Here is a 144,179-nt window from a genome sequence, read left to right as displayed (position 1 = left end):
CCGGAAAAAAATTATTAAAATGGAAAATCTGCCAAAAAAGTGAAATTTTGAAATTGTATCTCTATTTTCCATTAATTCTTGTGGAACACCTAAAGGGTTAACGACGTTTGTAAAATCAGTTTCGAATACTTTGAGGGGTGTAGTTTATAGAATGCGGTCATTTTTGGGTGGTTTCTATTATGTAAGCCTCGCAAAGTGACTTCAGACCTGAACTGGTCCCTAAAAATTGGGTTTTTGAAAATTTCTGAAAAATTTCAAGATTTGCTTTTAAACTTCTAAGCCTTGTAACATCCCCAAAAAATTTAATATCATTCCCAAAATGATCCTAACATGAAGTAGACATATGGGGAATGTAAAGTAATAACTATTTTTGGAGGCATTACTATGTATTAAAGAAGTAGAGAAATTGAAACTTGGAAATTTGTAATTTTTTACAAATTTTTGGTAAATTTGGTATTTTTTTATAAATAAAAATGATTTTTTTTTACTTCATTTTACCAGTGTCATGAAGTACAATATGTGACGAAAAAACTATTTCAGAATGGCCTGGATAAGTCAGTGACACTGGTCAGATTTGCAAAAAATGGCCAAGTCCTTAAGGTGAAATAGGGCTGAGTCCTTAAGGGGTTAAAGGGGCAGGGTGCTGTGGATGACACTGTTAAGGGAGCAGAGTGCTGTGGAGGTCGCAGTTAAGTGGGCAGGTAGGGTGGCCCCCAGGTCCCGCTAAGCTACTCCTCTGACCCAGTTAGGCCACTCCCCCTCCCACTCCGCAGCCTGCGGGAATTGCAAAAATGAAGGTAAAAAATCAACTTCTGTCAGCTGCAGGGGTGGGAGGGAGGGTGACTTTCTCCTGTCTGAGAGTAAGCTGTTCAAAAGGACATCCCTGTGTCTGTCCAGGCCCTGCGCCAGACGGAGGACAGGGAGTCTGAAAGCCGGACTGTCCGGCCTAAAACCGGACCTCTGGCCACCCTAGGGGCAGGCTGCTGTGGAGGTCACAGTTAAGGGGGCGGTCCACTATGGAGGTCAGTGTTAAGGGGCAGATTGGTGTAGAGGCCACTGTTAATGGGATGGGGTGTTGTGGAAATCACCGTTAAGGAGATGGGGTACTGTGGAGGTTACTAATAAAGGGGCGGCCGCTGTGGAGGTCACTGTTAAAGGGGTGGGCTGCTGTGGAGGTCACTGTTAAAGGGGTGGGCTGCTGTGGAGGTCACTGTTAAGGGGGCGGGATGCTGTGGCGGTCACTATTAAGGGGGCGGGATGCTGTGGAGGTCACTGTTAAGGGGGTGGGCGCTGTGAAGGTCTCTGTTAAGGGGCCAGGGAACTGTGGAGGTCACAGTTAGGGTCCATTCACAAATCCTTAGTGTATTGCGGATCCGCAATACTCCCGGTCGGCACCCCCATAGAACTGCCTATTCTTGTCTGCAATTGTGGACAAGAATAGGACATGTTCTATTTTTTTCCGGAGCTGCGGACCGGAAGTTCAGGGGCGCGCTCCGGAAATGCGGATGCGGACAGCACACTGTGTGCTATCCGCATCTATTCCTGCACCATAGAGAATGAATGGGTCCGCACCCGTTCCACAATTTGCTGAACAGATGCGGACCCATTCAACTTAAGGGGACGGTCTGCTATGGAGCTCATTGTTAAGGGACGAGGTCCTGTAGAAGTCACTGTTAAGGGGGCGGGGTGTTGTTGAGGTCACATTTTAAGGGAACGGAGCTCTGTGGAGGTCACTGTTAAGGGGGCTGGTTATTGTGGAAATCACTGTTAACGAGACGGTGTACTGTGGAGGTCACTAATAAAGGGGGCGGCCGCTATGGAGGTCACTGTTAAAGGGGAGGGCGCTGTGGATGTTACTGTTAAGGGGGCAGGCCGCTGTGAAGGTCACTGTTAAAGGGGTGGGGTACTGTAGATGTCACTGTTATAGTGGATACTGCTGATCTCTTAACGACACACAAACATTAAATGAAATAGATGAAAAATACCCGAGCGAAGCCGGGTCCTTCGTCTAGTATTTACATAAACTCCACTTACCTGTACACTGCATATATGATCCCTTGGATGTAGTCATGCAGTGACACATCTAAGGGCTCATGCACACGAACGTATTTTATTTCTGTGGCCGTTCCTTTTTTTTTGCGGACCGTATGCGGAACCATTCACTTGAATGGGTCCGCAAAAAAACTGAAGTTACTCCATGTGCATTCCGTTTCCGTATGTCCGTATTTCCGTTATGCAAAAAAATAGAACGTTCTATTATTGTCCGCATTACGGACAAGGATAGTACTGTTCTATGAAGGGCCAGCTGTTCCGTTCCGCAAAATACGGAATGCACACGGATGTCATCCGTATTTTTTGCGGACAGCAAAATACATACGGTTGTGTGCATGAGCCCTAAGTGTGGCACGTTATATAAGCACCGTTTGACCTGAACTTTTGGCTCCAGTGCAGCTTTCAACACGCTTGTCTTCTTGAGGCAAATAGGGTCACGTCAAACATAATTGTGTTGTATTAGTTACCAGGAAGCTGTGGCAGACATACTGTAGATGTGGAATGTTAAAGTGAGGAACCCAGACCTGACTGATGAGATATTACGCTAATCTGGAGTAGATAAGAGAGCAGCTGTCTCTGTGTGTTAATTACATATCTCTGGAAAATAGATGTTGACTTTGGCTTGAATGATGAAGAAACACTCTGTTATATAACTAGATATGACTATCTTTAAATAAAGCAGCAGGAGGGGTTGATGATGTATCAGTTCTTACCTAACTTGGATAGGAGACTCCAAATCTAGGTACATGACGTAACTGTATGACCTAATGTATTCATCATATTAAAACCATTCTTTTCAATGTGCAAATTCAAAGTGGTAATTCAGTTTTAGCAAAGTTTTTTCTTTGTGTAATGGAAAGTTCCATGTGCCACAGGCCTGTGGCTGGTAGGCAGAAAACAGTGCCCACCTCCACTGCTCAGATCCCAAAGCTCCATCCTGGATCTCCTGCTTAGTGGTGTCAAGCTAGCAGGGCAATCAGCGCCAGAAAATGACGTCAAAAGACAGGCTGTTTAAAGTTCTTTTTTTGTCACTGGATGCCACATGATGATATTGGTATTTACCGTAGCTCTAGAACTCGGAACCAGCATGTAGGGGGGATTAGGTGTACTTCTTTCGATGCCCCTTCCAGGTCATTCCACAGGTACCATAACTCAAATTCTTATCTCTTGAGGTCCACACCCTCAGGTCCCTATACATTTCAACTGGATGGGCGTGCCCAAATAACAATACAAAATATAAGCTAAGTAGCAGTACTCTAAAATGTTCATAAGTACAGGGTGGGCCATTTATATGGATACACCTTAATAAAATGGGAATGGTTGGTGATATTAACTTCCTGTTTGTGGCACATTAGTATATGTGAGGGGGGAAACTTTTCAAGATGGGTGGTGACAATGGCGGCCATTTTGAAGTTGGCCATTTTGAATCCAACTTTTGTTTTTTCAATAGGAAGAGGGTCATGTGACACATCAAACTTATTGGGAATTTCACAAGAAAAACAATGGTGTGCTTGGTTTTAACGTAACTTTATTCTTTCATGAGTTATTTACAAGTTTCTGAACACTTATAAAATGTGTTCAATGTGCTGCCCATTGTGTTGGATTGTCAATGCAACCCTCTTCTCCCACTCTTCACACACTGATAGCAACACCGCAGGAGAAATGCTAGCACAGGCTTCCAGTATCCGTAGTTTCAGGTGCTGCACATCTCGTATCTTCACAGCATAGACGATTGCCTTCAGATGATACGAGATGTGCAGCACCTGAAACTACGGATACTGGAAGCCTGTGCTAGCATTTCTCCTGCGGTGTTGCTATCAGTGTGTGAAGAGTGGGAGAAGAGGGTTGCCTTGACAATCCAACACAATGGGTAGCACATTGAACACATTTTATAAGTGGTCAGAAACTTGTAAATAACTCATGAAAGAATAAAGTTACGTTAAAACCAAGCACACCATTGTTTTTTTTGTGAAATTCCCAATAAGTTTGATTGTATTGAAAAAACAAAAGTTGGATTCAAAATGGCCAACTTTAAAATGGCCGCCATGGTCACCACCCATCTTGAAAAGTTTCCCCCCTCACATATACTAATGTGCCACAAACAGGAAGTTAATATCACCAACCATTCCCATTTTATTAAGGTGTATCCATATAAATGGCCCACCCTGTAGTACTGTGATGGAACCTATCCGACTATCAAATGCATAAGCAGACTATCCAGTTTATCCATCTATCTGTGTAGCATATAACCAGCCATACCCATTGCAAAAAGGTGCATAAAATCAAGCACACAGCTATGCAGTCTTCATAGGGCCGCATCTGACATGAGGTGAGATGAGCATCTCGCCTCAGGCAGTGGCCAACTTACCTCTATCGAGGGTAGCAGTTTTTGTCGGGGCAAAGGAACCTATGGCTCCCCTCTGTGCCGTTTAGCCTTAGGCTATAGGCCACTAGGCAGTAGAATGGCACAGGAGGTTACGATAACATCATTGCAACCTCCTAAGCCGGGTGTTAGGCGGTGTGATAACATGGTCACAAACACCTGCGGCCTGTATTCTGGAGGAGTGGAAACATTGACTGGACTGAGGTATCAGGTATCTATGTCTGACAAATGGGAGCAATCTGGATTTGGCTGATTCCAGGAGAGTGCTACCTAATGGCACACATAGTGCATACTATAAAATGTGGTTGAGAATAGTCTATGGGGACGTTTAATGGTTTGGGCTTGCCCCTTTATGTCCAGTAAAGGGTAAGATTAATACTACAGTATACATAGATATTTTAAGAAAATTGTCGCTCCCTAATTTGTAGAAACAGTTTGAGGAATGAGCTTTTCTATTCCACCATGACTGTGTCACCGTCCATGAAACCATGGAAATTGAATTGGATGTCCAGCAAGTTGCTACAGGTGTTATGGTCAGATGTCCACCCACTTATGGCTATATATTGGTAAATTACATTTTCCTGCCACATCAGCTCACATATTTCACCCTTTTAAAATCCTATCTATACTCATTCCTTACAGTGCTAATACTTTCACTAATAGATTTCAATGGACATGTTTGGTCTACATCAGGGACCACAATTCACTGACGTGTGGAAGAAGCCCTTACTCTCTTCTGCCTAGCAAAAAGAATTGACCTGAGCTGCTGAATGTTACAGGGTATATGATATTGTTTGTATTCCATAAAGTTGGCACCACTTTGGCTTATGTCGTCTGTATCAGAAATAGTAACATGATTGACCCAACTGGATAAAATCCCACAAACCTACAGAGGAACAAAGCTATTTCCACAGTGGATTGTGGCATCAGGATAGTGCACTGTGAGAAATAATGATGATTACACTTACCGGTAATCGGATTTTCCAGACCCCACGACAGCACCACAGAGAGAGGGGGATCCGCCCCAGGAACAAGAAACCTGCAGAACAAAAAAGCGGAGCCTCTCTCCAACCTCAGTGGTTTACAGAGCATGAGAGGGACTCCAACCTGGGTTAGTTCATCTAATTATATATATATATATCCAGAAAATGGCAGGGCAGCACTCCTCACTTAGAGTGATACAAATGATTCAGGTGCCAGCGTTATTCCCCTGGGTCTGTGGACAACCACAGACGTGAAGACACGTTTGAACAATCACAGGTTTAGTATAAGACATGAGAGGAAAGACCTCCCAGTATCTAAACACTTTAGTGAACTTAGGTTTATGATACTTGACCATGTGTCTATGCCAAAGAGGGGGGAGACAGGGTGTCCCTTCTAAAAAAATGCGAATTGAGGTGGATCCATCGTTTAGATACACTTAAACCTAAAGGGTTAAACATAGAATTTAGCGTAACCTCAGGAATGATTAACTGAGGTATGGAGTGGATGGCGCACAAACTGCTGCTACCCAGGTGTCTGACGACACTTGAGTCATTGCATATGATACATTATGATATAAGGATTGTACAACTTATGTATGGTATTTTTTATATTCCGCAGTTACTTGAGAGCTGTGGACACCTGTGGGAGAGATCGCTTACCCAGGTTTTATCCACTTCAGTTACCTTAGAAATATTAATCATTACCATTATTACAGAGGGACTTTAATATGTGAGTATATGTATGCAAATGTTCATGTGTTGAATATACCAGGTAGTATTCCGGGTGGTCACATAGGCTGTGGTTAATACCATATCTAGTATAGTCCTCAATAAATATAGGTGACGATTGTAATGATTGTGTGATTTAGGCTGGGGTCAGTACAAGGTTTTTATTGCTGCCTCTAGTGAATACAGCGCTCTGATGTAGAGATAATGTCGGGCAACATGAGGGCGTTGCGCGGTGTGATGCCGATGGTTGGCCAGGTTTCCAGATATGGTGACTTTGGTGCTCCTTCGGTGCTCGCCCTGTTGTGTGCGTGGGGTGCAGGGCAGGGGGCTGAGTTGGGCATCCACATATTGCAGCGTCGGTCTGCCCTGAGTGTCGAGTGCGTGATGCGGTGCGATGGTGGCTCAGGCGTAGTAAGCAGGGAGACACGCTGAGCTGGGGGAATGTTCCATCTTGAATATAGCGCTGTGAGAGTATGCTGCGAAATTGGCCTGCCTTTAACACCGAGTGATGACGCACGGCGGTATGAGGACAGTGCAGGCGCAGTGTACAGAGACATATGCCGAGATGGGGGAACGCACCATCTGTGATATAATGCAGTGAAAGTATAAGGTAACTGAATGTTATGGATTCCTGTGTTGCGGTTTTTTTACAGGTGTGAATTGTTCTAGAGCAAGCAATGGATGTTTTAATCACTATTACTATTTGGGAAAGCATGAATACATATTATATGAAGCACTATGAAATTGAAGATAATCACGGAAATGTGATACACTATACCTGAGGGGATTCGATGGTTGCTGCACTATGAATTGTTACAAGAGAATGAATTGTTTTTTTTATGGAGTTTATATGCACCAGTATGTAATTAAACAGGAAATTAGCACACATTACTTCCTGAAATGTTTCTATATATGCACTGTCACTTTATTTTGTAGATCACTTGGCTTGAGAATGGCTCTGTGAGAGAGCTGAAACGTTGCCTGTATCAACATGTGTAGAATAAATTTTGTATTTTTTCACTTTTTATCCAAGGATGAATAAAAGGATCCCACTATTTTCACCTACTGGAAGTGCTGCGGTGTATTTATATATATATATATATATATATATAGAAAAAGAAAAAACACAGGCGGCACCACCTAACGTACAAGGTGGGTGCAAAGTCCAAGCACGGCAGCAGGTGCTTACCCAATCGTAGAATCGAAAAAAATTGGACTGCACTCCAAGCGTATCTTCAAACAGTGTGTGTTTATTCACCCATATGTGGCATAGCGACGTTTCGGCTCCAACTGAGCCTTTCTCAAGCATTGGTGAACAGTTAGTGACAAGTATATAAAGGTGTATCACAAATACAATCAATGAAATTACATAATTGGTACTTTACAGATAATACCTGTAAGCGATATACAAATGTGCAATAAAACAGGACTTTCATATTACATAAAGTGACTAGTGCTTACGCTGTTAACAAAATATTGTATAGTGTCATATTGTACATAAACAACCGAAAGATACATAATTAATTGCACCTGCAGCTTATCACCATCTCATTTATATATAGATTTGAGTGATAACCATGTGCAAAACATAAAAAGCTGATGAATAAAAACCTGATAGAAGGATGTAGCCCACGTGTACTGTAGCGCCGATCGGCGCGTTCTGTGTAATCCAGTGCGCATGTCCCAGTCTACCAACGTCATCCACAGGAGACACATGCGAACATCAATCCGGTGTCGCCCGTCGATGACTGCGGCGAGCATCGCCTACGCAATATTGTTGTCGCCAACTAGCGGCCATGTTGCTTAAGGGAATCCTCTATGGGCAATTTTTTATTATTTGTTTTTATTTACTACGATGCCGGGGAACGTTCTATGAAGAAGGTTGCTATGGTTGCTTACCAATCTAGTACAGGGGGGCTGTGTCACCATCCTTTTCGAGACGGTAGACGCAGCACCAATGTTCCCACAGACACCCTCGGCATGTCCGTGCCGTCGGCCCTATGGGATCTTACCCTGCGTCATTTTGCAGCCGTGAGGGAACTCCTCATTGTAATAGAACGATGTCCATTAGTGACAATACCGGACCACGTAGAAAAATATCTAGGTCGCTATCCCTTAAATTATAGCTTGATGGGACATACGTCTGGACTCCACAGATAAAAAATCTAAATAATTCGACAGAATAGTTTTCCTCGGGCTCATCATCCACTCACAGGTTCATCCATCTTCCAAAGTATCGTCGGCATGAATATGGCTAAAAGAACAATAGAAAAGTGTTAATTAAAGTGACTTACAAAAATGTGCATGGATACATTTCTTGTTTTTCATTTTTTCTTTTTTATATATAAAACCAATGAATCAGTCCTACACAGAAGATAGTGAAGAGCGCACATCAATGTCATTAGAGGGCAAACTAACAACCTCACATTATACCACCGTATCTATAATCAATATTTAAGCCCTTTGGATGAAGGCTTTTTAAGGTTTGGATCCATTGCATTTCTTTTTTCTTTAATAAAGCTATCCGATCCCCCCCTCTCCGTGGCATCGGAACATGATCTATGATCCAGCACCGAAGGTCTTTTTCTTTGTGTTTAAGTAGCGAAAAATGTCTTGGGACTGGTAAGTCCTTGCGCCCTTTTCTAATTGTATGGCGATGGTTGTTTAACCTAGTTTTCAAATCTGTAGAAGTTTCGCCTACATACAATATTTCACAGGGACAAGATAATACATAGATTACAAAAGAGGAGTCACAGGTGAGATGGAATTTTATGGGAAATACTTGACCAGTTTCAGGGTGTGTAAATATTTTAGATCTACGAATCAGGCCACAATTAACACAATGAAGACACGGGTAACAACCCGTGCCCGATGGTGCCAATGTGGTCTGTATCCTCCTTGATTTGGGCCCAACATCGGCCCTAACCAATTGATCCCGGATGTTCCGAGGTCTACGGTAGGCGCACAGGGGAAAAGTTGAAAATTCCGGTACCATTTTTAGGCAACTACCTAGTATTGGCCAATGTTTTTTTAAAATTTTATTAATGGGGTCACTGTATTCAGTATACGTAGAAACAAACGTGATTCTTTTCTGTATCTCTTTGTTAACATTATCGTGCAGCAAGGAATCACGATCCAAAGCTAACACCTTCTGCTTCTGTTCATAGAGCAATTTATTGGGATAACCCCGCTGTCTAAATTTAGTGACCATTTTGTCCACAGTATGCTCAAGTACATCAGTATCCGAAACAATCCGCCTCGCCCTCAAAAATTGCGAATATGGGAGGTGCCTGACCATACTGCGTGGATGGCAACTCTCGTACCTCAGTATCACGTTCCTATCAGTGGGTTTTGTGTATAGCAGTGTGGTAAGTTTACCGTTGGAAACCACCACGTTGGTATCTAGGAACTGAACTGAGGTATCAGAGTGTATCAAGGTGAATTGTAAATCACTGTCTACTCCATTCAGGAAGTGGTGTAAATCCAACAATTGTTCCTCTGTACCTGTCCATATGAGGAAGATGTCGTCTATGTATCGCCACCAGCCCAAAATATAGTGTGCATGGTGGGACCCATAGACGACATCTTCCTCAAAACGGCGCATAAATATGTTGGCATACGTAGGGGCCACATTGGACCCCATCGCCACGCCGCGTTTCTGGACATAAAACGTATCCTGAAAAAGAAAGTAATTATGTTCAAGTACGATCTTTAAGAGTGAAATAATAAAAGAGCTCGCCTCAGGCGTCATTGATGACTCATCCAACATGTTTTGGACCGCTGCAATACCCTTCTGATGGTTAATAGAAGTATACAGGGATACGACATCAAATGACGCCAAAATTATCCTGTCTGTCATATCCAAATTCACAGCATTGAGCTTTCTCAAGAAATCAGAAGTGTCCCTAATATAGGACTGGCCCCCTGTGGAGAAATTACGTAGCACTTTGTCAAGGAAGACAGATACATGGCAGAACACCGAATCAGTGCCCGAAACAATGGGGCGCCCGGGTGGGTCCACCATTGTCTTGTGCACTTTTGGCAAGACATAGATCACTGGTGTAATGGGGTGTGAAACTATAAGATATTCCCTAAGGCCCTCATCTATGATACCTGCCCGTGCTGCCTCTGTCAAACATTCATCAATTAAGTGCATAATAGAGAACTTGGGGTCATATGCTAACTCTCCATAAACATTCTCATCTCCAAGTTGCCTCAAGATTTCTTTGATGTATTTGGGGGTATCAAGTACTACAACGGCACCGCCTTTATCGGCTGGTTTTATCGTGAGCTCCGTATCACTCTTTAGCTCCATCAATGCATGTACCTCAGCCACGGTGAGATTGGGAAATCTAAAACTCTCTGTACAAGGGTTTTATATATAAAAAAGAAAAAATGAAAAACAAGAAATGTATCCATGCACATTTTTGTAAGTCACTTTAATTAACACTTTTCTATTGTTCTTTTAGCCATATTCATGCCGACGATACTTTGGAAGATGGATGAACCTGTGAGTGGATGATGAGCCCGAGGAAAACTATTCTGTCGAATTATTTAGATTTTTTATCTGTGGAGTCCAGACGTATGTCCCATCAAGCTATAATTTAAGGGATAGCGACCTAGATATTTTTCTACGTGGTCCGGTATTGTCACTAATGGACATCGTTCTATTACAATGAGGAGTTCCCTCACGGCTGCAAAATGACGCAGGGTAAGATCCCATAGGGCCGACGGCACGGACATGCCGAGGGTGTCTGTGGGAACATTGGTGCTGCGTCTACCGTCTCGAAAAGGATGGTGACACAGCCCCCCTGTACTAGATTGGTAAGCAACCATAGCAACCTTCTTCATAGAACGTTCCCCGGCATCGTAGTAAATAAAAACAAATAATAAAAAATTGCCCATAGAGGATTCCCTTAAGCAACATGGCCGCTAGTTGGCGACAACAATATTGCGTAGGCGATGCTCGCCGCAGTCATCGACGGGCGACACCGGATTGATGTTCGCATGTGTCTCCTGTGGATGACGTTGGTAGACTGGGACATGCGCACTGGATTACACAGAACGCGCCGATCGGCGCTACAGTACACGTGGGCTACATCCTTCTATCAGGTTTTTATTCATCAGCTTTTTATGTTTTGCACATGGTTATCACTCAAATCTATATATAAATGAGATGGTGATAAGCTGCAGGTGCAATTAATTATGTATCTTTCGGTTGTTTATGTACAATATGACACTATACAATATTTTGTTAACAGCGTAAGCACTAGTCACTTTATGTAATATGAAAGTCCTGTTTTATTGCACATTTGTATATCGCTTACAGGTATTATCTGTAAAGTACCAATTATGTAATTTCATTGATTGTATTTGTGATACACCTTTATATACTTGTCACTAACTGTTCACCAATGCTTGAGAAAGGCTCAGTTGGAGCCGAAACGTCGCTATGCCACATATGGGTGAATAAACACACACTGTTTGAAGATACGCTTGGAGTGCAGTCCAATTTTTTTCGATTCTACGATTGGGTAAGCACCTGCTGCCGTGCTTGGACTTTGCACCCACCTTGTACGTTAGGTGGTGCCGCCTGTGTTTTTTCTTTTTCTATCATCAAGTGTTACTGGCAGAGCACACCATTGTCTATTACAAGTTTTATTGCTACAAAGTTTTTTTGTTGGTTTTACCAACATGTCACAATTTGACGCACCCGGTGGCTATGTCTTTACACGGGAGGATGCAGAGCGTATCATCGGTGGTATTGAGGGAGATGCTGCTTTCCTCACCACCCCATCACTAAGGGAACTCAAGAGAAAGTATGAAAATTTGTCAAGACGGACATTATCGTTGAAACTACACATGACGACCCTTGGGCATTATTTCAAGGAACAGCGTATTCCGAGAGGAATGCGATCGCATCTCCGTCCTAATTTATTTTCACACAGTGATTCTTATTGCAAACGGTTTGAAATTCTGTCTAATAAATACTCCATGGATTTCATACTATTAAATATTGAGTTTTTACAAGAGGAGGTCACTGCATTGACCATTGATATGATACAGACTGAACAACAACTCAGTACGCACATGACTGAGGAACAAGTCACAGAGTTCAAGGATAATTTAAAGGGGCAATTACAACAGCTACAGACCGAACTAGAGGATGGAAAACGGATTAAATGGGCACGTGATATCGATGACTATAAGAAAGGAGACATCTACGGCTGGCAACCTGGCAATTCCACATTCAACAACATGAGGGATAAACAAAAAGTGAGAAAAAATAACCAGATGCACAAAGGGGAAGCAGAAGTTTTTTTAGGGAACAAAATCGATTCTCATACAGAAAAAGGAGACGAACCAGGAGAGGTGGCCGCAGGCGTAGACGAGACCAACAAAGGCCGCAATATGAAAACCAGGACTCAAATACAACAACAAAAAAAGAAGAAATAGCGGTAATTAACCTTTCTTCCAAATTGTTGACATCTGCACAGTTATCTGTTTTATCTAAGGGTTTATCTTTTTGTCCAAATGCTAAGACCAATTGGCAAGATGTTGAATCAGATCTTTGCAATTTTTTTCGCTCCATTAAACTCAAGGTGTGGTTTCAGGGTAAGGGTGTTGAACAGACAGCAAGATCCAGTGAGTTTACAAATAAAATGTTTGACTTGTATAAAAAAAGTTACTTCAACCCAATTGTAAATGAACCCGCCGTTGATGCATATATCTCTGCCGTTAAAAATGAGATCGGATCTCTTAGGGCTCTCCCTTGTACAGAGAGTTTTAGATTTCCCAATCTCACCGTGGCTGAGGTACATGCATTGATGGAGCTAAAGAGTGATACGGAGCTCACGATAAAACCAGCCGATAAAGGCGGTGCCGTTGTAGTACTTGATACCCCCAAATACATCAAAGAAATCTTGAGGCAACTTGGAGATGAGAATGTTTATGGAGAGTTAGCATATGACCCCAAGTTCTCTATTATGCACTTAATTGATGAATGTTTGACAGAGGCAGCACGGGCAGGTATCATAGATGAGGGCCTTAGGCCTCTTTCACACTTGCGTTGTTGGGATCCGGCATGCACTTCCGTTGCCGGAGGTGCCTGCCGGATCCGTAACAACGCAAGTGTACTGAAAGCATTTGAAGACGGAACCGTCTTCCAAATGCTTTCAGTGTTACTATGGCACCCAGGACGCTATTAAAGTCCTGGTTGCCATAGTAGGAGCGGGGAGCGGGGGAGCGGTATACTTACAGTCCGTGCGGCTCCCCGGGCGCTCCAGAATGACGTCAGAGCGCCCCATGCGCATGGATGACGTGATCCATGTGATCACGTGATCCATGCGCTTGGGGCGCCCTGACGTCACTCTGGAGCGCCCGGGGAGCCGCACGGACGGTAAGTACACTGCTCCCCTGCTCCCCGCTACACTTACCATGGCTGTCAGGACTTTAGCGTCCCGGCAGCCATGGTAACCATTCAGAAAAAGCTAAATGTCGGATACGGCAATGCGCCGAAACGACGTTTAGCTTAAGGCCGGATCCGGATCAATGCCTTTCAATGGGCATTGATCCCGGATCCGGCCTTGCGGCAAGTCTTCAGGATTTTTGGCCGGAGCAAAAAGCGCAGCATGCTGCGGTATTTTCTCCGGCCAAAAAACGTTCCGTACCGGAACTGAAGACATCCTGATGCATCCTGAACGGATTACTCTCCATTCAGAATGCATTAGGATAATCCTGATCAGTATTCTTCCGGCATAGAGTCCCGACGACGGAACTCTATGCCGGAAGACAATAACGCAAGTGTGAAAGAGCCCTTAGGGAATATCTTATAGTTTCACACCCCATTACACCAGTGATCTATGTCTTGCCAAAAGTGCACAAGACAATGGTGGACCCACCCGGGCGCCCCATTGTTTCGGGCACTGATTCAGTGTTCTGCCATGTATCTGTCTTCCTTGACAAAGTGCTACGTAATTTCTCCACAGGGGGCCAGTCCTATATTAGGGACACTTCTGATTTCTTGAGAAAGCTCAATGCTGTGAATTTGGATATGACAGACAGGATAATTTTGGCGTCATTTGATGTCGTATCCCTGTATACTTCTATTAACCATCAGAAGGGTATTGCAGCGGTCCAAAACATGTTGGATGAGTCATCAATGACGCCTGAGGCGAGCTCTTTTATTATTTCACTCTTAAAGATCGTACTTGAACATAATTACTTTCTTTTTCAGGATACGTTTTATGTCCAGAAACGCGGCGTGGCGATGGGGTCCAATGTGGCCCCTACGTATGCCAACATATTTATGCGCCGTTTTGAGGAAGATGTCGTCTATGGGTCCCACCATGCACACTATATTTTGGGCTGGTGGCGATACATAGACGACATCTTCCTCATATGGACAGGTACAGAGGAACAATTGTTGGATTTACACCACTTCCTGAATGGAGTAGACAGTGATTTACAATTCACCTTGATACACTCTGATACCTCAGTTCAGTTCCTAGATACCAACGTGGTGGTTTCCAACGGTAAACTTACCACACTGCTATACACAAAACCCACTGATAGGAACGTGATACTGAGGTACGAGAGTTGCCATCCACGCAGTATGGTCAGGCACCTCCCATATTCGCAATTTTTGAGGGCGAGGCGGATTGTTTCGGATACTGATGTACTTGAGCATACTGTGGACAAAATGGTCACTAAATTTAGACAGCGGGGTTATCCCAATAAATTGCTCTATGAACAGAAGCAGAAGGTGTTAGCTTTGGATCGTGATTCCTTGCTGCACGATAATGTTAACAAAGAGATACAGAAAAGAATCACGTTTGTTTCTACGTATACTGAATACAGTGACCCCATTAATAAAATTTTAAAAAAACATTGGCCAATACTAGGTAGTTGCCTAAAAATGGTACCGGAATTTTCAACTTTTCCCCTGTGCGCCTACCGTAGACCTCGGAACATCCGGGATCAATTGGTTAGGGCCGATGTTGGGCCCAAATCAAGGAGGATACAGACCACATTGGCACCATCGGGCACGGGTTGTTACCCGTGTCTTCATTGTGTTAATTGTGGCCTGATTCGTAGATCTAAAATATTTACACACCCTGAAACTGGTCAAGTATTTCCCATAAAATTCCATCTCACCTGTGACTCCTCTTTTGTAATCTATGTATTATCTTGTCCCTGTGAAATATTGTATGTAGGCGAAACTTCTACAGATTTGAAAACTAGGTTAAACAACCATCGCCATACAATTAGAAAAGGGCGCAAGGACTTACCAGTCCCAAGACATTTTTCGCTACTTAAACACAAAGAAAAAGACCTTCGGTGCTGGATCATAGATCATGTTCCGATGCCACGGAGAGGGGGGGATCGGATAGCTTTATTAAAGAAAAAAGAAATGCAATGGATCCAAACCTTAAAAAGCCTTCATCCAAAGGGCTTAAATATTGATTATAGATACGGTGGTATAATGTGAGGTTGTTAGTTTGCCCTCTAATGACATTGATGTGCGCTCTTCACTATCTTCTGTGTAGGACTGATTCATTGGTTTTATATATAAAAAAGAAAAAATGAAAAACAAGAAATGTATCCATGCACATTTTTGTAAGTCACTTTAATTAACACTTTTCTATTGTTCTTTTAGCCATATTCATGCCGACGATACTTTGGAAGATGGATGAACCTGTGAGTGGATGATGAGCCCGAGGAAAACTATTCTGTCGAATTATTTAGATTTTTTATCTGTGGAGTCCAGACGTATGTCCCATCAAGCTATAATTTAAGGGATAGCGACCTAGATATTTTTCTACGTGGTCCGGTATTGTCACTAATGGACATCGTTCTATTACAATGAGGAGTTCCCTCACGGCTGCAAAATGACGCAGGGTAAGATCCCATAGGGCCGACGGCACGGACATGCCGAGGGTGTCTGTGGGAACATTGGTGCTGCGTCTACCGTCTCGAAAAGGATGGTGACACAGCCCCCCTGTACTAGATTGGTAAGCAACCATAGCAACCTTCTTCATAGAACGTTCCCCGGCATCGTAGTAAATAAAAACAAATAATAAAAAATTGCCCATAGAGGATTCCCTTAAGCAACATGGCCGCTAGTTGGCGACAACAATATTGCGTAGGCGATGCTCGCCGCAGTCATCGACGGGCGACACCGGATTGATGTTCGCATGTGTCTCCTGTGGATGACGTTGGTAGACTGGGACATGCGCACTGGATTACACAGAACGCGCCGATCGGCGCTACAGTACACGTGGGCTACATCCTTCTATCAGGTTTTTATTCATCAGCTTTTTATGTTTTGCACATGGTTATCACTCAAATCTATATATAAATGAGATGGTGATAAGCTGCAGGTGCAATTAATTATGTATCTTTCGGTTGTTTATGTACAATATGACACTATACAATATTTTGTTAACAGCGTAAGCACTAGTCACTTTATGTAATATGAAAGTCCTGTTTTATTGCACATTTGTATATCGCTTACAGGTATTATCTGTAAAGTACCAATTATGTAATTTCATTGATTGTATTTGTGATACACCTTTATATACTTGTCACTAACTGTTCACCAATGCTTGAGAAAGGCTCAGTTGGAGCCGAAACGTCGCTATGCCACATATGGGTGAATAAACACACACTGTTTGAAGATACGCTTGGAGTGCAGTCCAATTTTTTTCGATTCTATATATATATATATATATATATATATATATATATATATAAATACACCGCAGCACTTCCAGTAGGTGAAAATAGTGGGATCCTTTTATTCACCCGTGCAACGTTTCGGTCCACTTGCTGGTCCCAGCAAGTGGACCGAAACGTTGCATGGGTGAATAAAAGGATCCCACTATTTTCACCTACTGGAAGTGCTGCGGTGTATTTATTTTTTATCGACTATCACCTTGGTAAGGCGCAATACCGCTGTCACCCCTTGCTACTGGTTTCATCAGGTGTGCTGCCCTGAATTTTTGTATCTTCCTATATATATATATATATATATATATATATATTATTTTTTATTTTTTTATTTTTTATTTACACCCTGTGGAACTTAAGTCAAGAACCCAGAAACACCAAGGAGGGAATAAGGAAAGGGTTCTGTCATGGGGTTTGGAAAATCCAATTACCGGTAAGTGTAATCATCATTTTTCCCTTCTCCCATGTGGCGAAACTAACCTCGCCACTGGGTTTTGGAGGGGCCTGTTTGCCAGCCTCTTGCCTCAGGATTATGGCCCATATACTAACTTTGAAGGAGAATACAGACCGGCCGCACAGCCAAAATCTGTGGAACTGTTTTGGGCAGGAAAGCCATGCTTGCGGTCGGCCAAATGTGACTTCCATGGAATTCGGGAACCTCTGCTCGGATCTGGGTGATTTTTTTCATATGTTGTTCACCCAGATCAGAGCTATCCATGGATGTATAAATTATGGGGATATGTGGGGTTTTGAGGTGTTTTGGGGAAAAATGTGTGTTTTCTGCCTGTGAGTGATTAAGTTAGCCCATTATGTTTGGTAATTGTATCACAGGAAGAGCCCATTGTGTTTTGGTAATTGTATTTTGTTGATTGCGTCAAAGACAATGCCTATTCTGCTATTGAATGCGTCACAGGCAATGCCATTGTGTTTGTTAATTGCATCACAGACAATGCCCTTGTGTTTGTTGAATGTATCGTTTTTGTGTTTAAACTGTAAGGATTGGCTGCTATGTTATGTCCTCAGTTCCCATCCAGGTCCATAGGGGTGGTACCCTTGTTGGAAAATGTGTATATAAGTCAATGCTTGTGTGTTCAATAAAGGGTTCCTGTATTACCCTTCATCATGTTGAGGCTGGTGTTTGGGTAACGGATAGACACTGGGGATTGCTATACGCTGAAGATTTGCTATACTCCCCTGGCTATAACTACTAGCTCTTGTAAGAGCTTGTTCATGGCTCCTGCTCTCTGGGATTCAGGAGAGGTTCACCCACTGGAAGCTGATGCCCGGTCTTGGGTCCAGCATGGGTGGAGGATGGTGAGACCCCAACCAAGCTGCGGTGGTTCGTGGGGTCTGTGGTGGTTACGGTGTCAAGTTGAGTGCTTGGAGCCCTTGGGAAGCACTAGGAGCATCTATCAATGGAGGTACCCAGTCGGGGTGCCAGGAGATCTGTTACACCCCACGACAGCACCACAAAGAGGATTTACAGAGAAGAATACCCCTCCCTTAAGTTGCAGAACTTCTTACCGACAGAAGAACAGAGGCAGAATTTAGCTGGAGCCGATAGAGATGGTAAAATAGAAGGAAAAGACCACGTGGCAGCCTTACAGTTTGCACAATAGAAACAATAGCCCCTCCTCCCAAGAGGAAGCCTGCACAAGTAGAAATGTTTCCAGAAGAGATGTAAGCCAGAGAAAAAAAATGACCATGACCTAAGCTATCTGGCTAGTGACCTTCTTCGAGGCCGCCTTACCCTTATTTATGCCAGAAAAAAGGAACAACAGGCTCAAAGGACTTTTTCCCAATCCTTAGTTACCCCTAAATCTAGCATAATCTTATAAAAGATGGGTTTCTCATCAAGTGATTTTAACAAAACATCTTAGAGAAGTACTTACCTTGACAAGGAATGACCAACTGAAGATGAATGCTGAACACCGATTCCTTTGGTGCAGAATATATTGCAAGACAGATGCTTTGATCCAAGATACACCGGAGGCCTTGTGTTTAATTTACATGAAGAACTTTAGATGTCAAATCTCCAATTTTCCTCGCAATCTGGCATCCATGATGGAAAAACTACCGTGGCATCCATCCCCTGTAGTAGCTCATGGGTCTGCCTCAAGAGGTCCAAATAGCCCACTGGACCTTTCAGCCTGGGAATTGTATATCGGCGGAAAGTATTTATAGAGTTTGCTGGTGCGCCATACCTCCTGTAGGCCATCCAGACTAAATATTCTAGTCCATCTTATTACTCCCAACCAGGAGTCATATAGGGCTTTGTAGATACGCCATCCATACTGTCGGCTATTCAAGCAATATGGTCCAGCCCATCTCACTCCTCATAAAGAGTATTATAGGGCTTTGTTGGAGTGCTATGCCTATTGTAGATTATTAAACTACAAATTGACAACCTTACATATCCACAGAACTAGTTCACCCTGCATGCATAGGCACCAAGATAGACCGCCACAAAGACATGGCGGCATCCCAGGCCCCACTGGTCACATAGACACCTACTCAGTCAAGTTCATTCATCCATACACTGCTGCATGAGCGGGTCAACAATTTAGACATGGCAACAGAAAACACCAGCCATGCAGACATAGCCATAGAAGCCATTGGCCATGTGGAGCTGTCCGCCGATCAACACAACCGCACTAGGTGAACCCAGCAGCAGAAGCAGACAGCAAGAGAAGTCATCCCAACAAACATAAACCCAGAAGCAGTCAACTCCCTAGGTACATGAGGCCACCCAGACAAATACTAAAATCTAGCCAGCCTGCCAGGGACAGATTCCTAGGCAGCCCGCCATCCAGGCACAGGCTCAAGGCAGCCACCCAGACAGGCACAGTCCCAAAGGTAGTCAGCCAAACAGTCACAGGGTCAAGGCAGCCCGCCAGACAGTCACAGGCTCAAGGCAGTCCGCCAGACAGTCACAGGCTCAACGCAGCTCGCCAGACAGTCACGGGCTCAAAGGCAGCCACCCAGACAGGCAAAGTCCCAAAGGCAGCCACCCAGACAGGCAAAGTCCCAAAGGCAGCCACCCAGACAGGCAAAGTCCCAAAGGCAGCCACCCAGACAGGCAAAGTCCCAAAGGCAGCCACCCAGACAGGCAAAGTCCCAAAGGCAGCCACCCAGACAGGCAAAGTCCCAAAGGCAGCCACCCAGACAGGCAAAGTCCCAAAGGCAGCCACCCAGACAGGCAAAGTCCCAAAGGCAGCCACCCAGACAGGCAAAGTCCCAAAGGCAGCCACCCAGACAGGCAAAGTCCCAAAGGCAGCCACCCAGACAGGCAAAGTCCCAAAGGCAGCCACCCAGACAGGCAAAGTCCCAAAGGCAGCCACCCAGACAGGCAAAGTCCCAAAGGCAGCCACCCAGACAGGCAAAGTCCCAAAGGTAGCCAGCCAACAGGCACAGTCCCAAAGGTAGCCAGCCAACAGGCACAGTCCCAAAGGTAGCCAGCCAACAGGCACAGTCCCAAAGGTAGCCAGCCAACAGGCACAGTCCCAAAGGTAGCCAGCCAACAGGCACAGTCCCAAAGGTAGCCAGCCAACAGGCACAGTCCCAAAGGTAGCCAGCCAACAGGCACAGTCCCAAAGGTAGCCAGCCAACAGGCACAGCTTCACATGCAACCAGACAGGTACAGACTCAAAAGGCATCCAGCCATACAGGCACAGGCCCAAAGGCAGCGCTCCAGACAGGCACAGGCTCAAAGGCAGCCATCCAGATAGGCACAGGCTCAAAGGCAGCCATCCAGATAGGCACAGGCTCAAAGGCAGCCATCCAGATAGGCACAGGCTCAAAGGCAGCCATCCAGATAGGCACAGGCTCAAAGGCAGCCAGACAGACAGGCACAGGCTCAAAGGCAGCCAGTCAGACAGGCACAGGCTTAAAGGCAGCCAGCCAGACAGGCTCACAGCCATTCAGTCGACTAGGCATAGACTACAGGCGTTCATAAATGCTACAGGTGTTCAGCCGACCAGTCAGATGCTGTAGGTGAAAGCCAACCACAAATAGACGCAATAGGCGTTCATACCACCAGGGAAGATGCAACAGATGTTCAGCCGACTAGTCCGATGCTGTAGGTGCAAGCCAACCAAGTAAAGACGCAACAGGCGTTCATCCCATCGGGCAAGATGCAACAGGCTTTCAGCCGACCAGGCAAAGATGCTACCGGCGTTCAGCTGACTAGACATAGATGCAACAGGCGTCCAGCCAATTAGTGTTTGACAAGCAGGTAGACATTCAACCAAGCAGGCATATATGCAAAGACGTTTAGCCATACAGCTATTCGTAAACAGAACAACAGAGACGGTCATCCAGTCCTCTAAATGTAGTCAACCAGGCCCTAAAGCCCAGAGGCAGACAATCTGTACCCCTAAAGCCAAGATGCAGACCACCTAGGCCCTAAAGCCAAGAGGCAGACCACCTAGGCCCTAAAGCCATGAGGCAGACAACCAGGCCCTGAAGCCATGAGGCAGACAACCAGGCCATAGCCATGAGGCAGTAAATCAGGCCCTGAAGGCATGAGGCAGTAAATCAGACCCTGAAGCCATGAGGCAGTAAATCAGGCCCTGAAGCCATGAGGCAGTAAATCAGGCCCGGAAGCCATTAGGCAGTAAATCAGGCCCTGAAGCCATGAGGCAGTCAAACAGGCCCTAAAGCCATGAGGCAGTCAACCAGGCCCTAAAGCCATGAGGCAGTCAACCAGGCCCTGAAGCCATGAGGCAGTCAACCAGGCCTTAAAGCCATGAGGTAGTCAACCAGGCCCTGAAGCCATGAGGCAGTCAACCAGGCCCTGAAGCCATGAGGCAGTCAACCAGGCCCTGAAGCCATGAGACAGTCAACCAGGCCCTGAAGCCATGAGACAGTCAACCAGGCCCTGAAGCTATGAGGCAGTCAACCAGGCCCTGAAGCCATGAGGCAGTCAACCAGGCCCTGAAGTCATGAGGCAGTCAACCAATGCCTGAAGCCATGAGGCAGTCAACCAATCCCTGAAGCCATGAGGCAGTCAACCAGGCCCTGAAGCCATGAGGCAGTAAATCAGGCCCTGAAGCCATGAGGCAGTCAAACAGGCCTTAAAGCCATGAGGCAGTCAACCAGGCCCTGAAGCCATGAGGCAGTCAAACAGGCCCTGAAGCCATGAGGCAGTCAACCAGGCCCTGAAGCCATGAGGCAGTCAACCAATGCCTGAAGCCATGAGGCAGTCAACCAATCCCTGAAGCCATGAGGCAGTCAACCAGGCCCTGAAGCCATGAGGCAGACAACCAGGCCCTGAAGCCATGAGGCAGACAACCAGCAACCAGGCCCCAAAGTGTTCAGCCAGATTTATACCAACCACATAACACAAATATTCACTATATAACCTAGGTACAATCATCATAAGGAGTACCTTCTTTCATAGCCGTGGGATCTGCCTGATCTAGGCTCCTTCTTCCTTGTTTGAGCCACACGCCAAAGGATGCACCGGAATACATAACCTTCCAATTATCATTCAAAAGAGCGTTTCTACAGGGAGAAACAAAAATACCAAACTTCAAAAAAGCTAAATTTAGCCAACTAAGAGAGGCCATAGGCCTAACTAACTGGGACAAAGTCCTCAAAAATAAAAATACAGCCAAAAAATGGGATATCTTTAAAAACATCCTAAAATCTCATTGTGAGAGGTACATACCGTATGGGAATAAAAGGTTAAGGAACAAAAAGAAACCAATGTGGATAAACAGAACTGAAAAGAAAGCAATAAATGACAAAAAGAAAGCATATAAAACCCTAAAACAGGAGGGTAGCACGGAAGCACTGAAAAACTATAAGGAAAAAAACAGAACATGTAAAAAACAAATAAAAGCGGCCAAATTAGAGACCGAGAGATTAATTGCCAAACAGAGTAAAACTAACCCTAAAATGTTCTTCAATTATATAAATGTTAAAAAGTATAAATCTGAAGGTGTCGGCCCTTTAAAGAGTAATGAGGGGGGAGTCGCAGAGAGCGACGAGGAGAAAGCAAAGCTGTTAAATATTTTTTTCTCCAATGTATTCACTGAGGAAAATAAACTGTCAGATGAAATGCTGAATGCTGAAATAAATTCGCCATTAAAAGTGTCCTGTCTGACCCAGGAAGAAGTACAACAGCGACTTAAAAAAATCAAAATAGACAAATCGCCAGGACCGGATGGCATACACCCCCGTATCCTAAGAGAATTAAATAATGTCATAGCCAGACCCTTATTTCTGATATTTGCGGACTCTGTACTGACAGGGAATGTCCCACAGGATTGGCGCATGGCAAATGTGGTGCCAATATTCAAAAAGGGTTCAAAAACAGAGCCTGGAAACTATAGGCCGGTAAGTTTAACATCTGTTGTGGGTAAACTGTTTGAAGGTTTTCTGAGAGATGCTATGTTAGAGCATCTTATGGGAAATAAGCAAATAACGCCATATCAGCATGGCTTCGTGAGGGATCGGTCATGTCAAACTAATTTAATCAGTTTCTATGAGGAGGTAAGTACTAGACTTGACAGCGGCGAATCAATGGATGTCGTGTATCTGGACTTCTCCAAAGCATTTGACACTGTACCTCATAAAAGGTTAGTATATAAAATGAGAATGCTCGGACTCGGAGAAAACGTCTGTAAGTGGGTAAGTAACTGGCTCAATGATAGAAAACAGAGGGTGGTTATTAACGGTACATACTCAGATTGGGTCACTGTCACTAGTGGAGTACCTCAGGGGTCAGTATTGGGCCCTATTCTCTTCAATATATTTATTAATGATCTTGTAGAAGGCTTGCATAGTAAAATATCAATTTTCGCAGATGACACTAAACTGTGTAAAGTAATTAACACTGAAGAGGACAGTATACTACTACAGAGGGATCTGGATAGATTGGAGGCTTGGGCAGATAAGTGGCAGATGAGGTTTAACACTGAGAAATGTAAAGTTATGCACATGGGAAGGAATAATGCAAGTCACCCGTACATACTAAATGGTAAAACACTCGGTAACACTGACATGGAAAAGGATCTAGGAATTTTAATAAACAGCAAACTAAGCTGCAAAAACCAGTGTCAGGCAGCGGCTGCCAAGGCCAATAAGATAATGGGTTGCATCAAAAGGGGCATAGATGCCCGTGATGAGAACATATTCCTACTACTTTACAAATCACTGGTCAGACCACACATGGAGTACTGTGTACAGTTCTGGGCTCCTGTAAACAAGGCAGACATAGCAGAGCTGGAGAGGGTCCAGAGGAGGGCAACTAAAGTAATAACTGGAATGGGGCAACTACAGTATCCTGAAAGATTATCAAAATTAGGGTTATTCACGTTAGAAAAAAGACGACTGAGGGGAGATCTAATTACTATGTATAAATATATCAGGGGGCAGTACAGAGATCTATCCCATCATCTATTTATCCCCAGGACTGTGACTGTGACGAGGGGACATCCTCTGCGTTTGGAGGAAAGAAGGTTTGTACACAAACATAGAAAAGGGTTCTTTACGGTAAGAGCAGTGAGACTATGGAACTCTCTGCCTGAGGAGGTGGTGATGGTGAGTACAATAAAGGAATTCAAGAGGGGCCTGGATGTATTTCTGGAGTGTAATAATATTACAGGCTATAGCTACTAGAGAGGGGTCGTTGATCCAGGGAGTTATTCTGATTGCCTGATTGGAGTCGGGAAGGAATTTTTTATTCCCCTAATGTGAGGAAAATTGGCTTCTACCTCACAGGGTTTTTTTTGCCTTCCTCTGGATCAACTTGTAGGATGACAGGCCGAACTGGATGGACAAATGTCTTTTTTCGGCCTTATGTACTATGTTCCATGGATCCGGGATGTATGCGGTGGAATGCAATACCCCCCTGGGGCTTCCACTTACCCATGGGTTTAGGCTCCAAACGTTGCGTGGCCTTACTCCCCTGAAGGGCCCTGGCTCCCCCCCAGCTCCTAGGGTCCTGTCAGCCCAAAACTATGGCGCAATAGACCCCGGCAGGTATTAGCACATAGCCCTCCAGAACATTTCTGGGACTTCCAGACTAGCGGTACCTGAAAAGAAAACTGCAGGTCTCCCACTCCAGGGACAGGACACCACTGAGGTTAGAGAGAGGCTCCGCCTTTTTGTTCTGCAGGTTTCCTGTCCCTGGGGCCGGATCCCCTCTCTCTGTGGTGCTGTTGTGGGGGAAGGGAAAAAAGGACATTATCACAATCAGGTTAGCTAGGAATCAGTGCCCTGGTGACTTTTACACGGCTTTAGCGCTGCCGCAGGGATTTTATTCCCACTACATTGCATGTTCACTTTACCCTTTTACCTTTCATCACGTTTTCTGATCCTATAATATAATAGCACGCTTTCTGATCTCAGGAAACGATGGCAGCTGTCTGCTCTAGTGTCACTTCATTGAACAATGGCTTTCAGATCCTATTAAAAAATGTGCGATTATTTAATTCATTCATTTAATGGGATTCTATTTATGTAATAGTTTTACATAATTCTCCAAGCTGTCTGGTGATGATAGCCCCGGTGAAGAGCAGGAAAATCATTGTTTCCTCATGCAGTGACATCAATAATTCAGGCAGGGTATAGCGTTGTGACATTATTTCTTGTATGGCCTGTGTTCTATACAATGTGACAGTAATTGTTTGACATGTAACATCATCGTACCACTTCAGAGGCCACAAACACGTGTCTAAGGCTGAAGCGCAGGACTGATTGCCTCGACCAACAGAAAAGGGCTCATTCAGAGCAGCTATTTCTAGTTACTTTTTATTATTTATCGGAAAAAGTTGGCCTTTTACTCAATACCACCCCAAGAATATTTCACACATAGTGTACATATGTCATTCTGTCAACCAGTGGTGGTGGTGGTTACATTATAAGGGCTCATGCACACGACCGTATGGATTTTGCTGTCTGCCAAAAACAGATCTGCAAAAAACACGGATGATGTCCGTGTGCATTCCGTATTTTGCGGAATGGAACAGCTGGCCCCTAATAGAACAGTACTATCCTTGTCCGTAATGCGGACAATAATAGGTCATGTTTTATTTTTTTGCAGAACAGACATACAGAAACGGAATGCACACGGAGTAACTTCCGTTTTTTTTTGCTGACCCATTGAAATGAATAGTTCCGCATACGGTCTGCAAAAAAAAAAAAATGGAACGGATACGGAAAGAAAATATGTTTATGTGCATGAGCCCTAAGGGTAAAGCTACTTTCACACTTGCGTTGTTTTCCGGCATTGAGATCCGGCAGAGGAGATCAGTTTAGTCCTCATGCATTCTGAATGGAAAGAGATCTGTTCAGGATGCATCAGGGTGTCTTCTGTTCTGTCAGCATTCCGTTTTGTGACCGGACACAAAAGCTCTGCAAGCTGCGGTTTTGTGTCTGGTCATAAAAACTGAAAAAAACGGATCTGGTACTGAAAACAATGTAAGTCAATGGTGACGGATCTGTTTTTTTAGGAGCCTAAAAAAACGAATCCGTCACCCATTGATTTTCAATGTATTTAGTGACGGATCCGTTTTTTTCCCGTTTGGATTTCACACAACGGAACAGATGCATTCAGATGTGCAAAATCAAAATAGATCTGTTTAATTCCGGTATTCAGATCCTCTGCCGGATCTCAATACCGGAATTAACGACGCAAGTGTGAAAGTAGTCTTATTTAGGGAGCAGTCAAAAAAGAGACTCACCCTCAAACATGTTCAAAGCTCCTTAAGAGACTTAAAGGGGTTAAGCCATGATTGATGTAAAAAAGAAAAATCAGCCATATACACACGTAAACAAAATTGTTGGTACCCTTTTGTTAAACAAATAAAAAAAAACACAATGGTCACTGAGATAACTTGAATCTGACAAAAGTAATAATGAATAAAAATGTACTGAAAATCAGCTAATGAAAATCAGACATTGCTTTTGAATTGTGATTCTATAGAATGATTTATAAAACAAACTAATTAAACTGGCCCGGACAAAAATGATGGTGCCCCTAGAAAAGATTGAAAATAATTTGATGGTATTTTTTGTACTGGCACACATTATAAGGGGGTACTTTTGTACTGGCACACATTATAAGGAAAATTATTACTACTGGGGGACTATGGGGCACATGATTGCTTGTATGGGCACAATGGGAGCATTATTACTATTGGGGCACTGGTAACACTAAGTGCACTCTGGCAGATACACTGCTCAAAAAAATAAAGGGAATACTTAAACAACACAATGTAACTCCAAGTCAATCACACTTCTGTGAAATCAAACTGTCCACTTAGGAAGCAACACTGAGTGACAATCAACTTCACATGCAGTTGTGCAAATGGAATAGAAAACAGGTGGAAATTATAGGCAATTAGCAAGACACCCCCTATAAAGGAGTGGTTCTTGCTGGTGGTAACCACAGACCACTTCTCAGTTCCTATGCTTCCTGGCTGATGTTTTGGTCACTTTTGAATGCTGGCGGTGCTTTCACTCAAGTGGTAGCATGAGACGGAGTCTACAACCCACACAAGTGGCTCAGGTAGTGCAGCTTATCCAGGATGGCACATCAATGCGAGCTGTGGCAAGAAGGTTTGCTGTGTCTGTCAGCGTAGTGTCCAGAGCATGGAGGCTCTACCAGGAGACAGGCCAGTACATCAGGAGACGTGGAGGAGGCCGTAGGAGGGCAACAACCCAGCAGCAGGACCGCTACCTCCGCCTTTGTGCAAGGAGGAACAGGAAGAGCACTGCCAAAGCCCTGCAAAATGACCTCTAGCAGGCCACAAATGTGCATGTGTCTGCTCAAACGGTCAGAAACAGACTCCATGAGGGTGATATGAGGGCCACAGGTGGGGGTTGTGCTTACAGCCCAACACCGTGCAGGACGTTTGGCATTTGCCAGAGAATACCAAGATTGGCAAATTCGCCACTGGCGCCCTGTGCTCTTCACAGATGAAAGCAGGTTCACACTGAGCACGTGACAGACGTGACAGAGTCTGGAGACGCCGTGGAGAACGTTCTGCTGCCTGCAACATCCTCCAGCATGACCGGTTTGGCATTGGGTCAGTAATGGTGTGGGGTGGCATTTCTTTGGAGGGCCGCACAGCCCTTCATGTGCTCGCCAGAGGTAGCCTGACTGCCATTAGGTACCGAGATGAGATCCTCAGACCCCTTGTGAGACCATATGCTGATGCGGTTGGCCCTGGGTTCCTCCTAATGCAAGACAATGCTAGACCTCATGTGGCTGGAGTGTGTCAGCAGTTCCTGCAAGACGAAGGCATTGATGCTATGGACTGGACCGCCCGTTCCCCAGACCTGAATCCAATTGAGCACATCTGGGACATCATGTCTCGCTCTATCCACCAACGTCACGCTGCACCACAGACTGTCCAGGAGTTGGCAGATGCTTTAGTCCAGGTCTGGGAGGAGATCCCTCAGGAGACCGTCTGCCACCTCATCAGGAGCATGCACAGGCGTTGTAGGGAGGTCATACAGGCACGTGGAGGCCACACACACTACTGAGCCTCATTTTGACTTGTTTTAAGGACATTACATCAAAGTTGGATCAGCCTGTAGTGTGTTTTTCCACTTTAGATTTGAGTGTGACTCCAAATCCAGACCTCCATGGGTTAAAAAATGTGATTTCCATTTTTTTATTTTTGTGTGATTTTGTTGTCAGCACATTCAACTATGTAAAGAACAAAGTATTTCAGAAGAATATTTAATTAATTCAGATCTAGGATGTGTTATTTTTGTGTTCCCTTTTTTTTTTTTGAGCAGTGTAATTATTTCTATTGGTGGGACTGTGGGGGGCACCCGACACAATATCAGCTTAGCACAATATTTTTGTGGTGCATTATTTTTGCAACACTATTAGTGTCAGGAACACTATTTTCCTAGACGCAGTTATTTTTAGGGCACTGTGTGCTAATAATTATTGAAGGGAACACTATCTGTTTGGTACTAGTATTTTCAAGAGGACTATCAGTTTCTGCAGTATAGTATTGGGTAACAAAGGGGGCACAGTATTGGGGGTGGCAGGATGGGGTGTTTAGAAGGTGGGAGGATAATGGGAAAGTAGGAAACTAACATGCTTCTTTGTCAAACTGCAGAGAAAACAGATAACTGAAAGAAATCATCATGGTGGTCTGGTCTGAATGGAGAAGATGAGGAAAGAGAACATCTACATCAGAGGAGAAATCACTGGATGTAAGTGATATGTGTTGCTGTATTACCCTGTACATTTTGTAGAGCTGTATGAAATGTTTTCCATGTACTGTATGTCTTTTAGGCTAGGGTTACACAGCAACACTGGTCACGACAAGGATCGCAGAGTAGCAGTGATCCCATAGAAATAAATCGGATTGCCACGCCAGTCCCAAGAAATTCTGCGGCGCTGGATTTCTTGTGACTCGTGCGGTGATCCTATTCACTTCTATGGGATTACCGCAACTCTGTGATCCTTGACGCGACCAGTGTTGCCGTGTAGCCATAACCTAACAGCAGGGCTGGAGGGAAGGGGTCAGGTTGAGACTTGCCGTACAGCACTGAGGGAAGGGGGCCCAAGCTGCACCAGTGCCCATGAGCCTTTAGCTACATCCCTGGGATGAAACTGTGTAGTTCTGGTGCTGGGGCTACTGCAGAACAGCTGCTCACCGGGGTGTCAGACCCTGCCAATCAGATATAGGCTATCAATAGAGAGGAGCGAATTTCTTGAAAGTTCAATTTGGCTGATTCACCGAATTTTACCCAAAAATTGGCTTTGTGACGAATTACTTTGTCATGAAGCGCATTTTTTGTAAGTAGCAGATGCAATGACAAGGAGCTGCGATAGCACCGCCCCCGTCATTGTACTCCTCAGATGCTGCGTTCATACATGATCGCAGCATCAGTGTAAAATTAACAATAATATTTTCTTTTTTTTAACTTACCACCTCCATTTGCTCGTGACGGGCCGGCCATCGCCATCTTGCTTGAAGATCTCGGCCGAAATCCTGTGCGGCGCAAGATTACATCATCACGCCGGCTGTCCAAAAATATATTTCTTGGAGACAGCATGTCTATAAGACAATTTTTCTACCACTGCAACTGTTGAGATACAGAGGCTCAGCTCTATGTATGGTAGAAGAGCTCTATGAAGGTGCTTTCACACACAGGTTTTTGCTAGTGGTTTTCTAAACATTTGCATTTTTAGTGGAGCTTCTTGCTGTAAGAACACCAGCTCTAGAAGTTAGCTGAAGGTCTATAGGTGTATTGCGAATATATATATTTATATATCTAAGGCTAAACCAGAGGTTGACTGTGGCATATAGAAATACATCTCTGTACAACAATCCTCACACCTGCATGCACCTCTGCACGCTATAGATGCTGCACTGCTGAAATTGTGTGTGTGTGTATGTATATATATATATATATATATATATATATATATATATACATATACACTCACCTAAAGAATTATTAGGGACACCTGTTCTTTTTCTCATTAATGCAATTATCTAGTCAACCAATCACATGGCAGTTGCTTCAATGCATTTAGGGGGGTGGTCCTGGTCAAGACAATCTCCTGAACTCCAAACTGAATGTCAGAATGGGAAAAGAATGGGAAAGAAAGGTGATTTAAGCAATTTTGAGCGTGGCATGGTTGTTGGTGCCAGACGGGCCGGTCTGAGTATTTCACAATCTGCTCAGTTACTGGGATTTTCACGCACAACCATTTCTAGGGTTTACAAAGAATGGTGTGAAAAGGGAAAAACATCCAGTATGCGGCAGTCCTGTGGGAAAAAATGCCGTGTGGATGCTAGAGGTCAGAGGAGAATGGGCCGACTGATTCAAGCTGATAGAAGAGCAACGTTGACTGAAATAACCACTCGTTACAACCGAGGTATGCAGCAAAGCATTTGTGAAGCCACAACACGCACAACCTTGAGGCGGTTGGGCTACAACAGCAGAAGACCCCACCAGGTACCACTCATCTCCACTACAAATAGGAAAAAGAAGCTACAATTTGCACGAGCTCACCAAAATTGGACTGTTGAAGACTGGAAAAATGTTGCCTGGTCTGATGAGTCTCGATTTCTGTTGAGACATTCAAATGGTAGAGTCCGAATTTGGCGTAAACAGAATGAGAACATGTATCCATCCTCTGATGGCTACTTCCAGCAGGATAATGCACCATGTCACAAAGCTCGAATCATTTCAAATTGGTTTCTTGAACATGACAATGAGTTCACTGTACTAAAATGGACCCCACAGTCACCAGATCTCAACCCAATAGAGCATCTTTGGGATGTGGTGGAACGGGAGCTTCGTGCCCTGGATGTGCATCCCTCAAATCTCCATAAACTGCAAGATGCTATCCTATCAATATAGGCCAACATTTCTAAAGAATGCTATCAGCACCTTGTTGAATCAATGCCACGTAGAAGTAAGGCAGTTCTGAAGGCAAAAGGGGGTCCAACACCGTATTAGTATGGTGTTCCTAATAATTCTTTAGGTGAGTGTATATATATATACACACACACACATATATATATATATATATTTATTCGGGTGAAATTTATGGAAAATGGAAAAAATTCACGCTACACTGATATTATATCATGAAAGTAAGGCATTTAAGTAGAAGCATGCAATGGCGATTTCCTCACCTTAAACAATTTATTGAAACAGAAACCAACAACAGTGGTGTGTATACCCCCACAAAAAAATGGCAATAAAAGGTTAATGATGTACTTTTCTACAACATGGGGTGTCCAGAAGCCTGCGCATCCCAAAAAAATACAAAATCTTCATGTTCTCTCTACTCCAGCATCTCTTGGCACAAAATGGTTTATGCTATGATATCATGTGATGAGGATATGCAACCCCATACAATTATGAAACTGATTGGGGCAGGTTTACAAATCTTGTAGACGGCCTAACCCTAGGCTGTCTACACATGCACCAGATTTGGCTCAGGCTGGATGATAAATATGGTGTTTTCTGGCTTACTTTCCAACAAAGAAGAAGAGGACACAACACAGTTAAGAACTTTGGCACAACATTTCAAGGAAAAGCATGAGTCTGATGGATCTCTTCTGCGATTTAGAGGAATTGACCGGGTTGTGGTCTCCCCAAGATGAGGGGATTGGAAAAAAGTCTTGGGTAAGAAAGAGACCAAGTGGATCTTTCTGTTGAATACAGCGATCCCAGCGGCTCTCGCGCCAGGATATAGCATTATTTCCCTGATTATCCTTTCCATCCGGGTTCCAATTATAATTGATATGAGACAGGCATATGGGGGTATATATAGGACACCAGTTATAAGGTTTGACCCCCCCCCCCCCCCCAAGAGGAAGCGAGGCGAAACGCACGTCAGGGTGGTTGCTCCCTCCAGGTCCTGGTTGGTATTTGATTCCTTTACTATATTAATATACACCTATGTATTGTCCATGTGTGTTTGGGGCTGGGTCAATTAGTGGATGTTTCCAGGTTTTGTCCTTTTTCCCCCCTCTTTATGATTCATTTATACTAGACGTGGGCACCCTATCATGGGAATATACCTTTGTAGGAGTAGTCTGTGGATGAAATATTATTGCCAAGGTTGGCTTGTGTAATCTGTTTGCATATTCACATCCATAGAAGAGTCATATCTAAACGAGTTTCCTGTATGGGAGTCGTCTCTTGTCATGGCACCTTATGTATTTGCTGCTACATTTTATACAGTACAGACCAAAAGTTTGGACACACCTTCTCATTCAAAGAGTTTTCTTTATTTTCATGACTATGAAGGCATCAAAACTATGAATTAACACATGTGGAATTATATACATAACAAACAAGTGTGAAACAACTGAAAATATGTCATATTCTAGGGTCTTCAAAGTAGCCACCTTTTGCTTTGATTACTGCTTTGCACACTCTTGGCATTCTCTTGATGAGCTTCAAGAGGTAGTCCCTGAAATGGTCTTCCAACAGTCTTGAAGGAGTTCCCAGAGATGCTTAGCACTTGTTGGCCCTTTGCCTTCACTCTGCGGTCCAGCTCACCCCAAACCATCTCGATTGGGTTCAGGTCCGGTGACTGTGGAGGCCAGGTCATCTGGCGCAGCACCCATCACTCTCCTTCATGGTCAAATAGCCCTTACTTTCAAAGTTTTCCCAATTTTTCGGCTGACTGACTGACCTTCATTTCTTAAAGTAATGATGGCCACTCGTTTTTCTTTACTTAGCTGCTTTTTTCTTGCCATAATACAAATTCTAACAGTCTATTCAGTAGGACTATCAGCTGTGTATCCACCTGACTTCTCCTCAACGCAACTGATGTTCCCAACCCCATTTATAAGGCAAGAAATCCCACTTATTAAACCTGACAGGGCACACCTGTGAAGTGAAAACCATTTTAGGGGACTACCTCTTGAAGCTCATCAAGAGAATGCCAAGAGTGTGCAAAGCAGTAATCAAAGCAAAAGATGGCTACTTTGAAGAACCTAGAATATGACATATTTTCAGTTGTTTCACACTTGTTTGTTATGTATATAATTCTACATGTGTTAATTCATAGTTTTGATGCCTTCAGTGTGAATCTACAATTTTCATAGTCATGAAAATAAAGAAAACTCTTTGAATGAGAAGGTGTGTCCAAACTTTTGGTCTGTACTGTATGTCTAAGGCTACTTTCACACTGGCGTTTCTGGGTCCGCTTGTGAGATCCGTTTAAGGGCTCTCACAAGCGGCCCAAAACAGATCAGTTTAGCCCCAATGCATTCTGAATGGATAAGGTATAAATATTAAGCAGGTGGCTCACTCAGGTTTAACACGATTGGTGCACAGGTTCGAAGAAACACCCCTAGTTCTAATTGATAAATAAGTATAGAATAGAACCGGCACTCACAACATTAGGAATTCACGTGGGACTGAGATATAGTTTTAAAATTTATTAAACAAATTTATCAAACAAATACCCCTGTGGACACTGGGTTAAAAATACTTATATAAAATTACTTATAAAAATGAATAAAATGGTCATATAACATATATTGGAACACCTTTCCGTGTAATTCACTATGCCGAATCAAGCTGCATCCGTATCTTCCCCAATGGGTCCGACTCGTTGGATCACAGCTGTCTATGGCAGAGTGAACCAGGACTGGCCTAATAGCTGTGTTCGAATGTAATGACTTGCATACAAATTTCATACAATCAATGCGTATAGGATGTACAGAGTATCACCATACAGGGCGAGAGATGTAAATTATTCCATACAATCAATGCGTATATGATGTACAAAGTATCACCATGCAGGGCAAGAGATGTAAATTATTCGGATGTAGTCCGTAATGTCACTTCATATAAAATAGAGATTGTCCATCCGCTATAGGGTATCTTAAATATCTGAGTGTACTGGATATCAGTTCAATTATCCGGCATATCTGTTACACATGCACTTGTATCATTTGTTAGCATTCAACGATGCGGTGCAACTCCACTTATATTGGAATTGTATTTACTCACTGTGGTCTCACTGTATCCAAGTGGGGAAGAGATAAGATATCTCGAAACGCGTCTGGGCGTAATACCTGTGAGACCACCATTTCGGCGGTACATGGTTATGTACTAAAAAGACGAAAATTCTATCTACAACAAAGACGTGGAAACTTTATATTTGTTTCACACAAGATCGTAATTGCTGTAGGACTCACGGAAACATAGTATCCGAGAAAGGTCTGTCGCGAGACTAGAGACGAGACCTTGGTAAAACCGGAACCGACACAGCTACAGCGGAGAAAGGTTGAAGCGTGGGACGCCAGGGCAGTAACCCTCCAGCGGAATGGATACAGTGAGACCACAGTGAGTAAATACAATTCCAATATAAGTGGAGTTGCACCGCATCGTTGAATGCTAACAAATGATACAAGTGCATGTGTAACAGATATGCCGGATAATTGAACTGATATCCAGTACACTCAGATATTTAAGATACCCTATAGCGGATGGACAATCTCTATTTTATATGAAGTGACATTACGGACTACATCCGAATAATTTACATCTCTTGCCCTGCATGGTGATACTTTGTACATCATATACGCATTGATTGTATGGAATAATTTACATCTCTCGCCCTGTATGGTGATACTCTGTACATCCTATACGCATTGATTGTATGAAATTTGTATGCAAGTCATTACATTCGAACACAGCTATTAGGCCAGTCCTGGTTCACTCTGCCATAGACAGCTGTGATCCAACGAGTCGGACCCATTGGGGAAGATACGGATGCAGCTTGATTCGGCATAGTGAATTACACGGAAAGGTGTTCCAATATATGTTATATGACCATTTTATTCATTTTTATAAGTAATTTTATATAAGTATTTTTAACCCAGTGTCCACAGGGGTATTTGTTTGATAAATTTGTTTAATAAATTTTAAAACTATATCTCAGTCCCACGTGAATTCCTAATGTTGTGAGTGCCGGTTCTATTCTATACTGAATGGATAAGGATCCGTTCAGAATGCATCAGTTTGCCTCCGTTCAGCCTCCATTCCGCTCTGGAGGCGGACACCAAAACGCTGCTTGCAGTATCCCATTAAAGTGAATTGGAATCCAGCAAGGCACGATGTTATCTGGATACAATTGGATCACATGTTCATGACATCACTTAATTATGCAAGCAGGAAGTGATGTAATCAGTCAATATGTCAATGGAAAAAAAAACAAAAAAAACAATGTATTAGTCCATCTTACATCATTATACCCGAAGGTTTGCGGTAATCCACTGTATTAACGTTGTATTGCAGTCTGCAAAAGAATTACCAATCAATCAAAAAGTCATCACCTCATAATCCCTGTTTAGACCCCTCGGTTGCAGGGTATCTAATGGATGGATCCAGAATGCTTCTCTCTTGAGTAGCATTATTATAATTTTTTTTACTATTCCCCCTCTTCTTGGCTGTTGGATCTGTTCTATGACTGACTGATACCTTAACTGTGAAATCCAATGTTTGCATTCATGAAAATGAAATGGTATAGGTAATAGGAGATTCTTCTTTCGCACAGTGGATTTATGCTTACAGATTCGATCTTTAACCGCCTGCATGGTTTTACCTCTATATATACAGTACAGACCAAAAGTTTGGACACACCTTCTCATTCAAAGAGTTTTCTTTATTTTCATGACTATGAAGGCATCAAAACTATGAATTAACACATGTGGAATTATATACATAACAAACAAGTGTGAAACAACTGAAAATATGTCATATTCTAGGTTCTTCAAAGTAGCCACCTTTTGCTTTGATTACTGCTTTGCACACTCTTGGCATTCTCTTGATGAGCTTCAAGAGGTAGTCCCCTGAAATGGTCTTCCAACAGTCTTGAAGTAGTTCCCAGAGATGCTTAGCACTTGTTAGCCCTTTTGCCTTCACTCTGCGGTCCAGCTCACCCCAAACCATCTCGATTGGGTTGAGGTCCGGTGACTGTGGAGGCCAGGTCATCTGGCGCAGCACCCCATCACACTCCTTCATGGTCAAATAGCCCTTACTTTCAAAGTTTTCCCAATTTTTCGGCTGACTGACTGACCTTCATTTCATAAAGTAATGATGGCCACTCGTTTTTCTTTACTTAGCTGTTTTTTTCTTGCCATAATACAAATTCTAACAGTCTATTCAGTAGGACTATCAGCTGTGTATCCACCTGACTTCTCCTCAACGCAACTGATGGTCCCAACCCCATTTATAAGGCAAGAAATCCCACTTATTAAACCTGACAGGGCACACCTGTGAAGTGAAAACCATTTCAGGGGACTACCTCTTGAAGCTCATCAAGAGAATGCCAAGAGTGTGCAAAGCAGTAATCAAAGCAAAAGGTGGCTACTTTGAAGAACCTAGAATATGACATATTTTCAGTTGTTTCACACTTGTTTGTTATGAATATAATTCCACATGTGTTAATTCATAGTTTTGATGCCTTCAGTGTGAATCTACAATTTTCATAGTCATGAAAATAAAGAAAACTCTTTGAATGAGAAGGTGTGTCCAAACTTTTGGTCTGTACTGTATATATATCAATCCATAAGGGCACTTTATTAAATATATTACATTTGTGGTGTCACATGTATAGTATCCCTTAATCTTGAAAGCCTTTCCTGTAGGTGGGTGATGAAAAAAAACTGGCCTTTCAGCACATTTGAGCATTGCATACAATGCAAACAAGGAAATTGTAACGGATCACCTGGCACCCCGACTGAGTACCTCCGTTTACGGATGCGCCTAGCGTTTTCCTGAGGTTTCCAAGCACTCTGGCAGACACCACAATCACCGAACCGAAGAAGCCTATAAATCCTCTTCAAGCATGTGAATGCTGTAGGCAGTTGAATAGGAACCATACGAATAGGTTTTCACTCCTAGCAGTCAAACTGGGACAGCATGCAATAAATCCTCCCCCAAGAATGAGACGACACTTCACCTTGAGGGTTAAAACAGGAACTCACTTTATTTAGACACAGCACACTACTTTAAACCCACCAGCCTCATTTACATACAATAGGGTACCTAGGACTATGGTACAAGGAAGGGTGGGGCCAGACAATAGCAAGGGCTGATGGGAGATTGAGGAGGGACAGAACAGCTGGTTTAAACTGGTGTCCCTGCGACAACACATTGCTGGGGAAACAATGGGACAGGAAAAAGGGGAGGAGAAGAGGCACAGAAAAGCAATGCCTTAACAGAGTATACAGTTTACAATACATAGCAATACAATTTAACCGAACCCATAATAACACACATAATATTAAAGACAGCCTGAATGCAATCTGCTACACAGTCTTAAAGGGGCATTGTTCCTAAAAGTCATAACATGTCCACGGATGGCCATTAAAGGGCCAGTAGCAGCAATATGAAATACCACATGCCCAAATATTGCATTCAAACGTACCAATTTACCAGGGGCCATAGTCAGCAGGTAGGAGGCGGGCAGCCAGGCCTCTCCAATGCCCAGTGGCGAGGCGGGTTCCGCCACAGAAATGTTCCTGTCTTTTGATGTGTGAGGGTTCTTTGTACTGAACCACTTCTCTTACCCCCAACACCTGCCCGCACTAACCGGTCTCTAAGTGTGGGGTTGCGCTTATTACAAATAAGCGGTGGATTGTTAAATTCCTCTACTGATGGATATGATTTCCACAAAATATGCCAGTGTTTGCGGACGATGTTGTGAAAACGGAGGTTGAAAGGGTGGAATTTATGTATAAGGGCTATACGATTCCCCCTATTCCTGGCAATAACCGATGGTTCAAGATCTCTCTGTGCCTCCATTAATACATCTTTGGGGGTAACCCCAAAGCCCTTTTTTAGGGCTGGTGGGTGTGCACTCTGAAAGTGTAAAACACTTCCTATCTGTATTCTTCCTGTAAAGGTCAGTATATAGTGACCCATCTTCCTTTTTCACCACTGTAGTATCTAGGAAATTTACCAAACTTTGGTCATATGTTAGTGTGAACTTCAATTCAGGGCAGATATTATTTAGATCTTCAAAGAAGGATATAGGAGGGATTTGAGTGGCCCTGCCCATACGCCAAAAATTTTATTGATAAATCTTTTCCATGTCAATGCATTCTCCTGAAATAATTGGTGTGTGTAGACATGTTGCTTTTCAAAAAAATTACATAAATGCATTTGTGTAGGGCGGGGCCACATTCGAACCCATCGCGGTCCCCCGTTGCTGCAATAAAAAAGGAATCTCCAAACAAAAAATTATTCTCATACAGTATCGAATACAGCAGATCCATAAAGAACTTGTGTTGTCTCTCTGAGCAATCGCAACAAAGCTAATGTAGCTTCTAAACCCTTCTTATGCTCTATAGAGGTGTACAAACTGACCACGTCAATGGTCACCAACCAGCAATATTTAGGGATCATTTTCAGTTCCTGTTTAATCAGCAAAGAATATGAAGTTTCAAGCAAGAAAGAATCTGTATCCTTCACCAGTGGCGTCAGTGCTCTCTCCACAACTATTGCTAGCGGGGATCAAATATAATCAACTGAGGCCACAATAGGTCGGCCCGGCGGATCTTCCAATGTTTTGTGCACTTTTGGGAGTATATAGAACACTGGCGTCACTGGTGAGTGGTTCATCAAAAAAGCATGGAGTTTCCCATCAATCATACCCCGATCTGTATGTTTCTTAATCATATCTAGTATTTTAGATTTTATTTGAAATACCAGGTTTCCATTTAGTCTCAAATAGGTACATGTGTATTGGTTTTGAACATAATGACTATCGAGCCACCTTTATCTGCTGGCTTGATTATTAAGGTGTCATCTTCTATTAGGTTATGTATGGCTAGTCTCTCTGACATAGTAATGTTCTGTGATATATATAGCCCTCTTGTTGTATATCCTTGGTCACTAGATGGATAAATGTCTCTGCTGGATGGCGATTCCTACGTGGAACAAAAGTACTTTTAAAGCCTCAGATTTAGATCTGATAGCTTAATCATATCTGCTTGGTCTTGATTAGTATCCTCCACAGCTAATACATTGTATGGCATTTCCTTCATGGAAAAGGGTGCTTTCAACTGTATCTTCCGAAAGAATTGTTGCAAATCAACATCCATTTGGAAAGTATCAAATCGGCAGGTAGGGCTGAAGGATAAACCTTTTCCCAACATCCGTAACTGGACCTAGTCTATGTATTTCGAGGATAAATTAATAACTAAAGATGGTTGCCTACCTGCGACCGCGTCGTCATGTTCAGTGGTAGCTGTCGTGGCTCCGGACCTCCGATGCTTTCGGCCCGCCCCGCGTTTCTTCGTGGTGGAAGCCGTCCGTAGCACTGCCTGAAAAAAGGGCGTGTCTCCTGTGAGCCATTGGTATTGCTCCCTGAACTTAAGGTATGATAGCTTCCAATGCTGGATCCTCCCCTGTAGCCAGGTCGATATCTTTGTGATGTATCCTGCAATCTATATACTTTATTTAGTATATAATCCTCACTATCTCAGAGGAATTTTGATCTTTTCTTTTGTCTCTTTCCGATGTCACAATATAGTTTTCCACGGACTCCTTCAGTTTGGTGAAATCGTCAGAGGACAAGGAATCCTTTAGATGCTGTTCAGTACTGTCAATCTTTTCTTTTTTTAGTTCTGCAATTGATTTCTGCAACCTGTCCACAGTCAAAAGTATCAAATCCAGGGAACATTTATTAATTATTTTTTCAAAGTCCTTGCAATAGGTGGGGTCCTCTGGATAAAAGGTGGGACATAGGTGTACTCGCATACCCCTCGGGATACGATTAATCTGTGATACTCAGCTAGAGTTGTAGCGTGTAATTCATAGGAAGAGAGTCTCCTCCACTCTCGCTCCCAATGTCTCTTCTTGAATTCACTTGTCGGAATAGTTAGAAATTCATTCGAAGATGTCACTTTAGACAGGATCCTTGCAGCGTCATCCGCATTGAAGCTAAGAGTAGCCTGTGTATCCGTCATTTTTCCATTTATATATTTCACCTTTATTTATAAAATCCAAAATTTACAAAAAAATTGTAAAATTTGCAATTTTCAAAATTTCAATTTCTCAGCTTTTAAAACAGAAAGTGATACCTCAAAATATTTATTACTTAACATTCCCCATATGTCTACTTTATGTTGGCATCATTTTGTAAATGTCATTTTATTTTTTTAGGATGTTAGAAAGCTTAGAATTCTTAATTTTTATGAAAATTTCCAAAAACCACTTTTTAAGGACCAGTTCAGGTCTGAAGTCACTTTGTGGGGCTTACATAGTGGAAACTACTCCATTGTACAAACTACACCCCTTATGTTACTTAAAACGGATTTTACAAACTTTGTTAACCCTTTAGTTGTTCCACAAGAATTAAAGGACAATGGAGATGACATTTCTAAATTTCACTTTTTTGGCAGATTTTCCATTTTAATCCATTTTTTTCTTTAACACATCGAAGGTTAACAGCCAAAACAAAACTCAATATTTATTACCCTGATTCTGTGGTTTACAGAAACACCCCACATGTGGTCGTAAACTGATGTAAGGGCAAACGGCAGGGCGCAGAAAAGGAGTGCCGTATGGTTTTTGGAAGGCAGATTTTGCTGAACTGGTCTTTAGATGCCATGTCCCATTTGAAGCCTCCCTGATGCACCCTTAGGCCGAGTTCACACGGGCGTTGCGGGAAAATGTGCGGGTGCGTTGCGAGAACACGCGCGAGTGCAAAACATTGTAATGTGTTTTGCACTCGCGTGAGAAAAATCGCGCATGTTTGGTACCCGAACTTCTTCACAGAAGTTCGGGCTTGGGATCGGGGTTGTGTAGATTGCTATTATTTTCCCTTGTAACCATGTTATAAGGGAAAATACTACATTCTGAATACAGAATGCATAGTAAAATAGCACTGAAGGGGTTAAAAATAAATTATTTAACTCACCTTAGTCCACTTGTTCGCGCAGCCCGGCATCTCCTGTCTCCTTTGCTGAACAGGACCTGTGGTGACGTCACTCCGGTCATCACATGATCCATCACCATGTGATGACCGGAGTGACGTCACCACAGGTCCTGTTCAGCAAAGGAGACAGGAGATGCCGGGCTGCGCGAACAAGTGGACTAAGGTGAATAACTTTTTTTTTTTTAACCCCTCCAGTGCTATTTTACTATGCATTCAGAATGCTATTATTTTCCCTTATAACATGGTTATAAGGGAAAATAATAGCATTCTGAATACAGAATGCTCGGGTCTCCATCCCGATCGTCTCCTAGCAACCGTGCGTGAAAAATCACACCGCATCCGCACTTGCTTGCGGATGCTTGGGATTTTCACGCAACCCCATTTACTTCTATGGGGCCTGCGTTGCGTGAAAAACGCAGAATATAGAGCATGCTGCGATTTTCATGCAACGCACAAGTGATGCGTGAAAATCCCCGCTCATGTGAACAGCCCCATAGAAATGAATGGGTCGGTATTCAGTGCGGGTGCAATTCGTTCACCTCCTGCATTGCACCTGTGCGGAAAACTCGCCCGTGTGAACGCAGCCTTAGTCGAAACAATCAAAGTGACCCCATTTTGGAAACTAGTGGATAAGGTGCCAGTTTTATTGGTACTATTTTGGGGTACATATGATTTTTAATTGCTCTATATTATTTTATGTGGGCAAGGTAACAAAAAAAAAAAAAAAAGTCTGTTTTGGCAGTTTTTATTTTTTACAACATTCATCTGACAGGGTACATCGTGTAATTTTTTAGAGCAGGTTGTTAGACGCAATTATATCAAATGTCTGTTTCAGTTTTACATAAAGCATTTTTTTTTTTTTAATTGTGTCTCCATTTTCTAAACTCCATATTTTTCTGCCAATAGTCTTGTGCATGGGTTTGTTTTTTTGCGGGAAGTGTTGATGTTTTTATTGGTACCATTTTTGGGTACATATGATTTTTTGATCATTTATTAGTACACTTTATGGGCAAAGGGACCAATAAATTGGTTTTAGCACAGTTTATTTTTACAGCGTTCACCTGAGGGGTTAGGTCATGATTTGAGAATATCCCACATAATGAATGCCTGAGGTAAGTGCTGATTCATCAACACTAATTGTATCACCTGCTGGATACTAAGGAAATCCTGAAAGCATGACCGAAAGGTGGGCCCCGAGGGCTGGAGTTGGGGGAACACTGCTCTAGGAGAAATGGCCGAAAGCTTTTCTTCAACCACCGCTCCAATCCCCTGTTTAAATCATGGCCCTCAGGCTATCTACTAGGTTAGGAGTTTCTTCCGAGACTACCTTATTGGCACATCTTAGACACAAGGCTTTTTTGGAGCCTGGAGACCCTTTTTACATATTGCACATTTCTTCTTTTGGGACGGCTCTTTTAATAATTGCTCTCCCTTAGAAAATATAATGTTGAGGGAGACCCCTAAGCAGATATTACTTTTAAGCCAGAACCGTCACCGAAGTAGCCCCTTGTGCACAGATAAAATTAGTGACAAGTACAAATTTAACAGGTAAAAGGCTTACCGGGTTGGAGGGCCTAGAGGTATCAGTGGTCTTGCGGGTAGAATCGCTGTCCGCTTGTAGAGACATCCTGTTTGCAGGAGTCGAACTGTATTAGAACGCAGATACCATATGAGCCCCGACGTTCTTCATTTTAAGCCCGCCTCTTTACAGCACGCTGACATCAGTTAGGAAGTCGAAACCCACGTCATCATGCAACGCTTACATCACTCCGCTGACGCCGTGACCTGAAGTCACTTCCTCTGCCTTGGAAGAGCTCCCTGGCGCTCATGGAAACGCCCCCTACCACTGCCTCAAGCGGTTCCTTCACCGGAACACGGATAATGAGCACAGGGTTGCCAGCACGTGCCGGACTTACACCGAGAGGAGCGATCCACTTTGCTCTGCGACACCTCCTCCTGCTGCAGCCCTCCGGAAGAACCGGGACAACCTACCAACAAGGCCCTGCGTTACGTACGCGGCAATACACAATATGTATATTTTTAAAAATTTCGCTAACAATAGCATTTTTGAAACAAAAAAAAATTATGTTTTAATGTCTCCATGTTCTGAGCGCTATAGTTTTTTTTTTGCGATTTTCTTGTGTAGGGGCTCATTTTTTTGCAGGATGAGGTGACGTTTTATTGGTACAATTTTGTGGGACATATGCCTTTTTGATCACTTGGATTTGCACTTTGTAATGCAAGGTGAGAAAAATGGCTTTTAGTTTTTATGGTGTTTATCGGACAGGGTGGATCATGTGATATATTTATAGAGCTGGTCGTTACAGACACTGCAATACCAAATATGTATTTTATTTATTTTTTACTTTTTTTTATTACTTAATTGGGGATTTTTAATTTTTTTCCCAACATGTGAAACTTATTTTTTAAAAACACTTATTTTACACTTTGCATCCCCCATAAGGTCATACAAGACCACTGGGGGACATTTAACCACTTTTTTTCACTATTGATTTCTTCTGTAACTGGGGCTGACAGGGGAAATACACCTGTACAGCCTCAGTGTAGTGCTGATCGGAGGTCTATGGAAGACCCGACAGCTCCTGCACTCTCCCGGCCCCAGTGGTCACATGACCACTGGGCCGGGACAGGAAGCGCATCTAGAATACAGCGATCTAAAAAGGCAGGGACACCGAGGAACAGGGTCTGCCTTCTCCCTGGGGTGCCCTGCTGTCACTGACCGCAGGTCCCCGCTCGGCAGCTGCACGATTAGCGTGCAGTTGCCATCTCTGAATGGACGTTCCATAACGTCCAGAGATAAAGATCCACCCATAGGATGTTTAGATCCCATGGGCGGATATGAAGTGGTTAAGGAAAAAGGTACCATATTCTAGAATGAGAACATTCAAAGACAGATTAAAATGCTGTTGCTTCCATCATCTAGAAATACCACAAGCAATACCAAACATTTGTCCAAAGAACTTTATTTTTGTGAAATTTACAAGTACTATTCCAATTAACGGTAACGGTGGAGCTGCAGAGTGTTGCGTCTTCTCCAGGCAGCACGACGGGAGCCACCAATTGTGAGATGGAACTTGTGGCCCTTTCCAAGGCCACGGCTCTTCTTGCCAGCAGATGTCAGGCCGCGCATTTCTCTGTGCTTGTGCACAGCCTTTGTGATCCATTGGGTATCTGGATTGCGTCTGATTGCCTTGTGGAAGGTGTCAATGAGGATGACCTCAAAGAACTTGTAGGTAGAGTCCTCACCAACCCAGTAAGAGTTAAGAACTCGAAGTCCTCCACAGTGACGGCCAGCACGCTCCTATAAAGGACCAAAGAAAATCAGATCAGTTCACTCAGTGTAGGGGACGCTTTAATAAGGCTGAACAGAGGTTGACTGTGGCATATAGAAATACATCTCTGTACAACAATCCTCACGCTATAGATGCTGCACTGCTGAAATAGTCCCTGTGTAACACCAGCTCAAAGTCTATTTCCAGCAACACAAGGATTCCGCTCAGATGAGACATTTTGGAGTCAAATGAATAAAGAGGTTGGGCTAAGTTTTAAAATGTCCCCTATGCCCAGGATAGAACTAACAGACTGCTGGGACCCCACCAATCCGAAGAACGGGAGTCCCATCCTCTGATCTGATAAAGCAGCAGGTTGGGGAATGTGCCCTGCTGTTCCATTCATTCACTATGGGACTGCTAAAGATAGCCAAGTACAGCACTACACTATCCTGCCGTTTCTACCATAAAGCCAAACAAAAACCAAAACAAAAGACTTTCTAGGTTTTGTGGGGGAAACAGCTCTTTACTAGAAAAATCACGCAGCCGGATGACCCTGTACAATCAGACCTGGAGCAGTTCTTGTACTAAATGGTACTGTTATATGAGGTCATTGATGTGTGCGGTTAATGTTAGGCACATGAAGGTCCAAATCGATGAAACCACGTGCCTCAATGACATGATAGGCAACCCGGGGTTAGTGTGTGACATACAGTACAGACCAAAAGTTTGGACACACCTCAAAGAGTTTTCTTTATTTTCATGACTATGAAGGCATCAAAACTATGAATTAACACATGTGGAATTATATACATAACAAAACAAGTGTGAAACAACAGAAAATATGTCATATTCTAGGTTCTTCAAAGTAGCCACCTTTTGCTTTGATTACTGCTTTGCACACTCTTGGCATTCTCTTGATGAGCTTCAAGAGGTAGTCCCCTGAAATGGTTTTCACTTCACAGGTGTGCCCTGTCAGGTTTAATAAGTGGGATTTCTTGCCTTATAAATAGGGTTGGGACCATCAGTTGCGTTGAGGAGAAGTCAGGTGGATACACAGCTGATAGTCCTACTGAATAGACTGTTAGAATTTGTATTATGGCAAGAAAAAAGCAGCTAACAGTCTATTCAGTAGGACTATCAGCGGTGTATCCACCTGACTTCTCAACGCAACTGATGGTCCCAAACCCATTTATAAAGGCAAGAAATCCCACTTATTAAACCTGACAGGGCACACCTGTGAAGTGAAAACCATTTCAGGGGACTACCTCTTGAAGCTCATCAAGAGAATGCCAAGAGTGTGCAAAGCAGTAATCAAAGCAAAAGGTGGCTACTTTGAAGAACCTAGAATATGACATATTTTCTGTTGTTTCACACTTGTTTGTTATGTATATAATTCCACATGTGTTAATTCATAGTTTTGATGCCTTCAGTGTGAATCTACGATTTTCATAGTCATGAAAATAAAGAAAACTTTGAATGAGAAGGTGTCCAAACTTTGTCTGTACTGTACATGATGGGGTTACTTACTAATAATGTGAGGTACTAAAGTAATATCGTGGGCCTCGCATCAATAGTAAGTAACCCCATGTTGCCCATTATGTGAGGTCGTACTTGATGGGGTCACTTAATGAGGCACATGGAGGTACTAAAGAAATGACACCGTGTGCCTCACAAGTCATTTCTCTCAACATTGGAGTTAGTCACATTAACCCCAACGTTCCTCTATTCTTTTGGCCTCTTGCTAAACATTCACATCTTTTTGGTTGCCTTTATTTCAGGCTGGTCAAACCCAAAACCTGATTCTGCAGACTGGACTGTGTGGGTAGCACACACAGAAGGGGAAAACACAAGATGCAATGTAAGTCAGCAGATGGAAGTGGAACCTCCGCTCCCATGTGGCAACTATTCTTCACCATTCCTCCCTGACACTCTCCCACCCTGAGCTCGCGCCACATTATCATGGATGGCCACTACCAGCAATATCAGTGGGAAGGGAGGGACACACTCCTCCACTGCCAGACATGGAGCTGCAGGATCAGAACACAGCTTGCGCTGCACTGTACACACTATACTCTCATTCGGACCTACTACTTAACCCCTTAGTGACTACCCATGTGTTTTTTATGGCAGTCACTAAGGGGCCTTAGGCTGGGGTGCCACTTTTTCACATGAGAGGCCCTGCTCTAACAGCCCGGACCAGCAGGTGTGCCAATCTGGGCTGTTTAACACTTTGCATGCCGCAGGCAATGGCTCCCGCCGCATCTAAAGTGCTGACAGAGGGAGCGGACTCCGGTCTCCCATTGGCACCCCCCAAATGTGATCGTGGGGTGTTGGTGTGTGTGAAGGCTGCCTGGGGTCTGATGTAGGCCCTAGATCAGCCTTTTACTCAAAAAATCCCATTAAAAAAAATGTTTTTTCCCCCCCCATTGAAAATACGCTTTTCAATCCCCAAAAAAAATTTGTCAAAAAATAAAATATTCCCCATATGTTTGGTATTGCCGCATCCGTACGGTACCGTTCCGGTGCTAATTTATTCTTAGCTGCCACCGGAAAAAAAAAACTTAACAAGCGATTTTTACTCCAAAATTATACCAATGAAAAATACAAGTCATCCTGCAAAAATCAAGCCCTCAACTTCATAGAAAGAAAAATAAAGTTATGGGTCTTGGGAAGCAGCAATGCACAAACATTTTATTTTTTATTTAAGAAAAAGGCTTTGCAAAAAAAAGTTGTAAAATGTAAAACTATATGTATTTGGTATCACTAATCGTACTGACCCAAAGAAGAGTTATTTATACCGAAAAATGAACATCGTAAAATTAATAACCTAAAACGCAGTGGCAGTATTGCTGCCGTCCCCCCCCATCTCCCTCCCAGAAAGTTACCGCATTTTTCGCCCTATAAGACGCACTTAGGTTTTAAAAGAGGACCAAACCAGACCTCAGATAAGAGCCCCAATGTGAATGCCCGCCATGCCACGGACACAGGAGCAGGCATGTGTGGCAGGAAAGCCTACTCCGCCCCTCATCTGCCTGCTCCCACCAATGTTCTCACCGCAAATTAGCCGGCCAATCCCTGCCAAGCTCCAGACAGGGCTGGCCGTTCCTTATCATCGTGCACCAGCCACACCACCTGACCCTACCACCCAGCGGCCATCCCGATCCACAAGCACACGCCGCGGCCGCCGGGCTCCCTCTCCAGGTACACGGATGTCTGGTAAATCGCAGGCTGCTGTTTTTTTATGCAGCACAGCCTGCGATGTACCAAGCAATGCACATTTATTATTTTTCTGCCTTGTTATCCCCCCAATTTTAGGGGGGGGAGGGGAGAGAGAGAGAAAGTGTGTCTTATGGGGCAAAAAATACGGTTATAAAAGTTAGAGAAAGTTGTGTGTACCCCAAAATAACGCCAATAAAAACTACAACTTGTCACGCAAAAAATAAGCCCTCATACAGCCATATAGACGGAAAAATTAAGTTATAGTTCTAACGCGATGAAGAAAAAAAGAAAAAACGCTTAGTCAGCGAGGCCCAGAACAGGCTGGTCATTAAAGGGTTAATAGTCAAGAAGAGTAAGCATCACAATTTTGAGGCTTCATCAACCCTAATGAGTAAATTAAATATCTTCAATTGATTCAGAAATGAACCCATGTAAACCTATCCATACAGAAAGTCACAGGAGAACTTCAGTCATGTACAGGTACCGGACAAAGCACAGCCAGACGATGTTCCAAACTAACAGTTCCTAGTGGTTATAGCTGCCACAATTCTGTGGCTGAAAATCCAAAAGCATAATCACCCCATTAAAGTGAATGGGAGCAGAGCGCCATCCAACACACAAACAGCTGTGTGGTTCCACCACCAAAGCTACCACACAACTGCTGATCGGAGGGCCACGGGGTGGGTCTGACCTCCAATGATCAGATGAAGCCTATCCAGAGGATAGGCCATCAACCGTAAAATCCTGGACCACCACTTTAGACTTTATCCTGGAAATTTCACGTAGTGATGCAAGCCAAGCTCTTCAGCAGCATCTACCCCACAACAGATTACAATCTCCTTGTACCAGATAGCTGGCATCAACGCCATAAGAGGCTACCACTTGCGATCTCCTCAGTGGATTTAAAGGGAACCTGTCACCTGGATTTTGGGTATAGAGCTGAGGACATGGGTTGCTAGATGGCGGCTAGCACATCCGCAATACCCAGTCCCCATAGCTCTGTGTGCTTTTATTGTGTATAAAAACCGATTTGATACATATGCAAAATAACCTGAGAGGAGTCAGAGCTTGAAAATATGACTCTTCTCTGTTCACACAAGTAAGAGATGACTTATGGCAATTGGCATAAAAGGCAGGAAGTACAAAAACACATACTTAGTGACTGTCTGCAAATGAAATTAAGTGTAATTTATACGTTTAGGGTAACACAATGAAGATTCAGAAACGCTCAGTGAGGGTAGCCGAGTAGAGGTGACAGGTTCCCTTTAAGCCACATTTCTGACCAAGAATCAGCACCACCTCCAGACCTGAAGATCCGCTCCTTACTGTTCTTTCCAGAGCTGAAACGTAGCCACAGTTCAGTACACAAAACTGTCGGGGCTGGTGGATCATAGCAACCAATCAGAGCTCAGCTTTCATGCTTTAAGTTGCTCTGAAAAGTAGTAAGCTGTGCTGCGATTGGTTGCTGTGAGCACCAAGGCCAGTTCTAGACAGCACATAGGTGTAAACAGCGACATCTTACGCCGATTTCTGCAGCTTCCTTACCTCAGCAACAGATTGCAGGCTGCGAGCAAACTTCAGCTGGTTTATACCATGGTTCACAGGCTTGCCATAGGTTGCACCCTTGGGCACTGGGCGTTTGCGACCACCACGGCGAACTCTGATACGGTAGATAACATACCCTATGCACATAAAGAGAACATTAAGATGTACACAGGAGCATAATACATGTCATTCAGAACTGTACATACAACAGATACACCCTAGGGGTTCACTTTTACAGCGGTCGACAGGACTTTCCCGTCCAAAACAACGGAAACCAGACAATGCTGGTTTCTGTTTTTTTTATTCTCCATTGAACTATACGAGGATGAACTAAAAAACGGAAAGCCCATTGTCGCGTGTTCCCGGAAGTCTATGTACGGGAACGCGCGACACTACGCCCCAAAGAAGCTCCTGAACTTCTTCAGGCGTTTTACAGCGCGATTGTACGCGCTGTAAAACGCCCAGGTGAGAACCATGCCGATAGGGAAGCATTGGTTTCTCCTTGTTGAGCGTTTTACAGCCCATCGGAACGCGCTGTAAAACGCTCAGGTCTGAACCGGCTGTTAGGCTCTGTCCACACTGGCAGGTTTTCAGTGACACCCTGGGAGGTATGCTTGCTGACAAATATCAGAACATACAAAACCTCACCATAAGGCTACATGCACACAACCGTGCAGTGTTTTGCGGAACGGGCCTCCCATAATAGAAATGCCTGTTCTTGTCTCCAAAATGGACAATAGGACAGATGTTCTAGTCTTTTCTTTTGTGGGTTCACGGAACAGAGCAATGGATGCAGACAGCCCCACTGAAGTGAATTAGTCCTCATCTGAGCCGCAAAAAACGCAGCTCGGACGAACACCAAAACAACGGTTGTGTGCATGACGCCCTAGTCAATGGGATCCATCACAGGTCCTTTAGGGACACCAGGACCTAATGTGAACAGCACCAAACTGAAAACATCAGAAACCACACGGAGGACTGACCCACAATGTGCGACAGGCGAGAACGAGTGCACTGGTCTGGGAGACAGGCTATGGGCCATTCATTGGTAAGGTCGTCTAACGGGGGCACGTGTCTGGACCCGGAACACAGCAAGTGACCCAACTGGATGCTAGGAGAAAATGTCCTCTGCATGAGGGTCAGTGTTGGGCTACTTTCACATTGGCGGATCAGTCATGGATCTACAAAATGCTTCCGTTACAATAATACAGCAGCATCCGTCATGAACAACATTGAAAGTCAACGGGGAACAGATCCGTCTTCTATTGTTTCAGAGAAAACGGATCCGTCCCCATTGACTTACATTGTGTGTCAGGACGGATCCGCAGGCAGTATTTTGGTGTCCACCTCCAGAGCAGAATGGGGACTGAACTGATGCGGATCCTTTTCCATTCAGAATGCATTACTGCAAAACTGATCCGTTGTGGACCGCGTGTGAGAGCCCTGAACGGATCGCACAAACGGAAACCAAAACACCAGTGTGAAAGGAGCCTCTCAGCCTCCGCACTTCTCTCCAGGGTCAATTTACAGGAGGAGTTTTAAAGTTTGACACTTGAACAAAAAAAACAACTAAACACGACTCCTGTAAATGTACCCTTAAAGGGGGTGTCCAGGTTGCAGATATTGAGGACCTATCCTCAGCCTTCTGTTTCTGCTCTGTACTGCACGGCAGGGGTGCTGGCTGTCAGAGCCCCCATTAGGGTCCATTCACACATCCACGGATTTTTCGCAGATCAGAACCGGATTTTGCAGACCCATTCATTTTCAATGGGGCCGAACAGATGCTTCGTGCTGTCCGCTCACGAAAAAATAAATAAAATAGAACATGTCCTATTCTTATCCACAATTGCAGACATTAGGCATTTTCTATTATAGTGCCTGCGATGTGCGGTCCACAAAATGCGGAATGCACATTGCCGGTGTCAGTGTTTTGCGGATCCGCAACTTGCAGACCGCAAAACACCTACGGACGTGTGAATGGACCCCAAATCTGATCCGGAGGATAGTTCATCAATATCGGTAACCCAGAGGTATAACTGGTGGCTCTTCTGAGGTAGTTCCATGTACACACCTTGCTTGGCCTTGTAGCCCAGTCTACGAGCCTTGTCGGGACGGGTGGGACGCGGCGCCCGGTGGAGAGAAGACAGCTGGCGGTACTGCCAGCAGCGGACACGCAGGAGGAACCTCATGACATCCGACTGCTTCTTCCTCCATAGCTCCTGCATGTACTTGTAGGCACCCATGATGGCTCACTGCGGAAGGAGAAGAAGAAGATCAAAGACTGGATCTACAACATGAAGCTACTGACCCCCTGCACACTGGAGACCCCGGTAACGTAAAGCAAGCGCTCGCACGACTTCCTACTACAGCCAGGCAGTTCAGCGGCTCCGTTCACACACAAGACAGAGAACCGCACGTACATCACAAGGCAGACTGCTGCCCATACTACACGGACACACTTCTCTATGGCCGGCCATACACCGCGGCGATGAGGCCTCCACGGGGCGGCCGCCAATAAAGCACCTAAACCCCCCAAATACGGCCGAGGATCCGCACACAGGAGCGGTAACCGGGTGCGTCACCGGGAAGGCGGGGGGCACGGTGCGCAGACATGCCGGGATCGCTGTGCCCCGAGACGGATGGACGCGGATTGAAAGCTACACATCCAGGAGTGTAAGGGGAAGACTCCATTACCTGATGGCTCGGCAGCCGGAAAGGAAGGACGGTTTTACCCAGAATGCCTTATTACAAGGCCGAGAGGATGACAGCTTCCTGTCTGACAGGCAAAGACTTCTGGGAAATGTAGTCCTGAAGGCGCACTAGACTAGGGAACGGAGAGGTGTCAGGGCAATAGGGCATTCTGGAAGTTGTAGTCCTCCTGTATAATAGAGTGGTGTGTTCGCGGAGGACTATCCTGTATACTAGTACTGTAGAAGAGGTATCCCTACTGTATGAACACACTCTGTAGCTGCAGCGCCCACAAATCAATGTAAGGGCTCATGTGGGCACCTGCCCTGGGCACTCCCTATCCCACCTTGAATGGGTCTGTAATCCTCAGGACACAGAGCACTAGGAAGGTCTTCCGTGAGAATTCGGTCTGTGCCTCCGCACCGCAAAAAAACGGACCGTCTCTCGTGGATCATGGACCCATTCTAGTCAATGGATCTGCAAAAGGCGTGCGCACGGACGGTGCCTGTGCATTGAAGACAGATATTTGCAGTCCTCTGCACAGGGGATAAGCCCTAAAAGTGGTGGCCCCAGTGGTCGGGAGGCAGAGCATTAATACCCGGGCCGGCCACAGTGCCCCAGTGGTCAGGAGGCAGAGCATTAATACCCGGGCCGGCCACAGTGCCCCAGTGGTCGGGAGGCAGAGCATTAATACCCGGGCCGGCCACAGTGCCCCAGTGGTCGGGAGGCAGAGCATTAATACCCGGGCTGGCCACAGTGCCCAAGTGGTCGGGAGGCAGGGCATTAATACCCGGGCCGGCCACAGTGCCCCAGTGGTCGGGAGGCAGAGCATTAATACCGAGGCTGGCCACAGTGCCCCAGTGGTCGGGAGGCAGGGCATTAATACCCGGGCCGGCCACAGTGCCCCAGTGGTCGGGAGGCAGAGCATTAATACCAGGGCCGGCCACAGTGCCCCAGTGGTCAGGAGGCAGAGCATTAATACCGGGGCCGGCCACAGTGCCCCAGTGGTCAGGAGGCAGAGCATTAATACCGGGGCCGGCCACAGTGCCCCAGTGGTCAGGAGGCAGAGCATTAATACCAGGGCCGGCCACAGTGCCCCAGTGGTCGGGAGGCAGAGCATTAATACCAGGGCCGGCCACAGTGCCCCAGTGGTCGGGAGGCAGAGCATTAATACCAGGGCCGGCCACAGTGCCCCAGTGGTCGGGAGGCAGAGCATTAATACCAGGGCCGGCCACAGTGCCCCAGTGGTCGGGAGGCAGAGCATTAATACCAGGGCCGGCCACAGTGCCCCAGTAGTCGGGAGGCAGAGCATTAATACCAGGGCCGGCCACAGTGCCCCAGTGGTCGGGAGGCAGAGCATTAATACCAGGGTCAGCCACAGTGGCCCAGTGGTCGGGAGGCAGAGCATTAATACCAGGGCCGGCCCCAGTGGTCGGGAGGCAGGGCATTTATACCAGGGCCGGCCACAGTGCCCCAGTGGTCGGGAGGCAGAGCATTAATACCAGGGCCAGCCACAGTGCCCCAGTGGTCGGGAGGCAGAGCATTAATACCAGGGCCGGCCACAGTGCCCCAGTGGTCGGGAGGCAGAGCATTAATACCAGGGCCGGCCACAGTGCCCCAGTGGTCGGGAGGCAGGGCATTAATACCGGGGTCGGCCACAGTGCCCCAGTGGTCGGGAGGCAGAGCATTAATACCCGGGCCAGCCACAGTGCCCCAGTGTTCGGGAGGCAGGGCATTAATACCGGGGTCGGCCACAGTGCCCCAGTGGTCGGGAGGCAGGGCATTAATACCAGGGCCGGCCACAGTGCCCCAGTGGTCGGGAGGCAGGGCATTAATACCAGGGCCAGCCACAGTGCCCCAGTGGTCGGGAGGCAGGGCATTAATACCAGGGCCAGCCACAGTGCCCCAGTGGTCGGGAGGCAGGGCATTAATACCGGGGCCGGCCACAGTGCCCCAGTGGTTGGGAGGCAGAGCATTAATACCCGGGCCGGCCACAGTGCCCCAGTGGTCGGGAGGCAGAGCATTAATACCCGGGCCGGCCACAGTGCCCCAGTGGTCGGGAGGCAGGGCATTAATACCAGGGCCGGCCACAGTGCCCCAGTGGTCGGGAGGCAGAGCATTAATACCCGGGCCGGCCACAGTGCCCCAGTGGTCGGGAGGCAGAGCATTAATACCCGGGCCGGCCACAGTGCCCCAGTGGTCGGGAGGCAGGGCATTAATACCAGGGCCAGCCACAGTGCTCTCACTTGGACCTCATTCACATCAGACTTCCATTAAAAATGCTGTAGAAAATATTATAGTGTCCAGTACATGACGGATCCAGCACCGCCATTATTTTATGCTCCTATGATAGAATAGAACAATGGAACTGACAAGTAAATGTGAACAGAGCCTTACTACTGGCTTTAACTGCCACCGAAAACTGCAAGTGTGATTCCAGACTTAGATGCTGTTCACACACAGTGTCTGTCAGCTGAATTTGGTGTGAATTCTACCAGAAACTAACCGTTCAGCGGCTGTTCCTGCTGCCTCATTCAAATGAATAGAAGTGATTTGCAGTCGCAGAATTTTCTGTCACAAAATCTGCCGCGTGTGACGGCGCCCTCAGTGATAAGAGTTTTGAGGCACATTACTTAGGTCTGTGTTGTGGACCAAACGCCCACTGAAGTGTCCAGAAAAACCACTGACACAAATCTATGAACAGCAGTGTGGATTTCCACTGAACAATCCCTGAGGCTGGGTTCAGACCTGAGCGTCTTTGATATGCGCGTTTAACGCGCGTTTTTGTCGCGCGTTTTTATGCGCGTTTTTTGCAATAGTAAACGCGCGTTTGACGCGCGTTTGTGTGATTGACTGCAGTGTCCCATGGCCACAAACGCGCGTCAAAACGCCCCAAAGAAGCTCAAGAACTTGTTTGAGCGTAGGGCGTTTTTCAGCGCGTTCAAACGCGCTGTAAAACGCTCAAGTAAGAACCAGGGCCATAGGGAAGCATTGGTTTTCATGTGTTGAGCGTTTTACAGCGCGTTTGAACGCGCTGTAAAACGCTCAAGTGTGAACCCAGGCTAACACTGTTCTGGGATTTCTCAAGTCTTAGGCTGCATGCACACGGCCGTTGTCCCATGTTCATTGCTGAGAAAAATGATGTTTTAATTTATGCAAATGAGCCTCTAGGAGCAATGGGGGCGTTGCCGTTACACCTAGAGGTTATCTTCTCTCTCTCTCTGCAACTGCTCCGTCCTCTGCATAGGTCAGCCAGTTTCATAGGTATCTGCTGATGCCCTTTAACAGACTATTAGGCCCCTTTCACACAGGCGAGTTTTCCGCGCGGGTGCAATGCGGGAGGTGAACGCATTGCACCCGCACTGAATCCGGGCCCATTCATTTCTATGGGGCTGTGCACATGAGCGGTGATTTTCACGCATCACTTATGCGTTGCGTGAAAATCGCAGCATGCTCTATATTGTGCGTTTATCACGCAACGCAGGCCCCATAGAAGTGAATGGGGCTGCGTGAAAATCTCAAGCATCCGCAAGCAAGTGCGGATGCGGTGCGATTTTCACGCACGGTTGCTAGGAGACGATCGGGATGGGGACCCGGAAATTATTATTTTCCCTTATAACATAGATATAAGGGAAAATAATAGCATTCTGAATACCGAATGCATAGTAAAATAGGGCTGGAGGGGTTAAAAAAAATAATAATAATAATTTAACTCACCTTAATCCACTTGCTCGCGCAGCCGGCATCTCTTCTGTCTTCTTCTTTGCTGTGCACAGGAAAAGGACCTGTGGTGACGTCACTCTGGTCATCACATGGTCCATCACATGATCTTTTACCACAGAGTGCTTCCGTGGTGTTTCTGGCTGTGCCTCTGCACCGCAAAAAAGTAGTGCATTCACTACTTTTTTGCGGTGCGGACCGTCGGATGCGGATTGCGGACCCCATTCAAGTGAATGGGTCCGCAATCCACATGCAGCTGCCCCATGTGCAATTTGCGGTCCGCAGCACGGGCACGGAGCCCTTACGTTATCTCAGATTTAAGGCTCATGCACACAAACGTATTTTCTTTCCATGTCCAAGGTACTCCGTGGGCATTCCGTTTCCGTATGTCCGTATTTCCGTTCCGCATAAAAATAGAACATGTCCTATTATGGTCCTCATTACGGACAAGGATAATACTGTTCTATTAGGGGCCAGCTGTTCCGTTCCGCGAAATATGGAATGCGCATAGATGTCATCCGTATTTTTTGCGGATCGCAAAATACATATGATCGTGTGCAAGAGGCCTTAGCAGAACAATGACCTCAATCTAGGAAAACCCACCTTTTCTTGAAAAGACATAGGAGTCATTTACTAACACCCCTATGACAGTTTTTGGAATAAAAATATTTTACCGGACCCCTGTTGGTGAAAAACGTCTGCACTTAGAGATCAAAGTGTTTTTTTCACACCAGGCACATGGACTGCACAAGCCTCATCATAAATTCTGGGCATACTCTGGCAGCGCAGGGGATATCATAGAGTGGGGTAAAATGCCAGTCTTTGTAAATGACCCCCATAATTTAGAAATGACAGCCTGACAGAAGAAGACCACTCATGAATGTATAGTAATGCTGCACTATGTTCACACTATGGGACACATTTATCTTAATAAGCCCTGAAGCTGGTGGTGAATCGCTGAAGTCATGTAGAGGCGCCAGCTGCTACATAACTTCAGCGTATCCAGCGCCGGTCTAAGCTTCCTTGCTGGCTTACATTTAGACCATTTTCTACACCTAAACCAGGTGTAGAAAATGATGAATGAGATGTCCCCTTCCCTGCCCACTCCACGCCCCCTTTTTTAGACCTGGTGTGAGCGTGCGGCAGAATCTGCGCCAGAAATACTCCACTTTTATCTGGTCATAAATGACCTACATTTGCAGTGCATATTTAGGAAGTGCTCCTGGCTGATACGCTCACGACCATATGTATTTTGCGGTCTGCAAAAAACAGAATCGGAAAAAATATGGATGATGTCCTTGTGCATTCCGTATTTTGCAGAACGGAACAGCTGGCCCCTAATATAACAGTACTACCCTAGTCCGTTCTATCTTTTAGCGGAACAGAAATATGGAAACGGAATGCACTCTGAGTACCTTCCATTTTTTTTGCGGACCCATTGAAATGAATGGTTCCGCATACAGTCCACAAAAAAAACGGAACGAACACGGAAAGAAAATACGTTCGTGTGCAAGAGGCCTAAGGCTAGGGCTTCAGGATGACATTTGTTGCGCGGCTATTTGTCACAGTAATGTTGCGCAATATTACTTGTAATGATAGTGAATGGTGTCGCACTGCGACATGCAACAGTCGCACAAAAATCCATCCAAGTTGGATTTCTGTGCGACTCCGTGTCGCAGCCATACCACATTGCATGCTGCAGAGCAACACCATTGACTATATCATTACAAAAAATGTCACACAACCTTAGGACTCATGCACACGACCGTTGTTCTGGTCCACATCCGAGCCGAGTTTTAGCGGCTCGGATGCGGACCCATTCACTTCAATGGGGCCGCAAAAGATGCGGACAGCACTCCATGTGCTTTCCGCATCCGTGGCTGCGTTCCGTGGCCCCGCAAAAAAATATAACATGTCCTATTCTTGTCCGTTTTGCGGACAAGAATAGGCATTTCTACAATGGGCCGCCTGTTCTGTTTCGCAAATTGCCGAATGCACATGGGCGGCTTCCGTGATTTGCGGATCCGCAATTTGCGGACCGCAAAAAACGGAATGGTCGTGTGCATGAGGCCTTACTGCGACACAAATGTTGGGCGACACATGTCGCAGTGTAGTTCTACCCTTTTGTCGGGCAACTTATTGTGGCGTGATAAATGTTGTCGTGCAGCCGTACTCTATGTGCTCATGCACACGACTGTGATCGGCCCAAGATACATGGGCCTGTGTGTTTGACGGTTCTCCCAAGCCGACCGTGGCTCCTCTGAGCTGAATACTGTGGGGGTCATTTACTGAGAGCAGTTAGTAAATATCCCCCTATGATGCACTCAGTTTGGGTCAGGGGAGTCCCGGTCAGCCGGGGAGATGCGGACCGTGTTTCTCAGGCCAGTTATGTGTGTGTGAATCAGCCCTTAGGCTATTTTCACACAGTACATTTTTTGCATGTATTTTAGGGCAGTTTCCGCACCGAAAACTGCTCCACATCTGCACTGAAGCCGCCTACCATTTTTTTCAATGACAATCTGCACCACCATTCATGCGGATTCCAGACCGCTCCTAGATGCAGGTTCTGCACCGACACCACTGGAAACCACGGCGCAGAACTGCTCACAGTTTAACTCCATTCAGTGCGGCTAAACTGCAAGCAGATCCGTGGCACAAAAACATTAGCAGCGAAATCCGGTACATAAAATCCGACCCTTATACAGATTGCAAATACGCTCATGTGAAAGCGGCCTTAGCACTTATGCACACAAACATATTTTTTGTCCGTGTCAGTTCCGTTTTCTTTTGTGGCCCATATGTGGAACCATTCACTTCAATGGGGCTGCAAAAAAGCGGAAATGACTCAGTGTGCTTTCTTGTCCGCTCCACAAAAAAATAGAACATGTCCTATTATTGTCTGCATTAGGCTACATTCACATGATGGTGGTGTTTTCCGGATCCGCAAAACATGGACCGCACATTCCGCCACTACCATAGAAAATGCATATTCTTGTCCGCAATTGCGGACAAGAATAGGACATGTTATATATTTTTTTTTTGCGGGGACGTAGAACGGAGTGCACGGTGTGTTGTCCGCATCTTTTGCGGTCCCATTGAAATGAACAGATGCAGGACAGATGCAGACCCATTCATATATGTGAATGTAGCCTTATGGACAAGGATTAGGGGCTGGCCGTTCCATTCTGCAAAATGCGGAATGCATATGACCAGTTTCCGTGTTTTGCGGATCCGCAATTTGCATGTGCATGAACCCTTAGGGGTCATGCACATGACCGTATGTATTTTGCAGTCCGCAAAACACAGATCCACCAAAAATACGGATGATGTCCATGTGAGATCCGTATTGCATCTGTTGTAACAATCCTTTGTAACAATGCCGATCCTTGTCCGCAAAATAGACAAGAATAGGACATGTTCTATCTTCTTTGCGGAACAGCCATGCGGACATATGGAAACAGAATGCACATGGAGTAATTTCCGTTTTTTTGCGGACCCATTGAAGTGAATGGTTCCACATACAGGCTGAAAAGAAACAGAGCGGACACTGGCAAAAAATAAGTTCGTGTGCATGAGCCTTTAGACTGGGTTTCCACGTTCAGGTTTTCGGATGCAGTTTTTGGAGACAAAACCAGGAGTAGATAAAAAAAATAAAGTGAGGTAGTATCTGTCCTGTTACTTCCTCTCCCTTTGTGATCCATGCCTGGTGTTGGCTCCAAAAACTGCATCAGAAACCCATTCTCTACAGATTATAGACAACCAAAGGTTAATTGGGGGATGGAACAAGCAGAAGGAACTGGCATTGTGGACTTGTAGGTGCACTTGGTGTGGGGCTTTTTTTGTTTGTTTTTTCTTTCTAACACTAAAAGTGTGTTGTGAATTTTTTGTTGGTGGAATACTTTCTGAAATGCATATTTTAGACTATTTAATAGGACTTTAAAAAGGGTAAAGCCTCGTTCACAGGTAAGTGTTACACGGACGTGTGCTGTACGCGCTCTCCACCGAAAGCACATGTCCCCATTCATTTTAATGTGTGTATTCACACATCAGTGTTTTAGCACGGTCCGTGCACGGATGCATACTCTATTTTGTCTGTGTTCACGGATCCATCACGCCCATTATAGTCTATGGGTCTCTGAAAACCACGGATGCAATCTGTGTTCATTGTCCGTGAAACACGGATGACGTACGGACAGCAAAAAACAGAGATATGGATCCATCACGGACATCTTCATGGAGGCATCACTGACCACCTTTTCACTGATTTAAGCACGGACACGAAAGTGTGAAAGAGGCTTTACTGAGCTAAACAGAGGGTGGGTTTGTTCTGGGTGATTATGAGTTAAACGCACTTGTGCTCATTATTGCATACCAGCTCATAAACCAAGAAAAGCTAAGTTCACAATTCTTCACATCAACCAGACTTTTAAAGGTAATGGGGGTTATTTGATAAGGGACCTGTCACTATTTTAGTCACAAGTTCCTTTTTTTTCATGGTCACTTCCACAGTATTTATTTGATGGCTGGTTTCACGCCGTGTTCAGTAGCTGGGTGTAAATGTTGGTGAAAAACTGTCTGGTGTAGTTTTCTCCCCAGATGCATGGACTGCCATAGATGTACCTAATTAGACACATCTTATGGCAGCACAAGGGCGGAAACTAAGACCGGCATAAAAAACGCGGTGTTAGTAAATGTGCCCCAATGAACTGATTGTAAAATACCCAGTCTTTTGTGTGGAGTTTTTATTTACCCATAGGGGTTATGTACTAGCATTTTATGACAGTTTTTTGGCATAAAGAAGGTTGCAATACCCTGTTTTGCACCTTTTTAAACGCTAATGCAACAATATTTTGTCTCATGGGCGTTTTTTATTTTTTAAGTCTAGAGCAAATTATTGCTAAGTCTATGGGGAACATTTACTAAGAGAGGCTTTGTACGCTGTTCATAGTTCCCCCTTGTGCTCCTCTAAGATTCGTCTAATTTATGATGAGGCATGCACCTTGTCATAAATTCAGCTCATCTGTGGCAATCCGTGCACCTGGTGTAAAAACGACGACAGTAAATTTTCTTGGGCTGGAGTCCTGGCTCGGCATGACCCCCGTCAAGCCCAACTGGTAGACATGGCGTAAAACAAGCCGCACGACTAAGGCTACTTTCACACTTGCGTTCAGAGCGGGTCCGTCTTTAATGCAGACGTTTGGATCAGTTCAGAACGGATCCGTCTGCATTATAGTTTAAAAAGAATTCTAAGTGTGAAAGTAGCTTCAGACGGATCCGTCCAGACTTTACATTGAAAGTCAATGGGGGACGGATCCGTTTGAAAATTGAGCCATATGGTGTCATCTTCAAACGGATCCGTCCCCATTGACTTACATTGTAAGTCTGGACGGATCCGTTTGCCTCCGCACGGCCAGGCGGACACCCGAACGCTGCAAGCAGCGTTCAGGTGTCCGCTCACTGAGCGGAGCGGAGGCTGAATGCTGCCAGACTGATGCACTCTGAGCGGATCCGCGTCCACTCAGAATGCATTAGGGCAGTACGGATCCGTTCGGGGCCGCTTGTGAGACCCTTCAAACGGAGCTCACAAGCGGAGCCCCGAACGCTAGTGTGAAAGTAGACTAAGTAGTGTCACACGGTTGGTTAAAAAAGGGGCTTGAGACTAATTTACGCCTAAAATAGTCACAAGTCCCTTATTAAATGTGCCCCTTTCTGCAGAACATTTTTGGTTTTGGGGTTTGTGGTTGCTCTGGGTATGGTATTTTTTGTCTTGGATTTTTACCTACAGAACTTCAAAAACACCAGGAAAAGAAACATGCATTTTAAATGTTACAAAGTAAAAATGCTACCAGGAAGATGCTCGAAACGCGCTAAAAAAAACAGATGAGAATTATCAAAACTGGTGTAAAGTAGAACTGGCTTAGTTGCCCATAGTAACCAATCAGATTCCACCTTTCGTTTTTTAGAACTTCTTTGGAAAATTAAAGGTGGAATCTGATTGGTTGCCATTAGTGTTGAGTGAACTTGTGTTTTCAAGTTCGGCGTACAAGGTTTGGGTTATCTAAGAATTCCGTTATGGATTCCGCTACCATAAGTTATTGTCTGTGGTAGCAGAATCCACAACAGAATTCTTAGATAACCGGAACCTTGTACGCCGAACTTCAAAAAACAGAAGTTCGCTCATCTTTAGTTGCTATAGCCACCTAGGCCAGTTTTCCTTTCCACCAGTTTTGATAAATCTCTTAGGCCACATGCACATGACGGTTTATTTTATGTGAATTTTCATGTACAATGTTGCACAACCCCCTTTTTGTGACTTTTTGAAAAATTTTTGCACAGTGTTGAACATATAGGAGTGTCAAGAGTGTGGCGGGGGAAATGCTGGGCCGGGATTTCGGCCCCGACAAATTTACCAACACTTACATCTGGAAATGCGTACGGCCTGCTGAAGGTGCACGCCTCATGATAAATTAGGTGCATTTTTCACCAGCAAAGCCAAGGGGGAGTAAAACCCCCGTGTATAAAGCCGATCTTTGTAAATGACCCCCAAACAATTGATGTGCTTTCAGAATCTGTACTGCGGGTCAATTTATGCGCGTCACCGTGTAGATGTGATTTTGCTATTATCATCCAGTTAGCTGGTACAAAAATATGCGCAGCAAATCCGCACATAATAATATGCAATGCATGCAGGTAACAACATTGGGGAACATTTACAAAGACTTTTTTTTTTTTAAGCCGTTCTTAGTTTCCCCCTTGTGCTGCCGTAAGATTTGCCTAATTTATGACGAGGCATGCGCCTCATCATAAATTAGGCGCATCTGTGGCAGTCTATGCGCCTGGCGTAAAAACTAGTCATTTTTTGGTCACATTTGCTCCTGTTTCCAAGCTTAAATTTTAGTAAATTTGCCGGGGCTGGATTCCCGGCCCCGGCACACCCACACTGCCCCTCTGTCCTGCCCAACTGGCAGACACAGCGTAAAACCGGCTGTGCGACTAAATATTGTTGCATGGCCAGTTAAAAAAGGAGACTTGCGACTATTTTAAATGTACCCCATTATCATTTTGCTGCCGCTATGTTTGGTCACAAGCACATGTAATGTTGGTGAATAGAAAAGATAAATTCACATTCACACTATTCTCCTGCTGCAATTTCAGAGCTGACCTTTTACTTTGATTTGGTTAAACGAATCAAACGCACACGGCTATCCTGTCTGGATATATTGAGGGTCAGTTACTAATGCAAAATTTGCGATAAAAAAAGTGCCCATTTAGCGACCTTTTATGCCTGTGCCACAGGCTATCGGCCCCGGTATATTCACTTACATTTATGCCAGTTTTAGAGGTAAAAGATGCCAGGCAGTGGGGTCGATTTTCAGTCCATGTGCATGGATGTGCCTTATTTATGATGAGGCATGTGTCTTGTAAGTGACCCCCTTTATCCTTAGGCCTTTTTCTCACAGCAGTATTTAGTTCAGTCTGTGTAAGCCAAAACCAGGGGTGGAATCTACAGAGAACAACTATTATGGAAAGTTTTGTACTAATAATAATAATAATATTTAAAAAAAAAATGTTTTTGGCTCCTTTCAGATGAGCGAGTTCCACACTCATGACTCGCAGCATGAGTATGCAGCAGCTCCAGTCCTGACCTCCCAGCACTGTAGTCGTAGTCGCATAGTATTATATTGATTTATGATGCTATGTAACCCTTAGGCCTCTTTTACACGAGCGTGTCCGGATGCGTTCCGGCAAACCCGCGCGAGTAGGTACGCAATTGCAGTCAGTTTTGACTGAGATTGCGTCCCGGGTGCAATGCGTTTTGCACGCGTGTGATAAAAAAACTGAATGTGGTACCCAGACCCGAACTTCTTCACAGAAGTTCAGGTTTGGGTTCAAGGTTGTGTAGATTGTATTATTTTCCCCTATAACATGGTTACAGGGGAAAATAATAGCATTCTGAATACAGAATGCATAGTACAATAGGGCTGGAGGGGTTAAAAAAAATAATAATAATAATTTAACTCACCTTAATCCACTTGTACGCGCAGCCGGCATCTCTTCTGTCTTCTTTCTTCAGGACCTGGGTAAAGGACCTGTGGTGACGTCACTGCGCTCATTACATGGTCCATCACGTGATCCATCACCATGGTGATAGATCATGTGATGAGCGTAGTGACGTCATCAAAAGTCCTATTCCCCAAAGAAGAAGACAGAAGAGATGCCGGCTGCGCAAACAAGTGGACTAAGGTGAGTTAAAAAATTTAATATTAAATTTTTTTTAACCCCTCCAGCCCTATTGTACTATGTATTCAGAATGCCATTATTTTCCCTTATAACCATGTTATAAGGGAAAATAATAATGATCGGGTCTCCATCCCGATCGTCTCCTAGCAACCGTGCGTGAAAATCGCACCGCATCCGCACTTGCTTGCGGATGCTTGCGATTTTCACGCAGCCCCATTCACTTCTATGGGGCCTGCGTTGCGTGAAAAACGCACAAAATAGAGCTTGCTGCGATTTTCACACAACGCACAAGTGATGCGTAAAAATCACAGCTCATGTGCACAGCCCCATAGAAATGAATGGGTCCGGATTCAGTGCGGGTGCAATGCGTTCAACTCACGCATTGCACCCGCGCGGAAAACTCGCCCGTGTGAAAGGGGCCTTAGAGTTCTGGAATATATTGGATAACACTGACGCAATGCTGTTGGTGTTATTCAATACATTCCAGAACTGTAAGGGTTACATAGCATCATAAATCAATATAATGCTATGCGACTACGGCAGTGCTGGGTGGTCAGGATGGGAGTTGCTGCATACTCGTGCTGTGAGTCCGGAGTGTGGAACTCGCTCGTCTGAGCTACTCCTAGTTTTGGCTTTACTGATGCAGAATACTAACTGATGCACACAGGTGTGAACATGGCCTTGGCTACTTTCAGATGGGCCACGATACACCCTCGTGCATTTTCTGCACCCACTGCTGCTCGACTGACCCAGACTCGCTGCATCATTGTGACCGTGGCCCTGCAGTACTCCCCTCTTCATTTGAGTACAGGACTGTGGACTTGAGGTTAGGCTGGAATTCGCAGCATCATAGGTCACTATGATGCAGTGACTTAGCCTCAGACAGTCTGGGAAATGTGGCCGTCATATGGAGGAAGTTTCACGGACCATGCTCGCTTGGATCCTGAATAAAGTGCTGTAGAATTCTGTAGGTCTGTGTGTTTCAATCATACTCAATCACATGCTGTATTACAGAGGTATTCTTCTCCTTCTTCCTTCTAGGGGGTGAGTAAAATGCCTCCTCAGGGCTGTGGTATATAGGCCTATAGGGCGCCATGTGCCCCCACACAGGCCAGCATTAGAGTCGGTGGCATTTTAAAATCGTGTAAGTACATTTCACGTCCCTGCTGTAAATAATGTTCAGTCCTTTTACATCCAGAACTACCTGATGCATAATGGGGAAAGGAAGTCGAGTAGTTGTTTGTGGAGTGGCAGCAGTTGGTAAAACCGCCATACTGGAGCAGGTGCTGTATGGAAACCACATAGTTGGTAAGTTTATATATTTCACAGGCCATAGCTAATCAATGTCTGATAAAGGGCATCTGTCAGCAGATTTGTACCTATGACACCGGCCGACCTGTTACATGTGCGCTTGGCAGCTGATGGCATCTGTGTTGGTCCCATATTCATATGTGCCCGCATTGCTGAGAAAAATATATGCAAATGATCCTCTAAAAGCAACGGGGGCGTTGCTATTGCTATTATACCTAGAGGCTCTGCTCTCTCTGCAACTACTCCACTTTAAACGACAGGGCCAGGCATGACGATCATAACACTGCCTGCTCCTGTCAATCAGAGTGCAGGGAGGGGGCGGCAGTTGCAGAGAGAGCAGAGCACCAAGGAGTAACGACAGCACCCCCGATGCTCCTAGAGGCTCATTTGCATATATAAAAACATACTGTATGTGCTCGCATTGCTGAGAAAAAATATGAACATGGGACCAACACAGATGTCTTCAGCTGCCAAGCGCACATGTAACAGGTCAGCCAGTGCCATAGGTACAAATCTGCTGACAGATGCCCTTTATCATGTAGAGAAAGTTAATACAAGGCACTTACTAATGTATTGTTATTATCCATATTACCTCCTTTGCTGGCTGGATTCATTTTTCCATCACATTATACACTGCTCGTTTCCATGGTTACGACTACAGCATTACAGTGTTCATTCATGTGCTCCGTACAGCATTACAATGTATGGGCTTCTCTGAGGCAATTCTTCTGTGTTCACATCAGGTTTTTCCCATACGTTTAACGTACACAAAAAACATATCTGTTAAAAGGATGCCTCAGACTGATGGCATACAGTGGCATCCATTCACCATAGAGTTCCATTGTAAACAAAAAAAAAAGACAGGACTGTGCAGGATACAAGAACGTGGTGTGCTGCGTTTTTGTATCCTTTTTGTTGTTGTAAAGTACCGTATTCATCTAACAGAGGCATAAAACGTGATGTGAAGCCACCCTCATCGCCAGCAGTAACGTGAAACTTGTATAGTCTCGATCCTGTGCCGTTACAGTTAGTTTCTGTGTATACATTAATGTTTCAAAATCCGAACTCTGGTTAGTCAATGACCGTGGTGCAAGCCACAAACCCAAGTTCGGATTTTGAAACCTTAATGTATGCGCAGAAATTAACTGTAACGGCCCAGACATGAGACTAAACAAGTCTCATGTTACTGGTGGCGATAAGATTGCCTCAGCGGAGCCCATACATTGTAATGCTGTACGGAGCACATATTATGCACTACCGTAAGTTTAGGAACGAATCGGGTTCGGACAGAGCAGTCTGAACCTGCTTCGCTCAACACTAGTTACGACCACCCTGCAATCCAGCTAATCGTGCAGCTGCACATCGGGTTGCCGACTGTCAGTGACAGCAGGGCAACCCTTAGAGAAGGCAGGGACCGTTCCCAAGTCATCGAGCGCTGTGTATGCAGGGAAGGAAGCGCTATGCGCTTCCTGTTCTGGCCCGGTGGTCATGTGACCGCCGGAGTCGGGTGAGTGCAGGAGCTGTCGGGTCTTTCACAGACCTCGATCAGCCCTGGACTGAGGCTGTACAGTGCTGTATTATGCTGTACAGCCTCTCTGGGGGGTGTATTTCCCCCTGTAACTGGGGCTACTATGTCAGCCCCAGTTACAGAAGAAATCAATAGTGGGGGGGGGGGGGGGGGAGAATGTTAAGTTAAATGTCCCCCAGAGGTCTTGTATGACCTTATGGGGGACGAAAAGTGTAAAATAAAAAATAGTGTTAAAAAAAAAAATGTAAAAAAAAAACATTCCCAAGTAAGGAATAAAAAAAAAATATGTAAAATTAGAATCTTTTTTATAAAATAGACATATTTGGTATTGCCGCGTCTGTGACGGTCAGCTCTATAAATATATCACATGATCCACCCAGTCCGATAAACACCATAAAAAATAAAAACTGTGTCAAAAAAAGCCATTTTTGTCACCTTACATCACAAAAAGTGCAACACCAAGTGATCAGAAAGGCGTATGTCCCACAAAATGGTACCAATAAAACCGTCACCTTATCCCGCAAAAAATGAGCCCCTACATAAGAAAATCATTTAAAAAATAAAAAAACTATAGCTCTCAGAACATGGACACATTAAAACATAATTTCAAAAATGCTATTATTGTGTAAAACTTAAATAAGAAAATGTATACATTAGGTATCGCCACGTCTGTAACCATCTGCTCTATAAAAATGTCACATGACCTAACCCCTCAGGTGAACGCTGTAAAAATAAATAACTAAAAAGTGTGCTAAAACAACCAATTTTTGGGTCACCTTTCCCCTATAAAGTGTTATAATGCATGATCAAAAAATCATATGTACCAATAAAACTGGCACCTTATCCCCTAGTTTCCAAAATGGGGTCACCTTTTTGGGAGTTTCTACTGTAAGGGTGCATCAGGGGGGCTTCAAATGGGACATGCCATCTGAAAACCAGTTCAGCAAAATCTGCCTTCCAAAAACCATGTGGCGCGCCTTGCCGTGTGCCCATACAGCAGTTTATGACCACATGTGGGGTGTTTCTGTAAACCGCAGAATCTAGGTAATAAATATTAAGTTTTGTTTGGCTGTTAACCCTCGATGGGTTAAAGAAAAATTTGGAATAAAATGGAAAATCTGTCAAAAAAGTAAAATTTCAAAATTTGAACTCCATTTTCCTTTAATTCTTGTGGAACACCTAAAGGGTTAACAAAGTTTATAAAATCAGTTTTAAGTAACTTGAGGGGTGTAGTTTTTTACAATGGGGTCATTTATGGGGGTATCCACTATGTAAGCCCCACAAAGTGACTTCAGACCTGAATTGGTCCTTAAAAAGTGGGTTTAGGCAATTTTAAGAATTGCTTCTAAAATTTTAAGCCTTCTAACGTCCTAAAAAAATAAAATGACATTTCCAAAATGATGCAAACATAAAGTAACATATGGAGAATGTTAAGTAATAAATATTTTATGAGGTATGACTTTCTGTTTTAAAAGCAGAGAAATAGAAATTTAGAAAATTGCGAATTTTTCAAAATTTTTGGTAAATTTGGGATTTTTTTCAGAACAAATAAAAGTGAAATATATTGACTCAAATTTATGACTATCATGAACTACAATGTGTCACGAGAAAACAATCTCTGAATGGCTTGGATAAGTAAAGGCGTTCCAAAGTTATTAGCACATAAAGTGAGATATGTCAGATTTGCAAAATTAGGCCTGGCCAGGAAGGGGGCAAATGGCCCAGATGGGAAGTGGTAAAAGTGGTTGTCCAGTGTCTTCCAACTGTTGCTTAAATATTCTAATGTCCTGCGATTGCACATTTACTAATATACTTTCATTATCTGTAGTGCTATCTCAAGTCACTTGTATGTAGTCATCCCATTCTCTGATACTTTCTGTGATGTCGCATTCATTGCCTTTTCTTCTGCATCCAGGTTCCTCCTGGTCCTGGCTTTGTCCATGTCCATCTAAAACTTATGGGTGGGGAATCGTCAGATCTCCTGCATTCTCAAGCGCTTGCACAGACAAGCTTGTGGAGGATATGTCTACAGTGCAGGCACCAGAGAATGCACAAGATCTGAGGATGACAATTATTCCCCACCCATGAATTTTAGATGGACGGGATGCAGCGAGGAACAGGAGGAACCCAGAGGAAGCAGAAGCAAGAAGATGAACGCGACATCACAGGAAGTATCAGAGAGGACTACAGACGTAGTATGTGACTGGACTCCAGAACTGGAGATAACAGTGATACAAGTAATAAAAGTATATTGGTAAATGAGCAATTTCACCACATTCTAGTATGCAAGCAATGGTTGACACTGGACAACGCCTTTAAGGCTATGACCACGCTAACGGCTTTAGAGGAGAAAAATCTGACATGAATTCTAAGTGACATCCACAGATTTCTGTGGTGTATTTGTCATCTTTCCATGGATAGGAAATAATAAAGCCCCATGCACACTTATTGCTACCAGTATTCCAGTGGATTCGTTGCTGCAGCTTTGTCAAAGGAGACCAGCGGGGGAAGGTGTGGGAGATGTGAACGAGGAGTAGGTGTTTTTTTATTTTTTACTTTAATCTGTATCCAGTTTATTTGCAGATTTTGGAAAAGCAAAGAAACCCTTTATAGCTCTCCAAGCTCATGGGTCTGCAACTGATGTTATATTTCTTTATGGATTTGGATAGAATTCCCCTTTAACAAGTTGCAGTTAGTGGCGTGGTGGTTTCACACCTTTTTTTTGGGCAGATTTAAAGCCAAACTAGAAGTGAATCCAACTGTATGGAAAATCCTTCCTTTATACTTCCCATTCCTGTTGAATCCAGTCTCAAAACGGTGGCTTTTTTTCACACTAGGCTACTTTCACACTAGCGTTAAAGTTTTCCGGTAATGAGTTCCGTCCTAGGGGCTCAATACCGGAAAAAAACGCTTCAGTTTTGTCCTAATGCATTCTGAATGGAAAGCAATCAGTTCAGTCACTTTTGCGGTATTTGGCTAGAGAAAATACTGCAGCATGCTGTGGTATTTTCTCTGGCCAAAATTCCGGAACACTTGCCGGAATGCCAGATCCGGCATTATTTTCCATTGAAATGTATTAATGCCTAATCTGGTACCCAGTGTTCTGGAAAAACGGATCCGATTTTCCTGTCTGCGCATGCAGAGACCTTTAAGAATGTGAAAAAAAATTATACCGGATCCGTTTTTCTGGATGACACTGGAGACACTGATCCGGTATTTCAGTGCATTTGTCAAACGGATCCGGAAACAAATGCTATCCGTTTGCACACGGATTTCCGGATCCTCTAACGCTAGTGTGAAAGTACCCTAAGGCCCCTTTCACACGGGCGAGTATTCCGCGCAGATGCGATGCGTGAGGTGAACGCATTGCACCCGCACTGAATACCGACCCATTCATGTCTATGGGGCTGTTCACATGAGCGGTGATTTTCACGCATCACTTATGCGTTTTTCACCCAACGCAGGCCCCATAGAAGTGAATGGGGTTGCGTGAAAATCGCAAGCAAGTGCGGATGCGGTGCGATTTTCACGCACGGTTGCTAGGAGACGATCGGGATGGAGACCCGATCATTATTATTTTCCCTTATAACATGGTTATAAGAGAAAATAATAGCATTCTGAATACAGAATGCATAGTAAAACAGCGCTGGAGGGGTTAAAAAAAATTATTTAACTCGCCTTAGTCCACTTGATCGCGAAGCCCGGCTTCTCGTCTGTCTCCTTTGTTGAACAGGACCTGTGATGACGTCACTCCGGTCATGATCTTTTACCATGGTGATGGATCATGTGATGACCGGAGTGACGTCACCACAGGTCCTTTTCCTGTAATTAATGCTCACCACAGGTCCTGTTCAACAAAGGAGACAGACGAGAAGCCGGGCTTCGTGATCAAGTGGACTAAGGTGAGTTAAATAATTTTTTATTTTTTTTAACCCCTCCAGCGCTATTTTACTATGCATTCTGTATTTAGAATGCTATTATTTTCCCTTATAACCATGTTATAAGGGAAAATAATACAATCTACAGAACACCGATCCCAAGCCCAAACATGCGCGATTTTTCTCACGCGAATGCAAAACGCATTACAATGTTTTGCACTCGCGCGGAAAAATCGCGGGTGTTCCCGTAACGCACCCGCACATTTTCCCGCAACGCCGTGTGAAAGGGGCCTAAGTGTGCCTGTACGCGATTAGGATCACGTGTATTTTTTCCGTGCAAATTTTTGTTCGGAAAAACCGTAGCGTAATAGAGTACCAGCGAAGTGTATAAGATTAGACAAATCTGATGTACACTTCTCTCTTTTCTTAAGTGCGCAAACTGACCTGCTGTACGGATTTAGAAAACTGCAGCATGTCAGTTGTGTTTGTTTGTTTTTCTGTGCGGATTTCACCCTTTTCAATGGAAGGGTGAAATCTCTGGAGAATCCACATCAAATCTGCACAAAAAAGTGTGGATTTATATAGGTTTTTTGTGTGGTTTTGGTGCAGATTTCATTTGTATATTCTGCACATAAATCTGCACTGTGTGCAGCCATCCTAATGGTAAAACTAGCTTTGTATATGCAGTACAATATAAAAATGCTATTCTTTGCCGTACACTACCTTTTATGTTGACCATATACATTAGGTGCACAGGATCATTTAGCAGTTGGCATGTTCTCGATTGACACGCCTCTGGCAGTTCATACTAATAAACCCTATGGAGAAGGGAGGCAGTCTGGCTGCAAGCATTCTGTGGTGCCGCTTATCTCTAGGGAAAAGCTGTAATCAAACAAGGCAGGTCTACTTTCCACCAGGCACGGGATTTCCTAGGTTGTCTGCCAGCTTGAATCATCTGCAGCTTCTGATGGAACCTGCGGGATATTTCTACAGCAATCCATTTTGTGTGATGGGATTTAGAAGCTGCGGCCTAAGACACAGTCCTACTCTCTAATACAGGTACAATAAGTAGTATCTCCAGTCACTGAGCGCAATGGGAACTTCTGCTCTGTTCATTCCATGAAACCACTAAAAATTGATGTTTAGTTTTTTTCAAGGAATTCTTTTTGGCTTGTTGCAGGTCAGAAAAATCTTGAAACCTTGGAAGATGTATATATTGCTTCAGTGGAAACGGAGCGTGGAGTGAAGGAGCAGCTGCGCCTTTATGACACACAGGGTCTTCAGGAAGACACGGAGCTGCCCAAGCATTACTTCTCTTTTGCCGATGGCTTTATTCTTGTCTACAGTGTGGACAGCCTGGAATCCTTCAGGAGGGTTGAACAACTTAAAAGAGACGTGGACCGCTTCCGGGACAAAAAAGAGGTAAAGTAATGCATGGCCTAAGTGGCGTACCACGGATGATTATTTTTCCATCATGTTGACTTGTATTTTTGGTCTTCAGGATCAGATGCAGTTTAGCTATTTTCATATGCATTCATTTGAAGGAGTTGTCCCGTGAAAAACATTATCCATGGGGATGTGACTGCTGGGACCTCCGCTGATCACAAGAACAGGGGCCTATTTTCCTGTTTGAATGGAATGGCAGCGATGCATGCACTCTGCTATCTCCAGCAGCCCCATAGAGCTGTATAGAGTGGCAAAGTACAAGTGCTTTATTTGTTGGGCTAGCGACTTTTTTAGCAATTTTTTATTTTTATTGGAAATAACGCAGGTTTCTTTTCATATACTTTTATACGTGAGACTCTATTGGTTACGGATACCACTGTTGGGCATCTGTTTCACATATACATCCTGGCGTGCATGTTAAACAGAGTCCATGAATGTAATGTGAACAAAGCCTAAGCCTTTTTGTAGTATTGGATAACCCTTTTAGAAGCTATGTACACCTTCAGGGGCAATTTCTTTTATGATTTGCATTTTACTCATTTTGGGCTAAAAATAATTTTTTCTGTTTATTAACAATATTGAGCCATTCTGTCACAAAGGGTTAATTGTTTTTCTAGTTGTGTGAATCCTACTCTCACTTTGTGCCAATAACCCTTCTCTCTAAGGCTGGGTTCAGACCTGAGCGTATTCGATATGCGCTTTTTACAGGCGTTTGTATCGGGCGGAAACGAGCAAACGCCCATTTAGGTCCCGCTGAAGTCTATGGGTGGGAACGCGCGACAATACGCCCCAAAGAAGCTCCTGTACTTCTTGAGGCATAGGGCGTTTTACAGCGCGTTCGTACGCACTGTAAAACGCTCAGATGAGAACCATGCCCATAGGGAAACATTGGTTTTTGCCTGTTGAGCGTTTTACAGCGCGTAGGAACGCGCTGTAAAACGCTCAGGTCTGAACCCAGCCTAAATTACTAAGAGGTCTTATTTAAGTCACATTCTTATCAGTAAGATAAAAACTGATCTATGAGTGTTTACAAGGTCAGAGAGCAGAGATAAGGAGCCAGTCAGCTCTGTTTGACAGAGAGAGAGAAAGTTCAGATCCTGCTAATAGAGCATCTCGGTCCTGTACAGAGAGAGACCAATTGAAAAAAAAGAATTTTACCTTATGAGTACAATCCAATAATAAAAAAAAAAATAATTGCCCCCAATTTTTTATTACATAACCTTTAAGGTAAAGTACCAGTGACCTATAAAACGTTGTAATGTGTACAAGAGTTCTGTTGTCTCAAAAATATGGTAACTTGATGTTTTTTCTTTTTTTATAAGATTGTAATTGTTGTTTTGGGCAACAAGGTGGACCTGGCAGAATACAGACAAGTGGATACAGAAATGGCATTACTCTGGGCAAAAGGGGAGAAAGTAAAACTCTGGGAAGTCTCAGTTACAGATAGAAAGACCTTGATAGAGCCTTTCACATTGCTGGCCAGCAAACTCAATCAGCTCCAAAGCAAATCGTCCTTCCCTTTACCTGGAAGAAAAAGTAAGGGGACCCCATCATCTGACAACTGATAATTGGGGTTCAGACTGTGCTTCTTCTGTGGTCTGTTTTCTAGCGTTTGTTTAAAAGGTTTTGGTGTTTTTTCTATGATCTAAATATTTGTTCACCTGATAAGATACATTTTATATGTACTGTGCACTTCTGAGCAATCATCACATTAAATATTGTTCTTGGATTGCGCACATCAGTGTCCCTTATTAGAGATGACAGTTTCCATGCCGCTATGTAGACACGGACCTGAATCTGATGCCTAAAGTTTTCCCACAAAGACACTTATTCCCCATCCACAGGATAAGGGCTTGTTCACGCAAACATATGGGTTCCGTTGCTGTATTGTGGACTGCATATGCGGATCCGCAATAAACGGATACTGTTCAGTGTGCATTCCGCATCACGGATGCGGTGTAGCTGGCCAGCTAAGACCTGTCCTAGGTTGCTGGTATAGCTTATATGTGTATACAGCTAAACCTGCCAATAGCCTTAATACAGTTCCTATGTTTATGTGTTAAAGACAAAAGCAGAGTTATTTACTGTGACATCATGTTTTTGATGTCATATAACTGTTATATTTTGTGTTCACAGAAAAGGATAATATGCCTTTTAAGATTCATTTTGTAATGTAAGGTAGACTCAAGTGACAAAGCAGAAACAACAGAAAGCATAGTGTTAATCTGTTGTTACTTGGCAGAAGTCTAGACCAATCACAGCCAGCTTCTCATACAGCAAGAGTTTTCACCAATCACAGACCGCCTGTCTGGGAATTCCCCCAGCTCCTGCTGCTAGAATCATTATTCACCAGAGACAGGAGCTGAAGAGACATTCACTCCACTGAGAGCTGAGTTTTATGGGAACAAGAGGCCAATATAGGTATTTAAAACAAGTTATATAATGTCCCTATTGTTTGTATTGTGTTTAGAACTGTATACTGAACTAGATATACAGTATGTGTTTACTTACAGTTCCAACAATTGCAACCATACAATTTCAAAGTAAAAATACAAATTGTAAGCTACAGTTGCAAACTGTGAATTACTACAAATACCATGCAAACATATTGCAATCCAAATTGCATACCACCATACCAGATCATACTTAACCAATCTGCAAATAGTCACTGCTAACTGCATACTGCAAGTGAACTATTAGTTAGACCTCAGATATACCTCTCAGAGAGATCATAAAGTACTTAAATAACTTAAAGTGAGAGTACAGATACTGAAGAGAGAAATATATCCACCATTTTATGTTGAATGACAAGATTGAACAGTTGAACACGTGTTATGTACATGGACTATCTGCTGCGGAGGTGGCAGTGTTATATATGAAGAAAAGTTGAAGTTAATAAAGAAGTTATTTCAAGCATTTGGTGTGCTCTTTAAACCTACTGTTTCCATAGAATGGCGCTAGAGTAATAGACAGTCTGGTTAGACTGAAAGTCAGAGATATCAAAAGTCTTCTAATGCCACAGCGCAAAAGGCACTTCATAGTGCTGCACCTGCCACATGCGGACCTATTCACTTGAATGGGTCCGCAAATCCATAGACACGGAAGCACTACGGAGTGCTTCTGTGGGGTTCCGTTCCGTATTTCCGTTCCGCACAAAGATAGAACATGTCCTATCTTTTTACGGAACAGAGGGATGCGGACCCATTCAAGTTGAATGGGTCTGGATACGTTCCGGAGGCCTCACGAACGTTCTCCGTGCATTGCGGACCGCAAATTGCGGCCCCAATGCACGAACGGAACTCATACGTTCGTGTGAACAAGTCCTAAGGTATAAGTTTTTCATGTGGTACAAACAGTAGGTCATAAAAACTTCATAAACCCTGAAAAATATTTTTGATGACAATAATTTGGTTGTGGTAAATACACAATTTTATTTTTTTCCTCCACAGCATGGCTATCCTGTTGGATGTGGTGCTGTCCTTCCTGCTGGTATCAATCAACATAATATCTGCCACTGATGATATCTCCTGGCATCACATTGTCCTGCTATTTCATTAAAATCCTAAATTTGTCTGATTTACATCATTAATAACCTGTTGTAATAAAATGTTGGTCATTATTGATCACCTAGAAATAAGTCCTTGGTGCTTAGATTTCTGTTGGTTGCCAGGTTCTCACATATAGGCAGGTGCTAGACTAAAGCTGGCCATACATATGAAATGGCATTCAGCCTAGATCTCTCAACCCATCCAAAAACATGCACTGGACATAAGCATTTTTTTTCCCTTTCATCCTCCATGACAGCATTACCCTCCAACAAGGTAGGGACATGAGAATAAATTTGACCCTTCTCTGGCTCCTCCTCAGTGTCTTCTTGTCCCCCTCCAGGTGGGGAGAGGGATTTTTCTCATTGCAATGCTATGAGACTGTGCCTTTGGAGGCAGACAGAGGCGGCTGTTTTTCTACTTTTGATGCCTAAGAGTCACATGAGGGAAGCAGGCAGCAACCCATCCCCTAGTTGGGTACCTGAGTTTGACAGGAAGAATTTCTACCTGATGTAGCAAAACTGCTCCTTCTCCCCCGCTCTGTGTATCAGGCGGCGGATCCCATATGAGACCGGACATTCATAGAGTCCCTCCGATCACATGCACGCCCATATCCGCAATCCAATTGGTTTCGGCTCTAGCGGCTACGTCACAGGAAGCAGCTATGCATTCCAGCAGCAGCGTACGGCTGCGCGGCCATACGTGGAGTGGGCAGAGTTTAACTGGACCTCTGATCTGAGGTCTGCAGGTAAGGAGGATATCAGTGTGTTTTTTTTGATACATGGCCTGTCAGCATGTCTGAACTGGGGAATAACTCAATGGAGACCTCTCTGGGAATGGCAGTTAGTGGCATGCTAGTTAGTATTATTTCACCTGACTAACCCCCATGTTACCTCTTTTTCTCCCTATATGCATGTAGAGCAATATGGATAGCACTCAAAGAACAAAAAAAAATCCTAAGTCTAGGAAATGTGCAATTTGTTCTTCTAAATGGAATCTTGCACATAAAAACTTTGCAAAAAATGTTCCAGTAATATGGCAAAGGATTTAGTTTCCTCTATTAAAGAGGAGCTAAGGGATGAGATTAGTCAAGAAATGCGTTTGGCCCTGACTGAAAGTTCTGTAACCGTACCTGGTCCCTCTACATCTAAATGTAGGGATCCCGGGGGCGGGGCGTGGCCTGACCGAGCTAGATGGCGGCTGCTTGTTAGCAGAGCTCTCGCCACCAGCACCCATCTAAACCTCATTCTTAGCGCTATCCTGACCTCGGTATGAAGATCCAGTCGAAGGACTGCATGCAGACTGCTCCGGGACGCAGAGAGGACCCGAACTCTAGCCTAGAGATGGATAGATTCCTAAGTAAATCGGCAGCACAGCCGCCGGCGCGGCCTTCCAAGATGGCGCTGAAACCTCCCGGCACGGCTACAGGAGACCATGCTTCCACCCAGATTCCAGGAGATGACGGAACATCGCACAGTGGCGAAAGGTCAGGTCTCACTAGGGAGATTCTTGAGGAGGCTTTACAGCGAGCCCTGGCCCCTTTAGCCGCGGACCTAGAGACGATCAAAGCGGACGTGCACCATATAGGTGACCGCGTTGAGACGCTTGAGCAGTCGCAGGACGCCATACTCACCTTTAACGCGTCTGTAAAGGATTCCTTGCTCTCGCATGCCAGGGCGATGAATACACTCCTGCTTCAAATGGAAGACCAGGAGAACAGGAATAGAAGAAGGAACATCAGGCTCAGGGGGCTTCCAGAGGCGGAGGATAAAGAGGACCTTTTTCAGGTCATGGACTCCCTCTTTAGTATGCTTCTAGGCCCAGAACAAGCGTCACATATTACTGTGGAGAGAGTGCATAGAGCATTAAAACCGAAGCCAGCGTCACGAGACAATCCAAGAGATATAATTTGCGGTATTTTAAGCTTCAGAGATACCGAATTAATACTCCAGGCGGCAAGGAAACAAGGGGAAGTGAAGCTCCAAGGGGCCCAAGTTCAAGTCTACCAAGACCTAGCTGCATCCACACTGCAAAAACGGCGCGTATTAAAGCCTCTCACTGATCTACTACAGTCGTCCAAATTCCCATACAGATGGCTCTTCCCATTTGGGATCTCATTCACGATAGGGAATCGCCGTTACACCGTTCGATCGCCTGAGGACTTACCACCTGTTTGGGAGGCACTCCAACAGCCTCCAATCGAGATTCCCTCCTGGTTACCTGTCCTACCCGCGGAGGATCTACCACCGCTCCCCCAGGCGTCTGGATGGATGAAGCCAAAACCCCAGAGATCCGGGAAGAATAAAAGAGCAAGGCCGCAAGGAGTCCCGGACTAAGGGTTCACTGTTAATGCATCTTTCTTTTTTCTCCCATAGCAGTATAGCATTGTTGGCATAGTGGCGCTGCGTCCCTGTTGGATGTTGGCTACCCTACTTAGGCTTACCTTGCCTATTAAAATGCACATGGTTGTCAGTACCACTGACATTCTTTAGTATACTAGCATCTTGTCTGGATAGGGGCGCATGCCCAGCTGGGTGGCTAAGGGGCCTATCGCTATGCTCTGCCAGGCTGCTGTGTATTGTGCCTTCCTTATTCAACAAAATGTTGGTCAAGGATAGCTTTATTGTAGCTTTATCATAGCTTGGATATAGCTTTGTTATAGCTTTATTATAACTGAACTATATACTAATGTGCACGAGGTTTAGAAATGGGGTGCTGGGCTGGTTGGGATACACATGGTTTTCACATGTGCGATTCTCCCCCCCCTCGGCCCAAGAGGCCGTACTTCTTTGCTATTACCTTTTAAGTTATTGTTATTGTTTGAATTGGTTCTTTAACCTGTTTGGTACATCCAAGTGGCCTAGTGAGACAAGCGACCTAAATATACAAAATGTCACTTCCATGAGATGGCTCCATTAACTGTATGTCTTTCCACCTTCAACGTACATGGTTGTAATAGCCCTAAAAAACGTAGTAGAGTGTTTCAGGTTCTCAGGAGAATTGGTGCGGATATAATACTACTCCAAGAGACCCATTTTTCTCATTCGCATATTCCTAATTTAGAACATAGCCGTTTTAATGTGTGGTATCATGCTACCTCCAGTAGTTCTGCGGCCAGAGGAGTCAGTATAGGCTTTAGGCGGGGCACACCCTTTGCCTTCCAATCCGCAGTAAAGGACCCGGAGGGGAGATACCTATTATTGAAGGGAGAGATAGGACACTTAACTGTCACAATATGTAATCTCTATGCTCCAAACGTGAAGACGGTTGGCTGGATGACAGAAGTGCTGGACAAAATTGGTCCATTTGCTGCGGGTCTATTGTTAGTCGGTGGTGATCTTAATCTAACCCTGAACCCTTTACTTGACTCCTCTGCCCAGAAATCTGCTGTTTCTTTCCGAGCCCTAAAAACAGTTCAGTCACGTCTAAGATCTTTGCACCTTAGTGATGTTTGGAGGTCGGTGCATGGTGACAGATGTGATTACACATTCTATTCCAATCCTCACAAATCATACCAGAGGTTGGACTACATGTTTGTGCAGGATAAATACCTGCCGCCTATTAAGTCCTCCACTCTCCACAACATCGCGGTCTCTGACCATGCGCCGGTCTCCCTTGCCATAAATTTACCAGAATTGTGTAATAGGGAGTGGACATGGAGGCTAAATCACACCCTTTTGGATTCGCAGTCTAGGGTTGACTCCATATCACAGAAGTTGCGGTCATACTTTTCTGCCAACACAACGCCCGATATATCCCAGGCAATAATATGGGAGGCACATAAGGCGGTGATTAGGGGAGAATTTATTGCATTGGGGTCCCATATTAGCAAACTAAGAAAGCGTAAAATGTCAGACCTCTTATCTCATATTGCTAGCCTAGAATCATCCCACAAACGTTCTGGTGCGCTTAGAGATCTAGAGGAGTTGAAGATAGTGAGACGTGAACTGCAGGAGCTGTTAAACATTAAGGCGTCTAAAGCCTATCTAAAAGTGAAACACAAGCATTACGTCCATGGAAACAGGGGCGGGAAAATAATGACTGCACTTATTAAAAAACGAGAAGACCAGGTTTTCAATAAACGTATGAAGTCACAAGCAGGATTGGTTAAGACTGATTCAAGAGATATATCAAAGATCTTTAGAGATTACTACCATAATCTATACAACCTTAGAGGGGAGGAACAGGAGGAGGTACGGATAGACCGCAAAAGGGAGATTGAGCAATTCCTGGAGACATTAAACCTCCCCACCCTGGATGACGCCTCCAAATTATCACTATTGGCCCCCATTTCATTAGCAGAAGTAAAAAAAGTCCTGAACTCAACTCCATCAGGTAAGAGCCCAGGCCCTGATGGGTTCACAGTGGCCTATTATAAAAAGTTTTTCCCGGATCTAGGCCCACAACTAGTACATTTTTTCTACGCCCTTTTAAGTGGTTCCCACATAGCCAATCAAGCTCTAGAAGCACATATAATTGTATTGCCTAAACCAGGTAAAGATGTCGAGATCCCCTCTAGCTATCGGCCAATCTCTCTGCTAAATGCAGATAGGCTATCACCCCTACTCCCAGGGATTGTATCCCCCGAACAATCAGGCTTTGTGGGGGGCAGGGAATGCAGGGACAGCACCTTTAGAGTGCTTCAAGCTCAACAATTCGCTTTAAAACAGGGGAAGAAGCTTGTGTTCCTCAGCACTGATGCCGAAAAGGCGTTTGATAGAGTGGCTTGGGATTATATGGAAGCCACTATGCATAAGTTTGGCCTCCCCCCCCCAATTTGTGGGGGCGGTGCTGTCCCTGTATTCTAACCCCTCCGCAAAAGTACAGGTGAACGGCATCTTGTCACCACCATTTAAAATCTTAAACGGGACACGCCAGGGATGCCCGCTTTCGCCCACCTTATTCATCCTGTGTTTAGAGATTTTTATACAATCTCTGAGGCAAGATCCTGAGATTCAGGGGCTCACAATAGGCAAGGACTTATAAGCATATCGTCTGCAAACGCGGCGATAGTATGTATTTCTGTCCAACCCTGAAAAGGCATTCCCATCCCTCCTACGACAGTTAGAAGTATATGGAGCCCTTTCCAATTTCAAGATAAACCTTTCTAAGTGTACGGCAATGGGTATTAACATTTCTCACTCATCTATCACGAAATTGGAGAGGGATTTCCCGTTTGAATGGAACAACTCCCATATAAAGTACCTGGGTATTAACATAACTAAAGACCCTAACTTATTATTCCACCAAAACTACACGTCATTATTCGATAGTATAAAACAACAACTAGCTGATATAAAAATTCCCTTCTTATCCTGGTTGGGGAGAAAAAATTTACTGAAGACCTATGTACTTCCTAGAATATTATACACACTCCAGACCTTGCCCATACCCCTTCCTCAGTCCTTCCTAGCAAGAGTCCGGAGTCTTTTCTCTTCTTTTGTGTGGGGAGGTTGTAGGCCCAGGTTAGCATATAAGATTCTCACCAAACCCATATGTAAGGGAGGATTTGGTCTTCCTGATGTTGCAGCATATTATAGAGCTGTACAACTTAGGCTGCATTCTGAAATTTGCAGTCCTATGAATACAAAGCTCGGATGCAGGATAGCTAGGAATATACTAGGCCCTAGAGGAATGGCAGCATTATGGGACCCGAAACTAGCAATGAACCGTACCATAGGTAAAGGGGGGCTAGATCCTCTACAAGGGGTTATGGTCACTTGGTCAAAGATATCGCCACTCCTGCGTAGCCCCCCATGCATGTCTCCATACACTCCCATTTGCTACGTTCCGTATTTGGTTACTCAGGGATTTCAGGATGATTTGGGTTTATGGAAGGCAATGGGTAGTGTAGCAATTGGGGATATCTTGAAAGAAAGGGCAATCCCCTCTGCTCAAAGTTTATCAAGGAGCTTTCCTCATATTCCTTGGTCGTCCACTCAATATTCACAGTTCCAAAAGGTATGCACTCTATATTTGGCATGTACCCCTAGTAAACTAGACCCTACATGGTATGACACTGGTCTGCTTAGCCAGGTAAACAAGAAAGGAGCTATATCTAGGGTATATAATAAGTTACTAGAGGAGGAAGGCCATGGAAAACCTTGGTTTATTTCCCATTGGGAAAAAGACCTTAATACTACATTTGATGAGAGAATGGTAGACAGGATTCTGTGTCATTCACATGGATATTCTCGGTGCATCAGGATCCAAGAAAATGCATTCAAATTGGTAACCAGGTGGTACAACACGCCAGCTAAATTGCATGCCATGGACCCCTCGCATACAGAACAATGCTGGAGATGTAAAAGTTCTAGTGGCACATTATTGCACATCTGGTGGACCTGCCCCTCGATAAAACCATATTGGGAGATGATTTCAAGGAACATATTGGAAATCATCCCTTCCTCTTCCTCACTGACCCCTTTAGTGGTCCTGTTAAATCTCCCTAATGATAAACTCATTCTTACCAAACACTCTCTATTATCATCCCTAGTAGCTGCAGCAAAACTTCTGGTTCCAGTCCATTGGCTTACCAATAAAATTCCAACAAATATGGAATGGGTGAACAAAGTTCAGGAGATTCAATTACTAGAAGAGCTGTCCAGCTGGGAATCTCTATCACACGAAAAACACCTGAAAATATGGGCTCCATGGCTGCAATGGCAGGCTAAAAATCAAAATGCTTGGGCACTGGGAGTGGCATCTGATCCTATCAGTAGTGACTAGTGTTTATTACATTTTTTTGTGTCTTGTGCTTCCTACCATCAGAAGGATGGCGATCTGACTTGTGGGTGGTGTGATGGAGGTGGAGTTCTTTGCCCCTGACCTTCCATTCCTATAGACATCATGTGTACACCAAAATCATATGCTCATCAGTATGTCTTCCTATGCATTGTTCTGCTATCATGATTGTATGCGTGCTATAATTTCTATGCCATCTTATGCCTACCATACGAGTCGTATTGTATTACACCTTTAAATATCTTATATGATATACACTGACCAAGGATGTATTGTTCATGTTTGTTAATATTTCTCAAATATGTAATGCACCTTTTTCTGCCTTGTAAATTGAAGAAAATTTTAAATAAAGATTTGTTTAAAAATAAATAAATGTAGGGATCCCAAAGTGGTCAGCTCAGATTTTTCATCCTTAGATTCAGAACCAGACTCGGATATGGATTCTGATGATTCTTCTGGGTCTGATACTAAATTTAAAAGATTTATATTTTCTTCAGAGGATACTAAGGAATTAAAGCAGTTAGAGCGACCATGAAGCTTTCTGATGAAAAACTGCAAAGGTCAGTACAGGACAAAATGTTCAGTGGCCTTGAACGGAAAAAGAACGTTTTTCCGGTTCATAAAAACATGCATGAATTAATAAAACGGAAATGGACAGTTCCAGGTAGAAAACTATTTATTCCCAGAACAATTAAGCGTAGGCTCCCATTTAATGAAGAGAATGAAATGCTGTAAACGGATTGTCCAAAAGTGGACGTTTCGCTATCTAAACTGGTAAAAGGTTCTAATGGACCCCATGGGAAAAAAGGTAGATGCATGTCTGAAAAAATCCTGGGAATCAGTGGCTGCCACGTCTATCGCTAGATCACTTAAAAAGTGGTTACAGCAATTAGAGTCTCTCATAAAAGAGAACACACCCTCCCTATGATTCTTTAAAATACTCTTTCCCTCTTTTAGACAGACACTAGTCAGACACCACGGCAGAATCCGTGACTGACAGCAAAAACTATGGCTGTTGTCTCCAAGAAGAGCCTTGTGGTTAAAATATTGGACTAGCGATATCCGTTTAAAAATAAAGTTACATAGTCTTCCTTTCCATGGTGGTTTATTGATCGGTCAAGATCTGGAAAAGATTTTGGAAAAAGCTTCAGACTCCAAAAAATGTTTCCCAGGCATAACAAATAAAAGAGTTTCTCTTTCGAAAGTTTAAAAAAAGAATGGAGACGGAACGGAGGCAAACTGATGCATTCTGAGCTGATCCTTTTCCATTCGGAATGCATTAGGACAAAACTGATCAGTTTTGGACCGCTTGTGAGAGCCCTGAGCGGATCTTGCGAACGGAAAGCCAAAACGCCAGTGTGAAAGTAGTCTTAAACGAAGAATAGTAGTTCAAGAATTCTGAAGGCTCTAAACAATGACACCAGATGTCAGATGGGAGGAAGACTAAAAATCTTCTTAAAAGAATGGAAGGGAAGAATGGAATTAAACATTCAGAGGTTACAATGTTTCCTTCTGTCTTCCTCCAGATATTTTCAAGGTTACTACCATACAGAAGTCACATTTTCTACAGCAAAAATTGGAAGAAGGTATTTTGGAATTGTCTCTAAAGGCAATTGCCCCCGTCCCACTAGATCAAATAGGAACAGGTTATTACTCTACGGTAGAAAAAAAAATTTAAATTTCGTTAAAATCTAAATAAATCAAATATGAAAGATTCAAAATGGAGACTATAAAGTCTACCATAAATCTACTAAATGAAGGGGATTTCATGGCCTCTTTAGATTTAAGGGATGTATATCACATTCCGGTAAACAAAAAAGATCAAAAGTTCCTTCGTATGGCAGTTTTTTTTCCCACTGAAAAAAAAAACTCGAAAGTGGTGAACAGTTTCAAATTTTCTCGTTCATCCCTTTTGTTCCGTTCGAGAGGCCATGAAGCTATCATGGACTCTAACCGCCTGTAGGCCCAGTTGCATTCTTGGTGGTTCAACATTGGCTGCTAGAGAAATTGAACAGGTATCAGAACTCGCTAGAAAGCAGAATTCCCATCTCTCCATCAGTAGTGCAGTCACTACAATGCTGGTGAAAACCCAAGTCACCTTCAAAATTGGGTTCTGGGAATCTGGAAGTTATCACCACAGATGCAACAAAAAAGAAAAAAGTAGCAGCACTTACGAATCTATAGCAAAAAAGTCTCTATGGTGGTGGTGTACCAGTCTGTAGCATCCCCAAATCATCCAGAATAAATCAAAAATAAAACTGCAGCACTCACCGGTTCTCAATTAATGCTGATTTATTCACCAAAAATTGCGATGTTTCGACCTCTCGGTCTTTCCCAAGCAAACAAATGTGTGTATGTCAAGTGAATGGGTCCGCATTCAGGGGTGCACACGGCCAGTGCCCGTGTATTGCGCACCCGCAATATGGCCTTGTGCATGAGGCCTTAATCAAGTAACAGAAAAGATTTTTTCCATGGGCAGAGATACATTTAAGGACTCTGCAATACATCTAAAAAAGGCATGCTCAACCTGCAGCCCTCCAGCTGTTGCAAAACTACAACTCCCAGCATGCCCGAACAGCCTACAGCAGGGCATTGTGGGAGTTGTAGTTTTACAACAGCTGGAGGGCCACAGGTTGAGCATGCCTGATCTAAAAGGTCTTCTAAATGTGAGGGCAGATTTTTTTTTAAGCAGAGGTCCTCTGGAGTCAGCAGAATAGTGTCTAAAAAAAACCCCCCAGCTCTTTCTCCAAATATCAGAAAAGTGGGGGACCCCTCAAATAAATCTATTTAAGCTCCAAACTTTTTTTCTCACTAAATCGCAACAATGGTAACATGGGAGTAGATGCTGTAGCCCAGAAATGGAACTTTCCTCTTGTCTGTGCTTTTTCTCCCTTTCCCCTCATTCCAAGGGTACTGAAAAAAATTCAAGAAGAAAAAGCGCATGGATCTAGATAGCCCCCTTATGGCCAAAAAATAAATAATCTTTGTTTCCTCTTCTGAAGCTTCACTAAGTACAGAGTCCTTGGGTGCAGGATCTATTATCCCAGGGTCCAGTGTTCCATCCCCAGATAGAGAATTTAGATCTTGCTGCATGGAATCTGAAAAACATTAAAATCTAAGGACCTTTCCGATGCTACAATTAATACCATGGCAGCCAGCAGAAAGGAAATAACCACAAAAATCTATAAAATTTTGAAGAGATTTTGTTTGTGGTGTAAGATATTCCATTCAGGCAGTGCTAAGTTTTCTCCAGTCAGGATTTGAGAAAAGGGCTACGTCCTAATACTTTGAGGGTCCATGTTTCTGCGCTAAGTTCGGTCTTCGATAAAAAAAAGACGTTAGTTTTAGCGGCCATAACTTCCGCATGCAGAGTAAGGCTACATTCACACGACCGTATATATTTTGCGGTCCGCAAAATGCAGATGCGCAAAAAATACGGATAACATCTGTGTGACTGTTTTTTGCAGATCCATTTTAACAATGCTTGTCCGCAAAACGGACAAGAATACGATATGATCTATATTTTTTGCAGGGCTACGGAACGGACATAAGGATTCAGACAGCACACAGTGTGCTGTCCACATTTTTTGCAGACCCATTGAAATGAATGGGTCCTCATCCAATCCGCAAAAAATAAAACTGAATGGACACAAAATACGTCCGTGTGAATGTACGGTAGTCCAAGGGCGATCCATGCCCTGAAGATAATCAAACCTTTCCTTAAAGTTTTTCCACACAATGGTTTTCAGACTCTATAAAACCTTATTACCAAAGGTAGTGTCAAATTTTCAGAGGCAGATTTTGTGAAAATCCGAAATTCAAGGTTGATATTTCATAAAATTGGATGTTAGACAGGCCATTCCCCTGTCTCAAAGCCACCAAGGCATTTAGAAAATCTAATTATTTGTTTGTACAGTTTTTGGATGGATAAAAATTGCAATTTCTGAAGCTTACAAATAGGGATGAGCGAAGACTTTGGATGAAACATTCGAAGTCTATTCGCATAAAACTTTGTTCTAATACTGTATGGAGCAGAAGCGCCGTACAGTATTAGAATGTATTGGCTCAGATGAGCCGAAGTTATTGCTTTGCAAAGTCTTGCGAGACTTCGTGTAATAACTTCATAAATTATTTTATACTGTAAAAAAACACTTCCTGAACTCAGGTTCCTTGGAACCAAACCAGAGATCGGGAAATGTATTTTTTTATGTAAAAGATAAATTTATGAAGTTATTACGCGTAGTCTCGCGAGACTTCACGAAGCAATAACTTCGGCTCATTGGAGCCAATACATTCTAAGTCTACTTTCACACTCTCGTTTTGGCTTTCCATTTGTGAGATCCGTTCAGGGCTCTCACAGGCGGTCCAAAAACGGATCAGTTTTCATTCTGAATAGAAAAGGATCCGTTCAGAGTGCATCAGTTCAGTCTCCATTCCTCTTTGTGTCCGTCTGATGAAATTGAGCCAAACGGATCAGTCCTGACACACAATGTAAGTCAATGGGGACGGATCAATTTTCACTGACAATAGAAAACGGATCCGTCCTCCATTGACTTTCAATGGTGTTCAAGACTGATCCGTCTTGGCAATGTTAAAGATAATACAAGCGGATCCGTTCTGAACAGATGCAGACGGTTGTATTGTCTGAATGGATCCGTCCATGACGGATCCGCACAAAACGCGAGTGTGAAAGTACTCCAATACTGTACGGAGCAGGAGCTCCGTACAGTATTAGAACAAAGTTTTATGCAAATCGATTCGCTCATCCCTACTTACAAAGATCCTCCCAAATCATTGAGAGCCCACTGTACGAGATCTGTTTCAACATCAGGGGCTGAGCGCGCGCAGAGGCATCCATTGAGCAGTTGTGTAAAGCCATATATCATACATTAGAGAGTTGATAGTCAAGATCTGGCTTTTGGAAGAAAGGTACTGCTGGCTATAGTCCCATCCTAAAGCCTCATTCACACGTCAGTGTTTTGGTCAGTGATTTCCATCAGTGATTGTGAGCCAAAACCAGGTGTGGAGCCTCCACAGACATAAGATATAAGGGAAAGATCTGCAGCTGTTCTGTGTTTAGACCCACACCTGGTTTTGGCTCAAAAATCACTGATGGAAATCACTGACCAAACACTGACGTGTGAATGAGGCATAACCCTTATAATCTGGTATATATCATGGTAATGCCATCATGGAGGATGAAAGGGCAAACAGATTACTTGCCGGTAATTCCCTTTTCATGAATCCTCCATGACGGCATGGGATATGACGAGTTTCCATGGGCTTCTGCACCAGATCCACAATTTCTAATTTTAGTGTAGATTAGGCTACTTTCACACTCGCGGTTGGTGCGGATCAGTCTTGTATCTGCACAGATGGATCCGCACCGATAATGCAAACGCTTGTATCCGTTCATAACGGATCAGTTTGCATTATTCATAAAAAAAAAGTCTAAGTCAAAACGGATCCGTCCTGACTTACATTGAAAGTCAATGGGGGACGGATCAGTTTTCAATTGCACCATATTGTGTCAGTGAAAAACGTATCCGTCCCCATTGACTTACATTGTAAGTCAGGACGGGTCCGTTTGGCTGCGCATCGTCAGATGGTCACCAAAATGCTGCAAGCTGAGTCTTAGTGACAGTCTAAAAAATGCAACGGAGACCAAAACGCAGCCAAATTGATGCATTCTGAACAGATCCTTATCCTCTCAGAATGCATTGGGGCTTAACGGATCCGTTTTGGGCCGCTTGTGAGAGCCCTGAAACTGATCTCACAAGCGGACCCAGAAACGCCAGTGTGAAAGTAGCCCAAGATGCAGTTTTGCCGCAGATCTTACCCTTACTTTGAAAAGGTTAAAATCTGCAGCGAAACACCGCAAACATAATTGACATGCTGCAGATTTGGAAATCTGCATGGCAGGTCCATGTCCACACAGAAGACATTCACAAAGTGTACATGAGATTTGTGAAGTCTCACACACTTTGCTGGAACTGCATGTATTCCACAAGGTGTGTAGGTGGCCTTTCAGGGAGTGTCACCAAGTTTTCGACTGCTTATATATCATTCTTATACACACACAATAACAGTACCTTTGTTGTTTTTGTCCCCGTGGCTCGCCGTCTTCTGCTGCCGAGCTGCGACATTAACCGGCACATGTGCACTACACGTCTGTACGTCTCCTCCCCATAACGGGCAGAGCACATGCCTGGGCCCGGTGGTGGAGTGTGCAGGTGAGAATTGAAGAGGAGGAAGCAAGATCATTACAGGGCGGGCACAGAATACAATGGGAAGGGGTTAGGCGTGCACTTTATAAACTCGTTTTTTTCAGCCTTACCAGATGGGACAAAACAACAAAAAAGGTACTGTTATAATAGTGTGCGGATAAACACAATATAAATAGTCCAAAACATGAAAACTTGGTGACAGACCCTTTATAGGCTTTGGAACTGTGAAAAACCACTGACAACACGGATGGTACAAGTGTTCGGTCTGGTTTTTCACAGACTATAGGAAAATAATTTTCAGTGTCCTGGAATACAGATGACACACGGACCAAACACCGATTCATTTTCCACAGGCGTCAAACAGACACTGAAATGTGAATGAGGCATTAGAGAGCCGCCACGGTTTTGTGGTGTGCACCCAAAAATGTCTGACTTCTGCAGCCTGTTTTATGGTCAACTAGCGCGTTTGAGCACAGGCAATTAAAGGTTTTATTTTTTTTCCCCTTGTCTTGAGTTTTTATATAGGAAATGATATACCCCATCATAGAGCAACCTGATACAATATGCAACTAAACCAATACCATTTTTCTCATAAAAAAAAAAATCTTTAGTAAATATACAAAATTAAAGTTTGTAAATTTAATAAATTTACTTTATGAGCAAAATGGTATTGGTATCGGTTGCATATTGTATCAGGTTGGTGATTAACATGAGTAACTGAGCCCTTTAGGTAATGATATTTCCTATCATAGAGCAGTATACAAAAAATGTATTGGTAGAAAAACAGCATTTGAGGTTACATCCAACATCTGTGGCCATGCTCGCACACTACAAGAGAAAGCGCTGGCCAGGACCGTGGAAGCACGCATGCGCATCGGCTCCCATCCCGGCCACCTCGTATCTGCGTTTGCAAGATTTGGTACATTTTGCTAAGGGCTTGTTCACATCTGCTTTTGGGGGCTCAGATGCAGCTTCCGTCAAAAACAGCAAAGAGAAAAGTGCTGCATGCAAGACTTTCTCCGCTAATAAAGTGGACTCCCAAATGGACCCCATTACAGTCAGTGAGACTTGTCTGGCTCTGTTCTGGTCAGTTATGTGCCAAATCCAGTACTTCCCTTATTTTGTTGTTGTACGGACCCCAATATGTAAAAAAAACAAAAAAAACTCGTCATCCCACAATAAATGAATGCGCACATACTTCAGGTTATTTTTCCACTTTTATTAGCACAGTAACAAATGCAGGCTTCTTGGCCTACAACATATAACCAATCCACGGAGTAATTCTTATTCACTTTTACATTTAAACAGCTTAAGGTATTTCACTACAGATTCTGTTTAAGTCTCTCTCAGCCGAGTTTACAGATATACAAAAAGGAAGAAAACTGATATAAAGTGTAAAAGGTTTCCTTAATACAGATATCACCAGTTCCTCAGGTCCAGGCCATGGTGGAGACGGTTATGTTACACACACGCTGCAGCTCATCTCATACACAAATTACTCATTCAATCCCTCAACAAAACTTATCACAGACATTTACCGTATAAGCAGTGTAACTGTACAAAATTAAATCGCTTCGATCGCTTACATGTCATAGAACAAAAATGGGGGGGGACAACTTTCCGTTATGTCTGGTTTGCGATTGCGTTTTGACTCGTTCCAGTCAATTACTGCAGAAAGATACCTTAAGTTACAATAACAAAATTCTCTGGAAATAAAAGACTGAATAAAATCTGTTATAGAAATAACCTATTCTTTGCAGACTCCCACCCGCCATTGCCCAGTTAACAAGCAGCTCTCGCCATGACAGATAAGCGCTGTGTCCAAGTATCTATGTAGCGTATCTCTTGGTCCACTGTCTGGCCATTCGGTCATGCTCCGCTCTGTTGGTCATGTACTGGGTGGCGATACTTCCGACAAGAGGATCAGCTGCAAGAGAGAAGAAGTCAATTACAGATGAAATCAAAGCAAAATCTGACTGCAGAACGGAATGTTTACACCAGGGTTAATTTAAGGGAAAAAATAAAATAAAGACCTAAAAGCAAACACAATGGATACAAAAGTAAACACTTATTACACTCTGTACACTACCAACAGATCCATTTTTAGAGCCGTTTCTTCTATGAATACATATCTGCTGGGCGCACAGGGAAACTGATCTCTTCATTAACACCTTAACGTGTAATTGTCAGGTTTTTTTTATATTGCATAAGGGCAGTGATATGAATAATCTGTCATATAAATTAGGGAAATGTGTTATTTTATTTACTAGAAAACAGTCTGTAAATTGGGTGTCGCTAAGGAGAGCCCATCTTCAATGTGCACTGAAGAACGGGACTGCAGCGATCAGCAGTACACTTAGGCCCCTTGCAGACGAGCGTGTCCGGATGCGTTCAGTGAAAACTGCACGATTTTGCAAACAAAGCCAGTTTTGTTTGCGATCGCATTCAGTTTTTATCGCGCGGGTGCAATGCGATTTACTGCGTATTGCAAGCGCATAATAAAAAACTGAATGCTTACAAACATCTCTTCGCAACCATCCGTGAAAATCACATCCGCACTTGCTTGCGGATGCGATTTTCACACAGCCCCATTCACATTCACATGGGGCCAGCATTGCGTTAAAAAACAAAAAAAAAACCCACGCTGAATATAGAACATGCTGCGATTTTCACGCATTGCTCATGTACACAGACCCATTTAGGGGAATGGGTCTGGATTCCGTGCCGGCGCAATGCGTTCGCATCACGCATTGCAACCACGTGGAATTCTCGCTCATGTGAAAGGGGCCTTACTGTCAGCCCCATTCACATCTCTTCCCTTTGGGCACTAACGGGTGCATAGTGAAGATAAAAATGAGCAGAGCTGCCAGCGATCAGCATGTCAGACAGGGACAGGTAAGAGATATTGTAGGACACAGGTCAGGAACTGGGTTAGAAGCCTGCCACTGTATGTTAAACGCTGCAGTCTTTAGCGTACAGTAAATGCTGAAGACAGGCTCTCCTTAGCAGCACTTTGTTTTGCTAGAGACATTTTACAGTCTGTTCTCTACTAAAAATGCACACGTCCCTAATAAAAGTATTTTACAAAAATGTAAACATTTAAATGACAGCTACGCTTTTAAGATCTGAATTTTTACATCTGAACGGAGAACTATGCAGCTCAGAAAAGAAGTCAAACATTCTCCAACTCTGAGAGCTGTGTAAAATATAGGCTGCAAAACGGACAGCTCTGTTTGGTCTGAAGCTGGCAACTTACATTAGGCTGTGTTCACATCATGTTTTTGTCATTTTTATTTAATCCGAATTGTTTTCACTGTAATTGGCCAACGTTTCGGTCCATCCCAGACCTGGTTCACGGCCTGAAGGCAAGTGCAGTTATGGAATCGGATGGCGCCATCCGATTCCATAACTGCACTTGCCTTCAGGCCGTGAACAAGGTCCAGGATGGACCGAAACATTGGCCAATTACAGTGAAAACTATTCGGATTAAATAAATATTGGATTGATTTGTATTATATAACAGAGTTCCGTGATTTTTTTGTACACTACAAGTTTGGGATAATTCCCCATCACAGAGCACCCGGCTTGAAGAAAGGTGGAGTGCAGCATTATTTTTGTCATATGTTTAACTTGACGTACATTAGATGGATGTCATAACAGTAGCATCCATAGGGTTAAATTGTAAATAATGTATCAGTTTTCACATCATTTTTTTTTTGCTGAACTGTGTAGGACAAATGTGCAGTGTACTACGCTTTTGGAATCTTCCCCCCTCCCCCCTCCCAACCACCAATGTGTATGTTAAATGTGGAACATCATGGGCTGTGGAGCATCTTTGGATCTAGTTTGTCATATCTGTGCAGAAAATGTTGTGTCAAACGTGGGACAAAAACCATGATGTGAAGACACCCTCATACACATGAGTAAATCCTAATGTGTGAACATTATTATGGTCGCATTCGGATGGCTGAAATGCCTGTACGTTTGACAGTTCAGCTGAACTTCTATGGTCCCAAAATACATGCTGTATTAAATGGGTTAGAATTGTTGCCCCTTAGTTCTAGAAATCAGTGGAGGTCTCAACTTTCAGACTTTAGACCTGTGTGATCTTCAGTCAGCTTGTCATGTTAATATCAATTATGAAATCATCACAGCGCCCTTTTGTATTATTTTCAACTGTTACATTTTAAAGGGGTCCTCCAGGAATTAAGAAAATGAAAATACTTCATTATAAATATCTGACCAAATACCTTACATTAGTTATAATGGCTCGTTTTGTCCGTGGAGCAATCATTAGGAAAAATAAAATGGCCATCATCCCACTAGTACACAAAACCTGTCCTAATTACACAGGAGGACAAGTTAAAGAGCTGCACCATCTTCCTCTCTTACTTGTCAGGGATTTTGATCCTTAATACAGTTTAATATGATCTTCAGATGAATCTTTGTAGGAATGGAGTTCATGAGGAGACATGAAGTACAGAGAGGAGGTGGGGTTGTAGCTAATGAGCAGCAGCACTTGTATGCAGTCGCCATTACCACAGACCCACATTACCACAGTCTGTCCTGTCCATCCTCTCTGTACTTTATGTCTCCTCATGAACTCCATTCCTATAGAGATTCAGCTGAAGATCTTCTCATCTGTATTCAGGATCATAATCCCTGACAAGTAGGAAAGGAGGATGAGGCAGCTCTTTAACTCAGTGTTGTAAAGTAACTGCTTTGTGATTAGGACAGGCTTTATGTGCGCTAATAGGACGGCAGCGATTTTATTTCTCCTGATCATTGCTCCCTAGACAAAATGAACCATTATAGCTAATGAAATGTATTTGAGAATTTATTTATACTTAAGTAATATTTAGTTCTCCAAAAAAAGTAATTAAGTATTTTCATTTTTCTAATTCCTGGAGAACCCCTTTAACAAATGTATGCCTATACTATAAAAAAAATATTTCTACGTAACATAGTACAAGATGCTTACCAGGGTTGCAGTCTGTGAGCAGCGAGCAGATGGAGAGGAGAACTTTAGAAATGGTTAGTGCTGGGCTCCAGTTGTCTTTCAAGATATCCAGGCAGATGACACCTTGGCTGTTGATGTTGCAGTGGTAGATTCTCGTCCGAAAGGTCACCTACAAAATAAAAATAATGAATGAAGTGGTAATAAAAAAAAAAATTAGTGGAAATACAAATATTTTACCTTTACAGATAATACAATTCAAGAAAATTGCAAAAAGTTACAAAGCACAATACAGTTTACAACAAACACGTATTACAAAAGGTTTACACAGCCTCTTAGGATGATAATTGCTGTATTTGCTTTAGTCTTATGGTGACCTCTTGTGGTAATTCTTAAGAATTACAAGCACTGCCTTGAGCTTTTGTACATAAGCTGTTATCCAGAGCCAGCTGTAGTCCTCATGAATAGGAGCTTGTTTAGGGCTCGTTCACGCAATTTGTTTTTGCGTTTATTGCATCAATGGGTCCGCAAGAAAACTGAATGCATACGGAGTGTACTCCGTATGTCTTCCGTATCCGTTCCGTTTTTGAGGAACCATCTATTGAAAATGTTATTATGCCCAGCCCAATTTTTTCTATGTACCGTAATTACTGTATCTACCATACGGAAAAACTGAACGGAACTACTACTGAAATTTTTTTTTAATTAAAAACAGATCCGGGGAAAAACGGCCCGCAAAACACTAAAAAAAGCCATACGGTCGTTTGAACGAGCCCTTACACTGACTTTCTCAGGGAGCATTGTCTGGACTCCCTATACCAACAAGATAGAAGATTTAAAGGGAACCTGTCACCTGGATTTTGGGTATAGAGCTGAGGACATGGGTTGCTAGATGGCCGCTATCACATCCGCAATACCCAGTCCCCATAGCTCTGTGTGCTTTTATTGTGTATAAAAACCGATTTGATACATATGCAAATTAACCTGAGAGGAGTCAGAGCTTGAAAATATGACTCTTCTCTGGTCACACAAGTAAGAGATGACTCTTATGGTAATTTGCATAAAAGGCAGGAAGTACAAAAATGCATAATACTTATTGAATTCGTCTGCAAATGAAATTAAAAGTGTAATTTATATGTTTAGGGTAACACAATGAAAATTTAGAAATGCTCAGTGAGGGTAGCCTAGTAGAGGTGACAGGTTCCCTTTAAAAGGACAATACCATCAAATAGGACATACTAGTAGGCTATATGTGAATGTTACCTTTTTCAAAAAACAGGTGGCTAGTTTTCTGGATAGGTCTTTTTTTTAACTCGACCCCTGTATTCTACTTTCTGCTCTGGCTATTTAACTTCTTCCTTTCTTTGGACTTTTAGCACGACAAGCTTGAATTTTGAGTGACTCAATTAGAGCGTCACACATTAGGCCCCATGCACACAACCGTATTATTTTTGCTCTGCATCCGATCCGCATTTTTTGAAAGGGGTTGCAAAAAACGCAGACCGCACACTGTGCGCTGTCCACATCTGTATGTCCATTCTGTGGCCCTGCAAAAAAGATAGAACATGTCCTATTCTTGTCCGTTTTGCAGACAGATGCAACATGGACATCTTCCTTTTTTTTTGCGCACCGCAAAATATATACAGTCATGTGAATGCACCCTTAGGCCTCCTGCACACGACCGTTGTGTGCACCCGTGGCCGTTGTGCCGTTTTCCGTTTTTTTTCGCGGACCCATTGACTTTCAATGGGTCCGTGGAAAAAACGGAAAATGCACCGTTTTGCAGCCGCATCCGTGATCCGTGTTTCATGGCCGTGAAAAAAATATGACCTGTCCTATTTTTTTAACGGCCAACGGTTCACGGACCCATTCAAGTCAATGGGTCCGTGAAAGAACACGGATGCACACAAGATTGGCATCCGTGTCCGTGATCCGTGGCCGTAGGTTACTTTTTATACAGACGGATCCGAAGATCCGTCTGCATAAAGCTTTTTCAAAGCTGAGTTTTCACTTCGTGAAAACTCAGAACCGACAGTATATTCTAACACAGAAGCGTTCCTATGGTGATGGGGACGCTTCTAGTTAGAATACACTACAAACTGTGTACAAGACTGCCCCCTGCTGCCTGGCAGCACCCGATCTCTTACAGGGGGCCGTGATCAGCACAATTAACCCCTTCAGGTGCGGCACCTGAAGGGGTTAATTGTGCTGATCACGGCCCCCAGTAAGAGATCAGGGCTGCCAGGCAGCAGGGGGCAGACCCTTCCCCCCCCTCCCCAGTTTAAATATCATTGGTGGCCAGTGCGGCCCCCCCCCTCCCTCTATTGTAATTATTCGTTGGTGGCACAGTGTGCGCCCCCCCCTCCCTTCCTCTATTGTAATAATTCGTTGGTGGCACAGTGTGCGCCCCCCCCCCTCCCTCCCTCTATTGTAATAATTCGTTGGTGGCACAGTGTGCGCCCCCCATCGGCCCCCCCCTCCCTCTATAGCATTCTCAACATTGGTGGCCAGTGTGCGGCCTCCCATCTCCCCCCCCCCCCCCCCCCCCATCATTGGTGGCAGCGGAGTTCCGATCGGAGTCCCAGTTTAATCGCTGGGGCTCCGATCGGTAACCATGGCAACCAGGACGCTGGTTGCCATGGTTACTTAGCAATAGTACAATAGTAGAAGATTCATACTTACCGGGCCGGCTGCTGCGATGTTCGTGTCCGGCCGGGAGCTCCACCTACTGGCAAGTGTCATTGCTAAATGAACTGTCACTTACCAGTAGGAGGAGCTCCCGGCCGGAAGCAGACATCGCAGCTCCCAGGTAAGTATGAATCACTACTGCTAGTAACCCGCTGCCACCAATGATGGGGGGGGGCTAGATGGGAGGCCGCACACTGGCCACCAATGTTGTTAATGCTATAGAGGGAGTGGGGCCAATGGGGGTCGCACACTGTGCCACCAACGATTACAATAGAGGGAGGAAGGGGGGGGGGGGGGGGGCGCACACTGTGCCACCAACGAATTATTACAATAGAGGGAGGAAGGGCGCACACTGTGCCACCAACGAATTATTACAATAGAGGGAGGAAGGGGGGGGGGGGGGGGGCTGCACTGGCCACCAATGATATTCAAACTGGGGAGGGGGGAGGGGGGGGGGGGGTCTGCCCCCTGCTGCCTGGCAGCCCTGATCTCTTACAGGGGGAGATGATAGCACAATTAACCCCTTCAGGTGCGGCACCTGAAGGGTTAATTGTGCTGATCACAGCCCCCTGTAAGAGATCGGATGCTGCTAGGCAGCAGGGGGCAGTCATGTACACAGTTTGTAGTATATTCTAACTAGAAGCGTCCCCATCACCATGGGAACGCCTCTGTGTTAGAATATACTGTCGGAAATGAGGTTTCACGATCTAACTCATATCCGACAGTATATTCTAACATAGAGGCGTTCCCATGGTGATGGGGACGCTTCAAGTTAAAATATACCATCGGATTGGAGAAAACTCCGATCCGATGGTATAAAAGGGACTCCAGACTTTACATTGAAAGTCAATGGGGACGGATCCGTTTGAAATGGCACCATATTGTGTCAACGTCAAACGGATCCGTCCCCATTGACTTGCATTGTAATTCAGGACGGATCCGTTTGGCTCCGCACGGCCAGGCGGACACCAAAACGACTTTTTTTTCATGTCCGTGGATCCTCCAAAAATCAAGGAAGACCCACGGACGAAAAAACGGTCACGGAAAAACGGGACCCGTTTTTGCGGACCGCAAAAAAATACGTTCGTGTGCAGGAGGCCTTACACTGATAAGTGCAATTTTCTTCAAAAGAACTGTCACACTGTTATCCCAATTCTACATCTACTATTATACTAACAGATAACATCTCCCATTCATTGCAGTAAAATGACAATGGGCTAAAGGGAATGTGTCATCAGAAAGTGACCTATTTAAATCAAATTTTTATGTTACAGTTTTCGGTGTGTTTTTATTAAACTTTTTCCTATGTTACCATCTATATTAAAAAAGTGTATATAATCCTGCAACTGTCACGGCCATGGCTATGACCGTGACTCCTGAACCGCATGCGGTTGTCAGCGGTTTTCATTGGTGTTCAATCACAGGTGAGGGCTGTGGTATTGGCCTCACCTGTGGTTGCCGCTGGCAACAGTATGTATGTGGCAGCGTAGCAGGCTGAGCTGTGCCATGCAGCTCGCTACGCTGCGCATGCGGTTTTGTGTGTGATGTGTGGATGTGTGCACTGTGTTTTATGTTATTGTGTGCACGTCCCCTTTAAGTGGTGTTTTCCCTTCCCTGGTGTTGGAAGGGTTAATCCCCTTCCTAGTGTGTGTGATCACTGGGTGTGTCCGACTGTGGGGTGTGGCTTCTTGGCCTATAAAGCCTCATTGCTTTTGTAGGCCTGCAGGTTGCTTCAGCCATGCTTAGCTGAGAGCAGCCTCATGTATTTGTTACCTGCCAGTAAGAGCCACCCCTGTGGTCATACTGTCACGGCTGAGGATGGGGGAAATCCTCAGCCGTGTGGAGCCCGGTGATGTTACGGCTGCTTGGCCATGAAGACAGGATTAGGGAGCAGGTCACCTCCTAAAGGCATCCCTAACCTGACCCTGACTCCTAGCTACATGAGCCAACCTTGATGGTAGGAGGGCTCATGCTCCGGAACCTAAAAGTCCCTGCTAGCCCTCAAGATGACCCTCACCTAGGAGCTGAGTAAGACAAGCCCACTCCTCCGTGTCTAGGAGGAGTGGGCTTGTCTTACTCAGCTCCTAGGTGAGGGTCATCTTGAGGGCTAGCAGGGACTTCTAGGTTCCGGAGCATGAGCCCTCCTACCATCAAGGTTGGCTCATGTAGCTAGGAGTCAGGGTCAGGTTAGGGATGCCTTTAGGAGGTGACCTGCTCCCTAATCCTGTCTTCATGGCCAAGCAGCCGTAACATCACCGGGCTCCACACGGCTGAGGATTTCCCCCATCCTCAGCCGTGACAGTAACTTTAAAGTATGTTAATACTTCCTGTCTTTTGTGTCTATGGCCCAATGGACAGGAGGGGACCCATTACCTGTACTGAACGGGAAATCAGGACCTATAATTAGGCCTAGTGGCTGGTGTGAAGGTTGCTGGGTTATATACATTTAATAAAAATAGTGACAAGGAACAAAAATAAATAAAAACACCAAAAATTGTTAAAAATAAAAACCCACAAACAAAACAGTCATTTTCTGATGACATTCCAATTTATCTCTATGGCCTCGTTCACATTTTTTTGGCGCCGTTTTCCATGAGTGTTCTGCACCATAAAAAGGGCCTTCCATTCATTTCAAAAGGAGACAGCACAGAAAGAAAGGAGCAGCAAACGCTCTGATTCTCCCATTGAAATGAATTAGAAAGCTGGGGGAAAAAAAAGCCACAAAAACCGCAACAAAACTGCAAATAAAATCAGCTCAGATTTTTTCTGCATGTTTTCAAAATCCAGCGTGTACACATCCCTTAGGCTACTTTCACACTAGCGTTTTTTGCCTGATCCGGCAGGGTTCAGCAAAAACGCTTCCGTTACTGATAATACAACCATCTGCATCCGTTATGAACAGATCCGGTTGTATTATCTTTAACATTGCCGAGACGGATCCGTTATGAACTCCATTAAAAGTCAATGGGGGACGGATCTGTTTTCTATTGTGTCTGAGAAAACGGATCTGGCATGACCCACAATGCAAGTCAATGGGGACGGATCCGTTTTCTCACCCCATGACTGCGGTTTGCTCTCCAGTATCGGAACTTACTTGTGTTCCATTTTGTCCCCATTGACAATGAATGGGGACAAAACGGAAGCGTTTTTCTCCGGTATGCCGGATCTCAATACCGGAAAATGTAAATGCTAGTGTGAAAGTAGCCTTATAGGAGTTTTATCTTTCTGTTCTGACTGCTAAAGGAGGACAATATTTAGCATTTGATTTTTAAAATGTTATAGTTCTGGCAAAATGAAATAAATAAATTTCTATCAATATGGAGTAAAATAAAAATGAAAAAAGGGACATGCACCTACTGTATCTCTAGAACAGAACTCCCAAAGCAGAGAGAAGCTGCGCACGTGTAGCCACCCTCCATTCATTTCTATGGGAATTCAGAAAATAGCCGGGAACGCTCACTCGCTACTTTCGGAATTGCCACAGAAATTAATGGAGGGCATGCCGCATGTGTGTTGTGCTGTCCTTCACTTTTGGGGGCCCGTTCTGGGAACAGGGGCGGGTTCTGCACCTATATGATATTAAATGGCAGATACTGGCAATATGCCACCATTGTCCATGATGAGACAACCCCTTTAATTACTGCTTATCAATGACTTTCGGCACATAAAAAAAATGTTGTTAATTAAAACACCATGCAACAAACTTGTCTTTTTTTCACATCGCATCTTCTGTATACCACAGTGGGGAAACCAACGTATATTTAGTACCCAGCTCCAAAACAGATTTCAGCTAATTAAACTGCTAAATGTTCATTTTTATTTTTTTAAACAAGAAAAAAAAACAAAAAACATAAATCTGTTTAAATGGAAATATGCTGCGTCAGAAATGTAAACTGGTTTATAGCTCGCAGCGAAAATCCAATAATTTTGTAAGTGTGCCGTGAAATGCTTCACCAGTCAGTATATTTATACAGGGAGATAGCTTGCCGTTGTGGGGAAGGACTCTGGATTTTCTACAGCACATGATTGTTTCATATTACAGCGTATTATGTGGATAATGAACCCGCACTTAGATGCAATTTACTACTATTCAGGTAATTTAACAAAAGACAACAATTCCACATCTTCTCGCATGTATTACAGGCATACAGAATCATTATTCCAGAGCATGAATGATACTACATTAACCCCTTGTCGAAACATCCGTATACGCCTGTCTTATACAAGATAATTTCTCTGTATAGCATTCTGTCCTTATACAGACTGATCACACCGACAGCCCAATCCTACTGTCTCCTCGTGTGTTATCCCACCTCCACCTCTGGTGGAATTTACATAAACTAGCTTTAGAAGTTAAAGGGATTGTCCGGCTTCTATAGGTCATCAATATCAGATCGGTGGGGGGGTCCGACATCTGGCACCCTCACCGATCAGATGTTTTCAGCAGCCACCGGAGCTGGAAGCAGTGTAGTGCTGGGTTACTGCAGCTCAGACCCCATGAGGGGAGCCCAGCTGGAGTAGCCTGACAAGGCCACGGCACAGTAGACGGGGTTTCTGCTTCGGTCTCTGTCCACAGTGTCCTTTTTATCCCACACTTTCCACTGCAGCTTTGCATGTTCAGAACGGCTGCAGTGCTAAAGAACACCTGGAAGGCAGTATAAGGAGGGTCCATCTCCATTATAACAAATCCAGCAACTAAATCACAACCAAGAAAACACAAAACACATACAGCTTTAAATGGAGTCTGTACCACATTTGAGCCTATTAGACAGATCCAATAGCGTTATATGTGCCACCCAGAAGTTTAAAACGGTACCTTTGTTGCATATACTGGAGTCTTGTTTCAGCCAAAAATGAACTTTGTAGGTTCTGTAAATGCGCCCTCTCAAGTGCCCAGGGCGGCGTCTCAATCTTCCGAGCCCAAGACCGGACCTCCCCAACGGCTCATAACCCCGCCCTCCTTGTGCCTCTGTCCGCCCGTTTACGCTCCTCCTCTCTCCTTTTCCACTGCGCCGCAGAAGATGCCAAGATTTTACCTTATACCCTACTCACAGGATAGGGGCTAAGTGTCTGATCAGTGGGGGTCTGACACCAAGAACTCCCACTAATTGTGAGACCTGGGTACCTATGTCCACCAAATATGAATGGAGTGTTGGTTCTGCATACGTCCTTGTTGCATTGATATCTATGGGCCTGCTGGAGATAGTATAGGCATCTCCATAAGGGCCACCAACATGCTGGGAAATCTCTCCTTTTAAAAACCATGGGGGACATTTATCAAAACTGGTGTAAAGTAGAACTGGATTAGTTGTCCATAGCAACCAGTCAGATTCCTCTTTTCATTTTCTCAGGAACCCATAGACAGGTGGTTAGTCAAGCCAAATGGCTAAGGAAATGAATTGGCCAGATTTCCCTCCTCACGCCTGGGATGCCAGTGTAGTATACAAGACACAATATACTATAATCCACATACCTTTGGAGGTTTAAAAGGGTATTCAGGAGTGAATGTGATGTCCAGGAAAAACACGCCTCCTTCATAGACCGAGCCGGGAGGACCCAGGATAGTCGATCTCCATTCGTAGATATTGTCTCCTTTTGGACCAGCACTACATGGAAAATAAGAACATATGAATATATTAAGATCCATACAAATTAATACACGTCGTTGAAGATTCAATTTAATTAAACCCCATTTAAAGCTTCCATCTAGGTATAATCTACACCCTTGGATTTCTCGCTGTCCTGTTCCCTTCTAGGGCGGTACACAATTCTCCGGCTGTAGGATGTCTATATTCCTCATAAGGACTCTTCTGAGATTTAAAATGTGAACATACAAGTTTAACATTTTTAATTGCTCAGTAAATGTATTGTCCCCCAATTAGAAAAACTCACACTATAATCACAATGAAAGCTTTTCCCTGAAATGTATTCCTTTCTTTTAGGGTATAGAAATGGTCACATTATACGTGATAAAATTATTTAAAATATTTCTGTGCATTACTTTTTTCTTTTAAAAGGGTTTTCCGAGATTTTAATACTGATGATCTATCCTCTGGTCTCGGACTCCCACCGATCAGCTGTTTGAGAAGGCACTGGGGGTCCTGCGAGCTTTGCCGCCTTGTCCGTGATCACCGCACATAGCGCCGTGCACTGTATAGTGGCTGTGCTTGGTATCGCGCTCAGCCCCATTCACTACAATGGGGCTGAGCTCCTCCTAGGCCATGTGAATGTGTCATCACCGGCCTAGGGAAAGCTGCGAGAAGGCCATGGTGCTACTGCGAGCGCCATCTTCTTCTCCATCAGCTGATCGGCAGGGGTCCCAGGTGTCGGACTCTCACCAATTAGTATTAACATCTCGGAAAACCTCTTTCAGATGTCCACCTTGCCATTCCAGCTGGCCACATTTGCATGCGAACATTGCGGCCTTTGCTGAACCCACACATGGCTCTTCCCCCTGTACAGCTCTAGCTCTTAAGACTATCACACGGCCACGATTCGTAATAAACCTGTAGCTATAAAATACACCTGGCCAAACACAAGTATTTCTACATACACAAAACAGTTGTGTCACATCCCTCCACTGTCCTGCCGCTCCATTTTCACATTTTAAAACATGTAATAACAGAGTTTTTTGTTGTAGAAAAGATGCACATGGGATTATAAATCATAAATTGTACCACAAAATATACTCACATCCATAATTAAATAATAAAAAACACGTAGACACAAGTATTTGGGTGGAATAAATTAGCCCACTGCCAACTTTATTAATAAATAAGTTCATCTTAAACCAATTAAGACCTCCTGCACATGAACGTATGAGCCCCGTGGTCATGCTGCGGGCCGCAATGCACGATCACCGTCCGTGGGGCAGCCGCAGCGGATCGCGGACCCATTCACTTTAATGGGTCCGCAATCCGGCCGTTCTGAAAAAAAATAAAAAAATAGGACATGTTCTATCTTTTTGTGGAACGGAAGTACGGGACGAAACCCTACGGAAGCACTCCGTAGCAGGGTGTATACATTTTTATTTTATTTTTTTAAATCATAGATTTTTTTAAATATTAAAATCAGATTTTTTTGGAGGAAAATATATTACCATCCAAAGGTTATTCCATCATGAAATAAAGATTCGTTTTTTTAATTATGTAGAATAAGGCTGTATATGTTTAATTTTTTTGGTAAATAAATTCCATTAATCCATTCACAATGTCATGCTCTTCCAGAGGTTTTTGTAAGATTATTGGGCAGTTTCTCTGCCTACAAGATATTATCACAGATGCTTGGTTTACTTTTGACTCAGCAGAGATCACATGCCTCTTCTTCACAGCAAAAATGTTATAACATGAACAGAGTTGAGAATGAATACAGAATCAACCCAGGGGTGTAACTATAGGGGAAGCAGGGGAAGCGGCTGCTTTGGGGCCCTGACCCAGATGGGGGCCCATCGAGGAGGAAGAGGACTAAAAGATTTTGTCAGGGCCCCCTCAACAGTATTACACAATGAAAGGATATACAGTGACAGTATAGACAGTGTAGAAAATGGATGGAACAGCTGCCGGGCCTGGTCTGAGACAGCGATCTCTTTACTAGCCACAGGAATGGGGTCGGCATGAAACGAAGGGGTTGTGAAAAAAATTACTGGGGGAGGGGGGCCCTATTAAAAAATTTGCTGTGGGACCCAGTCATTTCTAGCTACACCACTGAATCAACCCCTTCAGTGCTAAGTTTAAAGAAGATCAGTGAATAGAAACAATATTTTTCTGATTGTTTGGAGTGGAATAGATCTGCACAAGAAGATGTTTAAGCAAATAACACATGCTGTAATGTTATTGTTTCAGTTAAATAAATCTATTTAAAATTGTTATTATTAAAAGGTAATTATTATTTTTCTCCTTCCTAAGTACAACAGAAAAGTTGTCCAAATATGAATGATTAACCTATTAAACTGGGGATAAAAAACTACTATGAAAAGTTGTTATTCTAAAAATCTTCATCTACTTGCATATTATAAGTTATACCAGCAAGAATTAGTCTTTATGTAGAAAACTATGATTTAAATCAAGCCTTACTGACTAGTGATTTAAATCGTGATTTAAAATCAGTTTGATTTAAAATCAAATCCACCCTGCGCCGTAATGCTTCCGTAGGGTTCCGTATGTCGGATCCGCAAATGCAGTCCGTAATACGTCCACGGAGCGCACACGTTCATGTGCAGGAGGCCTAAAACTGTATCAAATCATACCAATAACTTAATAAACAATAATTAAACCAGCCATAAGCTCGGCCTAAACTTCAGACTTAACTCGTCCGCTCACCTTTTCAGTGAGCGACTTTGCACCCTCCTTCTAATAAATTGGCCGTGACAATATCAAAACTTTCAACAGGGAAGGGCGGGCGCAGCACTCCCTTCAGATGCGGTTTGGATGACAGCACAAAGCTGCCAGCCACCGCAACTATATGGCCCTAACCCGGGGGACGCTTGAAACAGTCCCACCAATGCCCTACCTGTTGCTGGGCATGTCTGCATATTTTGCCCAGCAACACCATACCATAGGTCACTTGCTGACCCAATGATTAACCTCTGCCCCAGACCCCAGCAACCATCCATTTTTAACCGGCTTATACACATTTTTTTTCCCGCCCAAAAAACTAAATGGAGGCTAATGGGATGATTATATAATCCCATGAGGATCCCTCCATATATTTTCCAGGATCCTAACATTTTGTCGCAGGTGCTGTTTGACCCTCGCCATTTTTCCAAAAAGAGTGGGCAAGCTATTGGCAGGAGGAGGCAGGGGGTGGGCAGGTGCTCCATAACGTGTGCCAGAAAACTGCCGGACATCACACTAGAAGTCTCCAGCTCCTGGACAGCAGAAGATGTGACATTTATCAAGAGGTGGGTGACTCTTAAAAAATTGGTCTGATCTTCTGCCAGCAGGGTGATATACCAGTTTTAGCAAATGACTCCCATAGTCACCCACAATCTAATTACCGCACATAAATAATAGATCACTACAAAGGGATATATGGAAACACGAGGAGACAGAGGAGCTGGCATACATTTCAGGAAGGTGTTTTTTTATTTTTTTGTGTATTAAAAATTAAAAAAAAGTTATTCACAAACCTGAAAGTCAAAGCAAGTAGCAAAGTCATAACTCAGGAGTACAATGGACCAAGATCAAACTAAACTATTTCTACAAATACCACAAAAGAAGCCAAGAGCTCATATCAAAAGAGCTACATAAGGAGTAGGAGCAAAGAACATATTCATTACATATATAGGGGCACATTTATCAAGACCTGTGCTGGCAGTGGATCCGCCAAAGTTAGGGCTTATTCAGATGGCCGTATGTTTTGTTCCACACCCGTTCTGCATTTTTGCGGAACGGGTGAGGACCTATTCATTTCAATGGGGCCACAAAAGACACGCTGTTCCGTTCCGCTGCCCCACAAAAAATATAGAGCATGTCCTATTCTTGTCTGCAATTGGCGGACAAGAATAGGCATTTTCTATGAGAGTGGCGGCCATGTGCACACGGGTCAGTATCAATGTTTTGCGGATCCGCAATTTGCGGACTGCAAAACACATACGGCCATCTGAATGAGCCCTTACGAAGAGGCGCCGGCCTCTACATAACTTTGGCGCATCCACCACCAGTCTAAATGTAAGACTGCCTCCTTACTGGCTTGAATTTAGACAGATCCGCTAAACACGGACGGCCATTAATATAACAGCCTATTCTTGTTCGCAAAGCACAGATAAGAATAGGACAGGTTATATTTTTTTTGCGGTCCACGGAACGGAGCCACGGATGCGGACAGCACACTGAGTGCTGTCCGCATCTTTTGCAGTCCCATTGAAGTGAATGGGTCCACATCCGAGCCGCAAAAATCTCTCTCTCTAGACAGTGGAGAAAGGAAATTGGGGGGGGGGGGTAAATCGGTGCATTACATATCACAATGCTATTTATTAGTGGAATTGCTGGGACTGTGTGTCAGGGAAGGAGTTGACTGCAAAGCAATCACTTTCCATGTCGGTGCACACAGCAGTAGCCGTTCTCACTGTCCAAACTGTGGATCCGCAAAACAGAGATCCTGGCCGTTTGCATCCGCACTTTGCGGATCGCTACGTTTTGCCCTCTGTTCAAATTGCCCATTGTCCAGAAAACGGTCAAGAATAGGACATGTTCTATTTTGTTTTTGTGGGGTTGTGGAACGCATCTTGTGCTCCACTGAAATGAATGGGTCTACATCCGATCCACACAAAAATGCAGATCGGATGTGGACCAAAACCACAGTCAGGTGCATGAGCCCATAGCCAGTGTTTTACCATTTAGTATGTACTGGTGACTTGCATTATTCCTTCCCATGTGCATAAACCTAAAATAGACAAGCCTTATGGGGGCAACGTTCCCCTACGCTACGGCCCCCTTGATGAGACAGGTGCAGTGGATTTTTCTAAACTGGAGGTGATGAACTGCACTAAATGTTGGTGCCATTTATGACCAGGTCTAGGCGCAATTACATTAGTAAATGTGGGCCAGAGTGATGACAAGTCTGCACAAGATACAAAGGGGGAGGTTCGTCATGTGGGGAATTTGTAAGTTCATTTTGGTGGAGTTTGGTGGTGTCAAATTCAAATAATACAAGGGGAGGTTACTCCAGTTTTTACACAAGAGAGTTTAAAAAAATAAAGAGTCATATTTCTTAAGGCTACATGCACACGACCGTGCCATATTTTGCAGTCCGCAAAAAAAACGGAAGCCGCCCGTGTAGACATGCCTATTCTTGTCCGCAAAAAATGGACAAGAATAGGACATGCTATTTTTTTGCGTGCCACGGAATGGTGCAACGGATGCAGACAGCACACAGAGTGCTGTCTAAATCTTTTGCGGTCCCATTAAAGTGAATGGGTCCGCACCAGAGCCGCAGAAACTGCGGCTCGGATGCGGACCCGAAAAAACGGTTGTGTGCATGAGGCCTAAATCTGATAAAATCCTAGACACCTACCTAATAATGTCCACTTTCACATACACTTTTCAAAAGTGGTGATAGTTGCGTAAATCAAAAAGGAGCACATTTTTTGTGAAAAAAATAAATAAAATAAGTGCCCCAAAATCAGATTTTTTTATTTTTTTTCAAACATCAGAAGACTGGCAAAAGGGGTTTCACCAAGTCCCCAAAATCTAGACATTGTGTATACAGCAGTGATATTCTTGCAGTCCGAATGACAGCACAACAAAACCCCACAGACCCCATAGTAAGTTAATTGAGGTCCACTGGTATGCATCGTCTCCCTGATCTGGCAGAGCATAATGGGGGAAATTTATCAAGACTGGCGCTTTCTGCCCGTGCGCCTAACCAGAAATCTACAACCGCTCAGAGCTGCCATAGATTTCGGTCTTCATTTACACCAGAAAACTAAACAGTCATAAATGAAGATAAATTTGTCGCTCCGTCTGGCCACCCCCTCCTTTTAGAAAAGTGGCGAGGACCGCAAAAAAGGGGAGATGCGACAATTTTTTTTTTTTAAGTTACACCTGCAAACTTTTAAAGCTACTTTTCAGGGGCATAAAAGAAATGATAAATCTCCCCTTACGGCTTCAAGTATAAAGAGAAGTCCTGACTCCTATTTGAGTAGAACCTACAGGCTCCCATACACAAGAATTAGAGCGATTTCAGCAGGACCAACTGACTAATCTGTACAGGGGCAACACGACGAGAGTGTCTGGATTAGGTCCGGATGCGTCGCGAATGCGTTCAGTGAAAAATGTGCGATTTCGCAAGCAAAGTCATTCAGTTTTGTCTGTGATCACATTCAGTTTTTATCGCACGAGTGCAATGCGTTTTGCACACGCGTGATAAAAAACTGAATGTATACAAACATCTCTTAGCAACCACCCGTGAAAATCGCATCCATAAGCAAGTGCGGATGCGATTTTCATGAAGCTCCATTCACTTCTATAGGGCCAGTGTTGCGTGAAAAATCACAGAATATAGAACATGCTGCGATTTTCACGCAACACACAAGTGATGCGTGAAAACCAACGCACGTGTACACAGCCCCATTGAAATGAATAGGTCCGGACTCCGTGCGGGCGCATTGCATTCGCATCACACATTGAACCCGCGCAGAAAACTTGCTCGTGTGAAAAGGGCTTAAGGCGGTTTGCTTTCCGTCCTGGGATGTGGACCAAAACGGATCCATCATGACCCACAATGCAAGTCGATGGGGACGGATCCGTTTTCTCGGACACAATAGAAAATGGATCCGTCCCCCATTGTCTTGTTAAAGATAATACAACCGGATCCATTCATAACAGATAAAGATATTTGTATTAGGGTACTTTCACACAGTTTTTCTTTTCCGGCACAGAGTTCCGTCACAGGGGCTCAATACTGGAAAATAACTGATCAGGCATATCCCCATGCATTCTGAATGGAGAGAAATCTGTTCGGGGTGCATCAGGATGTCTTCAGTTCAGTCATTTAGACTGATCAGGCAAAAGATAAAACTGTAGAATGCTACGGTTTTATCTCCGGCGGAAAAAAACGGAAGACTTGCCTGAATGCCGGATCCGGCCTTTTTCCCCATAGGAATGTATTAGTGTATGTATTTCAAAATACCGGAATGCCGGATCCGACCGGTAAAAGTGTGAAAAAAGATACAAGACGGATCCGTCTGCCCGGATGACAAGCGGAGAGACGGATCCGTTCTTGCAATGCATTTGTGAGACTGATCCGCATCCGGATGCGTCTCACAAATGCTTTCAGTCACATCCAGATCAGCAGATCCGGCAGGCAGTTCAGACGACGGAACTGCTTGCCGGATCACACTGCCGCAAGTGTGAAAGTAGCCTTATGTGAACGGAAGCGTTTTTGCCAATCCCTGCTGGATCCAGTAAAAACGCTAGTGTGAAAGTAGCCTTACATTGATTTTCATGCCTGATCAGGTTTGTTCATTTTTGCAAACCAGACACAGCTTACAGCCGTTGTGTCCGGCCCAAAAAAAAAAAACCACACTAATGCATCGTGTTTTATCCCCTTTGGACAATGAATGGGGACAAAAGTGATCAGTTTAATTCAGGTTTTGAGATGGCAGGTGTGAATGCAGCCTTAATCAAGGTCTATGGCACCTTTACCTAGATATTATGAACAGAAAGTCAGACTACGATGGATGTTCTCTAACCATAAGCAAATAGACCTCTCAAAAAGCTAATATTTAGAGAAAATGGGCAAACACCAGGCCGCATCTTGATGTCGTCTACTTCACGTCAGGTAAAGCACCACTTCTGATTCTGCCGCTATCGTGAAAATCCATACAAAGCGTTTACGCAGCAGTACAAGCACAGTGGGAGTCACAAGTGTCCTCTACCTACTGGAAATCCAAAATTACTTCAATCACAAAATCCACAGCAAAACTGACCTATTCTGGGAACTGAAGGGTGAAATTATTACCTAGGAGCAAGCGCACGCTGTGGATAAGCAGCACTCTGCGCAGCCCACAGACCATCAATATCTACTGCCATAATCGCACGCAAATGTGATAACATTAGGCACGTTGATTAAGAACTCTTAAAATGACCTCCTTCCCAAATAACGGAAATGGCTTGGCAATTATTCTTAGAACTGTGCTGAGGCGAGAGAACACGGTGACTGCTCTTTGTAGTGTCCCCTTAGGTTTCATTACAAATCACATTTCAAGGATATACATGGCTGTTAATTTGCTGTTGATCTTCACACAATTGCCTTTTGTGCCTTCAGTCTGGCACTCGAGGTGGCAATAACAATGACAGTAAATCCAGTAATGACACTACAGCAGGAGTCCCTGGAGCACAGACCAGCAACACGTGGCATTCACACACCGTGCCTCGATACTAGGGATCGACCAAGAGCAGATACGGATAACCTGTGAACTTTCAGGCCGATAACTTACACCGATATTCTGTGCATTTTTATTTAAAAAAATAAAATAAACATTCCGTTATGGAGTTCACCACATTAAAAAATATTTTAATAGTTTGGACTTTTCGGACGTGGCGATATGTGATAGGTTTATTTATTTATTGTTTATATATTTTATATGTAAAATTGGGAAAGGGGGTGATTTATACTTTAAAAAACACCAAAATATTATTTAATAACCATTTTCCCCCTTAGGGGCTAGAACCTGGGATCTTTTGATCCCTTGTCCTATTCACCCTGATAGATCTCTATTAGGGTAAATAGGATCTCACACTGTCCCTGCTGCCCCCTGCATAGTACACACAGCAGTAGGGAGATTACCATGGCAGCCATGGTTTCAGTAGCGTCCTGGCTGCCATGGTAACCGATCGGAGCCCCGGGATTACACTGCTGGGGCTCCGATCAGAAGCTGCCACTGCCACCAATGAGAAGGAGGGGAGGGGACCCTGTGGCCACTGCAACCAATGACTTTAATACTGGGGGTTGAGGTTAACTGCCGCTGATCGCAGCATCCTGTCATATAGGCTGGGCACCGCCTCCTGTATTTGTATTAGATGTCAATTATCATTGGTGGTGCAGTGCGCCCGCCCCTCTTCCTCCCGTCTCTCCTCATTGACAGCGCCACACAGGGGGGAGGAGGGAGAGAGCGACTCCTTCTCCCCTGTGCTGCTGAGGGAACATGAGCGGGCTGACAGCAGCACGCTCATGTTCTGCCGTGTCGGTGTACTGCAGCTCACCATCCATTCAGAGAACTGACCTGAGGTAACCTGGCCCGGCCACTACGCTTTGATTGAATCTGTGCTTCAGGCTCTGGTGGTTCTGGCACTGTGACCCTCACCATTTGGTTACTGATGACCTCTCCTGAGGATATGCCCTCAATATCAGGAGCCTGGTAAACCTGCAAGTGCATGTGAGCAGCGCTGCCATCATCCAGTGTATGGCGCGGGGCTGTCCCGGTGCCTGATCTGGAGCAGAGCAGCCCATTCAAACAAATGATCAGTGGGGGTGACGGGAGTTGGACCCCACTTATCTGATATTGGTGACCCATCCCAAGGAGAAGTCATCAATATTTCAGTTACTCGAAAACCCCTTTAAAAAAGGAACCTGCCCAAACGCACTCTAAAACCCAGTGAAACCTTCTCTGAACATATAAGCCACAAATTAGCACGACTGAAGCAATCGAGCCAAAAAAGAAACAAGAAAAACAAGCTGTGCCGCCTAAAAGGGGTTTCCCCAACAACTATAGCTCAACACGATGTGCTTGACCTTCGTAATACACTGTCTGTGTCAACCTCGGATCTCGGGGTGCGTGCCAGCTTTATGTCCGTCTTGTTCACTGCCAATGAATAATCGTCTTGTGTAGCTAAATTATACTTATTAATGGAGGACAACTAAAACAAGTCACTCTGCGATTCACAGACACCCCGTGTACTGTCTGCTCACCGGTATGTATGAAAGATCTACTTTTACAAGCCATTTTACCGGTTACTATTCTCTATATAGGTAAAGTAGGCAGCGCTCGCCTGTACCCAGCAATCAAGAAGCACGGACACAGCCTGGACTCGGCTGTACAACTCGCAGAATGAAAATAGGTGAAAAGGTCCAGCTTCTAAAAAAATACTTTATTCCAGCTCTAAAATTTCCATACACAGGACAATGGTACACGATCTACACGTAATCTACCGTAATCTTTGGGTCCGAAACGCATAGATAGTGTATGGAAATTTTACCGCTGGAATAAAGTATTTTTTAGAAGCTGGACCTTTCACCTGTTTTCATTCTGCAGGTTACTATTCTCTAGGCAAAAAAAAAAGTCTGCAGACGGGTTGTTTTCCGAGCACATCTAATGACAAGGTGCAGCCAGATCAAGACCTGATAAACCTGAAAAGTCTCCAGGAAAGTCCTAAGTGTCAGCAGATAGCATCAGCTAAGACAGAGCCGTGCTCTGGAGACTGCTGCTTAGGGCTTGGCAGACACCACTAAACAATCATTCTATCAAAAAAATATTAAAAAAACCATGAGGGATGTGTCGAATGACAACGGATAGAGTATTATTCAAAAACCATACCCAAGAATAAAAGGAGGTTGCCCCAAGAGAAGCACATATCTCCTATCCACAGGACACGGAATAGGTGTCCAATTGGTGGAGGTTTGAATGTTGGGGCCCCAGTTGATCATGAGAACAGGTGCCCAGTGTTCCCCCGTTTAGGCCCCTTTCACACGGGCGTTGCGGGAAAATATGCGGGTGCGTTGCGGGAACACCCGCGATTTTTCAGCGCGAGTGCAAAACATTGTAATGCGTTTTGCACTCGCGTGAGAAAAATCGCGCGTGTTTGGTACCCAAACCCGAACTTCTTCACAGAAGTTCGGGCTTGGGTTAGGTGTTGTGTAGATGTTGCTATTTTGCCTTATAACATGGTTATAAGGGAAAATAATAGCATTCTGAATACAGAATGCATAGTAGGTGATCAATTGAGGATTAAAAAAAAATAAAAAAAATTAACTCACCTTCTCCTCTTGTTCGCGTAGTTCCCGGTCTCTTCTTTACTTCTAATGATGAGCTATGGGCTAAAGGACCTTTGGTGACGTCAGATCATATGCTCCAATCAAATGGTACATCACAATGGTGATGGACCATGTGATTGGAGCATGTGATCTGACGTCACCACAGGTCCTAGCCGGTATGTTCATCTTTTAAGAAGTAAAGAAGAGACCGGGAACTACGCGAACAAGAGGAGAAGGCGAGTTATTTTTTTTTTTAACCCTCAATTGATCACCTACTATGCATTCTGTATTCAGAATGCTATTATTTTCCCTTATAACCATGTTATAAGGGAAAATAATACAGTGAATAGACTGTCACCTAGCAACCATGTGTGAAAATCGCACCGCACTTGCTTGCGGATGCTTGCGATTTTTACGCAACCCCATTCACTTCTATGGGGCCTGCGTTGCGTGAAAAACGCAGAATATAGAGCATGCTGCGATTTTCACGCAACGCATAAGTGATGCGTGAAAATCACCGCTCATGTACACAGCCCCATAGAAATGAATGGGTCGGTATTCAGTGCGGGTGCAATGCGTTCAACTCACGCATCGCATCCGCGCGGAATACTCGCCCGTATGAAAGGGGCCTTATATGGTGTGGCAGTTGTGAATGTCCACGGCATTCAACTCTATGGTGGATAGAGTCCAGCAACTAGCTCCGCTCTCTTCAGAAGTCCCATAAAGGTGAATGGGGCGGCAGCAGACATGCATGAGCACCGCTACATTTAAACAGGGAACACATGATCCCCGTGCCCATGATCAAGGACCCCATTGGTTGGGCCATGATAATAAAAAATTTTGACAAGCACAAAAAACAAAAATATCTGCCCAAAAAAAATTATTGTGAAGGAGGCATTTACACAGACATGTAAACTTTCAACTTCGTGAAGGAGCTTTTTCAGAGCATGCATGGTTTCATATAGCCAGCCGTCTGAATCGTAGTACAGTACAGGTGAAGAATGATCTGGGAACTTGGAAAACTCTGAATCTGCCTGAGCACAACTGACCGGTAGACTAGGGAGTGGGATTAGGCCAAGTCTCTGCTTGCCATTGTATTGGAAAGTAAATCTACAGTCTGCACTCTGCTGAAGGAGGATTTCTGGGAAGCCCGACGTGCACACTTGGCCATGTAACTGCTTGCTCTATGTCCACCTACAGAATGGAAAGTCGCCGAGATAAGGAACAAGAGCGCTGGGGACCTCACAGATCCGATAAAATACTGACCAGCGCAAGTAGGCAATAAATGTTTAAAGGCGTAGGAATTAAAGTAAAGTACGGCAGAAAGTGCAGCTGCACATACTCTTTCTTTTACAGCGATGAAGCATCACCAGTCTGGATTAACAAGTAAGACCAACGCTATGTATGTGCCCACCAACCGGACACCTATATCAGCATTCACCTCTGCCAATGGAGGGTCTCAGAAACCCTTTTAAATACGTTTTGCTCAGGCTTAAGAAATGCTGCTAGTTCCCCACTTTATTGGTTCCTGTAAATCAGACTAAAACTCTATTGTAATCAAAATGTGTTCTTAGAAAACTATGAAATTACCAGACACCTGTATTTCTGAAACGGAGCACTTTACCTCCTCTATAAACCTTTAGACAACAATCAGCAATGACTTAAAGGGGCTCTCTCACTTCAGCAAACAGCATTTACTATGTAGAGAGAGTTATTACAAGGCACTTACTAATGTATTGTGATTGTCCACTAGGGATTGACCGATTATGGGAGTTACCGATATATTATCGGCCGATATTCAGGATTTTTAAAGTTATCGGTATCGGCATCTAACCTTGCCGATAATGCGTCCAGCGCGCTATAACAGAACATGAGCGCTCTGCTGTCGGCGCGCTCATGTTCCCTCAGCAGCACAGAGGAGAAGGAGTCACTCTCTCCCTCCCCCTGTGCCGCACTGCCATTGAGGAGAGAGGGGAGGAAGTGGGGCGGGCGCACTGCTCCACCAATGATAATTAACGTCTATTACAAATACAGGAGGTGGTGCCCAGTCTATATGACAGGAAGCTGCGATCAGCACCTGAGCGGTTAACTGCTGCCGCTGATCGCAGCTCCCTGTCAGAGGCAGGGTGCCGGCTGTGTGATTCTGCGTTGACACACCCGCCTCCGTGTAATCCTTGGGCTATGATCGGTTACCATGGCAGCCAGGAGGCTACTGAAGCCCTGGCTGCCATGGTAATCTCCCTGCTGCTGTGTGCACTATGCACAGGGATAGTGTGAAGTTCTATTCACCCTGAGAGCGCTCTATTAGGGTGAATAGGACAAGGGATTAAAAGATCCCAGGTTCTAGCCCCTAAGAGGGGAAATTGTTATTAAATAAACTGTAAAAAAAAACAAATACCAAAATATTAAGTATAAATCACCCCCTTTCCTTACATATAAAATATATAAACATATTATATATTGCCACGTCCAAAAAGTCCAAACTATAAAAAAATAAATAAAAATAAAAATAAAAAAAATGTGGTTAACGCCGTAGCAGAAAAATTCAAAAATGAAAATGCACAGAATATTAGTATAAGTTATCAGCCTGAAAGTTCATGTTATCGGCTCTAAAAAAAAAAAAAAAAAAAAAAAAAAAATGTATATCAGCCGATCCCCATTGTCCATATTGCTTCCTTTGCTGGTTGGATTCGTTTTTCTATCACATTATACACTGCTCGTATCCATGGTTACAACCACCCTGCAATCCAACACCAGTGGCCATGCCTGCACACTATAGGATAAGGCACCAGCCTATGTGAGCTCCCACCGTCCCAGCCACCAGAGAGGCTGGCACTTTTTCCTATATAGTGTGCAAGCATGGCCACCACTGCCTGATTACAGTGTGGTCGAACCATGAAAACAAAAGGTATAATGTGATGGAAAAATGAATCCATCCAGGAAAGGAGGTAATATGGACAATCACAATACATTAGTAAATGGCTTGTATTAACTTCCTCTACATGATAAATGCTACCCGCTGAAGTGAGACTACCGCTTTAAAGGAACCTCCAGGAACCTGCTGCACAGGTCAGCACTGGCGAGCAGGCAATAACGGACAGGGCCCAGAGGTTAACAGGCAGGTGGAGGAAGCAGCACTGGTTACTGCAGCCACAGGCAGGCTGATGATTTTATAGATTGGACCTCAGTTTAGGAGCAATGGTAACAGTTTAAGAAACTAGTTCTAGATCTAGACTTACGGCTCATCAAATTGACGACAGGCCCATGTAAAGTAATGGGGGGGGGTTACCATTTCTGCTTCCCACCAGAACATCATACCAGATATTCTAGCATCTTGGAAGATTGATTTTGTTACATGTACTGTCCAACTCCAAATCTTTAGGTTTGTGGGAAAATAAAGATTTCACCTTTCTACTTTTTGGGTGACATTAACCACCCTAAAATCCTGTCAGAATATCAAATGCACCCAAAGTCCTTTGCTACCAGTCAAATGTTTATCGCTGGAAACCGGACACAAATGTGGTGTCGTGGAATTTTACTAACAGAACCATGAATGACACCGTGGGTTCAGGCACTTGAAAATTGGTTGTGGTATAAGTTCAACAACTCCACCAATGTGATTTTTGGGCACATAACCATGATCAGAAGACCATTTTAGGATTTTTGGAATTCCAGTTTAAAAGAGGTGGTCACAGAATAACAACCTCTGAAATATCCACAGGATAACTGATCATTTGGGGGGGTACACTTCTGAGACCTCTACCGATCAAGAGAACGGGTTCCTGTACCATTTGAATGGAGCAATGGTCATGTATGCGTATGGAACCAATATAGATAAAGTGCTGTCCCACAGAGACTGAATGGTCATGTGTATGAGTGACCACCTCTCCATTCAGAAATCCAGAAAAATAAAAAAAATGGAGACAGCACGTCCAAAAAGGGTGCAAAAAGTGGAATTTAGGCATCCGGAATAAATTCCACTTTTTGCACCCTTTTTGGACGTGCTGTCTCCATTTTTTTATTTTTCTGGATTTCTACAAGTTGCTTTACTGGGGGTTTTTTACCGCCCCTCCTGGAGACGAGCACCCGACGCATAACTACTTGGGAGTGCTGTCCACCCATATTTTCTGCACCTCTCCATTCAAACGGGGTACAAAGGATCCCATTCTTGTGTGGACTCCCAGAAGTTGGACCCCCGCCAGACAATTATCACCTATCTTGTACCATCGGTGTATGTGCAGTGAAGATCTCAGAGGAAGAGGGCTCATTTCAGTCGCCATGACCATCCCTACCAGAAAGTAATAGGGTTGATCATGATGACAGACTCTCTAAGGGTATCCTATGTAGAAGAACAGCTAACCACACAGGAAGCCTTACATTATATAGGTAGGACACCACAACTCTGTCAAACAGGTCATGAACCGATGAGCTCAGTGAAACACTTGTGTATGCTTCTATCACCACAAGCAGAAAACCAACCATTGTACTGCGAGAAGATCTCAATTAGGGATGATACAATTACTCAAATTAATCGATTTAGGGTCCATTCACACGTCCGCAATTTCGTTCCGCAGCGCTGGACTGGATCCTGATGCAGACACATCGTCAGGACATTTTAGTTCACTGCCACTGACGGCTAGGGGGAAGGGGGGGGATAGTGGAGCAGCTGATGGCACTGGGGGGGGGGATAGTGGAGCAGCTGATGGCACTGGGGGGAAGGGGGGGATAGTGGAGCAGCTGATGGCACTGGGGGGGGGGATAGTGGAGCAGCTGATGGCACTGGGGGGGGGATAGTGGAGCAGCTGATGGCACTGGGGGGGGGATAGTGGAGCAGCTGATGGCACTGGGGGGGGGGGGGGGAAGTGGAGCAGCTGATGGCACGGGGGGGGGGGATAGTGGAGCAGCTGATGGCACGGGGGGGGGGGGGGATAGTGGAGCAGCTGATGGCACTGGGGGGGGGGGGGGGGGGGGAAGTGGAGCAGCTGATGGCACTGGGGGGGGGGGGATAGTGGAGCAGCTGATGGCACTGGGGGGGGGGGATAGTGGAGCAGCTGATGGCACTGGGGGGGGGGGATAGTGGAGCAGCTGATGGCACTGGGGGGGGGGATAGTGGAGCAGCTGATGGCACTAGGGGGGGGGGGGATAGTGGAGCAGCTGATGGCACTAGGGGGGGGGGGATAGTGGAGCAGCTGATGGCACGGGGGGGGGGGATAGTGTGGAGCAGCTGATGGCACTGGGGGGAATAGTGGAGCAGCTGATGGCACTGGGGGGGGGGGGGAATAGTGGAGCAGCTGATGGCACTGGGGGGAGGGATAGTGGAGCAGCTGATGGCACTGGGGGGAGGGATAGTGGAGCAGCTGATGGCACTGGGGGGGGGGGGGGATAGTGGAGCAGCTGATGGCACTGGGGGGGGGGGGATAGTGGAGCAGCTGATGGCACTGGGGGGGGGGGGATAGTGGAGCAGCTGATGGCACTGGGGGGGGGGATAGTGGAGCAGCTGATGGCACTGGGGGGGGGGGATAGTGGAGCAGCTGATGGCACTGGGGGGGGATAGTGGAGCAGCTGATGGCACTGGGGGGGGGATAGTGGAGCAGCTGATGGCGCTGGGGGGGGGGTGGTGGAGCTAATGCACTTGGGCTGATCGCACAGGGGGGGAACGAAGGGTGTTGGGGACTGATGGCAGAGGGTCTAATGAGTTTTTATAAAGGAAAACAGTCTATTAATTTTTTCTTATTAGAGTACTCGATTAATCGTAAAAATATCGGTAGAATACTCCATTACTAAAATAATAGTTTACTGCAGCCCTAATCTCAATGGTGGGAATAAACTGTGACCGAGTTAGCAAAAATGTATTCTTTAAACATTTTTTTACTTGCCCCTTCACCAATACCTTGAGTTTTGTTTGGACTATGGAAATAGCAAATGTTTACCATTTAAAAAAAAAAAAAAAAAAAAAAAAAAAGAATTCATTGAAGGTTTTTTTTTTCTGGTGTCAGACCCCCTCAGATTATATTTGGCCATCAATATAACAGTCTCAGAAAACGTGTTAGGCTACTTTCACACTAGCGTTCGGGGCTCCGCTTGTGAGCTCCATTTGAAGGGGCTCACAAGCGGCCCCGAACGCAGCCGTACTGCCCCAATGCATTCTGAGTGGACGCGGATCCGCTCAGAATGCATCAGTCTGGCAGCGTTCAGCATCCGCTCCGCTCAGCAGGCGGACACCCGAACGCTGCTTGCATCGATTGGATCCGTCCAGACTTACAATGTAAGTCAATGGGGACGGATCTGTTTGAAGTTGACACAATATGGTGCAATTTATAAACGGATCCGTCCCCCCGTGACTTTCAATGTAAAGTCTGGACGGATCCGTCTGAACAACTTTCACACTTAGAATTTTTTCTAAACTATAATGCAGACGGATCCGTTCTGAACGGATCCAAACGTCTGCATTATAGGAGAGGATCCGTCTGGGCAGACATCAGACGGATCCTCTCTGAATGCAAGTGTGAAAGTAGCCTTAAGGCTGGGTTCAGACCTGAGCGTATTTGATATGCGCGTTTAACGCGCGTTTTTGTCGCGCGTTTTTAGCAATAGTAAACGCGCGTTTGACACGCGTTTGTGTGATTGACTGCAGTGTCCCATGGCCACAAACGCGCGTCAAAACGCCCCAAAGAAGCTCAAGAACTTGTTTGAGCGTAGGGCGTTTTTCAGCGCGTTCAAACGCGCTGTAAAACGCTCAAGTGAGAACCAGGGCCATAGGGAAGCATTGGTTTTCATGTGTTGAGCGTTTTACAGCTCGTTTGAACGCGCTGTAAAACGCTCAAGTGTGAACCCAGCCTAATTGTACGAGCTAAGGTTTAAAACCGTTGTCTGATTTCAGCACATTTCTTGTATAATAAAGTATACAATGTTCCTGTATGGTTTTTGTATCATTTCCTCACAGTTTTCAAGATCCTTACAAGTTGTCATTCATTATACGCTGCTCAAAAAAATAAAGGGAACACAAAAATAACACATCCTAGATCTGAGTTAATTAAATATTCTTCTGAAATACTTTGTTCTTTACAAAATCACACAAAAATAAAAAAAATGGAAAGCAAATTTTTTAACCCATGGAGGTCTGGATTTGGAGTCACACTCAAAATTAAAGTGGAAAAACACACTACAGGCTGATCCAACTTTGATGTAATGTCCTTAAAACAAGTCAAAATGAGGCTCAGTAGTGTGTGTGGCCTCCACGTGCCTGTATGACCTCCCTACAACGCCTGTGCATGCTCCTGATGAGGTGGCGGACGGTCTCCTGAGGGATCTCCTCCCAGACCTGGACTAAAGCATCTGCCAACTCCTGGACAGTCTGTGGTGCAACGTGACGTTGGTGGATAGAGCGAGACATGATGTCCCAGATGTGCTCAATTGGATTCAGGTCTGGGGAACGGGCGGGCCAGTCCATAGCATCAATGCCTTCATCTTGCAGGAACTGCTGACACACTCCAGCCACATGAGGTCTAGCATTGTCTTGCATTAGGAGGAACCCAGGGCCAACCGCACCAGCATATGGTCTCACAAGGGGTCTGAGGATCTCATCTCGGTACCTAATGGCAGTCAGGCTACCTCTGGCGAGCACATGGAGGGCTGTGCGGCCCTCCAAAGAAATGCCACCCCACACCATTACTGACCCAATGCCAAACCGGTCATGCTGGAGGATGTTGCAGGCAGCAGAACGTTCTCCACGGCGTCTCAAGACTCTGTCACGTCTGTCACATGTGCTCAGTGTGAACCTGCTTTCATCTGTGAAGAGCACAGGGCACCAGTGGCGAATTTGCCAATCTTGGTGTTCTCTGGCAAATGCCAAACGTCCTGCACGGTGTTGGGCTGTAAGCACAACCCCCACCTGTGGACGTCGGGCTCTCATATCACCCTCATGGAGTCTGTTTCTGACCGTTTGAGCAGACACATGCACATTTGTGGCCTGCTGGAGGTCATTTTACAGGGCTCTGGCAGTGCTCCTCCTGTTCCTCCTTGCACAAAGGCGGAGGTAGCGGTCCTGCTGCTGGGTTGTTGCCCTCCCACGGCCTCCTCCACGTCTCCTGATGTACTGGCCTGTCTCCTGGTACCGCCTCCATGCTCTGGACACTACGCTGACAGACACAGCAAACCTTCTTGCCACAGCTCGCATTGATGTGCCATCCTGGATAAGCTGCACTACCTGAGCCACTTGTGTAGGTTGTAGACTCCGTCTCATGCTACCACTAGAGTGAAAGCACCGCCAGCATTCAAAACTGACCAAAACATCAGCCAGGAAGCATAGGAACTGAGAAGTTGTCTGTGGTCACCATCTGCAGAACCACTCCTTTATTGGGGGTGTCTTGCTAATTGCCTATAATTTCCACCTGTTGTCTATCCCATTTGCACAACAGCATGTGAAATTGATTGTCACTCAGTGTTGCTTCCTAAGTGGACAGTTTGATTTCACAGAAGTGTGATTGACTTGGAGTTACATTGTGTTGTTTAAGTGTTCCCTTTATTTTTTTGAGCAGTGTATTTTGCTTCCATAGGAGAGAAATCTGTCTACGGTCCTGTAATGGACACACAGCATACTGCTTGTTAAGGTATTTTCACATGATTATAACTTTGTGAAGGGGGTTGGGGGGGTAGAATTTTAAATCAGACAAAGATTGTGTGGCTGTCCCTCAGATTTCTGCCGTGGATCAGCCCCATTAGTCAGTCCAGCAGCCGTGTGTCCATGAATTGACCTGTGGAAACTTCTATCCAAGAAAAGTAAGCACTCAAGTTTCCTATTAAGGGCTCGTTAACACAAATGTATTTTGCGTTCCGCATACGGTCCATATACAGAACCATTCATTTCAATGGGTCCGCAAAAGATGTGGACAGCACTCAGTGTGCTGTCTGCATCCGTTGTTCCATTCCGTGGCCCCGCAAAAATTATGAGTCATGTCCTATTCTTGTCCGTTTTGCGGACAAGAATAGGCATTTCATTAATGGGCCTCCTGTTCCGTTCCGCAAATTGCGGAAGGCACATGGGCGGCTTCCGTTTTTTGCGGATCCGCAATTTGCGGACCGCAAAAAACGGAACAATCGGGTGAACGAGCCCTAAATGACAAAGCAGAGGCCTGGAAAACAGCAAACTGATACAGAAAGTACTGTATATTAAATTACTTAGATTTTTTTTCCATTATACCCAAAAAATATTTATTTATCTGCTGAAGCAGGAATAACCCTTTACATTTACTTATAGGGGTATTCCCATCTAAGACAATGGGGGCATATCACTAGAATATGTCCCCATTGTCTGATAGGTGCGGGTCCCACCTATAATCGAGAAAGGAGCGGGGAAGGTGGTGGCTGGAGGACCCCAGGTCTGGTCACCGCCAAACGCTCTCCCCACAGAAGTGAATGGGAGCGCACCATGCTTACGTGGCCACCACTTCCATTCATTTCTATGGGGCCAACGGAAAACATTTTGCCAGCCCCACCATAGAAATGAATGGCGGGCAGCCGCACATGCGCAGCGCGCCCTCTGGAGCCGGCTGCCTTTATGAGATAGGTGTGGGTCCCACCTATGAGACAATGGGGGCATATTCTAGTGATATGCCCATATTGTCTGACCCCTTTAAAGGGTTTGTTCCATCTGGACATTTATGACAGATCTACAGTCTTGCACCTTGTCTGCCTCCATGACTTGGACTTTTAAAAACATGGACTTTGGTATACTTTTTGAATAATGATGAAATAAACATGTTAAAGGGGTTGTCTCACTTCAGCAAATGGCAGCACGACCACCGCTGGTGGATTGCAGGGTGGTCATAACCATGGAAACGAGCAGTGCATAATGTGATGGAAAAATTAATCCAGCCAGCAAAGGAAGCAATATTTATAATAACAGCACATTAGTAAGTGCCTTGTATTAACTTTCTCTACATGATAAATGCCACTTGCTGATGTGAGACAACCCCTTTAATAGAATACAGCTGTTTGGACTGTGTGGGAAGTATACAAAAGAGCTTCCTGAGCTACTCTACTGCCTATACCAGCGATATATGTGTATGGCTCTCTCCATTCACTGCTCTAGGACTTACGTGGCTGTTTTCTTAAGTCCCATCGCTTTTCTCTAATCACACAAGCATGAGACAGTGCCCCAGGAGAGGGTCGCAGAGGCAAGATCCACTTCCATCAGGCATTTATGCTAGGGATACACGATGATACGAGTCCGGTGACATAGGTCGTGCAACAAAAAAATGGGCGCGGCTACATGGTGACCTGTATCGCACAACTTCTGGTCGCTAAAAAGTTGCACAACTTTTTTTAAATTGAAAGTCAATGGTGCCGCAACGTGACATGCTGCATCTGCGATGCCACAGTCGCACAAGAATCTGACTGGGATGGATTTTTTGCAACTGTTGCGTCGCAGTATGTTGCGACTTTTTAACCACACAGAGCCCAACGACAGAACTGCCGCTCATTCTGTGACGAAAATTTCTAATCTCATCCCATAAATATTCTCTGGAAGAAACATGTACTTTCACGATTCAAATTCTACAGCAGGCTTCCTACAATTCCGGAACACGAGCTTGAGCGAGACCTACAATCGTTCTGGATCCTCCTACATCATGAATCAAACACATGAACTACGGTGAAGACTGATCTCCTGGAAGACCAGCGGGAAAAAGGAGAGAAGGAATGTAATTGTGTATAGAAAAGAAATTAATCGATCACGCAGGATCGGGGGACTGACAACCATCACCAGTAGCACGTTACCGCTATTAGTTTGTCACATTAATTTTAGCCACCAACCAGCTTCTCTCTTCGCTGTCCACAGACAGAAGGAGGAAGCGAAGCAATCCATCAACCTCACCAGCAGCGGCCTTCTCCGGGCTTCCACCAGGCAGCAATGTCAGACAGGACAATGTTATTCAGGGGAGAAGAGCGACGTTCAGAGCCACTAACCTGCAGTTGGGGGGAGGGTCCAGGGTGATATCCGCCAGCTCCTTCTGAATCCTGCACCGAAGAAAAGCAAGAGTTAGAACCGATGTAGCGGAGAGGACAGACATGACAGCCACTTACACAATGCACAAAGGTGTCTACAGGACCAAGAATCACATCATGTAGTCTGCTGGTCACTACAAGGTATAGGTGGCCATACACCTTCAACAGCCGGCTATTCTTCCTGACCCCAACCATACATGCATGTTCTCATTGGGGAGGGGCACCAGCGACCACAGACCCCTCTCTCACAGCTGCTAACCATGAGGACAACACATCGGACATCCCACCAACATTAGATGTTTGGCTACTTCAGCTGAAATTGGCCAATTTAGCTACCCTAAAAATCAGCCAATGTAACTGTTAGGCTCCATTGACACATCCGTAGAATGGGTCCGGATCCGTTCCGCAACGTTCCACAACGAATCCGGACCCATTAATTCTCTATGGGGCCGGAAGAGATGCGGACAGCACACAGTGTGCTGTCCGCATCCGCATTTCCGGAGCGCGGCCCCGATCTTCTGGTCCGTGGCTCCCGAAAAAAAATAGAACATGTTCTATTCTTCTCCGCAATTGCGGACAAGAATAGGCAGTTCTATGGGGGTGCCGGCCGGGTGTATTGCGGATCTGCAATTTGCGGATCCACAAGACACAACAGACGTGTGCATGGACCCTTAAAGTGATCCGGTGAGTTGTTTCGGCAAAGAACAGCTGCTCAAGTGTGAAGGCGTCACCATGTGCCCCCAGCGATCATGACGTCATCACGCTTGAGCGCAGGTCCTTCAGCAACAAGAGAGGAGCGACTGACTGCGCATGCAAGTGGATAAGGTCATTTCTTTTGGGTTTATGTATACAGCAGGGGTTGGGAATTAAAAAAAAAACTAAAACATCCATTTTTTTATGGCCAGAAAATGGATGCAAAACCATTGACTACAATGGAGTCTGTTCACTTTCCATTCAGTATCCTGTTTTTTTTTTCTTCTGATATAAAGTCCTGCATTTAAAACCTGTGATGGAGACCCCAAATGGAGATTTCAATGCAGATGTGAACAAGACCTAAATTAGGGGTGGCCAATCTGCAACTCTCCAGCTGTTGCAAAACTATAACTCCCAGCATGCCCAGACAGCCTACAGCAGGGCATGGTGGGAGTTGTAGTTTTACAACAACTGAGGGCCTCAGGTTGGCCACCCCTGCCGTAAAGCGTATGCCCACCTAATTCCACAAAGTAGATAGAAGACAAGCAGAGAAGGGTCTTCTTTTTACAAGATATATATATATATATATAAAATAATAATAATAATAATGACAGAAATTAATATGGACACATACAGACGCTCACCCATTTATATCTTTACCAGTCAAATTCAGTGTTCAGTCTCTGATATTGATTTAAAGGGGTTCAATGAGATTACACCAGGTAGATCTGTTAATACTCCCCCTCCTCTCTAATCCTCAGATACCTAATACTGCGTTAGGGCTCTTTCACACTTGCGTTCTTGTCTTCCGGCATAGAGTTCCGTCGTCGGGGCTCTATGCCGGAAGAATCCTGATCAGTTTTATCCTAATGCATTCTGAATGGAGAGAAATCCGTTCAGGATGCATCAGGAGGTCTTCAGTTCCGGAACGGAACGTTTTTTGGCCGGAGAAAATACTGCAGCATGCTGCGCTTTTTGCTCCGGTCAAAAATCCTGAACACTTGGCGCAAGGCCGGATCCGGAATTAGTGCCCATTGAAAGGCATTGATCCGGATCCGGCCTTAAGCTAAACGTCGTTTCGGCGCATTACCGGAGCCGACGTTTAGCTTTTTCTGAATGGTTACCATGGCTGCCGGGACGCTAAAGTCCTGTTTGCCATGGTAAAGTGTAGTGGGGAGCGGGGGAGCAGCATACTTACCGTCCGTGTGGCTCCCGGGGCGCTTCAGAGTGACGTCAGGGCGCCCCACGCAAATGGATGATGTAATCGCATGGACACGTCATCCATGCTCATGGGGCGCTCTGACGTCATTCTTGAGCGCCCCGGGAGCCGCACGGACTGTAAGTATACTGCTCCCCCGCTCCCCACTACTACTATGGCAGCCAGGACTTTAATAGCATCCTGGCTGCCATAGTAACATTGAACGCATTTTGAAGACGGATCCGTCTTCAAATGCTTTCAGTTCACTTGCGGTGTTACGGATCCGGCGGGCACTTCCCGCAAATGGAGTGCACAACGGATCCAGACAACGCAAGTGTGAAAGAGGCCTTACCACAATCATTCCAGAAGGACACATGGAGGGAAGGGATGCAAATGAGCTCTTGACAAGTTCTGCCTCTAATGCCACCAGATGTAAGGCAGCTATCCTATAAGTCAGTGTTCAGCTCTTAAAATAAGCCTTAAGACATGACTCGGATATTAAATAAGCCAGCACCTCATCTGCAGACAGCTGTTTCGGGGTGACTGCCCCTCATCAGTGCAGAGCAGAGAATACTGGCAAGCCCCCATTACAGCCAGCTCTCCCCCTCTGGGTCCGGACCATATCTACAGCCCAGTAGAGGCTGCTGCCTGAAAGGTTATTGAATATGGGAGTCATTTCAAGCACATTTCCGCTCCAATTCTGGGCCATTTGCCAGATAATGGCTTCAGTCCTACCGCTTGTATGGCCAGCTTTACAAAGGATTCAGGAGCCGGCTTATGGAGTGAAATGAAACACAAGCTGTGGGAAAGTTTGGAAACTATTACCGCCTGTATACGAGTTTATGGAGGTTTCTCCGGCTCAGGCAGGTCTCAGTCCGAAGGTCGCTTTTCACATATCCACACACGGCACCTACAATAATCCCACTTCTTTACAGGTCATATTACTAGGTTACCATCCTGCAAATGTGGTCCAATGACCGCACAGATAGCAGGTACAGAGAGGCACCAACGTTAGGTTCACGTGGTCCATCTGGCTCCTATGATCTGCCCAGTCCTGCCATACATGTTAGGGTACATTTCACACGACCGTATGTGTTTTGCGGTCCGCAAATTACGGATCCGCAAAACACGGATACCGGCCGTGTGAATGTAGCCGGCCTAATATGATAGAAATGCCTATTCTTGTCCGCGATTTGCGTACAAGGATAGGACATGCTCTATCTTTTTTGCAGGGCCGAGGAACGGATCTACGGATGCGGGCAGCACATTGTGTGCTGTCCGCATCTTTTGTGGGCCCATTGAAATGAATGGGTCCGCAAAATTGCGGAACGGATGTGGAGCCAAAAATACGGTCATGTGAATGTAGCCTTACTGTGAGGACCTGCTGACCATGTGTGAAAGGGAAGCCCACATCCCCCCTGTTAGCCGCTTATCCCTCTTTCCATATTGGAATAGTACGATCCAGGTGTCCAAAAAAGCCATCTAAACTTCTCAACGCACTTGAAAAAGGGTTTTGCTACCTAGACCTATCAAGCCCCCGGGCCCCTCAGAGAAGGGGTGGGTATTTCATCCACACGACGGGGAGATGCAGCGGCGGGCTTCAGAAGCGATGCGAATGCCAGGGAGCAAGGTAAGGCATAGGAGGGGGCATAATAGGTCTTGGATAAATTAATGGCATATCCACAGGACTCCTCTTAAATGTCAGATAGGTGCAGGTCTCAGAGGTGGGACTTGCACTTATCTTTATAAAAAATAAAAATAAATGGGGCCCTGTCTGGTGGCCACTGAAGAGAGAAACGGCTGCACATGTGGATGTGCCCTAAATGCCTAGATGGGAATACCCCTTTAAGAGACAGAGACTAATTGTCTTCTCTTGCCCCATGATCACTATCTAACATTGCTACATTTCCTAAAACCTTGAGAAACAATTAAAACAGAATGTCTTGATTATATTAGCAGTTATTTTTATAACCTCGCTGTTTTCAGTTCCTTAAAAAAAGTGTCCATTTGAGTAAATATTTATAGTGCGGTTCCTCGGCTATTCCTCCTAATAAAAGTATGAATAAATTGACAAAAAGGGGACATGTCACCACTGAAGCCAGTCATTGGCTGCAGCCGCGCAGATGACCATGGCTGGAATGAAACAAGCTGGGGACCGGAAGATGGAGGAACGAAGCAGCAGGGAGCAGATAACCATGAATCGTCCCATAGGCCTTGCAGGTAGGGGCCTTCACGTAACCGTTTATTATTCCAGGAAAACCCCTTTTTGGAAGATAAGAATGCTTTGCTGTCACGAGCAGGAATTGTATCTCTTTTAGTGAAATTTCTACTTGGCTCCTGGGACTGAGATCTGCACGGGTCTATATCAAATAACATCTCCTACAACTGCACTTGGGATTACTTCCAAAGAATCTTCACCAATATAATCTGTAACAAACATCAAACATCTGGGAAGCGCAGCAAACAAACAGCGGCGGCTCCGTATAATAACATTACGTTATACGTCCAGCTTCTGTGCCGGAGATGTCAGCTGAAAACACCCATATGGAAACTACGCTACTCTACAGGCCGAGCCAGAAATGACCAGAAGAAGCAGCAAGCGGAGTTATAGAAACAGCCGAGCAGGCTGCGCTCCTGTGACTCCAGCCGCCACTTACCCTGGTTAGGCTAGGTCTACACGACGACATGTGTCGCACGACAATTTTTATAATGATAGTCTATGGTGTCACACTGCAACATGCGACAGTCGCAAAAAATCCATTCGAGATGGATTTTTCTGCGACGGTCGCGTCGCAGCATGTCGCATTGCGACACCATAGACCATCATTCTAAAAATTGTCGTGCGACACATGTCGTCGTGTAGACCTAGCCTAACCAGGGTAAGTGGCGGCTGGAGTCACAGGAGCGCAGCCTGCTCGGCTGTTTCTATAACTCCGCTTGCTGCTTCTTCTGGCTCGGCCTGTAGAGTAACGTAGTTTCCATATGCGCATACCTTTAAAAATGCAAAAAATAAATAAATACCGGATCCGTTTTTTCCAGATGACACCAGAGAGACGGATCCGTTCTTGCAATGCATTTGTGAGACAGACCCGCATCTGGATCAGTCTACAAATGCTATCCGTCTGCATATGGATTTACGGATCCGGCGACGGAACTGCCTGCCGGAATCCAGCGACGCTGGTGTGAAAGTACCCTGACTCAGTAGCTACATTCAGATCCAGGTGCTGGTTTCAAAACTGCAGATTATTATTTGTGGGACAACCCCCGGGGAACTGGGAGCCAGACCCACAGTAATCTACAGGTCTCCATGACAATCTCTGTAGATGTAATCATTTACAAAATCTAAGGCACATTTAGCTAATAAACTGTGCCCAAAAAAAATGGAGCAATTTAGATTACAAAAATGTCACGTGCCCCATTTATGAAAGATTTGCACTGGTTTTAGGGTGTGGCCACGAGGCAGAATTCCCACAATGCAGCAGCAAATACATGCGTTGCTACATATTTTCCGTGGATTTCCCCCTGAAATCTGCTGTGAAAATCCATAGCATAAGGGCTCATGCACACAATCCTATGTATTTTGCAATCCGCAAAAAATACGGATGAGGTCAGCGTACATTCTTTATTTTGCGGAACAGAACTGGCCGTAATGCGGACAATAATAGGAGAAGTTCTATGTTTTAACTTCCTTTTTTTTTTTTTTGCCGACCCCTTAAAATGAATGGTTCCACATAAATGGAACAGACACGGAAAGAAAAAACGTTTGTGTGCGCGAGACCGAAGTTGCCGTGCGGATTTAAAACCTGCACCGCTTATCAACTTCTGCACATTCTATACACAGTGCAGGGCATTTACTAAGATTGCTACACCAGTTTTTGGCATAAAATAAAAGTCACATGACAATATTTTGTGACATAGTGAGTAGCAGGGGGCCGGGCCAGAGCCACCTGCCCCTCCAAATTCATTAACATTTACACCTGCTTCCAGTCATAAATGACGTCCTCTGGATAGGTCACCAATATCAGATCGGTGGGAGTCAGATATCGGCACCCCCAGCAATCAGCCGTTTTGAGCTGTCCTGGCGCCATGGAGCTGTAGGCAGACTGCTCCATACACCGTGTAGTGGCCATGGCCCAGTACTGCAGCTCAGAATGGGAGCTAAGCTTCAGTACGCTGTTGCCAGACACCACCAAGCATACGGTGCCTTCTGCTTCCGCTCTGTACAACTGCTAGTTTGGCAGCCCAAAACAGTCGATCAGTGGAGGTGCCGGATGTCAGACCCAGACGATCTTATACCGATTACCTATCCTGCTCCAGACAGGTCATCAATATCTGGAGCCTGGGGAACCCCTTTAACCTTGGTGCAACAGATGTGAGAGGAAAAAAAAAGATGCAAAGAATGGGACCAAAGAACTTCTGAAAATGTACTATTGACTTGTGCCCCAGCATAAGGAGGCAAAGCATAGAGTTATAAGAAATAAACCATTAAGTGCCTTCTGCTACTCCAAGGGTGGTCATGAGATCAAAGTTGTCCAGAACGGCTAAATTCAGCAGTCGTTCATAAAACTAGCGCGAACAATCGTTCTCATTGGCCAATAGCAGACTCGTGTCTGAGGTGGCCAAAGCTGCACGTTTATGGCACGATCTGCTGAATTCGGCCGATCACTTGCCATTGTGCTCAAGGACCAGGGAGTCCTTTAAAAAAAAATACTGACTCCCTGGTCGGCCACTTTAGTCTGACACATTGCTGGTGGGATCCTTCGTACGAATGATGACTGGTCGGCTCCATTATCCCAGAGGTACGGGCAGTCTAATACATACGCAGTGTGTTCCCCATGGCTGCAGGAGGTGCTTACACGGAGGTAGGAGGACACCATGCAGCACCTACAGTCCGGAGATCTGCTGCCACTGCTCATCACAAGGCAATTTACTTGTAGTCATAGAGAACGCCATTAAGAGTCCTAAGATTTCCATGAAAACGTTGTTGATTTACAGCTCATTAATCCATAATTATTCCAATTTTCTATCTACAAGAATGTAAAGTGTCAAGCTCCACTTCCAGGGGTGACACATTAGGCAGGAGGTCAACAGCCGCAGTAGAGCAGTCGTCAGTCGGAGGAGTATCAGCCTCAATTATTTTAATGAAAAGATTCTTCACAGTAAACCAGATTCTTTCCCTTTTGTGTCATGTCAAATATTTATGAGCTCAGAGCAGAGACGGACAGATTTACTGCAGATGCTCGGAGCCAGTGACATTTTATAAGTGGCCCCAAAACGAGAACTTCCATAAACATCAGCAGAAGGAACCTCCAAGAGGCCAGAAACTGGTTTTTAGCCACTGCCCGGCTGTGGAGATTTGTCCAGCCCTGGTTTAGGACTTGTTCTGCAGCATAAATGGACCTTTTCTGGTCAGCTAGAGACCCTGGCCGGGTGTCTGACCATAGCCTAAGTGAAGACATTACACTACATTCAGAAATCTGTATTGCATAGACTGACTATCCTTAGACACTAATGGTGGTGGCTACACAGATCTACACATCTTCTCAGTGTCCCCAAACCACCATGCACCCCCCACTCTTCTTGCTTTGAGGGGGTTATCCAGATGACTGATGATGAAGGAATGATGGGTCAGGTGTCTGAACCCAAGACATGTAATCTGTCCACACATGGACATTCCGTGGAGGTGGTTGGACATATAAACAGTGGTCCTCCACCAGAGGAGCCTTCAGGGACAACCTTCCACACACAGGTCATACATATGAGGGGAGAAGATATGGATGAAGAGGGTCTATGGTGGTCATGCCAGGCTCACAAGCTGCACAACCCGCCAACAAATGGGCAGCTGACCACTGGCATGCCCGTGTTCTGATCACTGATGGCCTCCGATCATTATCACCATAAGCTATCATGGCATTCCTATGTATATGACCCACAGTCCCTCATGTGGGACAATGCAAATAACACATTTTGTCTTACACTGGTTCCCTTGTAGAAGGGTCTCGGGGTGGCCCTTCTGATAATGCCCACCTGGCTGGCAGAAGATACTGTGGCCACCCTGTGCCAGTCACCATGACAGAGATGGGGTCTTCAGGGTCATGGCCATTATTGGTCGTCTCCCACAGACAGCACTGTAATGTCTGAGGAAGAAGTCTCTGTCACCCAGCACATGGGGGACACAATGGCTCCCCCCAGCAGACCCCATACTCCGTCTCCCCCACACACTGTAGGTCAGACAACATGGGGAGGGTGGCACAACATGGCCGCCGCAGCCCTTGTCCTTCCCGGTAACTACCTCCTTTCCTACCCCGACCCCACCGAAGCTTTAAGGCTTTTGGGGACTCTGTATGTGGTAACCCCCTCTAAGAAACGGCTCGGGGTCTCACAGTAACCCCAAAAAGCTAACATGCAAATTAGGCGTCGTGGGTGGCGCCCCGGAATGCAAATGAGACTGGAGTCGCGCCACCCCTTCCTTGCCGTATGCGAGGGGGGGGGGAAGGGTTAATGAGGAATTGAATTGGGGGCTATGAAGCGAGTCTTAAAGGCGACACAATCCCCCCTTTGTTGTCCGCCCGTGATAACAATCATCGGGACCGTCCCCCGTTTTCCTGACGAGACCCCTGATCCGGGCGCTGCCTTTGTTTGCAGGAGGCCACACAGCAGCTTAACCCGTCCGCTGCCGGGCGCGGCCTGGCACCATCCCTGTCTCATGCCACCCTGGTGTATCATGGAGGCTGGCAGCACACAAAGCAGGCTCACCTCTTGGCGCTGGTGGACAGGAGTTTGGAGTTCTTGCTCATGCTGACTTTGCTCTCTTTCTTCTTGGGGTTGCTGCTGTGGTGCTGGCTGCCCGGCTCCCGGTCTATCTGCTGGCTGGAGGCGGTGGAGGAAGAGGAGCTGGTGCTGGCCCTGGAATCGTCATCCGACATAGCGAGATCACACACACAGCAGCCTGCAGCAAGCAAGCAGAGAGGGAGGAGGATCGGGAGGAGGAGGAGGGGGGTGACCAGATGTAATATCCTTCCCCCACCCCAAACACAACAATGTGCTGCCCCCTCCGCCAAGAAGAAGGTCCAGTGCCCGGTGCCCACACCGCGGGAGGGGGGAGGGGTGCGGGATTTAAATGCAATGGAGGTTCAGCTGGAGGGGGAGAGAGAAGGGGCTGGAAACTAGTAATGAACATGCAGCACAAAGATCACACCAGATCTGGTCAGTCACCCATAGACATCCTCCCAGAATTGGGGGGGGGGGGGGGACATTTTCCTGGACTGGCCCCCACTATAGCCAACCACTGCTTACAGGGAACAATAGAAGGCAGGCAACTGCCAATCAAAGTGGGCTCCACTGATGGTTCTGCCGCCATGGTCGGACTGGCCCACCAGAGTACCAAGCTCTGGTATCATCACCCATTTGGAGCTGCCCTTGAGGCCAGTCTCTTGCCAATAGAGATCAGCAGCTTTCAGCGCTACGGCTGCTGGGCAACTACAACTCCCAGCATGCACACATGTTCGGCTGTGAATGGGGCACCTAGGAGCGTGCCCGGGGTTGCTGTTCCCAGCACAAGGGTCTATTTCTTTGATTCAAAACCTATAAAACGTCATTGCTAAGAAGTTTGGCCTCAAGAATAATTTCCTTTGGTGACCTCAGGAACCCCAGTCCGACACTGCTTGTTGTCTCCTGTGGCCACCATCTCTTGCAGAAGATACGAGTGGCATCGACCACTCACTGTTCCTCGTGTGTTTTATATGGTCGCTGTGAAGGGTTCCCTTATCTCATAGAAAAGGGTGATGAGGTCAAGTTGGGTGCCATCTTCTCACGGGCTCCTCAGTAGCTTCATTGGTTTCCTCTATAGTCTTGCCCTCAGTTTGGCACCATGTTCTCCTCAATGAACAGCATCATCTAATATCCTCTTCTCTAAAGTTGCTAGAAATCCTATTCTGCTTAGGCCCCTTCACATTTGGGAGATTCACTAGTGTGCATTTATCTTATTAAAGGGGGAGCCATCTTTTATATCAATAGTGAAGGAGAGAGACAGTCCCATCAGTGGCCACCTCTCTATTGATTCTCCGCCTGGAGGTTGTGTCTAGAGGCCACCTCACCAGGCAGGATGGGAGTTGGAGGACACCAGGTCCAGAGATAGGTCCCGGGACCCTTATGTGTCAGACATTTATGTCATACCCCATGGAAATGCTATAAATGTTTGAGATTGGACTACCCCTTTAAAGTATCAGATCTCCTTAGGGAATGTTTCTCTTCTGTGCCAAGATCCAACTCTCCTCTTCACAAAAACATACAGAAGACAGGATATCACAATCTTGTACAAAGAGCCTTCGTCTAAGTTATCCATTTCTAGGAAAGCTGGGTGACAAACATTGTGACTACCACTACAGCATTTCTCACATGGGTTGTTTCCGAGTACTGAAGACCACCTGCCCAGTGATACATCACCCGTATTACATTATAGGCAGATTTACCATTCAGGACTATGGGAGAGCTGTATGTGTAATGGCATAGGGTTCTGAGGTCAAAGTTTCCATATTCATCAATTGTGACAGATTGTCTTTAAAGGGGTATTCCGGTTATAGAAAGTTATCCCCTATCCATAGGATAGGGGATTACTAGCAGATCGGTGGGGATCCTACCTCTGGGACCCCCACTGATCATGAGGACAGGGGCCCCATACCCTGTGGAGCCCCCCTGAAATGGACAAAGCGGCTAGTCAGAAAAGCACGCCGCTGCTCCATTCATTTCTATGTGTCCACTGGAGGTATTCGAGTACACAGCTTAGCCATCTCCAGCACTCCCATAGAAATGAATGGAGCACCAGCCCGATTTTCCAACCAGCTGCTCTGTCCGTTTCAGAGGGCTTCATCGGGTACCGGTCCCTGTTCTCAACCCCCACCGATTTGATATTCTGTGGATAGGGGCTAACTTTCTATAACTGGAATACCCCTTTAAAGAGGTAGTCTAGTGGCTTACGAATAATGACCTATCCTCAAGATAAGTCATCAATATCAGATCAGTGGGGGTCTGGCACCCCTACAGATCAGCTGTTTAAAGGGGTAGTGGCGCTGGTGTGCTTCCTCTTCAAAATTACCTGTACATGGTCTCCTTTGTAAAGTGCTCGTCCCATTCAAGTGAATGCATTGTAATTACACTGCGCGGCCGCTGCAAAGGAGACACAGGTCATTTTGAAGAGGAATCAGCGCTCACATGAGCGTCTCTGCCCCTTCAAACAGCTGATCGGCGGACCCCCGTGGCTCTGATATTGATGAAGGGAGAAGACACCTGCACACCGCGCGCCGTCTCCTCAAACAGCTGATCGGCGGACCCCCGCGGATCTGATATTGATGAAGGGAGACGACACCTGCACACTGCGCGCGCCGTCTCCTCAAACAGCTGATCGGCGGACCCCCACGGATCTGATATTGATAAAGGGAGAAGACACCTGCACACCGCGCGCCGTCTCCTCAAACAGCTGATCGGCGGACCCCCGCGGATCTGATATTGATGAAGGGAGACGACACCTGCACACTGCGCGCGCCGTCTCCTCAAACAGCTGATCAGCGGACCCCCACGGATCTGATATTGATGAAGGGAGAAGACACCTGCACACTGCGCACGCCGTCTCCTCAAACAGCTGATCAGCGGACCCCCACGGATCTGATATTGATGAAGGGAGACGACACCTCCACACCGCGCGCCGTCTCCTCAAACAGCTGATCAGCGGACCCCCACGGATCTGATATTGATGAAGGGAGACGACACCTGCACACTGCGCACGCCGTCTCCTCAAACAGCTGATCAGCGGACCCCCACGGATCTGATATTGATGAAGGGAGACGACACCTGCACACTGCGCGCGCCGTCTCCTCAAACAGCTGATCGGCGGACCCCCGCGGATCTGATATTGATGAAGGGAGACGACACCTGCACACTGCGCGCCGTCTCCTCAAACAGCTGATCAGCGGACCCCCACGGATCTGATATTGATGAAGGGAGACGACACCTGCACACTGCGCACGCCGTCTCCTCAAACAGCTCATCAGCGGACCCCCACGGATCTGATATTGATGAAGGGAGACGACACCTGCACACTGTGCGCGCGCCGTCTCCTCAAACAGTTCCAAGTGTTGGAACCCGCCGATCTGATATTGATCCCCTCTCTGAGAATAGGTCACCAATACTAATAAGCCTGGACCTCTTTAAGCCACTGCACAACCCCTTTAACACGGGAACTTGGCAAAGGTAGCTGAAGTTAATTGTATCCCAGTTACTACCAGCAAAATAACACAATATCAAGTTCTAAAAATTGTCAAGGAGACCATATTTCATTAGCTACATGTCAATGTTATCTGACACTGCGCTGGAATTCAGACTAGGCCCAGACAATGACTTGTTGTGCACGGCTACCCAGAGCTGTCATACTAGGAGGACCTTCTCAATGAGTCTGCAGTGCGCCAGAAGGTAAACGTTGGAGGTAGCCACAAATGTGGGATGTGACACTGTGACATGTCAGAACTTCACACAGGTGAATGGAAAGTTTCACTGTAGCAACTTGCAAGTCATTATTACTGACTGATGGAAAGCAGGTGAAGGTCAAATCATTCATGTACACACTGGTCAGTGCCCATCACAGATTGTGGTTTTCTGTATTGTGTAACATATGGCAGATTAGGAAATATTTGGCAAGCACACTGCTACACGCGGGACGCCAGGGAATACCCTCCATCCATCCATATCTGGGAACGGTCATTACCAACGACTGGACAGATAAGCTGCTCATTACCTTATGCTTTTATACCAGACTGTTATTAGCATGAGATAAGTTATGTTGTACCGTCTCTTAAACGTCCGCTAGTGACATCACTGGTGGGGGATCGGTTACAATGTGTGTTAAACTGATACTATCAACTGACAGAATGCTTTTCTTATTGGAAGTGTATTGAATAGATACTTTCAGTTAATGAGAAGCATTTATGAATATATGATCACCGGTTTACTAGGTTTGGATTGAAGTCTTACCAAACAATATAACTAGGTTTGGTTAAGACTATTGACCTCTGGTTACTCCTGGTTTATCTTCCAGGTCTAGACACCTATACCTGGACATTGGTGTGCATTAAACATTGAGCACCTGAGATCTCTTTGTCCACACGGATAGAGGATTAAATACCAGGAATCACCACAGGCCTTACAAAATAGAGGGTGTCTCGGTCTCTAACTTTACAACGGTTGACCGATTGGAGGTCACACAATTGTTCATCTTCATACCTCATTTGCTGTACAGTTCTCCACCACTAGGGAGACTGTAAAAGCTTTGTGGGCTTGATTTATCAGTGTGCCCCCTGTGACCCTACTTTGTTGGATAACTGAGCCCAGCCTAAGGGCTCTCTAGATATAATTTTGTCCCCTGACGAATCAGGTAACACTGAGGAAACGCGTCGGGACTATACCACCATCATTAAGTGTTAATTATTTTGGATAACATATCTTATTTTGTGTATGAACGTGTCTGGTACTGTAGGTGATTTCACACCAGTTGTGGATTCGCTTGCTCTTGATTCATCACATTTATCTTTGCCATCTTTTTTGCCCCCTCCCCTGGTGCTAGGGTAACCACCTAAGGACCATTTCTGGCTATCGGGCAAAGCTGGGCAGTCCATCTTAAGGAAGGGTTGCAATAGGGATATTGTGTTAGATAGGAGGAGGATATAGAGAGACAGGGTGATCTAGGGATTGTGACCCAGCACTGTGTCTCTCTGCCTTGGTACCTGGCTACCCTTCATCCTATCTCCCTACTTTATTACTATCCCTTATTGGTCCCTCCATATCTCCGCCCATTTTTTCAGGAGATAAGTGTTACTAGTGGCAACTATTCATCTTTGTCAAGCATAGTAGGGCCCATTATTTTATCTACGTACATCATTAAATGTTATGTTTTAAATATTATAAAGCTACCCGTTCACTGTGATTTCTAATATTGACCAAGGGTTTAGCCCATTACTTCATTATAGTTTGACCGACTTTAATTGGTTGTGCTAAATTAGCAAGCACAATAGGCAAAGTGTAATGTTTACCCCTGAATAAAAGTGAAACCTGGCTTCCTGACTAATATCCAGAACAAGAAAGCTCTATAGAGCTCTTAAAGGCAGGGTACAGGATTTGAAAAATACGGCGGCTTTCTTCCAAATTCAGTGTCTGGTATTGCGGCTCAGCTCAGTAGTGTATGGGGCTGAGGAGCAGTTACACAAACAGCAGAAGGAGAGATGTGGTGCTGGTTTTGGAAGGAAGTAGCCATGTTTCTAAACCTGGACAATCCCTTTAAACTTCTTTCCAACCTACTAAGAAAAGGACCATTCAAATCAATAGCAGTGTGCTTAGAAAGCCCTCTGAAATTTGTTAGTGACAGATATAGATATCTATGAGCAATGTTAGGGTAAGGACAAACAGGGCTGCTGGTAGCACGCGGCAGGCCTTACCCACCCAATCATGCGGCCACTGGTCATGATGGTCATGGCCTGTCAAGTTCAGCCGGCTGGACTTTTTGGCCCTATCCATAAAGATGTTTTCAGACTCCTAATACAATATTTTAATGGTCTACAAAGACAAAAATATATAATTGTTTTCCTAGGCCAACGACTGTAGGCTGCTGCCACTCGTCACTGTCAACACAGTGCAATAAAGTGTTGCCCACTACCACATCACAGCTTGTCACCATGGCAGACAATTTCTCACCACCGCCTATGGAAGATGGCCGGTTTTCATCAGGCTACAATCACAACAAGCTCCGGGGGACTCCATATTTTTAATTTGTTTCCAACCAATAGGCACATTTAATCTGGAGAACTCTCTCTTAGGGTCCATTCACACGTCAGTAGTGCATTGCGGATCCGCAATACACCCGGCCGGCACCCCCATAGAAATGCCTATTCTTGTCTGCAATTGTGGACAAGAATAGGACAGGTTCTATTTTTTTCCGGAGCCGCGGACCGGAAGATCGGCAGCGCGCTCCGGAAATGCGGATGCAGACAGCACACTGTGTGCTGTCCGCATCCATTCCGTCCCCATAGAGAATGAATGGGACCCATTATTACAGACGTGTGAATGAAGCCTAAAGACCCCTTCTCGCTCTGGAAATCAGTGGTAGTTCACAGATTTCACCAATGTGATTTTCTTATATCTATGACATACAGTATAAGAAGATCATTTTTGGTCATTCAGCGGATGCTTGGGCCTAAAAGTCAGAATCAAACTTCTAATTTAGAGCTCATGCACACGACCATATGGCTTTTTCAGTGTTTTGCGGTCCGTTTTTTACGGATCCGTTGTTCCGTTTTTTGTTTCCGTTGTGTTTCCTTTCCGTTTTTCCGTATGCCATGTACAGTATACAGTAATTACATAGAAAAAATTGGGCTGGGCATAAAATTTTCAATAGATGGTTCAGCAAAAACGGAACAGATACGGAAGACATACGGATGCATTTCTGTATGTGTTCCGTTTTTTTTGCGGACCCATTAACTTGAATGGAGCCAAGCACCGTGATTTGCAGACAAGAATAGGACATGTTCTATCTTTTCACGGTACCGAAATACTGAAACGGAATGCACACAGAGACACTTCAGTTTTTTTTTGCTGAACCATTGAAATGAATGGTTCATTAAATGTACCGCATACTGAACTTAAAAAACGGCCAGTATACTGAACGCAAAATACTGTCGTGTGCATGAGCCCTGAGTCATACAGTCCGGATCAAAAGTTTAAGACCACTTGAAAAATGCCAAAAAATCATATTTTACATTGTTGGATCTTAACAAGGTTCCAAGTAGAGCTTCAACATGCAACAAGAAGAAATGAGAGTGAGACAAAACATTTTTTGAGCATTTAATTAATTGAAAATAACGATTAAACTGAAACAGGCTGTTTTTCAGCTGATCCAAATTTTAGGACCACATGCCTTTAAAAGGCCAAATCTGTGCAAAGATGTGGATTCATTGTCACTTTCTGTCAGGTAGTCACACGTGATGGCAAAGGCAAAAAAACTCTACCTTTTTGAACGTGGTCGGGTTGTTGAACTGCATAAGCAGGGTCTCTCACAGCGCGCCATCGCTGCTGAGGTGGGACGCAGTAAGACAGTCATTTGGAATTTCTTAAATGATCCTGAGGGTTATGGAACAAAAAGGTCAAGTGGAAGACCCAAGAAAATTTCATCAGCACTGTGCCGGAGGATCCAATTGGCTGTCCGTCAAGACACTGGACGATCCTCGACCCAAATTAAGGCCCTTACTGGTGCTGACTGCAGCCCCATAACCACCAGACGGCATCTGAGACTGAAGGGTTTCAAAAACAAAAAACATCTTCAAAGACCTCGTCTCCTTAAACGCCACAGAACTGCTCGTTTGGACTTTGCAAGAGAGCACTAAACATGGGACATTCAAAGGTGGAAGAAAGTTTTATTCTCTGATGAGAAAAAATGTAACCTTGATGGTCCTGATGGTTTCCAACGTTACTAGCATGACAAGCATCCCACCTGAGATGTTTTCTACGCGCCACAGTGGAGGGGGCACCATAATGGTCTGGGGTGCTTTTTCCTTCAGTGGAACAATGGAGCTTCAGGAAGTGCAGGGGCGTCAAACGGCCGCTGGCTATGTCCAGATGTTGCAGAGAGCATTCCTCATGACTGAGGGCCCTCGTCTGTGTGGTAACGACTGGGTTTTTCAACAGGACAACGCTACAGTACACAATGCCCGCAGGACAAGGGACTTCTTTCAGGAGAATAACATCACTCTTTTGACCCATCCTGCGTGTTCCCCTGATCTAAATCCAATTGAGAACTTTTGGGGATGGATGTCAAGGGAAGTTTACAAAAATGGACAACAGTTCCAGACAGTAGATGGCCTTCGTGCGGCCGTCTTCACCATTTGGAGAAATGTTCCCACTCACCTCATGGTAACGCTTGCATCAAGCATGCCGAAACTAATTTTTGAAGTGATAAACAATAACGGCGGAGCTACTCATTACTGAGTTCATGTTTGGAAGTTGGATTTCTGATTTGGGGGGGTTTAGTTTTTTTTTGGAGGTGTGGTCCTAAACTTTTGATCAGCTGAAAAACAGCCTGTTTCAGTTTATTCGTTGTTTTCATTAAATTGAATGCTCAAAAAATGTTTTGTCTCACTCCCATTTCTTCTTGTTGCATGTTGAAGCTCTACTTGGAACCTTGTTAAGATCCAGCCATGCTAAATAGGATTTTTTGACATTTTTCAAGTGGTCTTAAACCTTTGATCAGGACTGTATAAAAAATGCCTTCTGAGGATCCATTTGGGGCTTTCATCGCAGATTCCATCAAAAGCAGCGGAGAGGAAAGTTCTGCACGCAGGACTGTTTCTCCATGAAAAAAGTGGGATCCTGAACAGAATCCTAAGAGACCCAATTAATGGGAACAGTTCAGGTCAGTCATGTGCCAAATCCAGCATTTCTGTTATTTTCGTTCTCCTTCTCTAATGGAGTAGAACAAAGCAAACAACAATGCTGATGTGAACTCAGCTTTTGTCCTTTTTGCACATGACTGTATTTGGGATCTGTGTCCAATCCCAATTTTTTGCGGGTTGCACGTTCTCCCTATTCATTTCTGTGGGTTCTGCAAAAAAAATAATAGATGGAACATGGATGTCATTCGTGTGCTGTCCGCATTTGTGTGCTTGTTATAGAACGTGCCAATTATGTAGTAATTGGGTAATCTGAGGGTATATAAAAATGTGCCTAGTATTGACAGGCAGTTATCAGGAATGAACCACTGAGCAGCAGGGAGAGCTACATTTACATGGAACAATCATCTCTTCTGGATGAGAATGAGTGATCGCTACTGCGATTGTGCGTCCCCATACACATTCATTGTTTGCCGGCAGCTGATTCCTGTTTGCACCAATGTGTTGCCGGTAGACAGCGATGATTGAGAGCTTGCTCAATTATCAGGTAATCAGCAGTTTACTTACACAGAGCAATTATCGGGAACTGGAAAGGTTCCTAGGCCTGATTCACAGGACCATGCTCCATCCAGGAAACATGACCTATGTGTCGGCCGCATCTCCCGGATCGCGGTTCCCCTGATCCAAATGGACTGCATTATAGTGATTTATGATACAGTCAGTTCCTATCTGATCGTGGGTCTATTTGGTTTTCCAGGCCAAGTACGTCATATGAATCAGGCCTTACCAATCTAATCTCAGTCCTAGACATAGAAACTCTATAGTGTCATGGTCTTATACATTGGCTGGTCTCTCAATCATCACAAAAGCACCTACAGACCCTGGGTTTGGAGCTTATGTTATTATATCACTTGGACTATGACCAGAACACACTTTATAGTAACTATAAGCTAATGGTTTTATCTGCACTTACTAAACAATCCCTCAAAGTTTGGTTCACTGGCAAAATGGAATGCATGCTTTATTGAACAGTGTGTCTTTGTTATGCAATGGTTGTGGAACCACTGTGCCAACCAACCGGTTTAATTTTGGGCTAGTCCTAAAGGCATTGTCCTGGCGGTACCCTGGTATTCACCCTTAAACCCCTATACGAGGATCTGGACTTCGCTGCAGGTAGTGCACCAGGCTGCTACCTCTTGGAATAGTCCTGGTGTGTTTGGCTGCTGGTACCAAGGGAACAGGCAGTACATGTAGTCATGAAACAGGAAAAGGTCAGGGCTGGCAGAGTTCATGTGAATCTGTGAAACAATCCAAAGGTCAGCATAGGATCAGTATGGTGAACAGGCGCAGGTCTGGAACCAGGCAGACACATGTATAATAGCTGTTTTGCAGACTCCAGTTAGCTAACTAAAGACCTAACGAGATCATTGCACAGAATGAAGGAAACAGCCAGGTATATATAGCAGCAGCTCATAGCAATTGGACACAGCCATGCAGCAGCTCACAGAGCAGGAGAATATTAACCCTAGCAGTGCTGAAGGCTTCCTGTGTATTGATCATACAAGCCCTAATTCCCACACAGGAAGCCGGCACCTGTGCGCACAGGACAGCGGCAGCCAATAACACCCATTGTAACAGTCTTACAATATTACTGTCTGTCGATGTGAAAAGTCAATAGGACTGACATGTACACACTTTCCCACGCTGTAGATTTGCTAGAAGCGGGAGTTGCTTTGAATATTTCTGGGGAGGATCTCTTGATCCCTCTTTGCTCCTCTGAATAGTCAAGAGTGCTCATTGAAGTTTTGGTGTATTTGTATGTGAATTGCATATAAAATGAAAACAACAAAAAGCCCAAGAAGTGTGAATCTGGCTATGAGGTGACAGGTATTAGACGTCTATAATAAAAGAAATCAATTGCATATATAAAATGTTTCAGCAGGTGATTCTGCATGAAGAACGCATGTCAAGTCAGGTCTATAACATTATTGTATCACAAAACACAAATCCCTGTAATGGAGCTACTCACCCAGCAATTCTTCTCTTCTTCATTTCATACAATGGCAGAGGCAGAATGGTGTCATCCTATTCATAGAAGGTGACTCTTCCGAGTAAAGTCAGTGGGACATGACACATGGAGGGTGCACCTTTTGAGCTCTTTCAGATGAGTTATGTAAAACATGTCTCTGTTCTATCTCCTAAAACCTGACAATTGAATTCGTTTTGTCTATGACTTTATTCCATTTGCCAGTTTTTTTCACGTTCGTACGGCATCAGTATGTCACGTGTTTTCCACATCCTTCAAAGAAGAAAACAGAAGAATGCCCACCCAGCGTCCCCTAGCAACTAGCCGTCAGAAACGGATCACGCATGGATAGCGTCCACATACTGTCCCTTGGAAATAACCCGTTAGCTCGAATTGGCGTGAAAATCAGACTGAAGTAGTGCATGATGTGACCTTCTCTGCACGGACCAGCGGTCCATGAAGAATGTTGGACATGTGAATCGGACCTTTGACTTCAGTGTGTCAGTACATATGTTTAACTGTATTAGGCCTCGCGCACACAAACGCATTTTTGGTCGGCTGGCGATCTTCATTTTTTGTGCATCACATGCAGACCCATTTGTTTCTATGGGGCTGCAAAAAATGCGGACAACACATGGACGTCATTTGTGTGCTGTCTGCAAATTATAGAACAGGACAGAGGAAAGTGCGGGATGACAGCCAATATCCGTATTTTGTGGATCTGCTGTTTGCAAACTTCAAAACAGCAACTGTGGTGTGCATGAAACCTACGCTAGATAATAAGAGTGCTTTGAAAAATAGAAAAACCTCAGGTTGTAATCCAAGGGCTGTGTTATTTTTCCCAAATTTCTGTTCAGTTCTAAGAACAAGAAAATGAAGCTTAGGCTACATGCACACGGCCGTTGTTTGTTTCCGTGTCCGTTCCGTTTTTTTTTGCGGATAGGATGCAGACCCATTCATTTAAATGGGTCCGCAAAAAATGCGGACAGCAAACAATGTGCTGTCCGCATCAGTATGTCCGTTCTGTAGCCCCGCCAAAAAAA

The 144,179-nt window shown here is 44.7% G+C and overlaps 3 protein-coding genes across 3 annotated transcripts; 1 reads left to right on the top strand and 2 right to left on the bottom strand.

Moving 5' to 3' along the window:
• Positions 1-44,256: 44,256 nt before the first annotated feature.
• RPL15 (ribosomal protein L15) lies at positions 44,257-52,123 on the bottom strand. The gene is made up of 4 exons (XM_040433096.1): positions 52,042-52,123; positions 51,419-51,599; positions 49,348-49,484; positions 44,257-44,612 (listed from the first exon to the last, which is right to left on the bottom strand). The coding sequence occupies exons 2-4, from the start codon at positions 51,588-51,590 to the stop codon at positions 44,307-44,309; spliced, it is 615 nt and encodes a 204-aa protein (XP_040289030.1). The 5' UTR covers positions 51,591-51,599; positions 52,042-52,123; the 3' UTR covers positions 44,257-44,306.
• A 13,070-nt stretch (positions 52,124-65,193) lies between these two features.
• Positions 65,194-73,724, top strand: NKIRAS1 (NFKB inhibitor interacting Ras like 1). The gene is made up of 3 exons (XM_040432924.1): positions 65,194-65,304; positions 71,894-72,135; positions 73,482-73,724. Exons 1-3 carry the CDS (start codon positions 65,211-65,213, stop codon positions 73,722-73,724), a joined length of 579 nt encoding a protein of 192 aa, XP_040288858.1. The 5' UTR covers positions 65,194-65,210.
• Positions 73,725-89,873: 16,149 nt separating this feature from the next.
• UBE2E1 (ubiquitin conjugating enzyme E2 E1) lies at positions 89,874-132,776 on the bottom strand. The gene is made up of 5 exons (XM_040433095.1): positions 132,445-132,776; positions 123,759-123,809; positions 101,794-101,926; positions 93,657-93,804; positions 89,874-90,602 (listed from the first exon to the last, which is right to left on the bottom strand). The coding sequence occupies exons 1-5, from the start codon at positions 132,612-132,614 to the stop codon at positions 90,505-90,507; spliced, it is 600 nt and encodes a 199-aa protein (XP_040289029.1). The 5' UTR covers positions 132,615-132,776; the 3' UTR covers positions 89,874-90,504.
• Between the last annotated feature and the right edge of the window lie 11,403 nt (positions 132,777-144,179).

Source organism: Bufo bufo, chromosome 5 (assembly GCF_905171765.1).
Source record: "Bufo bufo chromosome 5, aBufBuf1.1, whole genome shotgun sequence".
NCBI lineage: Eukaryota > Metazoa > Chordata > Amphibia > Anura > Bufonidae > Bufo > Bufo bufo.
This window is presented reverse-complemented; position numbering and strand designations above follow the sequence as displayed.

Bases quoted from the DNA above. Each gene is read 5' to 3' on its own strand.
- RPL15 (XM_040433096.1), bottom strand. From the start codon at position 51,590: ATGGGTGCCTACAAGTACATGCAGGAGCTATGGAGGAAGAAGCAGTCG. The intron at 49,485-51,418 runs GTGTGTACATGG...TTATGTGCATAG, and splicing joins GGGCTACAAGGCCAAGCAAG to GGTATGTTATCTACCGTATC. The intron at 44,613-49,347 runs GTAAGGAAGCTG...GGTCCTTTATAG, and splicing joins GCCTGCAATCTGTTGCTGAG to GAGCGTGCTGGCCGTCACTG.
- NKIRAS1 (XM_040432924.1), top strand. From the start codon at position 65,211: ATGGGGAAAGGAAGTCGAGTAGTTGTTTGTGGAGTGGCAGCAGTTGGT. The intron at 65,305-71,893 runs GTAAGTTTATAT...GGCTTGTTGCAG, and splicing joins GTATGGAAACCACATAGTTG to GTCAGAAAAATCTTGAAACC. The intron at 72,136-73,481 runs GTAAAGTAATGC...TTTTTTTATAAG, and splicing joins GCTTCCGGGACAAAAAAGAG to ATTGTAATTGTTGTTTTGGG.
- UBE2E1 (XM_040433095.1), bottom strand. From the start codon at position 132,614: ATGTCGGATGACGATTCCAGGGCCAGCACCAGCTCCTCTTCCTCCACC. The intron at 101,927-123,758 runs GTTAGTGGCTCT...TTTTCCATGTAG, and splicing joins GACCCTCCCCCCAACTGCAG to TGCTGGTCCAAAAGGAGACA. The intron at 93,805-101,793 runs GTATGTGGATTA...TTTATTTTGTAG, and splicing joins ACCCTTTTAAACCTCCAAAG to GTGACCTTTCGGACGAGAAT.